We start from the raw sequence: 107435 nt of genomic DNA, 5'->3' as shown, positions 1-107435 counted from the left end.
GGAGGGTCTGGGCGTGGGGGTGGGGAACGAGGGAGGCGGGCTCCTGCACCCCGTGGGAGACGGGGGGTAGTCGGGGCTGGAGATCCTCTTCCCCCTGATGCCCTGCCCTCCTGGGCGCCCCTTTAGCTCCGGAAGCACTGCTGCTGCACCTGTCCCACCCCATCCCTGGGGCTGCCCCTGATCGCCCCCTATGGTAACGTCCACCCCCCTTGGAATGACGGGAGCCATTTACAGAGAACAGGGCGCCGGGAGCTCAGCCTCCTTGGGATGGAACGATGCCCTTCAAAACTCGGGAGGAGGACGCCCTTGGCTTTCCCACATCCGCTCGTGCAGGGATCCGTGAAGCCGGGCAGCCTGGGCTCGGGGCAGAAGGGGCGCGACTGCCCGCCACGGAGAGCACAGCCTGGCCACCTGCAGCACCAGCCCGCCTCGGCCAGGACGCAGGGACACGGTGGGAAGCGGCTGTGCCTTTTGGAAATCATACTTTTTAAGTTATCTACAAATCAACCAGAGTGACAGAACAGTTTACAAAGGAAAAATCATCTATAATCCTTGTTTCAACACAACTGTCTTCATCTTTTCAGTGTTTTCTTCCAGTATTCCCCTCTGTACACACACACATACACGCATATACATACACATGTACATATGCACGTATATATGCGTGTACACACACATATTCATACATACATCTATATACATATGCTCTCTTTTTATACATATTCTGTCTATATATATAAATATACACTTTCTAAATGTATATGTATATACAGGGGACCCTTGAAAACATGGGTTTGAACTGTGGGTCCATTTATATGCAGATTTTTTTCAATAAATATATTGGAAAAACTTTTGGAAATTTGTGACCATTTAAAAAAACTTGCAGACGAGCCACATAACCTAGAATTATCCAAAAAGTTAAGAAAAAGTTAAGTACGTCATGAATGCATAAAATATATGTATATGTACATATAACATACAAAATACACGTTAATCAACTGTTTATATTATCGGTAAAACTTCTGATCAACAGTAGACTAGCAGTAATTAAGTTTCAAGGGAGTCAAAAGTTATGCTCAGATTTTCAGCTGCACAGGGGTAACTCCTGAGTTGTTCAAGGGTCAACTGTACATACTCTGTCATAGATAGATAGATACATAGGTAGATAGGTAGGTAGATAGACACTTTCTAAGTACACACCTACACGCTCTATATATAAAGAGATAAGGAGATGGATCAACAGAGTGTATGTACATATGTGTACACTCTGTGTGTATACATAGATTTTACATACATATAAATATAATTTAATAAGTATCTGTTCACCCACCGGGCTTGTGTTTATCATTCTTATTGTCTGTCTGGATAACATCCCAACCTCTGGGATTATTTCTCCTTGGATACTGAACGTTTAGTCCATTTTCAGAGTCGGATTCACTAATGGTGAGGCGCTGGCCGGCCTGGGCTCTGTGCAAACCTGCCCCAGGCACGCACCGTCTGGAGGGGACGGTCAGAGAGCAAGTGACCAGGCAAAGGGAACTGTGTCCTGAAGGGATGGAGAGGAGGCCGTGGCGAGAACGAGGGGCTTCCCTGAGACTGGGATGTGTTATGCTTGGGATGGGCATCCTCTGGTGGGTGGTCTCTGTCGGAGGGCTGGGGGACTTCAGCAGGGCTGCCAGGCTGCAGGAAAAGCCACAGGTGGAACAGAGCGGCCGTCAGAGCCCCCCTGGGGGCCTGGTCCCCCCTGAGCGCCTGTCCCCGGGACCCCTGTGAGACCCCTGCCTGTGGTGCTGCCACCAACCTCCCAGAGGGGCTGCAAGTCCTGAGAGAATTAACAGAGGTGAGGCGACCATCCTGGAAGCTGCAGGTTGACAGTCAGATGACCGGAGCTCGGGTAACGAGGTGAATGAGGCTGTGTCCAGTCCAGTTCAGACCACCAGCCAAGAGCTCAGCCCCGCTCGGTTATCTCAACTCTGACTGGGTCCAGAGCACTGTCTGCTCCCAAGCCCACCAAGCCCCCGACACGTCCGCCTGCACCGGGCTCTTCACCGCTTGTTAGCGATGACCCCCGACCCCGTCCAGGGGTCCAGCACAATAGGGTATGAAATTCTCACCCCTTATTCACAGATTGTTAACAATTTCAGAACACTGACAGCTAAGCCTCCAACCAAGTGTAGGAAAGTAAGACCTCTGCCAGCCTCGTGCAGATGAAAAGAGCGACGTCGGTGTCATGGCCAAATCCTGTCCCTGTTAAAGAAACAGGTACTCCTGACACTTGCTAAGGTGGTAAGGAAATTTATTCTAGGGGGACCCCTGCACTGGGGTTTGCAGGAGGGGAGAGAGGTCTGGCTCAACTCTGAATACAACGTGGAAAGTGGGGATTTATGGCCAAGGAGCAAGGTGAGGCCAGTGGATGGAAATTACAAAGAGCAAACACTGAGGTGAGGGGGTGTGGCTAAGCCGCTCGACGGGACCCTTCCTGAGGGCGGGCCAGGTGACCAGCTGTTGAGGGTGGGGATGAGAAATGCAGCAGACACGGAGAGGCATCAGAGTCCAAGGGTGGGGATCTCCTCAAAACTGACTTGGCAAGATTCTTGCCAAAACTAAGGACCAAGGACAGAGGCCAAGTTTGAGCCAACTCAGAGGAGCCCGAGTGGAGTCCGGTCAAGGACAGCCTCTGTGTCCCCCACCCAGCTCACATGCTGAAGCCTCAGCCTGCAGCACCTCAGAACGTGGCTGCACTTGGAAGCAGGATCTCACGGAGGTGGCCAAGATAAATGGGGTTGTTAGGATGGACCCTGGTGTCCTCCTGAGAAGAGGAGGTCAGGACACTGACCTGCACAGAGGGACAACAACGTGAGGACCCAGGGAAGAGACAGTGGTCCACACGCCCAGGTGGGGGGGTTTGCGAGGGACCAGCCCTGCCGCACCCGGATATTGGACTTCAGCCTCCAGGACTGGGAGAGAATAAACGTCTGTCATTTGAGCCCCCCGGTCTGCGGCACTTTGTCGCAGCAGCCCAAGAAATGAGCCTGGGGACGGGATGTACAAATGAAACCTCTGGCTGATGCCCACTCACCCACTAGGCAGACACACGCTTCAGGGTGTTACGGAGCCGGCAGTCGTTCGGTGCTGGATGAGCAAGACCAGCTTCCGGCCCCACAGAAAGACAGACAGGAGCAGTGGATGGACGGTCAGCCGCTGAGGAGCACAGCAAAGCACAGGGGCTGCAGAAGGGCAGGGCCTGCTCTGGACAGGCGTTCTCTCGTCCTGTGTCCACTAGGCTTAAAATGCGGGACACACACAGCACCGGCAAACTCAGGCTGCTGACGGCAGGGACGGATGCAGCTCACGGCCCCTGCGTGCCTCCTGCTTCCCACACTTCCTTCCACGCACACCACGGACAGACAGACGGGACTCGGGACTGCCGCAAGCCCCCCCACCCCACCCCGTGCTCAGCTCCTGAAACTGACATTTCCTGAACTTGTGGGAAGTGACACGGGTGCAGCGGAGGCCACCAAAGGGAGCACTGAGCCCCCGGTGGAGGGTCTCCATGGACCTGTCCATAGAAAGATTCTGATGAGGCCGGGTCTCCAGAGCCCAGCATGAGACCCAGTGGTGCCAGGGCTGCAGTGGGCTCAGAGGAGGGCCGGCTGCGGCTGTGCTCAGCAGCGGGTAGGGGTCCTGGGAGGGTGTGACAACGATGGGCTGGGTGTCTGTGACACCGGGGTTCCCCCTGGTCAGCTCCCCGATATACGCCTCCACCACTGCCACGGTACCCACACCACGTCGTCCCCACTGGCCTCTGCAGACTTCATCCAGCCCTGCTTCGTCCTGTGGGTGGGTGGCGGCCGGGGGCAGAGACAGCAGCTGGGCTCTGTGGGGAAGAGCGGCTCTCAGGTAAGCAGGGCGCCCCGCCCCCGTCGGGAAGGGCCTCCGCTCCATTCCCCCCCCACCCCCGCCCCGGAGGAGTCTGCTCGGGGCATCCCCCACCCACCAAGCCTCGACTCCGGTTTCCTCCCTCCTCTGGCTCTTCCCTTGTCCACAGATGTGATCTGGCCTCCAAGCTGGGACGCTCCACGTGCAGCCACGGCTGCTGTGTCCCTCCTGCCATCACTGTCCACCTCCCTCTGTCCCACTGCTGCCCACGTAGCCCGGCCTGGCCTGGAAGAGCTGCCTACTCATTCATAGGACGCTAGTGTCCTCACCAGTGGGTCCCTGTTTGAATAAACGGCTCGACCTCGTGGCCTGGGGTAGTGACCCCCTACACTGGAAGGCACCGGCCAGCCCCTCAGTGCTGTCCTGGGTGGGCCGACATGCCCTGTCCCACCCCCGCAGAGGCTACCTAATGTGTGCCCGGCACAGAGCGGTTCCAGAGGGTCTGAGTGAGCCACGAGACCCCCAGAAGTCCAAGGGCTGTGTGTCCTGAGCTGGGACCCCCATTCCTGCTGCTACTCCCTGCCGGCCCCCCAGCCCGGGGTGGGGACACAAGCCACAGGTGCCAAATCAGCACACATCCCGCCTCTGCCCCCAACGCACATGAGGCCTGCAGCTACCCCTCCCTCCCCAGGGCTCTGACCCCTGTCAGGGCTTCTATCACGGGGGTCTATGCAGGTGGGGGCTATGACAGCCCTGACATCTCCTTCCACCAACACCGACCCAGCATCTGTGCCAGGTCCTGGGGACATGGCTGAGAACCAGACAGGGTCCCAGGTCCCACAGTGGCCTCTTTCAGGGGAGACAGACACCACTAGGAAAGAACTCAATTCTGACGGCTGTCTCCCGGTGGTGGGTGCCACAAGCAAAATAAACACAGCGCTGTCCACGGCGGCCCACTGTGCCCCCATCACCTGACCTGATGTCTGTCCCGGACACACCACTCTAGCTTCCAGCCCCTCCCCTGGCACACTCCGGCCCCCTGACCCCTGTCCTCTTTCCTGCTTCTGTCTGAGGTCACCCCCTCTTGTGAGTGGTCTGTCACCGGAATGTTCCTGTAGGACCCCTAATGCTCAGCATATAGAAGACCCACAGTAAAGGTTTCCCAAATAAATGACTCCAAATGAATGAATGACGAGCTGAGATCTCACAGGTGAGAAAACACGTGCCAATCACCAAGGCAGTGGAACTCCGAGCAGAGGGAGCAGCCCGTGCAAAGGCCCTGGGGTGGGCAGAGGTGGGCGGGACCAGGCCACGTGAGGCAGACGCTGTGCTGGGGGCAGGGCAAGCCCCTGGGGGCTCCAGCAGAGGGATTCTTGCTCACAGCATTCTCTTCCCGTTACAGCCAGCTCAGCCTACACGACGGGCACCTGAAACACAGGGGAACAGACCACCCCCCCGAAACAAGCACACTGTACTGGAGAGCATGTCGAACCCACAGAAGTGACTTTAATTTCAGCGCACACGACAGATTTGTGCCGCCACAGGCACGGCTGCTGACAAGCTGACTGCTGACGGCACTTGGAACATCTCAGTTCCTGCTCCTAACCTCCCCCTCGGTCCCGTTCCAAGCCAGTGGCCATGCGTATGAGGTCTGCTCCGCCTCTGGCAGTGTCCTCAGGTGCCTGCCCTCCTCATCCCACGCTGCCCGAAGGCCGGGGTCCTGGATCAGCCGGGGAAGGTGGGCGCCTCGGCCACCGGGCGGGACATGCTCTGGATGGCCCACTGCAGGATGCCGTCGAAGGAGTGCTGCAGGACAGAGCAGAGAGCGGGGCTTGGGCCCCGGCCAGAACCTCAGGGCACAAGTGTGCCTGCCGGGCCCACATCCGGCCCGCGCTGGCCTCCGGGGCCACCTGAGTCATAAACCTCGTGATGGGAAGGCGCCATCCAACCCAGCCCTCCTATACAGAGATGAGGAAACAGGCCCGAGGCCCCAACAGACATCGGCCGGGGGCACGCCTCATCCCACGCTCCTCCTCTGAGCTTCCCGTAAGCCCAGGCACAGCCACCACGGCTGTTCTGCCAACTGGTGGCCTCTTCCCGGGTGTCTCGGCAGGGCCAGCTCCTTCCCTCACTCTGCACAGGTCTGCGCAGGGCCTGACCCTCCAGTGGGACTGGGGGAGCCGTGGGAATGCCCGATATTCCAGCAGAACAGGGGGGACCTGCTCCACAGGGGCCTGGGAATCTGCCCCACTCTGCCCACCTATATTGGCACCTCGGGTCACCCCTGGCCCTCTTGGGGCCTCTAAAGACAGCTTCAGGGTCTGGGACCTGCCCGTGCTTGGCCCACCACCCAAGGGATGCCCAAGGTGCCACGCCAGGCCCCTGAGGACACGTACTAGCCACCTGGGGTCTGGGGGTGGCTGGAGGACTTTAACCTTTTCTAAAAGCCACCTTTTCTTCCCAGTGATTCTAGCTGTTCATCGTCAGGTGGAGGGGCCTGGGTTGAGGAGGGGGAGGGAGGGATGTGCAAGGGGGCGTGGTCCCAGAGTGCCTAGCGCCCACCCCCACCCCCGGGGAAAGTCACGGCCTCCACATCAGGCTTCATTGGCCCTGGTGCCGGTTCCTGCAGCTGCCAGGTCTCCAGGGTCCAGGCCCCGGGACCTCCAGGGCAGCTAGAAAGGGGAGCAGCTCGAGGCCCGCTCTGGCTTGTTTGTGCGTGGAGGGTCCAGCGCCATCTGGGGTGACGTGGGCCTGTGGTGTCCAGTGTGCCCAGAACAGGGGTCTCCAGCTGCTCCCGTGGCCTGGGAGCTGGCTGCTTCAGAGTCCGCGAAGGCGGAGGCGGGTTGGGGGGGGCAGGTGTGGCCCCAGCCAGGTGACGTGTTACCTCACTCAGGAGGGACTCCAGGTCATCCCTGTGCAGAACTGGCTCGTGAGCAGCAGAATCGTCCCCCGCCTGGAACCCAGAAAAGGGAGGAGGTCAACCCACCTTCCGCACCCCTGCCGGGCTCATCCCCACAGAAGCAGGACTCCCTACAGAGGCAGCAGCAGGGGTTAGGGGCGGTGTCCGTGCCAGGGCAGTGGGGTGCTGCGTGCTCCTCCAGGCGGGACCCCGGGAACTGAATTCTAGCATCCGGCTCTGGAGGCAGGGTGGGCGCGGGCGAGCTCGGGGCTGCCTGCCCAGGTCCCTGCCACCCCTCTGGGGCAAGGACCAGCTGGAAGGCACCCTGTCACCGATGGGAAACGTGAGGCCCCGACAGGAAGGAGCCTGGTCCCACACCAGCCCTTCAGCCACCCAACAAGCCTGCGGGGCCCACCGTGCCCCGCAGTCCCCCTGGCTCGCAGGCCAGGCCGAGCGCGGCCACGCTAAGTGGAACCACGTGCAATAGCCCAGTGTGTAGCTGAAATCAGCCAAATCCCGGCACCTCCTCCAGCCCTTGATGCCACCAGCCCGGGTGAGGGCTTGGCACACACAGTGCAGAGGGGTGGGGATGAGGAGAGAGGCTTCCAGAAGGAGGGGAACGCCAGTCGGTGTGAGCCCTCTTGTGCCCAGCGCCTGGCGTGCCCTGTCACCCACCGTGCATGCAGGGGATTACAAGGTGGGACTGGGAGGTAGGATGGACCTTGGACGGGGTGGGACCTCACCACCCTGGGCCCCCGAGGATCCTTCAGGGGCAGGGATGCGGTCAGGAAGGCGCCTGCTGCGGGCAGTCGGGCAGATGCGCCACCTTCTGCAGGCCTCTGAGCAGGAGACACACAGGACCCCCTGGCTCTGAGGGAGCCCTGGGAAGTGAGGGTTCAGTGAGGCTAGTCACTCGTCCCCGAGGCCCCAGGGCCCGAGGCTGCTGGAGGATTGGAGGCAAGGTGACACGGGTGGAGTCACACGTGCTCACTCGTGGTGTGGAGCCTCCTTCCGCTCTCCCCTGCCCCGCCCCACCCCACGGGGCACTTCGCGGGGTGCAGAAGGGGCCAGGGCAGCTGGGGGATTAGGGGAGTTCTGGGCCTGCAACCAACCGGCGGCTACATAGCCACTGTGGCTTGGGAGGGTTGCCTTTTTCGGCAGATTTAAGTTATCAGACGGCAGTCGATTTAAACAAATAGATCGTATGTACAGAACGAACACACGGTCAGGAGGTTTGGCGCACACCCGCGAAGCCGGCGCCCGGGCCGGGGCCTCCCCTGGAGATGTGCTTCCCCACCCCCAGCCCCGCGGCGTTCCCCCTCACCTGCGCCCCAGGGCCGGCGGCGGCGGCTTTGGCGATGAGCTTGGGGGTCCCGGGAGCCGGGCGGGCGGGGCTCGGGGCGGGACTCGCGGCGGGCGCCCCCTCCCCGGGGGCCGGGGCGGGGTCTCCGGAGCAGGATCTGCAGCGCAGGGCGGCCCTGGCGAGCGGAGGAGAGGCTGCAGGCTGCCCGGGCTGGGGCAGGGCTGGGAGTGCCCTCTGGACCCCGGAATCTTAAAGCCGTTGGGGGGCGCCGGGCCCCCCTCCCCCTCCCCCCTCCCGGTCCCGGCCCCGCACTCACCCGGGCCGGGCAGCGCCGGCGGGGAAGTGGCAGCGCCAGTGGAAGGCGGCGGCGCAGTGTGAGCACCGAAGCGCGTCCGCGCCGTCCCCACACACCCCGCACCTCGCGCCGGGCGCCGGGCCCTGCAGACGGACCACGGCGGGGTCACCGGGGGCCGGGGAGGGGCGCACGGGGTGGGGGGCGAGTCCGAGGTTTCGGGATCCAGGCCTGGCGAGGTCAAGGGCGCCCCAGCACCTTTGGGCTGCAGCTTGGCGAAACTAGGTGCCCCGTCTCGGTCCCCCTTGGTGGGCCCGGACCCCCTTCAGGGCTAGTCAAGGGGACCCAGAAGGGCGTCCGCTCCAGAGGAGGCAGGAGGGCCTGGGAGACCTGGGGCTGCGAACTCTACCCCCTTTATCGTCCTGCCCTTGTGAGGGGGCTTTCAAGAGCGATGAGAGAACGGTCGCGTCCTCTGGAATCCCTCCAGCAGCCCCCTTCCCTTCACCCTCCCCCGCAGAGCCCACACCTCCTTCTGGGTAATCTAGCAACCCCAAGAGCCCCGGGGCCTCCCTCCAGCCTCTTCCGCCCGCCCTCCCCCCGGCCCCCACCCCTAACCTCCGTCTGAATCCTACCTCCTTACCCCCGCCTGTCACTGGCCTGTTTCAGGCTCGCCTGGCTGCGCCTGTAGACCCCGAGCTCCCTGAAGACAGCCACCCTGACCCCAGCACCCCACTCACCTGCTGCCCCTCAGGGCCCACACACAGCAGGGGGTGCAGGGCCGAGGGGTCCAGCACAAGCGGGGGTGCTGCAGGAGGTGAGGCCAGCAGGTGCTTGTAGGTGACCGCAACATCCATTCCAGCGGGGCGCTCGCTGGGCGGTCCCCTGGCCTCCTCTCCCGCTGACCTCGGTGCCAGGAGGACCTGGAACCGGAGGGTCAGTTCTCAGAGGTGTTGCAGGGGACTTGCCCAGCACCACCCAGGAGTTAACGACTAATGGGGCCCTGGGAACCGGGGGCTGGCGGCGTGGGGAGGAGCGCCACACGGGGTGGGAAAGGCCCGGGTGCCATTCCCGGCTCCGTGGTCCCAGCAAGTTCCCTGACCCTTTCCCCATCTAAAGTGGGGGCCCCATGGCCCTCACGGGCTGTCAGAGTACACACTCGGCAAGTGCTGGGGCACGCATCGTATCCGTCGTGACTTTGCGGTAACAGAACACTTAAAACATTTTTGGAGAATGTTCTCGGTGGCGGAAGTGCGTCCCCTGTGTTGGGCTGATAGAGCCGAAGGCCCCCAAAGCAGAGGACTGAGAAGCGGGGCCGTTGTAAGAGCCGCTTCCCGGTGGCCCCACGGGAGAAAGTGGAATTGATGGGGCCAGGCCAGGGTGGGGAGCACGTGGCTTTCTGGCTGGGGCAGGCCCGACCCACAGGAGTGGCCAGGAGGCAGGCAGCCGGCGGACAGAGGGCCTGGGAGTGGGCCTGTGTGTACCGGGGTCTCTGCAGACGGCTCCTGGGGCCGGGGCTCCTCAGCCCGGGGCAGGTCCCGCTGGGCTCTTCCCTGGAGACAGCTGGAGCACCTCCAGGTCCCGCTGCTCGCGTTGTCACCGGCCAGAGACATGCAGGGCGAGACAGAGGGGACAGTGGACTCCCAAGCCCGCAGCACAGGGGAGGCCTGAGGGCTTCTGCAGGTCACCCTTTCCGTTCCCCGATGGGGAGACTAAGGAGACCGGGCAGAGCCACAGGGGAAGGGCCTGCCCGGCCGGTGAGCAGGAGAGCCCGGGATGCCGGGGCAGTTACCCCTGGTGGGGCAGCCCTTGCCAGCCTGGCACGCCCCCCGAGTGCTTCTCACATGAGCCCCAAGAATTCCCGACACCCGCAAACCTGCAGCGGCCTGTGCCTGTGCCTGGCTCTCACGGGCCCTGCCTTGCAGGCGGGGCCTCCCTAGGCTGGCCTCGGTACATCCCTGGGACCCTCCCTCGATTCCACAGGGGGACGGTGCCCAGTAGAACAGGAGCCGGTCAAGGGCAGGAAGGAAGAGAATGGAAGATGGGCAGCCTTGAGCAGAGCTGAGGGGTGACCCAGCCAGAGCCCCTTGTTTTAGCTCAGAGAGATGTGACCTGGTCAAGGTCATGCGGTGAGCGGGGCAGGGTTGGGGCGAGAATGCCCAGCCAGTGCTCCTCCCTGTACCCAGGCCGCCCTGACCTGCGGAAGCTGCTGGTAGCGGACAGCGCTCTCCCGGGGGGCCGTGGCAGGGGGCCTTGCGCTGGACCTAGGATGGGCACCCACCGGCCCTTGGGGGGCAGCTCTGTGGCCTCTGTGCTCCCCAGCCCGACTTGGAGTCAGACTGTGCTTACTGCTGGTGGTCAGCCACTTGTGGCACTTTGGGCTGGGGGAAGATGGGGCGAGGTGGGACGGGATGGCCATCCCTTGCCTTGGGCCTCAAGACCCTGCTGGCCAGGCTGGGGGGACAGCGTGGCCACGCGGGGAGGTGGGTGGGAGGATCCCGGGCCCCAGCCCCACTGCCCGGCGACCTGAGCCAAGGCCCCCTCCCAGGCCGGCCTCACTGCCCGTCCCTGGAGTGGAGACACTGCGGGGCGGCCTCCCACTCAGGGCGGGCAAGTGAGGAGGCTGGGAGGCTGGGCGGGGCCGGGCCCACCTGGGGATCTGGTGGAGCGGGGGCGTCAGGCAGGCCAGGTGGAAGGCGCGGGGGCAGCCATCGCAGCAGAGGAGCTCCCCGCCGTCCCTGCACGCCGCACACTCATCCTCGTTCTTCTGGCACAGGTGAGAGACACGCAGCGTCTGGAGGACCCGGGATGGGGCAGCGCCCTCCCCGAGAGACTCCCCTCGTCTGCTCCCTGCTGAAATCCCGCCCTGCCTGCCTGCTCCGCAGGGCTCCCCAAGCCCCCTCCACCTCTGAGACTCTAGCCCCGAACACCTGCTGGGCCATCCCTCTTGGGAAGAACGGTCCTTAAGGAAGGCTGGTTCCTCGCGGGTGCCTGTGCTCCAGGCGGCCCCAGGACCGCACGTCCACAGCCACGGGGCGGCGGTGTTCCCGTTGGCCCTGGGCACCCGCTGTGCCCTCCGCCTGAGGCCTGCTTGCGCCCTTGCCTGGATGGCACCCACCGTGGCCCCCTGGACGCCACTTCCTTCAGAAGCCCCCCGGGGACTACAGGGCTGGGCAGCCCCTCACAGAGATGAGCGCACTCATTGTAGCAACCCCCCCAGGCCCCACCAGCCCAGGAGCTCCTGGGGGCAGGCATGAGTCCTCCTCATTTCTTGGTTCCCCGGGGCCCAGCACAGCGCCTGGCGGAGGTGTCGGGATCCATGGCAGAAACGGTGCTGGGAGCCCAAGGGCGTACGTGATGCTTGGGGCCCTGGCTCCTAGCAGGGGACACAGCCACACCAAGGTCCCAACTGTGAGGCATGGGACAGCTGGCAGCTGGACCAAATGCTGTGGTTTTAAGAGCCTGGGAGGACTCAGTTGCTCTAACCTATGTGAATTTTTACAATTGTGTATTATCAGAATAAAATACTATTAAAAATGAAGTCCTCCACCCTGTGAACAGAAGCTTAGACCTCTGTCCTGCAGTCCCTGGAGTGACTGCCCTGGACAAGTGGCAAATTGGCAGGAGGCCCCGCCCTCAGGATCCTGGGGGTGCTCTGGGCGTTACCTGGTGCAGCTGGGGCTCACTGGGGAGGGCAGGGGGGCCCGGGGCCCTGTCCCGCTGGCCTGCCCTCGAATCGCCTCCACCCTGCCAGGGAGAAGAGAGAGGGTCACCAGCAGGGGAGGCACTCGGGCGGGAGGGGCAGTCCCCAGCCCCAGCAGAGCTCCCCACCGGAGGTGATGCGATGCTGCTGCCCCCGGTGCTGGGGGAGGGGCCGAGGGCCAGGCGTCCCCAGGGGCGGTCCCAGCAGCGCTTACAGGGGCAGGAGCCTGGGTCCCCTTGGCTCGGACCAGGGTCTTCAGGCTGCTGCTTCGGGTCTTGTTCTTTCCCCCACTGGGGTCTTCAAACTTGCTGGGAGTGTAAAACTCCCCCCCAACCTGGATGCACTTCTTGGAGCCACCTGGGAGGAGACGGGTCGGGAGGCCTGGCAGGGAGGCTCTACAGCTTGCTGTTCCTCCCCCACAAACCCCACCCCAGTCAGCTCTGGGCCCAGGGTCCTGAACACAGGAGGGACTCTCTGCTGGGGGGAAGCACGTCTGCCAAATTCTCGTCCACTTAGAGTCTCGGAATGCAGCCTTATTCGCAAGTAGGGTCTTTGTAGATGTTAAGGTGGGCTTGCACTGGACCAAAGTCCAAGGACAGCACCCTTAGGAGAAGGGAAGAGGACGCAGAGAGACACGGGGAGGAGGCTCTGTGGCGACCAGCTGGAGTGACGTGACTACAGGCCGGGGCGTGGGGGTTGCCATGAGCTGGAGGAAGCAGAGAAGACTCTGCCCTGGAGCCTCTGAGGGAGCAAGCCTGGCCCCGCCCACACCTTGATTTTGGCGTTTCTGTTGCTTTAAGCCACCCCGTTTGTGGCAACTCGTCATAACAGCCCTAGGAAACTACTGTAGGGATCCTTGGGACCGTCCCTGGTGGGTGAGACTGGAGCCGCACCAGCTCCCAGGGTCCTCGGTGTCCCCAGAGGGTGTCGCAGCACAGGGAGTGGAGGAAGGAGATGCAAGGATGGGGCGGGCGGGGCCGGGGCCGCAGGTTGTCCAGCTTAGAGTCCAGGAGTCCCCCAAGCCCTGCCCAGACCATCCCCTCCAGAGACGGCAGACCCACTGCAGGGAGTGGGGGCTGCCTCGTCAGTGTCGCAGCTGCTCTGGAGCCACCAGGGAGCTGAGCGGGGACGTGGATCCCCTGGCAGCCCCTCCCCAGTGCCGTCTACCTGCCTCAAACACCTGCTGGATGAGGATCCCCTCCACGGCCCCGCGGGCTCCTGGGACGTCCCCAGATGACACGGCCATGGCTCTCTGGACCGAAGCGGACATGGTCTGAATTCCTGGGGAAGGGAGCACCAAATGGGGGGTCATCTATTGGGACGACGGCCCCTGAGCACGGGCAGCGGGGAGTGAGGGGCGTCTGGGCAGCAGAATCCTTCCTGCTTTCCACGCAGGGCAGGCCGGGGAGGGGGTCCAGCCCCTCCACAGACAGCCAGCCCACATGTAAGTGCAGAGACGGGCCATGGAGTGCGTGTGCGTGTGTGTGTACACGTATGTGGTGTGGTCTGGTGTGTGGTGTACGAGCCGTCCGAACCCAGCTGGCGGGAATGAACAGAGACGCTGGGATGTGGCCCTGGGCTGGGCTGGGAGGGAGGCAGGGTCCCCAGAGCCTGCCCGCAGGCCGGCACCGGGGGCCCATGGGAGGTCTCCAGGTCCCAGGTTGCATCTGGCCAAGGGACAGGGGGGATCCTCTGGAGAAAGCAGAGTCGGAGCTGGCCCTGAAGGATGGGGCACTCAGATGGGCATAGGTGGGGTGACCCCAGGCCAGACGGGCCCCTGACCCCCAGACCTGGGACCTGGCTCACCGTTGCCCAGCGGGAGGCGCTGTGGCTCTGCATTGCTCTCTGACTTCTTGCAGGGCTTGGCCTTGGCTTGGGAGCCTGTGGGGGAGCAGGGACAGCCTGGCCCTCCTCCCGCTGCTGGGCCAAGGCCAGGGGGCAGGTGGGAGGGTGCCAGGTGGGGTCTCCCGGACTCTGGTGTGTCCTCTTGCTTTACCGGGCTCTGGTGTCCACATCAGGAGACAGGAAGTACACCCACCTGCCTACTCACAGGGCCCGGGGGTCAACAAGGGCTGCGGGGCTCATACAGGGTGTCCATCCAAGTCCCTAGAGGGACCTCTGCCAGGCTGGCTCTGGGCCAAGCAGGAGGGACAGATGCTCCCGGACCAGGTCGGGGAGGGGGTGTGGTCAGGGGGTGTAGGGCTCTGTGAGGGGATCTGTGACCCCACTGGCTCCTCAAGCTGGGTACCTGGGCTGGAGGTGCCCCTCGGGGACAGAGCTGCCGGCGGGGTGGCCCTAGGTTCCTCCAGGGCCTTCCTCTTGGTGGGGGGCCTGGGCAGCAGCACGGTGGCCTTGGGGCCAGCCGGGGGCCTCCTCCCCTTCCGGGGCTGGCTGAGGTCCACATCTGCGGGCGTGTGCAGGGCCGGAGGCTGAGCTTCAAGCCCAGAACTGACGCCCCGTTCAGGCAGGTGAGGCCTCAGCTCTTTGCTCTTAGAAGCCAAGATGGTCTATCTAGGTGGTGTCCGGGGCTCCCTAAACAGCCCACGCCTCCCCTCTCACAGTCCAGCTGGGGCTGAGAGGATGACTCCAGCTGCCAGCCCCAGTGAGGGGGGCTGAGCCAGCTGGGACCCCAGCCCCCAGTGCCCCCACCTTTGGGGAAGCTGTCCAGGATGGGCTGCAGCCGGGTGTATTTCTCCAGGTTGTAGTCCTTGAAGAGAACCCTCCAGAAGTCCAGGATGATGGCCGTGTCCTGGGTCAGGAGCCACGAGAGGAGCGCGTGGAAGGCCTGTGGGCAGCCCTCCTTCTCCTTCAGACGCAGCGTCTCCTGAAGCAAAGCGGGAATGGGGGCCCTGCCCTTCCCAGGTACCCCGCTCCCTGCCACCTCCACCGCGGGACCAGAGGGCAAATGCTGACCCCGAGGAGGCCGCTGGAGACTTGGGCACGTGTGTCCATCCCCTTGGCTTGGGCAGGTGTGGGGATGGGAGGGAGGTGCTGGGGTGAGGTCGGGGGCCACCTGGAATTCATTTTAGGGGACTGTGGTCAACTTGGAGGGAGGCTTGGGGAGGCTGGGAGGGGGCTTTGGGGATCTGGCGGGGGGCACCGGAACTTGTCTTGGAGACCATTCGCTCCGCTGGCGGGTGGGGCGTGGGGCAGGCTGCGGGTTAGCGGCAGGGACCTTACCCTGGCGCTGGGGCTTGGGGGCGGGGAGGGGCTTGGGGGCGGGAGAGAGGGGAGGGGCGGGGCTGGGGAGGGTCCCTCTGGAACGGGTCTTCCGCGACGTTGCCAGCTCCTGGGCGCGGGCAAGGCTGGGGCGCGTTGCTGGGGCGCTGTTCTGGATAGGGGCCCACCTGGAATTTGTCCTCGGGGACCACGTCGTGGTCGACGAGCGCGTGCAGCAGCGGGAAGGCGCTGTCCACGGCCACGGCGATCTCCGTGCGGTGCAGCCTCAGGAGGCGGCGCAGCGCCGTGTCCCCACCGGCCCGGGCCTCGCCCGCCATCGCGGGGTCGGGGACGCGGGGCTGGGGGCCCCCCTCCCCGCCTGGGGTGCCGCTGGACTTGTGGGGCGTCTGGGCCGTGTCAGCCTCCTGGCCCTGGCGCGCCCCCTGCGCCGCCGGGCACCTGGGCGGACACGCCTGGCCCGGGAAGAGGGAGCCCCAGGCGCTTGCTCCGGCCTCCGCGGGTCTGAGCTCACGGCCCGGGTCTCTATTATACCGGGCTCTCCTTGGAGAGAGCAGAGGCCGCTCAGCCCGAGCCAATCAGGGCCCAGGAGCTTCCTCAGGGGCAGGAACGGAAACTTCCCTGTAACCCGAGAGTTAGATGGTCCCAGCCACCTGCCAGCCCCCTTGTGCACCCGCCAGCAGGCTGCTGGCTTTTCTTTCCTTTTTAAAGAAGCCTCTGGACTCAATCCCCAAAATGTGGTTCCAGCCAGCATCCCACAGGGCCCTGTTCAAATGGGGAAAAGCCAGGACAGGTGTCTTCACCGCACCTGGGGACCAGTGTCAGACACGAGCAGGGGCTGCCCAGGTGCCCCAGCAGCTGGGAGAGGCAGCACGGGAAGCCTCCACGGGGCTGCGCGGGGGCAGAGTCCCTGGTGGGGAGTGGGCACCACTGCCACCGTCGCAGCAGCTGCTCAGGGTCCCAAGCCTGGGGCTGTAGGAGGAGATACCCACCTGATGGAGGACCTGGGGTATGCCTAGTACATGTCAGTGGGTTCAGAGCTGGGCATTGCCTGGAGGCTGGTGATGCTGGGCAAGTTGCTTTCCTTCTTTGACCTTCAGTTCTCTCATTTTTTGTTTGTTTGTTGTTTTATTATTGGGCTATAGTTGTTTTACAGTGTTGTGTTAGTTTCTACCGTACAGCGAAGTGGAGTTCCCTGTGCTATACAGCAGGTTTTCATTAGTTATCTTTTTTTTTTTTTTTTTTTTTTTGGCGGTACGCGGGCCTCTCACTGTTGTGGCCTCTCCCGTTGCGGAGCACAGGCTCTGGACGCGCAGGCTCAGCAGCCATGGCTCACGGGCCTAGCCGCTCCACGGCATGTGGGATCTTCCCAGACCGGGGCACGAACCCGTGTCCCCTGCATCGGCAGGCGGACTCTCAACCACTGCGCCACCACGGAAGCCCTAGTTATCTATTTTACACATAGTAGTATATATATGTCAATCCCAATCTCCCAATTCATCCCACCCTCCCTTTCCCCCCTTGGTGTCCATACGTTTATTCTCTACGTCTGTGTCTCTATTTCCACTTTGCAAACACAGGTTCATCTGTACCATTTATCTAGATTCCACATATATGAGTTAATACACGATATTTGTCTTTCTCTTTCTGACTTACTTCACTCTGTATGACAGTCTCTAGGTCCATCCATATCTCTGCAAATGACCCAATTCCGTTCCTTTCCATGGTTGAGTAATATTCCACTGTATATATGCACCACATCTCCTTTATCCATTCATCTGCCAGTGGGCATTTAGGTTGCTTCCAGTCCTCTCATTTTTAAAATGAACACACTCCACTAGGAGTCCCCAGCTGATACCCACCTTCTACTTCCTCCAGGTGTGTTAGAAAGTAAAGCTTCTAGAAGGCAGCTGGCCCCATGGACAGACATGCCTGTGTATGGGCCATGGGAACCTTTGTCTTTGTCTGGCTCACAGCCCAGGAAGGGGTGCCCCAGGAGTCTTCCTAGGTGGGGGACAGAGGCTGGGGGATAGAAGCTTCCGGGAGGAAGTAGGGAAGGCTTCCTGGAGGGTCGCAGCAGGGGTCCCTAAGTCCACGAGATGGGAACTCATAGGCAGGGGCAGTGGACTGGGGCGCAGGGATGCTGAGCTCTGGGTAGGGGGCAGGGATGCAAGACACAGTGGGAAGGACCATCCCTGTGGTCAGCCTGCAGAGTTGGGAGGACTTTTGCAGGAAGCTGTCTGGCCAGGTTGTGTTAGGGGGCGAAGCTGAGCACCTGGGGACGGGGCTGGAGGGTGAGTGGAGGCTCCAGGAAGCCTGGGGTCAGGGCCAGCACTGGGCTGGGACCGGCCACATGGGGCAGGGGGAAGGACTCGTGACCGATGAGATGGGGGTGTCACCGAGACTTCTTACGTGCGTCGGCCCTCGTGTTTTACACTGAGGTGGGAGTCCAGGGTGGGGCACTGTGAGTCCCCTCCTGACCTGGGAGCCCTGCCTTCGTGTCCCCACCTCCAGGCCCGGGCCCCTGACGGTTCAGTTCTGGGCCTCGGGCTGCTCCAAGCCTGGGGCAGCGGTGTTGGAGGTGGAGACGTGAGCTCCGTCAGCCTGGGGCCGGCACAGGGGGCGGTGGTGAGGGCTGAGGGCATTGTCATCTCAAGGGCCAGGACCTGAGCGTGGAGCCCTTGGGCTAGCTCTCCGGTAGAATGTTCTGGGGACTGAGCCAGGAGCAGGGCCCTGGCACTGCCCACCTCCAGGGCACCAAGCCCACAGGCTGCAGTGCCGTGGGTGCAGCCGTGGAGATGTGGGGCTTGGGGGCCATTCCTGCCTGTCCTGCGTGACCCCAAATTTCACACACAGAAGCACCCAGATGCCAGGGAGCTGTGTTTGTGGCCTTGGGGCGACTGGCCCACAGCCCCGATTCTTTCAGCATCACGATCCTCCAGCATCACTCTGTACCCAGTGCATTTTCTCCCTGGGGGGCTGAGTGGTCCCTAGGGAACGCTTTAGTCACAAGCCAACGGTTCAAGGGAAATTAAAAACTGCCAAGAAGAGCAAAGTCTTCACTTCACTGTTTAAAGCCCTGATACCCTTGCAGGTGCCTCTGTCGTGAGGCTGGCCTGACTGCTCCGGGCGTCACCCAGGCTCTGGCTTGGAGATTAGCAAACAGGCTCCTGTAGAGTTTTGGACTTTCCACTACGCCGGGGGTTTCCATAGCAGCCCCTTACCTGCTAGCAACCTGGAGCGGCCCAGGGTGTGTGGAGGTGGCCTGCGCGACCACAGAGGGGCCCCTCGAGGGCCGGCACTGCCTTCAGCCAGGTCACTGCCTTCGGGGCCTGAGCCTCAGCTCCTTCTCCAGACAGCGAGCAGCCCGGCAACTTGCCCACCCCTCAGTAGCGAGTCTCTGAGCCTCTGTCCTCACCTGCAAGGGAGCGAGCACAGGAGCTTCTCCTGCAGTGCAGTGATGCCACGTATGGTCTAGACGCGCCAGCCCCACTCCACACTAGGCACTGTTCTGAGTACTTTGCAATTGCCCTTACTTAATCCCAGAACCACCCTGTTCGTTCAACATTATTATCATCCCCATTCTACAGATAGGGAGATTGAGGCACAGAGAGGTTAAGGAACTTGACCAAAGTCACACAGCTAGTAAATGGCCTTGGATGGATGGTGTCCAGGTACATGCTCTCAGCACATAGGACACTCCTTGGCTGCCCAGGCTGTCAGGCCCTGTCATGTCAGGCACTCCCAGCTTGCAAGGAGGAGGAAATTCTCCCTGAGTGATATGCCCAGATGTCGGGGAGGAGGAGGCCCCAGTGACAGGGTGGGAACGGAGGGGGGGTCCTGTCCCTCAGCTGCTGGTCTTGGCCCCTCAAGGAAGCCTGGACACTACAATCTTCTCCTTTTGCCCCGGACAGAGGCTTCAGTCTCTGTGGCTCCCCAAAAAGGGCTGGGGTCCCAGGGGTCAGGAATCCTGAGTTAGAATGCCCTCAGGGTCCTCAGGATGCCAGCCCAGGCCTCAGCTGGAGGAGCACAGCAGGAGAGGCCCTTGGCCTGCCCCCCAAGGACTTCTTGGGTGGTGGGGCACCAGGGGAGGCTCAGTCTCCTGGTGACTCTCTGCCAGGACTTGAGCACCCTCTTGTCCTCCAGCTAGCTGTGTGACCCTCTCGGCACCTGTTTCCCCAAGAAAAGATGCTCAACATCATTACTCACTACGAAAATGCAAATGAAAACCAAATGAGATACCCACTAGGATGGCTATTATCAAAAAACAGACGATTACAAGTGTTAGAGGAGATGCAGAGAAATCAGAACCCTCACACGTTGATGGTGGGAGTGTAAAATGGTGCAGCCATTCTGGAAGAATGTTTGCTGTCTCCTCAATGAGTTAAACATAACATTACTGTATGACCAGCAATTCCACTCCTAGGTGTACACCCAAAAGAATTGAAAACAGATACTCAAACAAAAGCTTGCACACAAATGTTTATAGCAGCACTACTCACAACAGCCAAAGGATGGAAACAACCCAACTGTCCATCTACAGAAGAATGGATAAAGTGTTGTCCATCCATACAATAAAATATCACTCAGTTACAACATGCATAAACCTCAAAAATGCTAGACTAAGTGTAATAAGTCAGACATAAGACGCCACCTATTGTGTGACTTCATGTATGTGAAATACCCAGAATAGGCAAATCCATAGAGAAAGAAAGCAGATTTCCAGGAGGTAGGGGCGGGGGAAGGAGTCACTGCTTCATAAGTATGGGGTTCCCCTTTGGGATGATGAAAAAGTTCTGGAAATAGACAGTGGTGATGATTAATACAACATTTTGATGTACTAATTGCTCCTGAATTTTAAACTTCCAAATGGTTAAAATGGTAGGTTTTATGTTATGTATATTTTACCACAATTTTAAAAAATCAGTTGGGCATATTTGTGTGGATCTATTTCTGGGTTCTCTATTGTGTTCCATTAATCTCTGTGTATGTCCATCCATCCATACCACAAATATTTGACTACTGTAATTACATGATAAATCTTGAAGCCCAGTAGACCAATTCCTCCCATTTTATTTTTTTTCAAAATTGTTTTAGCTACTCTTGTTTCTTTGATTTTCCATATAAATTTTAGAATAATCTTGTCTCTATCTACAAAATTATTGCTAGGATGTTGATAGAAGTTACAATTTTGGGGAAAATTGACATCTTTATTACGTTAAGTCTTCTAATTCATGTGTGTCTATTTCTCCCTTTATTTAGAACTTAATTGATTTCTTTTATCAATGTTTTGTCGTTTTCAGCACACAAGTTCTATACCTGTTTTGTTATACTTACACCTAAGATTTAAATTTTTGAGCAAGCGTAAGTAGTTTTGTGCTTTTAATTTTAATTTTTGTGTTTCTATTCATTAGAAAAAAAACTTTAGGAATACAAATGATTTTTCACATGTTCATCTTACATCCTACAACCTTGCTGAATTCATTTTATTTGTTCTAGGAGTGTTTTTATTTTGTTTTGAGATTTTCTACAAAGACAATTTTATCATCTGTAAATAGGAACCGTTTGATTTCTTCCCTCCCAATCTGTATGCCTTTTATTCCCTTTTCTTGCCTTGTTGCACAGGTTAGAACTCCCAGCACTATGCTGAATAAAAGCGATGAGAGTGGACGTCCTTGCCTTGTTCCTGATCCTAGAGGAAAAGCTGTAGGTTTTTTGTAGATGGCCTTTATCAAGTTTACGAAGTCCCTTCTATTCTTATGTTTATGAGAGTTTTTATGATGAATGGGTATTAAATTTTGTTATATATGCTTTTTTGGCATTGATTGATATGATCATATGATTTTTCTTCATTAGGCTGTTAATATGGCAAATTACATGGATTGATTTTTTTAACTATTGAACCAAACTTGCATCCCTGGAATAAACTCCACTTGGTCATAGTATATCTTGTTGAATCTGATTTTCTAATATTTTGTTAAGGATTTTTGCATTTACATTCACAAGGTATTTTGGCTTATAGTTTTCTTTTTGTGACTATCTGTTTGGTTTTGGCATTAGAGTGATATTAGCTTCATACAATGAATCAGGCCATATTCATCCTATTTTATTTTCTGGAAGAGATTGTGTAGAATTAGTGTTAATTCTTTTTTAAATGTTTGGTAGAAACCCAAGTGAAACCATCTGGGCCTGGAGATTTTTTTTTGAGGGGGGTTAAATTAGGAATTTAATTTCCTTAATAGTTACAGGCTATTTTCTAATTATTTTATATCAGGTTAGTTGTGGCAGTTTGTGGTTTTTAAAGAATTGGTTCATTTCATGTAAGTTGTCAGATTTATGAGTGCAGAGTTGTTCATAATCTCCCCTCATTTTCCTTTTGATGTCCTTAGGGTCCACAGTGACACTGCCTGTGTCAGTTTTAAAATTGGAAATTTGTGTTTTCTCTGCCTCTTTTTTTGTTTTGGTTTTGGTTTTTTTTTTGGTCAGTCTTTCTGGACGTTTGTTGATTTTTAAAAAAATTTTCTCAAAAAACCAGTTCTTTGTTTCACTGATTTTCCCTGTTGTTTTTCTATTTTTAATGTTATTGATTTCTGCTCTTATCTTTACTATTCTTTTCCTTCTGCTTGCTTTGGGTTTATTTTGCTCTTATTCTTATAGGTTCTTGAAGTGAGTGCATAATTATAACCCTCTCTTCTAAAGTCTGCATTTAGCGCTACAAACTTCTCTCTCACAGCACTGATTGAGCCACATCCCACAACCTATGATATGTAGTGGTTTCATTTTTCATTCAGTGTATTTTTTGAGACTTTCTCTTTCATCCATGGATTATTTAGAAGTGTGATGTTTAGTTTCCAAGTGTCTGGAGACTTTTCTGTTCTTTTTCTGCTATTAATTTCTAGTTTGATTCCAGGAGAACACAAACTGTGGTCAGAGAACACATACTGTGTGGTTTCAATTCTTCTAAGTGTGTTGAGGTTTGTTTTAAGTCCTAAGAGATGGTCTATCTTGGTTTATGTCTGTGGACACTTGAAGAGAATGTGTATTCTGTAATTTGGGGCGCATGTTCTGTAAATGTTGATTAGATCCTGCTGGCCAATGGTGATGTTGAGCTTCTCTGTTTTTTTGTCTCATGGTTCCATCAATTGCTCAGAGGAGGATTTGAAGCCTCCAATTACCCTGGATTTATCTATTTCTTCTTTAGGTTTTATTAGTTTTGCTTCATGTATTTTCTGCTCTGTTGTTTATTGCACACACATTTAGGCTTGTGTGTCTTTTTGGTGGATTGACTGTTTCATCACATGATGATAAAGGGTCAATTTTCATTTTTCTGGTCATTTTCTTTGCTTTAAAGTCTACTTTATCTGGTATTAATGGAGCTATGCCTGCTTTCTTTTGATCAGTGCTTGCATGATATACCTGTTTTTGTCCATCCTGTTATTTCTGATCTACTTTTATGGTTATGTATGAAGTGAATTTCTTGTGCACAGCATACAGTTGTGTCATTTTTTTAAAAACTACTCTGCCAAATTCTTTTAGTTTGTGTGTTTATAACATTTAAGTTTAATGTAATTATTGATATGTTGGGCTTAAATCTGCCATTTTACTTTTGTTTTCTGTTTGTTTTCTCTGATTACTTTTTCCTGCCCTGTGGGTTACCTGAACATCTTACAGAATTCTATTTTGATTTATCTGTAGTGTCTTTGAGTGTATCTCTTTGCAGAACTTATTTATTTACTTATTTTGAAGTGTGGTTAATTTACAATGTTGTGTTAGCTTCTGCTGTACAACAAAGTGGTTCAGCTTTATATATATATATATATATATATATATATATATATATATATACACACACACATATATATATATTATTTTTCATAGTCTTTTCCATGATAGTTTATTACAAGATTTTGAGTATAGTTCCCTGTGCTATACAGTAGGACCTTGTTGTTTATCTATTTTATATTCTTTGCATAAATTTTTAGTAGTTGCTCTAGGTATTACACTATCCATTCATAACTTATCACTGTCTACTGGTCAAGATTTTACCAGTTTCAGTGAAGTGTAGAAAGCTTATCTCTCTTTACATCCTTTTAGCTTCCTCATTTATAATATAATTTTCTTAACTGTTTATTCTAAATACTTTTAGAACTACATCAGTGTTATAACTTTTGCTTCCACTGTCAAATATAAATGTATAAAACTCAAGAGAAGAAAGAAAATGTTTTTACTCATATTTTTAGTCTTCTCATTGTCCTTTCTTACTTTCTGATGTTCCAGAATTCCTTCTTTATCATTTTCTTTCTGTTCAGAGAACACTCTTTAGCCACTCTTTCAGGGTTGGTCTGCTGGTGACAAATTTTTTCAGTTTCCTTTATCTGAGAATGACCTGATTTCTCTTCATCCCTGAAGAAGGTTTTCACTGGATGTAGAATCCTGGTTGGGAGGGCTCTTTTTCAGCACTTGAGAAATATTGTGCCCCTTGTTTCTGGCCTCCATAATTTCTTTCTTTTTTTAAAAAAATAAATAAATTTATTTATTTATTTATTATTATTATTATTTTTGGCTGTGTTGGGTCTTTGTGGCTGCACATGGGCTTTCTCTAGTTGTGGTGAGTGGGGGCTACTCTTCGTTGTGGTGTGTGGGCTTCTCATTGCGGTGGCTTCTCTTTTTGTGGAGCACGGGCTCTGGGCATGCAGGCTTCAGTAGTTGTGGCATGCAGGCCCAGTTGTTGTGGCTCGCGGGCTCTAGAGTGCAGTCTCAGTAGTTGTGGTGCATGGGCTTAGTTGCTCTGTGACACGTGGGATCTTCCCGGACCGGGGCTTGAACCTGTGTCCCCTGCGTTGGCAGGCGGATTCTTAATCACTGCACCACCAGGGAAGTCCCTGGCCTCTGTAATTTCTGAAATTGGTAACATTCAGATTTTTTAAAAATAAATCTTTATTACTTTTTATCAAATTGTTTTTTTTCTGTTATACGCAAGATGTCAGATCTCTCTCATTGCTTTCAAGAGTTTTCCATATTTTCAGTTTTTAGAATCTTTGCTATGATATGTCTGGGTGTGTATTTCTTTGGTCCTATCCTGTATGTTCAGCTTCCTGAATGTATAGGGGTTTATGACTTTTGCGGAACTTTGGGAACTTTTCAGTCATTGTTTCTTCAAGTACTTTGTAGCGCCATCTTCTTTCTCCTCCTCTTCTGGGACTCTAAGGACAGAAATCTTTTGTGTAGCCCCGCAGGTCCCTTGGGCTCTGTTCACTTTGTTCTGTCTGTTTTCTCAGTGTTGTTTGAATCGGGTGATTTCTATTGTCCTACCTTCCAGGCCACTTATCCTTTCATCTGATCGCTCCAGGGCGGTTTAAAATTTTTAGTTATTTAGTTAAGTTCATTTGGCCCTTCTTTATATCATGTATATGTATATATATTCATATATGTATATTTGTCTTTTGCTGAGACTTTCTCTTTTTTTTGGCCCTGTGGCATGTGGGATCTTAGTTCCCTGACCAGGGATCAAACCCGTGCCCCCTGCAGTGGAAGCACAGAGTCTTAACTGCTGGACCATCAGGGAAGTCCCCCAGAGACTTTCTTAACTGAGAGTTGCTAACTTTCCATTTGTTTCTAATGTGTTTGTAATTGCTCACTGAAACACTTCAAATAAGGCTGCATTAGTCAGAGTTCTCTAAATACACAGAACCAATAGGAGGTTATATAAATAATATATATTTGTTATAAGGAATTGGCTCACATGGTTATGGAGGCTGAGAAGTTCCAATATCTGCAGTCAGCAAGCTGGAGACCCCAGAGGAGACAAGGTTTCAGTTCAAATCCACAGGCCAGAAAAGATGTCCCAGCTCAAGGCAGTCAGGCAGGGGGACTTCCTCTCACTTGTGGGAGGGTCAGCCTTTTTATTCTATTCGGGCCTTCGACAGATTGGATGGCTCTTTTTGGCTGTGCCTGTTGGTGTTTCTGTGTTGCTGGCATCTCCAATAGCAGGTCTGGGGTATGAAAGGCAAAAATTACAAACAGAACAAAACAGGGGACTCATCACCAAGTTTTTCTGAGGGCCCTGGCTGGTCTGCCTTCCCCTCTCTGCCTTTCAGAGTTTTCTTATATTAGTTTTGTATATAATGTCCAGGGGTTTGAGTTAGACTTAGCTAGAGGAATAGAGAAAAGCACATCTATATCATTTTCCCAGACTAACACTGCTGCTTTCGAGCATGTGTTAAATGTGCGCTTGTCCAGCCTGTGCACAGCTGCTCAGGTGGTTTTGCCATGACAGAAGGTTCTAGGGTTTCTTCACTTCCTCCTTTGAGTAAAAGGTGTCAGCGAGAGGACAGCGGGCATGCTCCCTTCCCTGGATCCCAGCTGTGCCAGGTGTGCCGGGTGTGGACAAGGGCCGAGGAGCCCCACCCAGCTCAGCCCGTAGTCCATGGTAGCGAGAGTATGAAGGAGGCTGGTAAGTGATGTGTGGATGTGTGACTCCAAGACCCACAGGAAGCATTTATTTGGCACCTACTGCGTGCCCGCCAGTGTTCCAGGAGAACAAAACAGACCAAGCTCCCTGCCCAAGAAGCTCCTGCTCTAGTGGGAGGGGATTGAGAGTGCACAGAACAGGTAAGAGGCCCGTACATACTAGAGGCATAAGTGCAGGTGAGGAAACAGGACAGCGAGGAGGAGGGGAGGTGGGTGTGGGGTGTGGGGTGTGGGGTCCGGTTTTACAGCAGCGGGAGGGGAGGCAGCCTGAGAGGAGGACTCTGAACCAAGCCCTTGAAGATGTGCTCTCTGGGGAACAGGTGTTCCAGGTGGGGGGGGGGCGGGGCGGCAGCAGGTGCAAAGGCCCTGTGGAGGCACCTGCCTAGCAAGGAGGCCAGTGTGTCCTGAGCAGCAGTGTGGGCAGGAGGGAGCAGCGGGGAGCGGGCAGGTGATAAGAGCTGCAGACTTCATCCTGGGAGTCTGACCCTTCTCAGAGTGAAACCAGACAGGGAGACTCAACAGGAATCCACCCCAGTGACCAGAGAGCCGATGGTGGCCTGGACCAGGTCGGGGGGTGGGGCACAGTCCAACACCGGGTGTGTCTGGGGAGGGATATGCTTAATGTAGAAAACAATCTTATGGGGACCAAGGGGGGAGAGGCGAAGGGATAAACTGGGAGGTTGAGATTGACATATACACACTACTATATATAAAACAGATAACTAATAAGGACCTACTGTAGAGCACAGGGAGCTCTGCTCAATACTCTGTAATGACCTATATGGGAAAAGAATCTAAAGAAGAGTGGATAAATGTATCTGTATAACTGATTCACTTTGCTGTACAGCAGAAACTAACACAACATTGTAGATAACTATACTCCAACAAAAAATTTTTAAAATAAAATAAAATACTAAGAGAGAGAGGAAAAGAAAAGGTTGGCTGTGGGTGTGAGAAGCAGGGAGGAGCCCTGGTAACGGGAGGGATAGGGTCGTCGTCAGCTGAGATGGGAAAGCCTTGGGAGGGTCAGGCTGGGAGGCGAACCACGTGACGTGGGACGGAGGACTGGCCTGTGGACTGAGCCAGTCACAGGCCACCAATGAGCTTGCCGACCCCAGAGCCATTTGAGGAGTGGGATGCAGCCCAGGAGAGGGGGGCAGGTGGGGGGCAGGGCTGCGAGGTGCACAGCCCCTGAGAGGGCAGCAGCGTAGGGGGAGGCCCAGCGCGTGTGCACCTGGGGAGGGACCCAGCCCAGGCGGGGATCCCGTGGTCGAGCTGGGAGGGAGGCCTGGAGCCACCAACGGCCTCGCGTGGCCCCCGGAACGTGTGGCTGGGAGCACGGCCAGTTCACGGCCCACCCCTCTGTCTGGCTCAGGCCTCCACCTCAAAATGTGGCTCCTGGGGCATCCACATTGCCTGGGAGCTGCAAGTGCAGAGTCCCAGGTCTGCAGAGTCGGATGCTCTGGGGAGGGTCCAGCAACCTATGTTTCCACAAGGCCTGTGGGGTGGGGTGGGGCAAGGCTGGGTGCTGACATTGGAGAGGGGGCTCTGAGCAGGGGGAGGGAGCAGCCGGGAAAGGCAGCACCGGGGACTCTCTCTTGTTCTGCTCTTAGACCACTGGTTCTATAAAATCGACCTTTATTTTCGGTAGAAATTCTAGAGCGCTACAGCCGTGACGAGATGAATCTGCAAGCTCCTCTCCTTGGTGAGTCCCCGTTTTGCCTTTACTGAGCTATAGTTTCCCTGCCGTGCCGTGCACGGATCTGAGTGCCTGTCTGAGTCTGGCAGGTGGGCCCACCCGTGTAACTCACACCCCTATCACCATACAGAACATTTCCATCTCTCCAGAAAGTTCCTTGGTGCCACCTCTTGGAAGGGACCTCTGATCTACCTTGGGTCACTGTGGATTCCTTTTGCCTGTTCTGGAACTTTCTATAAAGGGAACAGTCTGGTATGAAACTTTACCCATTTGACTTCTTTCACTCTGAGTATGTCTGGGTTCTTCCATGTGGCTGTGAGTGCTGGTTCTTCATTCCTTCCACTGTCCGGAACTCCCAAGCTTGTTCATCCGCTCACCTGTTGAGGACATCTGGGCTGCTGTGGACAAAACTAATGTGAACCTTCTTGTCCAAGTCCTTGTTGGACCAAGGTTTTCAGTTCTCTTGGGTAAGTAAATAGCTAGGAGTGGAATTCCTGGGCCATAGGGTAGATATGAATTTAGGGAGTGCAGAGTTTTCCAAAACAACTGTGCCATTTTGCATCCCCACCAGCAACATGTGAGGGTTCCAGTTGTTCCACATCCTCACAACTCCTGGTGATGTCTGATTATGGCTATTCTGCTGGGTATATGGTGGCATCTCACTGTGGCTTTGATTTGAATTTCCCTGATGACTAATATTCTTGTGCTATTGGCCACTGGTGTATCTTCCTGTGCAAAATGTCTGTTCAAGTCTTTTGCCTGTTTTAAAAAATGGTTTGCTTGTATCATTAATTTGTCAAGAGTTCTTTACATATTCTAGATACGGATATTTGTCAGATATTGTGAAAATGTTTTGAGTATTTTCTCTGAGTCTGGGAGTTGCCATTTCATCTTCTTAGGTTTTGGTATCTCCTGGCCACAGCCTGCAGCCCTGCCCAGCCCCTGCCAGGCCCATCCTCTGCAGGATCAGGACATGTTAAGTGGACAAGAGAATGAGCCCTCACCCAGCTGGGGAGCCAGCCTGGGAAGTGCTGATGGCCTGGCGCTGGGAAGAGCATGACCTTGGAGTGACAGGACGGGGACCCAGCCAACACTGCACAGGAGCAGAAAGCGTGGAGGGAGTTTCCAGGTCAAAGAGCCTCTGGCTGGCATAGCCACATCAGTGTCCTCATCAGCCTCCACCTGTGGCCCTGAATCCCCTGTGCAGATGCTGGCCACCCACTGGCCCCACCGGGAGTCTGGCAGGCTGGGACCTGGGCCACGGTGGGCCGTGGAAATGCACACTGACACCAGTGTTCTTTGGGGACATCCCTTCCAGCAGGTCCCCACCAGCTCCCGTCCCGCTGAGTGTGCAGGGAATAAAGCAGAAAAGTGACCTGCTCCGGGGTCAAAGAGGAGCCCCCTGAGGATTAAGTGTGAGAGTGAAGGAAGGGAAACCCCCAAAATGTCCCTCAGCAGAGACAGGTTAGTATCAAGGCCACCCCTCCAGACAATGGCCGAGCCAGGGGGAAGGTGGGGCGGCTGCAGGGCCCTGCACGGTGTGTACTGTGTGCTGCGAATTTCCATGCGGTGTGTACAGGGTGACTCGATTATTGTGATGAAAACAAGAGAAGGAAAAATAAAACCTCTCCGTCTGGAAGGAGACAAAACAGGTGTGAGCCCTGGGGCAGGCGGGAGATGGTGGGATGGGGCTTCACTAGTTCATCTGTACACTTAAATATGATTTGAATTTAATAACATGCACAGATTAGTTTTTACATGAAAAATAGGAAATAAAGTATAATGGAAAATATTCATAGCACCAAGTAAAATATCAGATAATTAGGAATAAAGATAGGAAGAAATCTGCTGTACCCACATTTTATGTTTTATTTATTTTTATTATTTATTTATTTATTTGCTTGTATCTCTTTTTATTAAGGCATAATTAACATATATAATTTTTTTAAAAGAAGGAACAGAAAGATACACCATGCTTCTGGATTTCATTCTTAATTGCATTTTAAAAGGCAGTTCTTCCTATCTACGGAACAGAAACAGACTCACAGACATAGAGAACAGACTTGTGGTTGCCAACGGAGCTGGGGGGTGGGGGATGGATGGAGTGGGAGTTTGGGGTCATCAGATGCAAACGACTGTATATAGAATGGATAAACAACAAGGGCCTACTGTAGGGCACAGGGAACTATATTCGGTATTCTCCAATAAACCATAATGGAAAAGAATATGAAAAAGAATATATATATGTATAACAAATCACTTTGCTGTGTAGCAGAAATTAACACAACATTGTAAATCAACTATACTTCAATAAAAATTTTTTTAAAAGATAGTTCTCCCTTAATTATTTTCTAAAGCTAATGTAATTCCAGTTGAATTACTAAAGGGGGTTTAGAAGTTGAGTCTCATGTTCTTTTGGAAGATGAATGAGCAAGAGACAAGACACCTTTGAAGAGGATCAAGCTGCCTCAGATAAAGTAGTAAAAAGCTACAGTGAGGGCTTCCCTGGTGGCGCAGTGGTTGAGAGTCCGCCTGCCGACGCAGGGGATGCGGGTTCGTGCCCCGGTCTGGGAAGATCCCACATGCTGCGGAGACATGGCTGCTGAGCCTGCGCGTCCGGAGCCTGTGCTCCACCAACAGGAGAGGCCACAACAGTGAGAGGCCCGCGTACGGCAAAAAAAAAAAAAAAAAAAAAGCTACAGTGAGGAGGGCGGGAGGACTGGTGCCGTGAGACACAGATTGCTGGTGTGAAATGCAAAGCTTAGCACGATATCCAAACACAACTGTGGATTGTTAGGTAACAAATGCCTTGCATGGAATATGTTGGAGGGGGGGTAGATTGACCCGTTGATGAATCATCTTCAGACAAACTAATCAGTGCAAAAAGCGTGCCAAATACCAAAGAAGATCCTGACTAGAATAAAGATGTGTTTACCAAATGAAATAAAATGCTAAAATAGAGATGAATGCTAGTATCATTTTGTGGTGGAGAGGAAATGTTTAAGTATGATAGGAAAAGCAAAAACCATGACAGAAAAGACAAAGGCAAGATACTTGTGTATAAAAATATTAAAAAATTAAAATCAATATAACAAGCTGAAGAAAATAGTTGTGACACGTATATGAGGATTAGGTAATATCTTTAATATAGAGAATTCTCAAATCCATAAGAAAAAGACAAATACTCAAGAGTTTAAAAAGGAAAAGAAACAGAGAAGAGAGACTTGATTTTCCTAAGTTTTATTCCACAGCCCAACAGCAACAGGGGCTGGAATCCAGCATCATTTCACCATCAACTTTGGGACTTTTTGAATATCAGTCTATAAAAACTTATAGCCTGTGCACAGATAATAAAAATGGTGTTTTCCACTGAGTGTTTATAAATGTACTGTAAGGGGACTCCCTTGGCGTAAGTGGGCTTGGAGGAAGGGCAGGTTAAATCCAGTAAGCTGGTGGGTCATCGCCATGTTCTCAGGGACATCAGTGCAATGACGTCACCATGAATGGGGGTCCCAGACAGCAACCCTGCTCCCAGGGCTCCCCCACGGCAGCTCTGGATGGGGTGCTGTTGGGAAGGGGAGGTGCAGTGACCTGGTGCCCTAAGGCCTCTCGTCCGGCAGTTGGGAAGATGTGCAGTCACCGTTTTAGCCAGAAGGGGGGGATGTCTGGTCACTTTTGTGGGTGGCGGAAGACCTGGCTTTTGTGCTCAGACAGACTGGGAAGGGGTCTTGTCTTCTCCACTCCCCTCATCTCTGCACAGAGTGGCCTGTCTGAGGCTGTGCCCTGTGAGGTTGCTGGCATCCACCGGGACCACCAGGACACCTGGCTGCGAGGCCAGGCCCTTCTGAGCTGTCGGTGGCTGCCTTCTCTCTCTCTGCATATTTAAAGTATCATTAGTGGTCAAGACAGTGGCAGGCTGGGCGGAGGGTCGGACCAGAGCCTGAGGACCAGTGGGTCACCTTGTGGTCACGCCAACACAAGGGCAAATTCCTCTTTTACCCCCACTGCACTTTGTCTTGGGGAGAAGAATGAATGTTCGTTCATCCATCCATCCATTCCCCCAAGAGCATCACAAAACACCACCACTCGCCTCCCACTAGCGTGAGGTGGGTCACGTGACCTGATATGGTAACTGAAACATGGGCGGGTCCCTGTGTTCCCTTCCCCTGCCCTGGCTGCACATACCAGATAGAAGAGGGCACTAGCCGTCAGTCTGCCCCACAGGGGCCGGGACCATGAGGGTCAGGAGGAGGGCACAGGACACCAGCCTCTGCTGCTGCAGCCCTGGGCCCTGGGTCGTCAGTGCTGAGGCCTAACCAGCCCACCTGCCCATGTGCCCAGCCTTGGGCCGACAGCCGGCAGCTTCTCCCACCCTCCAGAAGCACGGTCATGGGCAGCCTTGGGAACAGGATGCCCTGGTCAGATTGGTCGGGGCCAGGCTGTATACCATCCCCTGCTTGGAGGTTCACAACTTCCATCACTGAGCCTTCCATCATAAAGGCTCTGATAAGTCCCACAGAAAACACACCCACTTAACATTCCACTTCCCTCAACCCTATTTCAACAGAGACTCTTCCCTTCATGGAACATTTATAGACACTGCATGTGGAGTTGTATGCCTGAAGCACCAGTGTGGGAATCATCTCCAGACCCGCAGGATGACTGAGCCCAGCCGGTCTCCCCAGGAGCCTGTCTCCCCGGGAGCTTACCGTGCAGTGAAAGCATGAAGGCCTGGAGTCGCGAGCCCGCTTAGTGGGGGCGCTGGGCTTTGCACCCCCCACTTCATCCCACGCCCTGGCCCACAGCCCAGGAGATGGGGGGTCTCTGCAGCACCTCCGCCTGAATGACCTACAAGCAGCCAGGAGCCCAGGCCTGACACCTACAGGCAAAGGAAAAGATCTGAACCCCAGTCCCTGATGGCCCTCATGCTCTTGTGGCTTCCCTCATACAGCTTCTGGACAGTGCTCCCATCGTCCCCCACCAGTGTGCGCTCCCAGAGAGGCATGGCTCCACCCGCTGCCAGGCCCCCCCTCTGCTTCATGTGCCCCCAAATCCTCTCCAGATGCCTGTGAGACCCCCTGCTACTCTGGGGCTGCGCAGGAATGCAGAAGGACAGCATGCGGACCGAGCAGTGTAGGGGGTCTCTCCCCATTGCCAGGAAACCTGGTCGGTGCCCTGGCACCAGGACAGGATCCTCCTAGGCCGTACATAGCTGCCCCCAGACCCAGCCTTGGGTGAGGGGCCAAGCCCAACAGGAGTCAGGTGCCGTTCAGGATGCCTTTGGGCCCAAAAGCCTCTGAACCGAACTGAGATCAAGCTGTAGGTCACCCTGTCAGGCCAGCACCCAGAGGCCCAGGCCAGGCGGGACCTAACCACAGGCCCACTGTGGCTCTGAGGGTGTGGAGGTTCACGCAGGGGTGTCAGCAGGTCCTCACTGGGCCCGTGCCAGCCCTGAAGAAGTCCCGGCCAGGGAAGGCAGGGGTGTCAGGCAGACTGGGCTGTGTTGGGAGGGACTGGGGTTCACCCAGGAAGCTTCAGAACTGCCCCTCGCAGAGCGTGGCCACTGATGGGTGCGGGGCCATAGGGGGAGGTTGAACTGGCAGGTGGTCCCCATGGAGATGGAGACCTGCTTTGTGTCCTGCCCTTTGCTCCCATGCATGTGATTTTCGGGTTTCCTGAGGTGTCCATGAGTGAGGACAGGGGTACCCTTGGCCGGCAGAGGGTCCTGACATGTCAGGGTCTGATGCTGGTGGTGGCCTCAGAGACTGAGCTGGTCACCAAGAGGCCAGCTCCTCTGAGGCCTGTTTCCAAACCACTAGGGCCCCCCCACACCCCCAGACAGTGCTGGTGTCTGCCAAGCTGCAGCAGGGCATACGGTGACCCGAGACCTTGGCAGGAAGGCACCTGCCCGGGAGTGTCCTGGGTTCCCCCCACCCCCGTACATGTCCAGGTACCCTAGGTGGAACCTCTTCACGTCACCAGGTCAGGTGATCTTGCCCCCAGGACGCCCTCCCTGCTGTTCGGGTCCAACAACGAGAAGACAGTCCCTTCCGTGGAGCTGGAATGGACCCCTGGAATTCCCACATTCCCCTTCTGTTACAGGAACAACATGGACAGGGCAGAGTGGGGAGCAGTGGTGTGACATGGGAGTTGGGTGGTGTGGTCAGTTGACAGAGAGGCCTGCACCCCAGTCACTACTGATCCTTATAATAATGTTTAATCTGGCGTCCTAGTTAAAAAACAAAGCTAAATTAAGTAAAAGGAGGAGAAGGCAATCAAGACAATATACTCAAACATGGGGAAAATGATTTCATTGTCATCATCAGTATTCTCTTCCCTCCACTAAAAAAAGTTTTAATAAACTCTTGTAGAATAAATATTCTAAAATATTTTGAAAGATATGCTCATGGATTGAAAGAATTAATATTGTTAAAATAACCATATTAGCCAAGGCAATCTACAGATTTGATGAAACCCTTATCAAAATTCCAATGGTAGTTTTCACAGGAATAGAAAAAACAATCCAAAAATTTACGTAGAACCACAAAGACCATGAATTGCCAAAGCAATCTTGAGAAAGAAGAACAAAGCTAGAGGTGTCACACACCCTGATTTCAAACTATGTTACAGAGCTACTGTAATTAAAACAGTATGGTACTGGCACAAAAACAGACACATAGATCAATGGAACAGAATAGAAAGCACAGAAGTAAACCCACGTATATATGGAAAATTAATTTATGACAAAGGAGCCAAGAATATACGATGGGGAAAGAAGAGTCTCTTCAATTAATGGTGTTGGGGAACACTGGACAGCTACATGCCAAAGAATGAAACTGGACCACTATCTTACACCACACACAAAAATTAACTCAAAATGGATTTAAGACTTGAACATAAGACCTGAAACCACAAACTCCTAGAAGAGAACATAGGTGGTAAACTCCTTGACATCAGTCTTGGCAATGGTTTTTTGGATTTGACACCAAAAGCGAAGGCAACAAAAGCAAAAATAAACAAATGAGACTATAATCATACTAAAAAATCTTCTGCACTACAAAGGAAACCATCAACAAAATGAAAATGCAATGTACTGAATGGGAGAAAATATTTGAAAATCATATATCTAATATATCCAAAATATATAAAGAATTCATATAGCTCAATAGCAAAACAACAAACAATTTGATATAAAATCTAGGCAAGGAATCTGGATAGATGTTTTTCCAAAGAAGACATACAGATGGCCAACAGGTACATGAAAATGTGCTCAACATCACTCATCATTAGGGAAATGAAAATCAAGACCGCAGTGAGTTACCACCTCACACCTGTCAGAGTGGCTAGTATCAAAAAGACAAGAAATAACAAGTGCTGGGGAGGGTGTGGAGAAAAGGGAACCCTTGTGTACAGTTGTGAGAATGTAAACTGGTGCAGCGACCATGGGAAACAGTATGGAGGTTCCTCAAAAAAGAAAAAATAGAACTACCATACGATCCAGCAATTCCATTTCTGGATATTCATCCAAAAACAAGGAAACACTAATTTGAGAAGATATCTGCACCCCCATGTTCAGCATTATTTACAGTATTCAAGACATGGAAACACCCTAAGTGCCCATGAATGGATGAATGGATAAAGAAAATATGGTGTATGTATACAATGGAATATTACTCAGCTGTAAAAAAGAATGAAATTTTGCCACTTGTGACAACATGGATTGACCTTGAGGGCATTATGCTAAGTGAAACAAGTCAGACAGAGAAAGAAAAATACCATATGATCTCACTTACCTGTGGAATTAAAAAAAAAACAACCTGGGACTTCCCTAGTGGTCCAGTGGTTACAACTCTTTGCTCCCAATGCAGGGGGCCCAGGTTCGATTCCTGGTCAGGGAACTAGATCCCGCTGCAACTAAAGATCCCGCATGCCACAACTAAGACCCGGTGCAGCCAAATAAATAAATAAATATTTTTAAAAAATCATAGAAACAGAGAAGGTGGTTGCCAGAGGTGAGGACTGAGGGATGGGCAAATGGGTGAAGAGGGTCAAAAGATACAAATTTCCAGTTATAAATAAATTCCCATAGATAGGGATGTGATATACCGGCATGGTGACTATAGTCAATAATACTGCGTTGTTAAAAACAGAAACTATTTTAGAATAGTTTGTATCTACGGAACATTTGTGAAGCTAGGACAGAATTCCCCAAAACCCCACCCAGTCTCCCCTATTATTAGCATCTTGCATTAGTGTGATACAATTGTTACAAGTAATGAACCAATACTGATACAACAGTCACTACACTGAGAAGCCATAGTCTACTAGATGCCCTTGGTTTTCCCCTAATGTCCTTTTTCTGTCCCATTTAGTCATCATGTCTCCTTACGCTCTTCTTGGCTGTGACAGTTTTTCAGATTTTCTCTGCTTTTGATGAGCATGACAGTTTTGAGGAGTCCTGGGCAGGTATTTTGTACGCCGTTCCTCCCCTGGAATTTTCTGGTATTTTTCTCACGGGTGGAGGCAGGGTCATCGTGGGGAGGGAGCCCACAGAGGTGACAGGCCATCCTCATCTCAGCGCCTCCAGGGCAGTACTGTCCACTCCACTCTTGACGTCGACCTTGACCACTTGGCAGAGCTGTGTTTGTCAGGTTTCTTACTGCAAAGTTACCCCCGCCTCGTGCGGAGCTTTTGACGGGAAAGTCGGGAGGCCCAGCCCACACCCCAGCAGAGGGGGGAGTTATGCCCCCTCCAGGCCCAAGCTGAGCCCCTCCTCCCTCTGCCCCTCGGCCCCTCCCACCGCAGTAAACGCCCCCCCAACCCTTACCCGGCACCTTCACCCCCGCCCCTGAGCTCCCTGAGCCCACTGAACTCCCTCTGCTCACACCTGCCCTCCTGCCTCTCCCCCGAGACCTCAGTCCCGCCCCGAAGCCCCCCCACTCCCACGCTCAGTGCCCCATTACTGAGCCCCCCTCAGCCAGCCCACACGGCTCTCCTCACCTCTCCCCACCCTGGGGACTCTCCTCCCCCTCCCCGCTCCCCAGACTCCCCAGCCCCACCCAACAGGAGCGAGCCCACACGAGCCCCCACCCTTCCAGCCAACACCCAGTGGCACTGAGGTCTCCCCCGCCCCTCCCCACTCCCCCGCCCCCGCACGTCACGTCACCCTTCGCACCCCTTTCGCCCAGCGGGCCCAGCACCCCGGGTTCCTGCTGGTTTCTGGAAGGCCCCTTCCCAGGTTCCATGGCCCTCTCCTCCCTGGGGAACCCTGAGCCTGGAAACCCTGGATGGCTCGGAGCTTGACCCGGCCCCGCTGCTGAAAGGGGAGCCGTGTCCCCCGCCCTGTGGAATCAGTGAGGCCCTTTCTCCTTCTCCATAGCCCCCCTGCCTTTGAGGGTCGGGTGGGAGAGACCACAGGCTGGGGTCTGGGGGACAGTGGGGTGGCAGGAGCATGGGGGTGGCTGAGGGGTGCACAGCCAGGGAGGACACAGGAGGAGGGAGGGGCCGTGGTGGACCCTGGGCCCTTCGAGGCCCCCTGCCCTCCCATTTGTGGGGAGAAGCGGCCCACCTGACTGCGCCCGCCGAGCCCCCTCTCGAGGTTGGCACTCCCCACCGGTCTTCCTGCCCCTTGACCCTGGGGGTCGAGAGGGGTGTGTCATGGTGGGAGGTGGGTAGGGGCCGGGCTGGGTGGTCTGCTCAGTCCCCGTGCTGGGGGTCTGGGGCTCCAAGACGGAGGCTGATGGGACACTTTCTCCCTGTCTGGTGCGCGTCCTGTCTCCTGGTTTGGTGCCCCCGTGGCCACTGCTGCAGTCCTGGACCCGGAAGCAGAGCACAGCATGGACATCACCCTGGTGGGCTCCAGCGAGCAGTCATCCCCACCGTCACCCAGGCTCCACAGAGGTGAGGGCTCATTCAGGTACTGGATCCATCACTTGGGGTGCCGACCCCAGGCCTGGGCAGTGTCTAGGGTTCCCGACTTCTGGAATACTCCCACATCATTCAGGAGCAGAAGGGCCCCACTTGAAGCCTCCCCCACCCCACCCCACCAGCTCAGATGTTTAACATGTCACCATGAAAGGCAGAGGGGACTGGGGGGGGGTGGCGGTGCTGATCCTCTGGTTCCTGTGACTTCGGAAGTCCTTCACCAAGGACTTGTGAGGCTCGTCTCTTGAGGTGTCTAAATTAGGAGACAGGCAGAGGAAGGGGCTACTTACTTTCTTTTCCAGATCTTATTGCATATGAAGTCAAGGTTAACCAGCGAGACATAGAAGGTGAGCATCGCACACCTGCCCAGGTGAAGGGATGTCAGCCAGCTGAGGAAAGACTTGCAGCCTCATTCATTGTCCATCCATGGAAGAGGGCAGTGTGTGCCACTGGTGCCCAGCTCGTATCCCCTCCACCTGCCCCAAGGACCCTGACACTTCATTTGAAGCGTACACTTCAGTGTCTTTTAGTGTAATCACAGATATGTGTACCCATCACTACAATCTAATTTTAGGGCATTTTCGTCATGCGCAAAAGAAACTGGTACCCATCCGCAGTCCGTCCTCCTTCCTCACCCCTCTGCCTCCCCTCTTTCAACCCCAGGCAACCATGCATCTACTTTCTCTCTCTTTGCGTTTGCCCATTCTGGATCCCCTGCATTTACATATGAATTTTAGGATCATCTTAGCAATTTCTAAAAAAAAAAAAAAGAAAGAAAGAAAGAAAGGAAAAGGCCAGCTGGGATTTTTGAGAAGGATTTTGGGGAGGCTGTCCATTTTAACACTATTTAGTCTTCTGATCCATGAATATGGGATGCCCTCCCATCTGTTTGACCATTAATTTCTTTCAAGACTAGTTTGTGGTTTTCAGTGTACAGGTCTTGCCCTTTTTTTGTTATTGTTAAACTTGTTCCTAAGTCTGTTGCTGTGCCTGACGGCATTGTGACACGTTGCCCTGTGGGTTTTCGCCTCAGACGTGTGTATCTGCTGCGGAAGTTTCCAGGTGCACACGCAGCACCCTCTGTTTGAGGGAGGGATGTGCACTCCGTGCAAGGTAAGCAGGGAGGCATGGGGTGGCTTTGTGGAGGCCTTGGAGCAGATGGAGGCAGCCTGGCTGTGCCCTCACCAAGGACAAGTTCCTGGAGTGCCTCTTCTTGTACGACGAGGACGGGTACCAGTCCTACTGCTCCATATGCTGTGCGGGAGAGACGCTGCTCATCTGCGAGAGCCCCGACTGCACGCGGTGAGGCCAGGGGCCCTGGGGGTCCGGGCAAGGGGTGAAGGACCACGGCCCACAAGCCTGGGAAACTCCCATTCTTCTCAGTTCTGCATCCCGGAGTCCCAGGGGGTTCGCCCCCCAAAAGTATGACTTTCTCCAAAGCTATCCATTTCCATGTCAAATGTTTCATTTGGTGTATAGCCTTGACCTAAGGGAGAGGGATGTCAGACGATCTGTGCTTGTGATTTTTCTTTCTGTTTTTATCACCAAGACATAGCTGCTCCCTCCGTGGTTAAGTAGGGCAGTGACAGGAAACCCACGCGGCTGGGGTCAGGCAAAGGCATATTCATTCCCTGCTACATGCCAGCCTGAGCTTCACCCGTGGTCCCCTCCCCTCAGTCCTTCTGGGCCGTCCTGGCATTTACTGCTGCCCTGCCCCAAGTCTGCAGCCCCCACCCACCCCGCAGTGGGTGCACCTGCAGAGATCTTGCCTGGTTTCTCAGGATCTGGAGTTTGGAGGAGGGAGCCAGCTGGCTTCGGGGAGTCTTTGAAAACTGTCACTGCCCACAGACCCCCTGCAGCCTCCTGCAGATGGCTGGGTTCCCATCACTCCTGGTCTCCAAGAGGGACCCGTTCCCCTTCCCCGGGCCACAGCCTCGCCTCCCGCCCCTGCCAGCTCTGTCTTTTCACCTGAGCCCGCGTGTGGCTTCCACCCCTCACTCCGGAGCAAGGAGCAGGCTCTCCTCTGCCTGCAGGACCACCGGGGTTTCACCTGGCAGCCAAGGCAGTGTCTGGCCTGTCGCTGTGATTCTCTGTTTGACTCCAGGTGCTTCTGTTTCGAGTGCCTCGACAGCCTGGTGGGCCCCGGGACCTCGGGGAAAGTGCAGGCCATGAGTCAATGGGTCTGCTTCCTGTGCCTGCCTTTCCCCCGCAGCGGGCTGCTGCAGAGGAGGAAGAAGTGGCGGGGGTGGCTGAAGGCCTTCTGCGACCGGGAGGCGGTGAGGAAACGGCGGGTGCTCGGCGGCCCTAACTTGGTCCCTTTCCTCTGGTAACGGGCTGCAAAATGCCCGTCCACTCCCTTACGCAATGAAGTTAAGGGCTTTTAAGCAAATGCGCTTTTCCCATCTCCTCTTTGTCCGCTAGATGCTCTGTCTTCTACAAGTCACTTTATTTTTTAAAATAGTTTTCTTTTTTTTAAATTAATTTATTGATTTTTGGCTGCGTTGGGTCTTCGTTGCGGTGCGTGGGCTTCTCATCGTGGTGGCTTCTCTTGTTGCGGAGCACAGGCTCTAGGCTCATGGGCTTCAGTAGTTGTGGCACATGGGCTTCAGTAGTTGTGGCTCGTGGGCTCAGTAGTTGTGGCTCGCGGGCTCTAGAGCGCAGGCTCAGTAGTTGTCACGCACGGGCTTAGTTGTTCCACGGCACGTGGGATCTTCCCGGACCGGGGCTCGAACCCCTGCTCCCTTCATTGGCAGGCAGATTCCTAACCACTGTGCCACCAGGGAAGTCCCTCTACAAGTCACTTTCACATGGCAGTTTTGTTTCTTCCAAGCCTGGGAATGAGGCATTTGTAGGACGTAGGAGAGGGCCCCAGCAGAGGTGTGCCTCTAGGTCCAGAAAACGGGAGCCAACGCCCGGGCAGGGTCTCCTGGTCCAGCCCGGACAGCTGGCACAGACGTGGGTCCTCTCCAGGATCAAGGCCGGGAGCCGGGAGCTAGGCAGGAGTATGGGCTCATCGTGGCGGGTTGAGTTCTGTCCCCCAAAGATACATCCAAGTCCCTGTTACCTGTGAACATGGCCTATGTTGGAAACGGGGGTCTTTGCAGACGTAATTTAGTTAAGAATCTTAAGGTAAGGTCATCCTGGATTAGGGTGACATGAAATGCAATGATTGGTGTCATCTAACAGGAAGGAAGGGGACAGAGACGCACAGAGGGAGGGTGGCCACGTGATGGGGAGGGCTGGGTGCTCACCGGGGCGGCCTGAGTCTCGGGCTCTCTCCCCTGTGGCGCGTGGCCAGGCTGGTTCTGGAGAGCTGCCATGCACGGCATTGCTGGGCCACCACAGGGGCACACGGTAGCCCCACCACCCAGCGCTCCCTGAAACCAGATGGGAGCAGGTGCCTTTATGGTGCTTTTCGGAACAAGGTGCCTGCACGCCCCGTAGAGCCTCCTCTAGGTCCGGTGAGCGGCAGAAAGCCTCCCTCTCAGGGCAGAAAGACCCCGTGCCGGCAGACTGCAGGACGAGTTTCTCATCGAAGGCAGAGGGGGTTGCTGCTCAGAACTGGGATTGCTGCCACTAGAGCCGGAGCACAGCGGGAAGGAGGCACTGCGCCTGCGGCTGCCGCGGGGGGCCAGGACGTGTGTCCCCAAGTGTCCCTCAGGGCTGTGCCTGCGCCGGATCCGCCCTGCCCTCCTCACCTCCCCACGCCTCCTCTGGGCAGCCTGCCCTCCCCTACACTCGCCCGCCACTTCACTCGCTGCCTGCGTTGGGCGCTGTCCACCTGCTCCAGCCCTGGGCAGACCCTTCCCCGTGGGGCTCAGGGTCTCTTGGGACCCCCCCTCCCCCGCCCCCAGGCGGTGCCCCTGCCTAGGCCTGGAATCCCATCCGCAGCTCGTGGGAGGCCAGGCACTCCCACGTGCAACCTCCTCTTCCTCGCACCTGCCTTTCCTTTGCTAGAGATGGCCCAGGTTGGGGGCTTGGTGTGGAAGGCAGAGGCCCTCGTCCTGGGGGATGGGTGGGGTCTCCCGGAGGCCTGGGGGTCAGTGCAGTCAGGGCGGGGCCAGCCGCCTCGGCAGGCAGGTGTGTCATCATTCATCAGGCGAAAAGCTTCTGCAGAGCCAGAAAGAATGTTTCTTGTCACTCATGGGCTCTACAGCCAAGCAGTCATCAGAACATCCTTTTTTTTTTTTTTTTACAAAATAAATAGGAGAGTCCCCTTGAGATGTACAAAACCGTGCCCGTGTGGAAGAGAGAACCCGTCCGGGTGCTGTCCCTTTTTGGGGACATCAAGAAAGGTGGGTGCAGCGATGTCTGAGGACTGACAATGGAAGATGCGTCTGCCTGGAGCGAGACCCACGGGGGGCTGGGGGGGTGGGGGGTGGGCGGGGTCGAAATGTCCCCTATGCTGCACTTGCTGCATGTTTGAGGCTGGGGACCTGAGGGTCACCTTCAGGAGGGGAGGGTTGCGGGAGCGCCTGGGGCTCCTTCCTTCAGCAGGGATGCCTTGGAAAGAAAATTCACGTAGCAGGACGGTGGGTGTGAAACGCTGTAGTGAGGGCCATGGGGCCCAGGCTCTCTGCCTAGGACAGCCCTGCCCACGGCCACCAAACCTCAGACACCTCCACATACCTGGCCACCTTATAGGGCTGCCCCACCCCTCGCAGGGCTCCCTGCACCCTCCCTCTCTACCCAAATCTCCCAGATTGCCCAGGCTGGTCACGTGCTGCATTCCAGCCTTGCCTGGGTGTCCTGCCCCTCTGTACCCTGAGCAGACCCCACCTGCTGGTGCCTTTGGAAATCCTATGGATTCTCCTGGGCCCGGAAGATGTAAGAAGAATCCGTGAAAATACTCCTTGTCTCTGGCCAAATGGAATGGGGGGAGGGGGCGTCCACCCCGCTGCTGGCACTATGCCCCGTGTCTTGCGTAGTGTGGTCACAGTGGCCTCATGCACACCCGTGTTAGGGACCTGGGGGCTGAGGCGCACAGAGTGGGCACAGCTTTCCCCTGAGGGAAGCCCATGGCCGCCCAGCCTTCAAGTCCCTGCCCGGGCGATGCATCCTTAGTTCAATTTGTTAAGATTCTTTCTGGGCTAGTTGTCCGGTGCCCAGGCTGCAAACTCCCCTGCAACCCAGCCGTGTCACACAGCCTGACCAGGTGACATCAGCGTGGACTGCCACCACCCAGTGGTTTCCTAACCCAGAGAGTGACACTGCAGCCAGGAGGGCGTGGTTTTGCAACAAATTGCTTGACTCTCTGAAATCAGTTCTCAGTGGAGTTTGCTTGCTCGCCCCTGTCGTGCGATTGAAAAGATAAAGTCTGCTTGCTGCGGGCAGCCCTTTAGTTCCACATGGGGTCAAAAACCAACGTCAGCCCTGTGTGTCCCCTTTGTTCCCCACCCAGAGCTGATGAGTCTGGGCTTTTTGGAATATGGTTCTGAGCCGGGAAAACTGAAGCATTTGGATGATGTCACCAACGTAGTGAGAAGGGACGTAAGTACTGCTGTGTTCCTCCAGGCGCCAAGGGGTGAGAGAGACTGGGGGGAGGGGGTGTGCCGGGGGTGGGGGACTGGACAGGGGGAGGAGGGGAGGTGCAGCCCGGATGCTCTGTCCCCAGCAGGGCCCACTCGGCCCCCCACGGTGGGAGAGCTGAGAGAGGCATGTCCGTAGCCCCCCGCTGCCCACCGCCCAGAGGAGAACCATTGGCCAAGGCTGCTGCCCGACTTATTAAAATCCAAGGGGCCTATCCCACCACCTGTGACGGTGCAGCCCCGGGAGGGGGATTCCCCCCCCAAAATAAAGTGCTGAGTCTTGAACACAGCCACCACTGGTGGTTTGAAAACATTCTCCGAGCACTGTCATGAAACGTTCTGGCTCCCTCGAAGGCTATTTCCTGCTGTCCTGGACGGCGGCCTTGGAGGAAGGGCCTAAAAATGACTCAGCAGCTGGGCCTCCAGCCACCGAGGATGGGAAAGGGCCGGGACGCCTCCTCTGTGGCCTCAGGGCAGGAAGACCTAGTCCGTCACCCGGTCGCCCACGCAGCCTCTCACAGGAGAATTAGAGCCCGTGATCCCCAGAGCCCAACAACCACGGACACGGGGTCAGAGGGGCCGGAGCACTGGCCATAGAAGGTGGCAGCAAGGAAGCAGCCAATGTGGGGGGACCCACTTCACCCCCCGGGTGCCGGCAGGGCCTCTCAGCTCTTCTCCTCATCTGGCCAGGGGGCCGTGTCCCAGGGGCCAGCCCTCCTCTCTGGCTGAGGCTGGAGACGCCCCCCTCCTCCGTCCCCCTGGGGTCTGCCCTGCCCCGAAGCCCAGGACAGCTCTCTTCTTGCCCCTCCGGCCCCTTCGAATGTCCCACCAGGAAGCATTTCTGGAGCCTGCGCCCACCCGCACACTCGTCCCAGGCCCCCCAGGGCGGGGTCCTCCCTCCCACGGCAGGACGGTCAAGGCGGGACCGGAGGGTGACACGAGCCCTCCCCACGTAGCAGAGCTGCAAGAACAGATCAGACATGGAGGGGCTCTCGCTGGTGCAGCCAAGGGTCCAGACACTCCCTCCTGTCACGAGCTTTCGCGTCTCAGGGGTGACAGTGGCTCACGTGTGGCGTCATCACTCGGTTCCCCAACGACCAGTCCTGGCTTCACTCCTTTTTCACAAGGCCTGTAAAATGGGCCTTCCCACCGTGCAGCCCACCCTAGAGGTGGGGGTGTCCGGCTTCCGCGTCTACACAGCCATACCTGGCCACGGGTTTCGGGGGATTTAAAGTGCACACTGGCGGGTTCTCGAGGACGGCGGGGTGTTCCCTCTAAGACCTCGCTTCCTTCACGACCTTTCCTGGGGTCATTTCAGCGGCCACCTTCGTGTTCAGTGCTGGGATGCAGGTCCCGGGCCCCCAGCCCATGCTCACCTCCTCTAGCCCCCTTGCACCTTCCCTGTCCAGACCCCCTGCTGTACTTGTGCCGGTCAGCAGGCTTCACCGGAGCCTGGTGCCCAGTTGCCACCAGGAGTGCGCCTGGGTCAGGGTCAGAGCTGACCGTGACAAGGCATGTGAGGTCGGGGACACGTGAGGCTGGAGGCTAATGTTGGGTGTCGGCTCCTGTTAAGTGACTTGGGGAGGGTCCGGGGAAGCCACGTCTGCTCTGGACGGGCTGCTGTCAGAAAGCCAGGGATCCAGTGTTTGGGTCTCTCAATTGTTTTCCAAGAAGAGTGACACGGGCTAGAGTCTCTAACCGGGTCCCTCAGTTACCTGGGCCCCTGATGGGGGAAGGGAATCCTCAGCGTCTCAGCTCAGGTGGGATTGTAGGGGCCTGGACGGGGCTGGGGGGCGGGGGAGGTGCCGCAGGGGCGGCTCGCGCTCGCCAGGGAAGGCTGCCTGCTGCCCAGTGACCCATCGGGGCTTCCAGCTGTATTTCCCAGCAACATACAGAATCCGCATGAATCCTTGGGGGCCCCGAGTCACCCTCCCTGGAGGGTCTGTGAGGGCCACGCCCGGCACAAAGGAATCACCGCGCTCGGGTTCCCAGGGCTCTGCTGAGGAGCCGGCCTCCCCGAGATGATAGAGAAAGCGGGGCTCCCTGCACCCCCTGAACCAAGGGGCGGGTCTGACCCGCTGGGTTTCACCGCCCCCCGACCCCTTCCATGAGGGTCAGCCTGAATCACACAGTCAGACAGAAAAGGTGCCCGGCCCCGGGGGAGCTCTCTGCCCTCCTGAGCCGCCTGCGCTCTCCTGCAGGTGGAAGCATGGGGCCCCTTCGACCTCACCTACGGCTCTACGCCCACGCTGGGCCACGCCTGCGGCCAGCCCCCAGGTAAGAGGCCTGGCCATCTGCTCAGACTCCAGAGCCTCTTGTCCGCCACGCCCTCCCACCCACGCCCTCCCACGCACCCCAGCCCTCCTCAGGGAGGGCAGGAATTGCAAACTGTCTGCATTCTTAAAAAATCAGCTTTATTGGGGTATCAGAGACATAGGTCAATTGTCCGTATTCAGTGAGTATAGCGTGGTGGGTTTTGAAGTGCGAACCCTGTGAGCCATCACCACAACCAAGACAGCGAGTGGGTCTGTCACCCCAGGGCGGCCTGGCGCCCCTCCCACCCCGTCCGCAGGGCTGTGTGTCCCTGTGGGGCGACGCCCAGCCTCCTGCACCTGTGCCCTCGAGGCTGCTGCGGGAGCAGGACTGCCCTGGGGAGCAGGCGGCCTCGCCCCCACCAGAGCCCCGCCCTTGCGTCCCGGGTCCCTCCAGGCAGAGCCCAGACCCACCTGATTGCTCCCCACCCAGCGTGGTACCTGTACCAGTTCCACCGCATCCTGCGGTACGCGAGGCCCCGGCCAGGCAGCCCCCAGCCCTTCTTCTGGATGTTCGTGGACAACTTGGTGCTGACCAATGACGACCGCGTCGTGGCCACTCGCTTTCTGGAGGTGGGTGCGGGCCGCGGCCTCCCCGAGGGACACTTGGGGCCCATGGGGGCACCACTCAGGTCCCGGTCCCGAGGCCTGGGCTTTCAGAGTTCACAGGCCCCACGAGGGCCGTCTCACCACTGAGATCCCAGGTGCCTTTGCCCTGCTCTGGATTTAAGATGCCGCCACCTCGGCTCATGTCCTTCTCCTCCCCGCCACCCCATCTGTGCGCATGCACACTCACACGTGCACACGCATCACACTCGCACACCACAATGTGCAGTGCGCCGGTCAGTTACACACACACACACTCAAACCCATCCTGGGGCACCGACGGCCTTGCTGTTTCTGTCCTCAGGCCCAAGTCCTGACCATTAGGGCAGCCACTTTTGGACTCAGTGACCGATTTGTCCAGGGCTGACCTGGCCCGTCCCTCCCAGCTGACCCCCACACAGGGCAGCCCCAGGCCAGGCCCGGAGTCTCCGCAGTGAAAGTCTCCTGTCTTCCCCACCCCTGCTGTCCCCACTGCACTTGACTTCGGGTCCTTGGCCACCTCCAGGACGTCTCCACAAACCTACACATCTGCCCGCCCCGCTGCCCTGCGTCGGGCTTTTTTCACTTAACCGTTACCTTGGAAATCGTTCTGTTGGAAAAGTACCTTTCTCACTCTTTGTTTTGACGTACGTGTTTGTTTTGTGCAGTTTGACTTTGTATGGATGTGAAAAATGCCTTTAACCTGTTCCCGGGAACAGATAGCTGGGCTGTTTCCAATCTCTTGCTCTTACAAACAGTGCTATGAGGACGGGGCGTGAGTGGGGACATATGCGGGGTGGATTCCGGAAGTGAGACTGCGGGGTCCATGTGCCGTTTTCAGGGATGCTGCCACTGCCCCAGGAGGGTGTCCACGCAGACCCCCCCGCCGGCGGCCGAGCTGCCGTTCCCCTCACCTGCCCACGGGGTGTCCCCCGCTCTGCGTTCCCTCGCCTTGCCTCCCAAATGTCCCGTCTTCTTCCCTCCTATGCAGCTGGGATTTTCCATTTTGTATCTTACTGGTTTGACTCAAGAAACTATCGATCTCTCTACATTAATTTAGCTTCTGCTGCCTTCTTGGATTACCTCGTCGATGGTAGTGGTTTATAGTTGATTCAGTTAGACTTTCTAGGTATTTGAGCAGATTATCTGCAAGTCATGATAGTTTTTTCTTTCTAATTTTGTACCTCAGATACGTTTCTCTTGTCTCACGTTGCATCACAGTAGTGATGAGACATGCCTGCCTGGTTCCTGACTTTCACGTAAATGTTTCCAGTGTTTCTCTACTAAGCTGATGCTGGCTTTGAGGTTGAGGTTGATAAATTTCACTATGTTAAGGAAATTTCCAGCAGTTGCCCTTGATTTCTATTTTTTGAGCCATTTTATCAAGAATAATTGTTGGATTCTGTCAAATGTTCTTTTTTACGTCTATGGAGAGAATTAAGTTCCTTCTTTAGATCTATTAATAGGATATAATATACTAATAGATTTCCCAACAGTGATCCGTCCTTGCATTCCTGGAAAATACGCACGTAGTCATGGTGTATGGCTGTTCTGACAGATTGCTGAAATCTGGTGAATAGCATTTCCTGTAGGATTTTTTGCTTTGATGAGCACGAGAGGTGGATGTGTGAGGTTTTCTTGTTTTGTGCTATTTTTGTCGGGTTGGGATGTCAATGTTAAGTTTGCTTCATAAAAATATTTTCAAATTTGACAGACTTTTCCTGTGCAGTTGCCGGGATTGATTGTTGTTGCCATTGTTTTAAAATGGAAGCAACTCTTCTGTGGGAACTAATCTGTTAAGATTTTCAATCTTTTCTGAGATCAATTTGGTAAGTTATGTTTTCCCGGAATGTCACCCATTTCATTAAAGTTTAAAAATCATTTTCATAGGGTTGAGCAAAGTGGCCTCACGATTCTCTTACTTTCTTCCACATCCGTGGTTATTTCTGCTTTATAGGAAGCCTGGAATTTTAAAATACTGACATGTCACCACATCTCAGCAGTCATGATGAGGCTTGTAAGGTGACCTGTTTACTGAAAACTCTATGAATAGTAATCATGAGTCCAGACAAAAAGCACAGTCTCCAAACCTGGGTGCCAGCCGTCAGCAAACTTGGAGGACAGCAAGGATACTGACTCTTGATCGTTTTGTGAGCACATTTGGTAGATCGGAATTGGTCCCAAATCAGAAGTAGGCAAAAAAGAGACCTTCCCATGTGTCCTGTCACTGCTCCCATCTTGCTGTGGAACCACATTCCTGCTGACGGCAGGCAATAGCTAGACGTGCCCAATACAGGACCGTCTCTTTCTGCCCTGCGCCTGATGGTACATTCAGGTGTGAGCGCTCCTCCCGGCCTGGGGTCTGGACACGGGAGGAGACTGATGTGTCCAGGGATGGTCAGACTTGGGAACAGCCCACGTGGGCCTTTCTGCACGCCCCGCCACTCCGAGTCCAGAGAAGTAGAGTTCAGGCCACCTGGTTGGGTGTCGGGGACTGGATGACCTCCTCCTGCCACGACTCCCCCCAGCCCCTCCTTCCCTGACCTTCCGGTGCTTCCTAGGGAGACTGCGGCCCCAGGATCCAGCCACTCCCTCGGCCTCTGTGGGCATCGTGAAGCACCGGCCCTTTAGGAAACTCTGCTGCCTGCCCGCAAAGCCTCTTATCTGCCTGAGATGACGTATCTCTTGGCTCAAAGGACAAGGACTTCTTTGTCCTTCATGGGGATCCACCTCTGCCGTGGAGGAGGCGGGGAGTCCCTGGGCCAGGTGACCTGTGGGAGAGAAGATAACCTACCAGTGAAAAGGTCTAAAATAATATCTCGGCTTTTTTCCTTATAAGGTGATATATAAGAAAAAAGATGTGACGTGTAAGCAACGTTGACTGGGAGACATACTAGGTCTAGGAGGCCTGGGACGCTGTTCTGGGCCCAGGTGTGGTGCCCACGGTGGCTGAGGCCTGTGGGTCCCCCCAGTTCATAGTTGATGTTTTTATCCCTCAGACTGACCCGGTGACCATCCAGGACGTCCATGGCAGTACCATCCAGAACGCCGTGCACGTGTGGAGCAATATTCCCGCCGTGAAGAGGTATTTCCTGTGCATTTGCGGTCCCCGGAAGCTTGGAGGGACACCGGGTGCTTCGGGTTCACCAGGGAAACAAGTCTGAGAGTGCAAGAGAGCAGAGGGTTTTCTACACAGAGCCGTGCCCGGGGCAGCCTCTGTGCCCAGGTCAGGGGCCGCCCCACAAATCCTGGACAAGCTCAAGGTCAGCGGTGCCCCCTTTCCACCTCGGGGACCTTCTCCCCGCTTTGCACTGGTGCCTCTGAGCGTCTCACCTCCGGATGAACCCCTGGACGGGAGCCACGCGGCACGTGTGCCCCGGTCCCGGTCCCCACTCCCCAGGCTCCGGGCACCTGCCTCGCCCCGCACAGCCCCACGCTCACAAGCACACACCCACTGTCTCACAGGCTCACACTCATCACACACAGAGCACACACTCACACAAGCCCACATCCTCACGGGCACCCCACTGTGTGCGTTTGGGCCGCACTGATCTTCTTTCAGCCCCTCAGACAGGCCTGCCTTGGGCTTTCACACACACACATACACACACACACATGCGTGCACACACACATACGAGGGCACAAGTGCACATGCACACACACGCATTCGTGCACACACAGACGGGCACACACACGCACACACGGCCTTCGGTGCTCCTGGAACATTCTCAGGACTGGTGATTCTCACGCACGTCCCCTCGCCAGCCCTGCACACCCACAGCCCTGGTCCGGCCACCCCGCTGCTTCAGGCAGCCTTTCTGCTCCCGGGACCCTGCTCTCCTCCACTGTCCCTGCCACACACCGCCCCCCAGAGCCCTTGAGGAGAAGGCCGCCTCCTCCCCCAAGCCCCACGCGTCTGGCCTTTGCCCTTGTGTTGGACCAACGTGGCCTGCATCTTCCAGGACAGTAAGTCATGGGTCCGTCCCCTGGCAGTGCCTGGAAACTTCTTTTCATCACCTCCCAGTGCCAGCCTTTGCGCCGCTCACGCTGTGGCACCCACCAGGCCCCCAGCCAGGCCTGTAGCGGGGAGGTGAGGAGCCAGGTGAAGCAGGTTCCGAAACTTTATCTTTTCGGAAGAGCTGAGGGTCCCCCCACCACCTCCTCCACGGCGTCTCCCCACTTCTCTCCCCTGGAGGTGGGTGATGGCCCCAGGAACACAGCAGGGGCTTCCCTTGAGGCTCACGTTGCCTCAGTCGTGAGGGAGGCCCCCCCTCATGGAATAGGGACCGTTGTGCTGGGATGATGGGTAGCTGCCTTCAGACGGCACCGGCCTCCCGTGGACAGTGGAGCTGCCCCGAGGAGGCGGGCAGGGAGGGCACCAGGAGGGGCGCTGTGTGTTTCTGGCACCTTGTCCATGGCCTTCACCACCACCCCCAAACTGAGCCGAGAAATGTTCCCCGAGTCCAGCGAGGTGCCAGGCGCCATGTCTGCGAGACTTGAGTCCCAGGGTTGCATCACACGACGAGTGGGGTCCCTGCCGCGTGGCCCTCCGGCACAGGCAGCCCAGGGCCCGCAGGCAGCCGTGCTCAGCTCAGGTGCAGCAGGACCCTCGGAAGGGCCATGGAACACCGCTTGACCAGCCTTGCCCACAAGTCCCGCCCTCCCTTCTCTGTGGGTCTGCTCCGAGGTGGCCTCTCCACCCTGAAAGTGAGACCTGCTGAGCTGGGCCAGTGGTCTGCCCTTGGGGACCCTCTGTGCACCCGTCTCCAGTGACAGGCCCCTCCCTGGGAGGGGTGTGGGAGTCATCGTCCCCTACTGCCCAGGACATGCTTGTCATCCCACCATGGGGTGAAAAACTCATAGAAGGCAGGTGGGGTCTTTCTCTCAGAGACCTCAGGTGAGGTCTAGTGAGACTGGCACCCCCCAGCTTTCCAGGTGCCCGCCCTGCCCACGGTCTCCCAGGAGCCCTTGGGTGGGTACCAAGCCCCCGCTCTCCTTCACAGCAGGCATTCGGCTCTGGATTCCCGGAAGGAATTATCCCTGCTGGCTCAGGACAGGCAGAGAGCAAAGCCCCCCACTCAGGGCCCAGCCATGCTGGTGAAGAATTGTTTTCTCCCCCTGAGAGAATATTTCAAGTATTTTTCAACAGAACTCACTTCCTCTTTATAAATGAGTCATTATACCGTGAAAAAAAAAAAAAAAAGACTTTTCCTAGAACAAAGACAACTTTCCTTACATTGTTTTTTTCCTTTTCAAATTATTATTTTATTTGCTTAACTTTGGATTTCCCGTGGTTGCTACAGGCCCATCATCCCTTTGGGTCTGGATATACAGGGCCCTACTTCCACCATGACCCTTGGTGGGAGGGGCCGAAGCCTCAGGTCTAACGGTGGACAAGACCCTGACATTATCGTGCACGCTGTGCTGCTGGAAATGTTTCTTTGTGCCAGTTGGGAAGTTAAAATATATTTATTATGATCGTTGTGGGTCATGTTTTGGTGTTTTTGTGTATAAGCACAGCCTTTATTTTATTCTGTAGGACACAGGAAACTATGTGAGAAAGATGAGCAGGACACATTGTTATAACCGCGCGCTGCACCTGTGCCATTTGTACACGTAGCCGATGCTGTCACGGCTGCCATGTGCCTTGATGGTTAAAATCACCCACCCTGATTAGAGCCACAGGAAACATCCTAAACCTTCGCAAAGTGTAGATATCCACTCGGTCAGCCAAGTAGGACAGGCTGAACAGAGGGCACGGAGGCCAAGGCCAGGTCCACTCGTGAAGCATGTGACCTTTGGTCCACCTTAACCCAGAGGGACTTGCTTGCAGAAGGCGGGGTCCCAGTTCGCCCCAGGCTCTGGTGAAGACAGGACCACTGGCACATTGACAGAGTCGGCTTCAAATCACGTGTGATGATTCCCAAAGGGGCCTTTCCAGGTTAACCAGAAAACTCCCCAAAGGGACCCAGACTCAGATAGGCACATAGATTCTGCTTGTCCTGGGCGTTACACTGTGACCTGGGGAAGCTTGGGGCCAGTGCTGGTGCTGATAGTGGTTTGTGGAAGAAAGGTGGGGTTACAGTTGGGCTTTGTGAAGGGTGTTTTAAAAGTATCTTGAAATAGAATAGAAGTTGTGATGGTTAATTTCATGTGTTGCCTTGGCTGGGCCACGGTGCCCAGACATTTGTTCAAACATTATCCTGGAGGTTTCTGTGAAGGGTTTTTTGGATTACACTGATACTTAAATCAGTGGACTTTGAGTAAAGCAGGTTACCCTCCACAATGCAGGTGGGTCTGAACTCATCTGTTGATCCTAACCTAACCTAAGCTCCAAGGTGACCGTATTAGGAGGTTGGGCCTTTGAGAGGTGACTCCAGAATGGGATTAGTGCCCTTACAAAAGAGGCCCCAGGGAGCTCCCTCACCCCCGCCCACGTGTGTGTGACCGTGAGAGGGGCCTTCACCCCACCCTGCCAGTACCTGATCTGCCACTTGCAGCCTCCAGAACCGCGAGCAGGACGTTTCTGTTGTTTATAAGGTGCCGAGTGTGTGGAATTTCATTATAGTGGCCGCATCGGACTGAGACAGTTCCAAGCCATCAAAGGCCTAATCTTCCCTGAGCAAGAAGGAATTCTCTCCGAGCACAACTCTTCCCAGGCCTCCAGCTGGCCAGCTCACCCTGCAGGTTTTGGGTTTATCAGGCCTCCATAACTACATGGCCAATTCCTTGAATAAACTGTCTCTCTTCCTGTCTCTCTCTCTCTCTCTCTCTCTCTCTCTCTCTCTCTCTCTCTCTCTCTCACACACACACACACACACACACACACACACACACACGGAGAGCCCTGGCTGATAGAAACATCTTCATCTTCATGAAGACCTTCTCTCCAGGCTAGCAGGAGGACAATACTGGGCTCTGATGTCACAGGTCTCCTGTCCAAGGGCTAAAGGTCTGTAATGAAACCAAGGTCATGGCAGCCCCAGAAAACACAGAGGGCCAGTGGGGACAGGAGCATCTGAGCACAGATGAGACCCTCCAGGGAGGCCAAGCTCTGGGACCAAACTGACCACAGAGACGGGCACTCGTGTCAGCGGTTGACGGGACAGGGCTGGGAACAGCTGTTTCCACCCAAGGCAGCCAGCGCCGAGGGGCCCGATCTGCCAGTGTTAGCTCTATGTCAGCCTGCTCCCAGGCGGGGCCCAGAGCCTCTCAAAGCAGCTTTATATCTTCTGCTCTCTCTCAAACACCTTGAGATTCTGCCTCTAAGTATTTAATCCCACTTACAGAGGCCCCTTGTGACCCCCTGTGGTCATCTGAATAATGGCCCCAGAAAGATGTTCCTGTCCTAAATCCCAGAACCTGTGAATGTCACCATATAGGGCAAAAAAGGACTTGGCCGCTGTGATGAGATGGAAATGGGGAGACTGTGCTGGATTATGTGTGATCCCAAAGGCCCTCGCCAGGGGTGGCAGAGGAGACCTGACCCCATATAGAGAAGGCCATTGCCGTGGGGCAGAGATGCAGCTGCAAGACAGCGGGCACCTGGGGCACCCGGGGCGGAAGAGTCAGGAAGGACCCTCACCTCCAGCCCCCCAGAGAAGCGCTGGTTCAGGCATCCCGCCTCCAGAACTTGAGAGGGTGCATTTCTGTTGTTTTAAGCCCCAAGTTTGAGGTAATGGGGTCTTGCTTCTGTGTCTGCAGCCAGAGCCTTGAATCTTCAGCACAGAAGCAACTCCAGCTTGGTTCCCAGGTTGGCCTAGATAGCCTTCCAGGTGGGCTTCTCTCTCCGGCCCCCCCAACACACACCCCCGCCCCGCTGCCTGAGAAACAATCACGGGTGAAAGGCAAGAGGGGAAAACCTAACCTCACCCTCAGGAAGTCTCCTGAGGGCTGTTCTGTGTGTTCATTCGTCTTGAAATCCTCTGTTTATAAGCCACGTGCCAGTATTGGTGTGAATGCTTTATGTGTATATTCACTCACAATAACCACGTATCAACTTAGCTGCCTTATGAGGAAGACGTTATAACTGTCACCACTTCGCAAACGGGGAAACACAGGCACAGAGGGGTTACCAGTCGGAGGTTCCTGGGGCTGGTCTGCCCACTCCCAGGGTGTCGCCCTGTCCCGCCCCGGTCCTGCTCGGACGTCCCCTTCCAGCCCAGCTGCACTCCCTACCGCTTGCCTGCCTGCTCAATAAACAGCGTGTTCCTTGGGCCCAGGGTGCCCACTCTTGGGTGGGCCTGGCAACAGCACTTGGCCCTCCGGGGTCCGGGGAGGAGGGCTGCCCAGGAAGCCAAGCCTGACCCCTTCCCCACAGCAGCCGGCCGCTCTGCGGTGTTCGCCCCCGGAAGCCCACCGCGCTCCCTCCCCCGCTGCCCTGGGGCTGTGCCCCCGCCGCACTGTAGGGCTGCAGCCCGGGACGCCGACTGGGCACCTTTCCTTCCCTGCTCCACGTGAGCCGACATTGTGAGGGTGGCTTTAACCGAGGGGGCCTCTCCGTCCCCCAGGACCCGAGGTTGCGTGTGGGGTCCACCCCTTCCACTCCCCAGCTCTGCGGGTAGGGTGGGGGGCGATCTTGGTGGGAGCGGGACTGGACCCAGGAAGGCGGGAGGTGTCGGACCCAGCCGGTCCCTTGTCCCTTCCTCCTCACCTGCGCGTGATGCTGCGTTGGCCCTCCCCACACGCGGTCCTCCTCTGCCAGCTGCTGCCAACCCCGGGGGAGGGGATCTAAGGCCACCGATATCATGCCCGCTCCGGCCCTGCTGGCCCTGATACGGTGACCACCCCACCACCAAGTGTCCCCGCTGCATCTCTTCTAGATGCGGCACTGGTTTTCTGGCTCTGGGGATGGGCAGCGCCCTGAGACCCCACCTCTGATCTGATTTATCCCCACGCGCGGTTCTCCTGGCCAGATCTTACTTTTCCTCCTGGCCCCCATCTTTCAACCCCTTCCCGACGCCCCCCACCCAAGTTCCGGCTGTCTGTGCCCTCACTGGACACTCGAACGGGAGTCCTGGCCGGGACCCCTCTCCCTTCTCTTCCCCCCGCCAAAGGGAGGATAGATCCTGCTTGGCCTCTCTAAATCCCCCACCCCAACCTGCAGCCTGACCTGGGAGGGGTGAAGTCCCTGCGCTTTAGGACCACAGGCCCACCTCCCTCCCTGGCCACCCGCAGCCCCCATCCTCCTCCTCAGCAGCATCCCCATCTCCCAGCCCAGCTCTTTTGCTTCCTTGTCTTGTTTGCTCTTGTCGGCCACAGAAATGTTAATTTCCACCAGGCAGAGATTCTCTTATTTTAAGCTTTTCTCTTTAGCACTCACATAGGCCGCGTGTGGTAGGTGGGCACTAAATCTTTGTTGAAAGAAAGGCAGCTTGCAGGTGGCTGGGGCCAGGGGAGCCCCCTGGGCTCTGCCCTCGCTTGACACCCTGCCTGTCCTGCTCCCCAAAGGCTGGCCTCAGCATCCCCATCAGCCTGGGCCGCAGGACACACCCCTCGCGCCTCCACCGACCGGAGCCTCCAGACCTGAGGTGGGTGCCTGGGAGCCCAGGCCCTTCCGGGGACGGGACGGCCTCTTGCCTCATGGCTCCACCCACTCACCTCGCCGGCACCCACCTGGCTGGTGCGGGAGGAGGGCGGGGAGCACTGACGCAGCTGGGCCTGCAGAGAGGAGGCCGTGTGGACTGGGAGGGCTGGGCAAGGAAGGAAACAGGGCGTTTGCCCCCAGCGCCGGGGCTCCGCGCCGCCTTTCCCAGACCAGAAAAAAAAAAAAAGAGTGAAAAGTCCCACACGCTTGGAGGAGCAAAGACAACTGGTTTCCACGCGGTGGGCTTTTCAGAACCTTTAATAGGCAAATATGCTGCGGCAGATGGCCCAGGACGGACAAAGGACGCGGCAGCACGGCTGGCTGGGGGGAGACCAGGGCTGGACTGGAAGGTGGAGCCCGCCGGCCGGCCTTCCCTCCTTCCCGCCACCCATTCATTCGTCCCTGAACAGCCGTGGAGCTCTGACTTCACCTGGCGCTGGAGGTCCTGACTGCGTCCCGAGAGCGGGAGGGAGGACGGGAGCCTGACTTTCAGCCCGCCGCGCCCCGCTGCCTCTCAGGCCGCAGGGGCAGGGGGCAAGCGCAGGCGGAGCCGGGGCGCTTGGGGGCGCGGACGTTCTGCGCGACTCCGGGGCAGCACTGAGGCTCCCACGGCCCCTCCAGCTGGGCAAGCCCTCCAGCTGGGCAAGCCCTCCCGCAGCGCCCTCGGCCGCCCTCCTCCACCGGACCTTCCCTGCCGCCGAATTGCCGGGGCACCTACTGCGCCCAGGCTCCAGGCCCGGCGGACCTGGAGCCCCAACCTGCAACCCGCAGGGCCCGATTTACGCCCTCTCCTGGGAAGGGCTGAGCTTTCGGGAGTCACTGTCCAAGCTTCCGTTCCCTCGCGCCGGGCCCGTGGCCAAGGCCGTGGGAGGGACCGGGCTGGGGGTGGGACCAGGGGCGGGGCCAGGATCGGGAGGGCGGTGGGCCGGCGACCAGCTCCGCGCCCACAGCCTCCGAGGCGCGGACGGGAGCGCAGCGAATGCCGGCCGCTCCGAGGGCTCCCGTGGCCCGAGGTCGCTCGTGCTCGTGCTCGGAGCTCTCCCGCGGCCCGACGGCTTCCGCGGCCCGAGGTCGCTCGTGCTCGGAGCTCTCCCGCCGCCCGACGGCTTCCGCGGCCCGAGGTCTCTAGGGCTCCGAGATCTCCCACCGTCCGAGTTCCCCCGTGGCCCGGGGTCTCCGCCCCCACCATGCGGCCGAGCAGGTGAGTGTGTGCGCGGACGCGCCCTCTGGGCGCGGGGAACCGAGCCTGGCGGCGCAGCGGAGGCCTCGGGCTCCGGGAGCGGGGCGGCACCGCGCGAGGCCGCGGGAGGCGCGGTTACCTGCCGGCGTTGTCCGCCCGGCGGCGCGGGACGCGGTCAGTACGCGGGTGTACCCGGGGCGGGGTCCCTGCCGAGGGAGGGAAAGAGGAAAGCTGGGAGAGAAGACGTAGCGACCCGCTCTCACTTCCCGCCCCTCCCCTCCCCGCCCCCGGCCGGCGGTGGCCCAGAGGACAGAAGGGTGTGACTCTGCTGCGCCAAGGTCGCTCTTATTTACCTCGAATGCCGTCTGGTGCCCACCAACTGGTGACGTGCCCCCCGCACGCCTGGGTTTTCCCCCTCCTGCATCAGCAAAGGCAAACTGGGGAAGGTGCCGGCCAGCTGGTCACTCCTGGTCTCTCGCCAGCTGAGGGGAAGGCAACAGCTTTTTGCCAAAATGCCCCCTTCTGGGCAGTCTTAGCGTCGGCAGCCTGTGCTTCCCTTGATGAGCTGATGAGGTACCGCATTCCCAGGTGTCCCCCACGCACAGCCCAGAAGCCCGCCCACCCACCCCAGGGTCCCACCACCCAGTTCTCCCCAGTTGGAAATGCAGATAAAGCCTATTCCCTCAAGAATGGGAAAATAAAAATACTGCCATGTCACAGCCACCAGCCACCCACACCCCTGAGCAGGGGGCCCCGTCTGTGCTTTCTCCTGTCTGACCCAACGAGGAGTGGGCTGGGGCAGGTTCAGAGTGGTGACAGGTGAGGCAGGGGCCACCGCTGAGGCGTGCAGGGTACAGAGGCTCCCAGGCTGAAGGCGCCAGGAGCCTGGGAGTCATGAGAGGGATCTGCCGGCCCCCGGGGCTGCGCTGTCCACCAGCTCCGGTGGATTCAGATTGATCACGTTCCTTCAGGAGGTTGTCCTGGGGCTCACCCGACCCTGGCGCGGGGTGGGGGGCGGCGCATCTTACATCTTCTCTGTCTCTCAAACTTCAAATGCCCCGAAAGTGGGTTTTTTTCCGATTTTATACAATTTCTTAGACTCCATCTGTGCAAAGCCAGGCCACCAGGGGGCTGGTGATTCCTCTCCATACGCTTTGTCACACTCTCATAATTGCTTTGAGGGGCGGTTTATTAACTTGGGAGCTGGTCCCTTGCAGGGGCTGCCAGCCCCTTGGGGCTTGCCTGCTGGGCAGGGAGGGGTTGGTGCTGTCTCCGCTCCTTGAATGCCTGGCTGCCCGGGTAGCCTGGGCTGATGGGCTGGCTGTGGGTGTATTCCCACTGGGATGGTGGGTGCGATCGGCTCCTGCCCCCACTGGGGAGAGGCGGGACTCACCTGCCTTTTTTCTGGTTGCTTTTTCCCAGCCCTGGACTGCTGTTGCTGCTGTTGCTGCTGCTCTGCGGCCTGCGAGCTGGTAAGTGCAGACGGTGCTCTTTCTGGAGACTTCCAAGCCCTTCAGTGCTGAGCAGTGAGGATCAAGGGGTACAGGTGTCAGGGGGGTCCTCCCCACAGCTCTGCTTGCTTTTCCAGGGGCCCTTGTGAGAAAGCGGGGCCCCCAAGCCCAGGACAATTGCTGGCATTGAGAGCCACAGAGGGGAGGGCTCGGCCAGACCCCGTGGTTCTCCTTTTGTGCTGTGTTTGGGGCAGGCAGAGCGCAGTTCCCCCCAAGCGTTTCAGAACCTCCGCTTTCCAGAGGAGCTGGGAGCTGGGCTTCCTGTTTCTCGTGACCCCTTTGCTCCCCAAAGCCACCAGCTTCCAGAAGAGCGCAGAATGGGGATATGGCAGCACAGCGGAGACTGAGGCCTTGCCTGGCCTTCCAGCCCACAGGGCGACGGGTCAGGGCACACAGCCACTTTCCCTGCTGGCATTTGAGTGGTTGTAACAGAACCTCGCCGGGCCTTCTCGGATGGAGTTGCAAACACTACTATAATGATGTGGTTGAGAAGCTGATGTTTTCTTTTCAAATGTCTGAGTTTTTTTAAAACACCTTTTTATTTTGAATTCATTGTAAACTCCCAAGAAGTAGCAAAAACAGGAGTCCTGGCTGGCTCCCGGCGCGATGACAGGAAACCGACCCTGGCAATACATCAGAGCAGCTTACGGCCAGTGTCCGAGTTTTTAAACTATTGTTGCTTTCCTATGTGCATCTTAGTATTAATACATTCCTTTCCTACTGAAATGAGTCAGAATTGGGGTTTGAGTCTTGCAACCCAGAAGCTCCCCCGCCCCTCAAAAGGGTGACTTCAAAGTTACGAGCCAAGTGCGGAAGATGAATTCTGTTCCTTCTGGATGCTTGCAGAGATTCAAGAAGAAGAAGAAGTCAGAGCGATGGTGGGCAGTGACGTCTGGCTCAGCTGCATTTACCCTAAAGGAAACAGCTTCGATTTAAATGACCTTTATGTTTACTGGCAAATCAGCGTGCCGGGCAAACGGAACACCAACTCCGTGGTGACTTATTACCTCTCGGGAAACAGCTCTGCCGGCCACGGTGACAACCACTACAAAGACCGGGCCCGGCTGTCCCTGGACGGCATGAAGCAGGGCAACTTCTCTCTACACCTGCACAATGTCACTCCCCAGGACGAACAGAAGTTCAGCTGCCTGGTGTTTCGGAAATCCTTAGAATTAGAAAAGATTTTGGAAGTCACGGTCACGCTCAACGTGGCAGGTAAGACGGGGGAGCTGCCGAGTCGATTCCAGCCCAGTCTTACGTCCCGGAAGAAGTGTCAGTAAGACCTGTTTTCTGTGGCCCCTTCACCCATGTCTTCCCTGAAAGGAGATCCAGATCCCTCTAGCGGGCTTCTATTTAAACGATGTGTGCAGCTTAGGTGGTGGAAATATCGTTCGGCTCCTAAGAAAGTTTTCCAGTAGCCAAGGTGCCTCCTTCCTCACAAGAGCTCCTAAGCTTGCTGTCCTTGCCTTGAAACTCTCCAATTCAACCCAAACTAGATGTTTTCATGAAATTAGGAGGCAGTGGTATAAGGCACTAAATGAGGTCAGAGTTTAGGAAGAAAATTAAAGCCCCTCCACCAAGTTGCTTGGGGCACCATTCAGTGGAGAGACGGGTGAATTGCCAGCTGACTGTGTCACTAGACTCAGAGGAGGCCAACCCCCTTGGGGTGGGACGTGGGTGCTGGTCACTGCCTGCCCGGCTCATAGCGCCCCTATTGGTGGGTTGGGGCAGCGTGACTCTGGTAGAACAGGGCCTGTGCTGCTGCCCAGACCACAGCCTTGGTCCCGGCCCTGCTCCGGTGTCCGGGACACGACGGCTGCCTCCCCGCTACCCTGGCCCTTGGCACTGTGTGCCCCCCCTTCTCTGACCTTCGGAACCTGGCACCCCTCAGCCTGTTTCCCTCCCCTGCAGCAAACTACAGCATGCCAGTGGTCAGCGGCCCATCCCAGGACGAGGAGTTCATCTTCACGTGCACGTCCACGAATGGCTACCCGCGGCCCAACGTGTACTGGATCAACAAGACGGACAACAGCCTGCTGGACGACACCATGCAGAACAGCACCGTGTCCCTAAACGCGCGGGGCCTGTACAACGTGGTCAGTGTCCTGCGGATCGGGCGCAGCCCCACCATCGACGTGGGCTGCTGCATCGAGAATGTGCTTCTTCACCAGAACCTGACCAGCGGCCAGACAGGTGAGGTTCCGGGGTCTGCACACCGACCCCAACCCAAGGCTGGGGGCCAGGGGTGACTTGGGGGATCTTCTCAGGTGGAAGACAAAGCCCCTGTGAGGTGACTCGGCAGCAGCTTCAGAGGTGGTGACAGGGAGAGGAGGTGACAGGCATCACCGTGCGACGGAGGGCAGGGGCCGGCCAGGTGCTCGGGGCGCATAATCCTCACGCACCTGGGTGGGTGTGTGTGTGTGGGGAGGTCAGTTTTGCTGACCCATTTCACAGATGAGGGACTGAGGCTCCGAAAGGTCATGTAACACTTCAGAAGCTGCAGGCTGAGGCGGCGGCAGCATCAGGATTGAAGCACCTCCTGCACAGCCACCACCCCAGCTCCTTGGACGTGTGCCCCCTGGGAAGCCAGAACCCCTCCTCCACCAGGGGGTCCGGCTGGGCCTGGCTGCCGTCCCAGGTCCCCTGTGGAAGGGTGCAGGCGGGTTACTCCTTCGTAGAAGCCACAGGCTCTCTCAGCCTGTGTGTCCCTGTCACCAGTGTTGAGACGCCAGGGAAGGAGGAACAGGAGGGCCGGAGGATGGGGGTGTCGGGGGCCTGCCTGCCGCCGAGAAGCCGCCCAGCCGCCGGGAGCCCCTGTGCCCAGGCACTCGCCTTTCTGGAATGCAGGCGCAGCCCTGGGACTCAGCGGTCACGGTCTTCTGGCTGCACCAAAGGCCTCCGCTGGCCTCTGCGTCCCAGCAGGGCAGCCGGATGCAGGGGAAGGGGAACGGGAGGGTCTCCTGGGGCCGTAGTCTCGGCCCAGCTGCTCTGGGGGACAACTGGGAAGCCTGTCAACCCCCATCACCCCGCCCTGTGCCCAGACCCTCTGAATCAGCACCTCTGGGCTGTCCAGGCAACAGGACATGTTGAAAAGCTTCCAGATGGTTCTCAGGTGCGTGGGAGGCCTAGCCACTGTCTGGCTCATGGCTCCTTCGGGTTTCGGCAAACACGAGACACTTGTAACAAGCTGCCCGGGGAAGTTATTGCTTGTCTGCCCATGAGAACCACTCTCAAGGGACACAATGGTTGGACACTGGGACAGGAGGATTGGCCCCCTCGTGCACTGCCAGCGGGATGGGAAATGGTGCAGCCGCCGTGAAGAACAGTCTGCTGGTTCCTTAAAAATTAGCATGTGACCCAGCAATTCCACCCCAAGGTATGCACCCCAGAGCACTGGAAACTAGAGTCAAACAAATACTTGTACATGAATGTTCACAGCAGCTTATTCACAATATCCAAAAGGTGGGAGCAGCCCAAGTGTCCACGGATGGATGAAGGGATGTGTCCATCCACACAGTGGAGCATTACTCAGCCACGAAAAGGAATGAGGCACTGACCACGCTGCAACGTGGATGAGCCACGCACATGATGCTCAGTGAGAGAAGCCAGACACAAAGGCCACATAGTGTGTGATTCCATTTGTACGAAGTGTCCCGTATAGGTAAATCCAAACAGACAGAAATTAGATTAGAGTTTGCCAGGGGCTGGGAGAGAGATTGAGAAGTGACCACTGAGGGGTAGGGGGTTTCCTTTTGTGGTGGTGGAAAGTTCTGGAATTAGATAATGGTTTTGGCTGCATGACCCTGTGAATGTACTAAATGCCACTGAATTGTTCATTTTAAAACGGTTAAGTTTATGTTATGTGAATTTCATCATCATTTTTTTCAAGGCCAGCAATTAAGCTAGAAAGAATTAATTAAGTTTAGTTTAAAAAGCCAGGAAGACTGTGCTTCCCACCACGCCCATTCCCAGGCGTGGACCTTTAGGAAGGGCTGGGATTACAGGTCACACAGGTAGGGTGAGGAGGAGTGACATCCCAGGAAGAGATGAAGGCTCACCTGAAAGAGGAAACCCTTCTCTCTGTCAGCTTTGTAGCTTAAAAATCACAAAATACCTCTGGGAAAGTTTGGTGGATCAGTACTTCCCTTAGCGCTCTCTCCTTCAGGATGAAGAAACGCCCTTTTCCTCCTGACCCTGTAAGTCCTAGGTTACTTTCCTTTTCTGCAGAAATGTTCACGGGAACCAAGGACAGCATCACAGAGGACCCAGTGGACGACACCCAAGATGCGGTGAACCGGCCGGTTCTCAGCGTCCTTGCCGTGCTGGTCGTGGCCATGGCCCTGGCTGTGGCCACGGGCTGGCTGTGCAGGCGGAGATGTCCCTACAGAAGCTACGCAGGTATCGGAGAAGCCCGCGCTGCAGACAGCGCACACTTATTTCGTTGGGGTGAGGGCTGGCCTTTCCCAGGATGTTTACAAGCCCTGCGTGGTGCTGCCCTCACGGGAAGCGCGCTTTAATCGTGCTCACGCGCGTGAGGATAGCAGCCCCAGTGCTCCTGGGTGTGACCTCCGCCTCCGAGATCTGCGCCCCAGAAGGGAAGTCCGGCCTCTGGGCCTGGGGGGGACGGCGGACTCCGAGTGTGGACGTGGTGTGTCTGTGGAAGCCGAGTTGCCTTCAGCCCCTCAAGGCCGTCTGTCCAGTTCTGGCCAAGCTCAAAGACAGATCCAGAAAGTCTGGGTTGTGACCGTGTAAAACAAAGAAGCAGAACCCACAGTGGGCAGCAGAAGAGCCTAGAATGTGGACCCTGGGGCCACCCAGGTGTCCCAAGAGGGCCTGAGGGCTGGGGCCTCAGGGGAACCCCTCGGGGGGGGCCAGCACAGTCTCCGCAGGTCGGCCTGGTGGTGGAGGTCAGTGGGCATCCCCAAAGGTCTTATTAACTAAGTCGGGCTCCTCCTGGACTCCTGGGAGGGTGGGGAAAGGGAGCGCGGCTGGATTGCAGAGCCTGCGCACAGTGGGAGCTCTGCCTGATGGGAGGGGTTTCTGCATGCCGCCTGGAGCTTCCACTTGGTTGCCAGTGCCATCTACCCAGAAATACTGCCCACGGCCCCACTGCCGACCCAGCCAGGCCGCTGAAGGCCCTTGAGCATCTTGAAGCGTTTCCCACCCTGACCTCTTACAAAGTCTCGTCCTGGAAATGAGGGCGGCCTAAGGAGCCCTCATCCGAGCAGGAAGCCGGAGGAGCGTGGAGTCGGGCGCTGCTGAGTGCGGGGCCCCTGGGGTCTTCAGAGAGGCCCCCTCACGGCCCGTCCTGAGTGTTTCTGGTTTGTCCCAACAGGCGCCCAGGCTGCGAGGCCGGAGCTGGAGCTCATGGGTCAGTTTGCCAGGAGGGAAGGAGACCCGTGGAGGAAGCGCGGGTCCAGGGGCTCGGGCGAGCTGGGCACTCCACTCTCTCTGTGCCTGCCTTTCAGCACGGGTGCTACTCGATGACCAGGAAATAGGCGTTTCCAGTTTCTGAGACGGTGAAACCCCAAGCGAAGGCCTGTCCCCCTGGCCTTCCTTGGCGTGTAAGCCCGTCCTCTTGCTGACATTGTGCTATGGGATTTTCCAAACGTACAGCTACACGTACACGTCAGCAGAGAGCCTGGGACCACAGCCCCGCTGCCCCTCCCCAGCTGCCCGGCTGGTCCTCCTGTTCTCCCTGCGTCTCAGCCCCACCCCTCGGGGGCGGGGGCTCTCCAGCGAGTCCAGACCCTTTGTGTGGGCACCTCACTGTCCCAGAGCAAAGGCCAGAGTGATTCCCCGCCCCAGATTGGGAAAGTAGCCACACGCAGGGCCTTCAGTTTCGGTTTCCCACTGGCAGGTGCCTCAGGCTGCCAGGGCCTTTGTGGTCAGGCCTGTGGGCTCCGTGCCTGAGGCCAACGACCATACCTCTGAGCCCCATTTCTCCACCTGTGAGAAGGGTTGTCAGGAGAGGGTGGGCCCGAGGTGAGCACGACCCACACGGCAGTGCCCGCCCACCTGTTCACCCAGGTGATTCCGGGGCACGCAGCTGCCTGGTGCCGCAGCAGATTCCCTCCTGAGGCCACTTGCAGACGAGGCGGGACACAGCTTGCTAAAGAATCCGGGCCTGCTGACCTGAGAGTCCGATGGGGCGCCCGTCTGCAGGCGTTTTCAACCCTGTTTTCACCGTCCTGGTTCCTGAGAAGATGAGTCTCTGCCTCCAGAGTGAGAAGGAGCCGCCTCTGTGCTCACGCCCCCTCCCCTCTTTCCTTCCAAGAGCACGTGTGACAACAGCTCCCCCAGGACGTGCCACCAGCGGGGATGTCGGGTGGCAGCTTGAGAATTGACCCAGGCAGGCTGGGCAGAGGACACCGTCTGCGCCCGTATTGGGGGCTGCGTGGACACTGGGCCACCTGGCCTTGTGGAGACACACGGGCGCCCCCTGGAAGGGCCACGCTGACCCCAGGGAGCACGTGGCGGGCACTGCCCTGACCCTGGCAGCGCTTTCAAAAGGTCAGCAACTCCTCGGGGAATACACGTGCCCCCAAGTAGGTGGGCTCCCCACCTTCACTGGACCAGACAGGCTTCTGAGGCCACTCTCTTCCGGGATGACGTGTGCTAGGCCGTGTCCGCCGCAGGTGCAGGGGCCACGTGCCGGCTCTGCCGGTCAGTCTCCTGCCCCGCCTCCGCCCCGAAGACCCGGCGTCTGTGCACACGTGTCCTGAAGCACTGAGCGGGCGGCACCGGAAAAGCCCCTGGAATTCATGTCCCTCCAGAACGCTCCCTGGGAGGAAAACCCGACCTCATTTGTTGTGGTCAAAAGCTAGGTTTCCCTCCTCAAAAACACAATGAAAAAACAAACCAAAAAAAACAACGGAATTTTGGGAGAAGGTCTGTGCTGGGCATGGTGGCCTGGGGCTCAGGCTCCGCTGCAGGGAACAGGCAGGCAGGACTGGGACACACGTCTCCAGCAGACACCAGCATGGACAGGTGACCGTCACAGTCCTTCAAACTGGGGCCGTGAGTGGATGGTGGGCGGCCTTCCGGCCACATGGCAGCCTTTCTTCAAACGCAGCAGCAATTCCCTCGAATCTTGCTGGGCAGCCCCTGCCGGCCCCGCACCGTCACCCAGGGCCCCTCGCAGGCCTCCCCTGGGGACCTGCACGGTCGTGACGGAGACTTCACCTCACGTGCCGGGTTCCTCGGAGCTCGCCGGGCCCCCTGGGCGATTGGAGTGGGCCAGTGGCCAAGTCCACGGAGGCAGCAGCCCGACACCCTGCCCCTGCCCAGGCGGTTTCCATGTTGATTCCTGGATTGCATCTAGCAGTTCACTGTTTCCAGAGGGTTCTGCAAAGATGGCTGCCAGGTAACCCCGGTGGGCACGTCCCCAGGAAACGGGTCCATTGCCCCTGTGGTCATTCAGCCCTGACGGGCACGTGAGGCCTGCGCTCCCCAGACCCAGACTCGCAGCAAACAACAAGGCCGGCTCAGCGCGGAACCTGAGCCAACCGTGTTCCAAGAAACTGTGCGTCTGTTTGTCTGTTTTTGTACCAAGGAGCCCTCACATGGCTTTTCAATAGGTGTGATGAGGGACCCACACAGACTTTAGCATGAAAGCATTAGAAGACAAGTGTGGTTCCTCAAAGAATGACAGAAGGCCACATGACATCACGAGCAAGAAGCCTGAGGGGCCCTTGAGTGCAGCAGGTGGGGTGCCTCAGGTGGTCGCAGGCCTGTCCCCAGTGACTGTGATGTGACCCCAGGACAGGTGCGCCCAGGGGCCTCTCCACCGTCCTGTCCGAGGCCCAGCCTGCAGACCCTGAGAGGCCCCTGGAGCTGGGCGGGTCGGGGCTCTCAGCCCGGCAGGACGGGGCAGCCGCAGGGAGACTGAGTGTGCTTCCAGCTTTCCTATCAGAAGGGGTTTCCTTCTTGGGGAAGCGGCTAGGCCGGCCTCCCGCTCAGACTCCATCATGCGGCTGCCCGGGGCTCTCCTCCCATGCGCTTGCGGGCTCTGCCTGGGCCCTGGACTCCCGGGCGGTCGAGGCCACGCCCTCCAGGCTCCGGACCCTGAGTCATCAACTCCCCGCTGGGCCCCAACGGACCCTCGCCGCTCCCTCCGGCCTCTGGGGCCACGGTGCGCTCTGCCCAGCTCGCACGGGTCACCCTTGGCCTGTCCACCCTGGGGGCTGCTGCTTGCACCTCACGCCGTGTCGTGGACAGTGTGTGAGTGCCACGTTTTGACGTTTCTGGAAGCCTGGTTTTGGAGAATACAAGCAGTCGGCGTGCCTGCGTCTGGCAGCTTTGGTCAGTGTGCGCGCAGGCTCGGTCCACTCGGCCCATCCTGACTGCCGTCGGGGACCCTGCCCTTGCCCCGTCCGTCCTCAGCCGGGTGGCCCCGTTCCCCAGGGGACGTTGGTCAGCATGGAGGCATTTTGGTTGTCACTCTTGGGGGTTCCTACTGGCTTCTAACGGGTGGTAAGCGGGACAGTGCTCGATGTCCCACCACGGACGGGGACCCAGAGGTCAGTGACCCGAGGGTGAGGATCCCGTGTCACCTTCCCGGGGAGGGCAGGGCAGCGAGCCGCTGTCCCGGTCCCCATCGCACGGGGCACAGGAGAGGCGACTCATGGTTCAAGGTCAGGCCCGGGGAACGTTCCGGGTGCAAGAGTCCGAGGTGCTGGCACTGCCATGGGGGCAGAGGCCACCTGGCCGTCCCAGCAGCCGGAGTCCTGGTCTCTGGGGCCCCGTGGCCCCTGCCCCCAGCACCCTGCTCACAGTAGCTGCGCAGTGAACACCCGTCAGGGAGGCGGAGCCAGGCCTGCAGATGGAGGCTCGTCTCGAGGGCAGGGTTCAGAAGGGATGTAGCAGCCGCGGGACCAGAGCGCCTCACCCTCCCGCGAGGTGAGAAGGCTGGAGCCAGGTTCTGCCTGCAGCTCGGACCCTCCCCGTGACCACAGCCCTCACCCTGCGGAGGGCAGCCGAGGCTTCGGAGAACCTCGGGAGAAAGCCACCCTGCTCTGCCACTGCCTGGCGTGGCCCCAGTGCTGTGACGCTGGCCGCTGGTCAGCGGCGGGGCCCGCCGGCGGCTCTGGGCAGTGCTGGTGCTGGACAGGCACATCCTGTGTTCACATCTCCCTCCAGGCCCGACTTTTCAGAAAGAGGCCGCTTCCACCGAGAAGGCAGCTTACGTGATCTGGGGTGACTCTGTCCTTGGTGACGGACGTCCCGCACCGCAGCCCGAAGAGCATCTGCGGCTGAAGGGGGCAGTCTTGCCCCCCTAGGGTGGCCTTCCTGGCCCACAGCCATCCTGCCTGCCCCGACGTGTCCATTCTCCAGCCCTGACACAGCCCCGCCCCTTCCAGACTCCCGAGTCCCAAGGGGAGAGAGCCTCTGTAGTTACTAGTAAACATGGCATGGTTTCCTTGAATCCGTGTTGGTCCTGCCGTCATCAGGGAGAAGCAAGAGGCCGGGGTCTTCAGTGTCAGGAATTCAGGGGCTTGTCCCAGTGACCAGAGGTGCGGCCCACCCTGAGCTCTGGGGAGGGGGCTTCTGGCACACCCCTGTTGGGAGGGTACAGTGCTCATGTCCTGGGGGGGGGGAGGGGCCCCGCAAGACGGACATTGACAAGCTGCAAGGCCCCTGGCCAGCCAGCCCGTGTCAGGGCCAGACACAGGGCCACACCAGGATCCAAGGCTCCGAAGACCCCGATCTGGGTCTTGGGGGAGTGGCCAAGGAGCGTGCAGGCCAGGAACTGACCGGGCTCCTCCTCCCCTCCCCCACTGCCCTCCCTCCTCCCCTTCCTGGCCCTTCTCTACCCCCTGACACTGTCCTGTGGCCTGAGCCCGGCCCTCCCCACCCCCCAACCAGAGAGTGATTCATCGCTCATCCCTGCTCCGTGGGCCTCCTGACCCCAAGGTCTCAGGTGCCCGAGGCTGCTGGGAGGGGGCCGACCAGGAAGGGGGGGCACCTGTCACACCAGAGTGGGGTTTCCTGGCCCGGGACCGGGCAGGGGGGAGGGGTAGTCCCCCACAAAGGCGCGGGCTATGCTCTGAGAGGCAGCTGGAGGGGGGACTCAGGAAGCTGCTGGCCTAGAGGAAGGGGAGTTTCTCCGAGAACACAGCTGTGCACCTGTGATTCAAAATGTCCCAAATGCACTGCCTCATGGGCGCTCAGCAGATCCAGGGCCGGTCCCCCTCACCTGAACCCAGAAAAGGACACTGTGATTTGGCTAAAATGCAGCCTGGGAGGGCTGCTGGACCCAGACCCAGGGACCCCGACAGGCAGGGCCTCTGTGCGCGGTCCGCCTGCCATGGGGGGTGTCGTTGGGACTCACCCAGGCTGTGAGGCTGTGTGCTCCTGGTGGGGGGCAGGTGGCTTAAACAACAGAACCCCACTCCCTCTCCGTCTGGAGGGCCAGAGTCCAAGATGAAGTTGTCGGCAGGGCTGCTTCCCTGACCTTTCCGTGTCTCGTCCAGCTTCTGGTGGCTGCAGGTGGCCCCTGGTGCGGCCCACAGCCCTCAGTCTCTGGCCCTCTGCTTCCCTTACAAGGACGCCAGTCACTGCATTGAGGGCCACCCGACCCAGGGTGACCCCATCTTCACTAGTGACATCGGCAGTGAGGTCCTGGGACGTGAGTTTGGGGGACCCTGTGCGACTCACTACAGCTCCCGAGAAGCGGAGAGAGAAGGATGGAGAGATCGGGAAGGGACACGAGGAGGAAACGGCAGAGACGGCGGGCGGGGGGTCGAGAGGGAGGGTGGGGACCTGGGCACCGGCTCGGGCAGCCGGGCTGAGGTCCAGACCCGAAGGCACGGCCCGGCGGCCGCCGCTCCTTTGTCCCGCGTGGCAGCTGCGCACGGTTACGGCCCTCTTCATGCCTCCACTGCGAGGGGCGCCCACCACCAGCTGGGCCCGGCGGGCGAACCCCAGCCCTCGCCCCCGAGCGGGTCAGGTCCTGCCCCTGCAGGAGCATCCTCATGGGGCAGCACAGCAGGGACCACGATTCCCTTTGCCCGGGCACTGGCCCTGGCACCCCAGGTCGTCCACACCGTGATCCCCACTCCTGGCCAGTCTCCTGCAGTCGGCACCGAGCCCACAGGGGTGGCTAAGGAGGCTGGCGCAGCCTAGGGAGGGGCAAGCCCGCACCTTGCGCCGGGCCTTCCTTGGGACCTGTGCCCCCGGCCCGCTGGGTCGGAGCCCTTCAGGTGGGTGGGCAGCCCCCCAGGACGTGCACTTGGACGTGGCCCCACTGCAAAGGATGCTGGGAAACGGAGTCTTTGATCTCAGGAGGCGGCAGGGACCAGGCTGAGGCTGGAGGGAGCTAAAGGTGAGGACAGGCAGGGCGGGGGGCCCTTCGAAAGAGAAGTGGCTGACCCTGGAGGAGTGACAGGGAAGATGCAGCCGTGGCCAAGGCGGCTGATGAGGGACTGTGAGAGTGACGGGACCCAGGCTCGGGAGGACCTCAGTCCAGCACATCCTCTTTAACCCCAAATGCCAGGCACTGTGTCCTCAGTGGCTCCCGCCCCTCCCACCTCGGCCAGGGCCAGGGTCACTGCAGAACCCCTGCCCTACAAGGCCCGGTGCCTGTGGAGGCCAGCCTCTACCCCGACCCAGACAGAAATGTCACTATTGGGATTCCACTCCAGACTCCAAAATCAAGAGGCTTCAGAGCCACTCTTTAGTTGTTTAGGGGGAAAAGTTACTTAAAAAAAAAAAAAAAAAAAAAAAAACCACTTCCTAAAACACAGGGGTGGGGTATGAATTGCAGAGTTTGGACTCTAACCAAGTTTTCACTTAATTGTGAGTGAAGCACAGCACGGGAGGAGAGGGCAGCACGGCCAGCATCCCAGAGAGCAGACCCCGCCCCGCAGAGCACACTCGGGTCTGGTGTGTCCGGACCTGGAAGACGCAGCAATTCCTGCCCTGAAAGTGGTGCCGTCTGTGGGAGGGACCCCCGGCCTCAGCAACAGCTTGAGGGCCGCTCCTGTGGGGACTGGGTCAGGCAGCATGACACACAAGATGGGGGGTGGCTGCAGCCAGAGCATAGGAAGGCACGGGTCCCTGACGTCTCAGCCCGCCCGGGAGCCTCGCACCTGAGTCGCCGGGGACTTTCCGCCTCTGCCCCCAACCGCTGGACACGTCGGGGCTGTGTGCACAGAAGCGTGTAGCACCTGAGACATCTTCCGTTTATACCGACGTCTGCGATCGTAACCTTGGAGCCTTCTACTTTTGTTAACTGATTGGGTTCTCTGATCATCTTCCAAGGAAACCTCCAAATCTGAAAAAGAAACTCATTTCCTGGGTGTCTAAGCAGACCCCTTTGGGAAGGAAAAGCGTTCACGTCACCGTGTGGATTTAGTGTGTCCTTTTTGGGGGGCCAGGTGGGAACGGGTAGGTGAAGGGGGGAAGGGGGAGAGTTGGCCAGGGTCAGGGGATGTTGATGGGAGAACCTGCACTTTGTGCTTTGGAGGGCCGCAAAATCTCCCCAACTTGGGAGGGATTATTTATAAACCATTACTTAATGATGGGATAAACCCGGGAATCCCTCACCCTCTATAATAAAATAAAGCATCAAGCAGAAAGTAGTGGTAACAGGGCTTCCCTGGTGGCGCAGTGGTTGAGAGTCCGCCTGCCAATGCAGGGGACGCAGGTTCGTGCCCTGGTCTGGGAGGATCCCACATGCCGTGGAGCAAATAAGCCCGTGTGCCACAACTACTGAGCCCGCGTGTCACAACTACTGAGGCCCGCCCGCCTAGAGCCCGTGCTCCACAATAAGAGGGGCCACCATGATGAGAAGCCCGCGCACCGCAACCAAGAGTGACCTCCGCTGGCCGCAACTAGAGAAAGCCCACGCACAGCAACGAAGACCCAACACAGCCAAAAATAAATGAGTAAATATATATTTTTTTAAAAGTAGTGGTAACGTATTGTGACAAAGGGCACTGGAAAAGCTGTAAATTACAAGGTTCCAGGTCTGGGAAAGGCTACTGGCTGTAGATGAGGGGCCCACAGTTCGGGGTGGGACATCCCACGGCCAGAGGGAAACCTTATACTCAGGGGAGACCCCGCAGCCAGGAGAGCCACAGCCAGAGCGGGACCTGCCATGTACTGAAGAAGGCCTGATCCTGCATTCTTTTTCACTGGGAAGAGTCATGACACAGAATCAGACTTAGTTACTTTGACTTTAGCAAGACGTTCCTGGAAGGACTGTGTGGAGGGACGGCTGGCTGGCGTCCTGGCCCTGGCAGTGCCATCCTTCTGGTGCCATCCTTCTTGGGGGCAGCGGCCCTGTCTACAGGGAGAGTGGGTGCCATGTGGGCATCTGCTCCAGGCGGGGTCTGGGCTTCGGGGTTGACGGATGGGGGGTCACGGGGGCACGTCTGCACCGGGCTGTAACCGTCGTGCACACCTGCCTGGGCCCGAGGCATCCCTGACAATCACCGGTCCGCAGGCTGGGAGAATCGCAATAAAGCTCAGCCCGGGTAGAGGCAAAGCAACAGACTTGGTTGAAATTACTTCCCAAACTTCCTGTCTGCCTTTAGCACCTAAAAAAGGAAGTGACACTTTCGTAGTCAAGAAGCCAAGTCAGAAAGGACCCTCTTACGTGTGCAGCACTCCCAAAGCTAGCCTGGCACTCCTTCCAGAACCGGGAGAATGGCGGGCAGTCCCTGGTTCCCAGAAGGTGTGAGGGCAGCCCTGCGGCCTCAGCGAGGGGCCTGGGTCTGGGATGGGCCAGCCAGGCCCCTCCACCGGGGGCAATGCTGCACTCTGGCCACCCGCCCACCCAGGGCTCTGTGAGGACCAATGAGAAAGGGCTTGTGCTGCTCAGGAAAGTGACAGGATGCTGTTAGGATGTTAGGTCTGCGTTTACGCTTATACGGTCCTCCTCCTCCAGGGAGACGGGGTGGGGGGCTGCAGTCTATGGGGGGCAGCACTGTCAGATACTGGGGGGACGGGGAGAGCGGGAGCCTGTCTGCCCCAGTGTCCAGCTGTCCTCAGGCTGGGCTGTGACAGCTCCACCCTGGGGGAGGGACCACCAGACCCGGCCACCGAGGCAGACCCTCTGGTCAGAGCTGGGGCAGCCTTTCTGCCAGGTGGGCTCAACTCCACACAGGGTCCATCCCTTAGGCCACAGGGTCCCTGGAGCCCTGGGCATGTCAGCAGGTGCAGATCACCAATTACCTGCAGATGTGCATCCCTAGGCAGGTAGGTCAGGGAGGCAAGTGCAGGCACGAAGCAGACACAGAGGTTAAGGTGTAGATGGGAAACCACGGTGGATGGAAAGGTGTGATTAGATACATACACAAACTAGTTTTAAATTGTTTGTATCAAATTCCAAAATGCCTGCAGTTTTTTTCTGAAACAATTCCAGACTAGTCGGACTCCACTAGACTCTCAGGCTGACCTCCTGGTTTCACCCCGTAAAGAAGAGATCAGGCTCCTTTGTTCAGACAAGAACACCTGGGGGGGACCTCGGATCACAGGACCATGCCTGGCTCTTCCCTCCCCTTTGGGTTCAGCCAGTGGGAGTGGGGGCAGGAGAGAGGAAGGACGGGCATCTCCCCAGCTCCCCCCCAAGGGGTCAGGCTGTGCCCTGGTCCAGGCCTCCATCAGAGTGGTGGCCACTCTGCAGGTGCTCACCCAGAGGGCAGAGCCCGTCACGCTCGGGCGCCTGTGTGCATGACCCCCAGCCTGTGTCTTCCTAAAGCCACACCGTGACTAGCGAGCATTTGCATGGCACAGAAGTCACAGCTTCCTAATACATTGTCATGCAAGTGGGACACGCATGATTGCTGCTTCCCGGGGGGAGGCCGAGCATCACCCACCGCCCGTCACAGTGCTGAAGGCAGAATCTTCCGATGCCATAGTCTAGCCTCTTCCTGCTGTGCCCAAGACGCCCCTGCTGCACCATCTGGGCTGCTGGGTGTCCCCCAGAGGGTTAGATTTTGGGTACACACCCCAAGTCCCGTTAAGGCTGGCTGGGAGCTTTCAGCAAAGTTGCAAACCAGGCCAATTACAGCGGAAGGCCTGGGCTGGGCCGCAGGCTAAGAACCGCTGCTGCTGATGCCCCAGGAAACCTGGCTCCCAGGACTGGGCAACGCAGCTAACCATGGCTCCCGCCTCCTAATTTTACAGAAGGAAGACAAAGCCCAGGGGGCTTGCGAGCAAGCCAGTGACCAAGCTGGCCTGAGAACAGGGCCACCCCCGGCCTAGACAAGCAAGGCACCCGGGGCACCAGAAGTCCAAGGTGGGCTCAGCCACGGACCCGAGGCTGCGCACTTGAACCTGCGTGTGCCTTCCTCCTGCAGCTGGGCTCTCTGGGCACCACAGACCCCAGGTGGTGGGAAACAGCCTCTAATATTCAGTTAGTTTGCAGCCGGTTGTGATAAGGCTGGTAGCTTGCAAAGAACTGCAGGGAGAAGCCAGGCACACACATGCGGGCTGGGGGAGCGCAGGCTCCTGGGTCTCTGACGCCCGCTCTTAGCTCAGGACCCTCCCCCAAATGATTTATCTGGATCCTTGCATTTCCTGTCCTATTGTCCTACCCGGTGAAGTGCTATTCTGTCCCCCAAAATCCCCAGCAGAAACTGGCCAAGGGCACTTTCCCTAAATAACGCCCCTCTGCATGGGGCCCACCATTTATTTGCCAAATCCAGGAACAGATTGTCGGTGTCCTTTCTTTTTCAAAGCCTGCTGAGTGCCTGCAGACCTCCACTCACAGCCTCTCCCCCGGAAAGTCCCCAGAGGTGGCATATTCTTTGCTCAAGCAACAGTCCTCAACTCCTGGACATCACTTCTGTGGCTTGAATTGCAGCAGCTCCTTTCGATTAAGGGAATTTCCATCCGTTGGTTACAAACACTTTTTTAACGGCCTCTATTTTTAACACCGAGGTTTCTCAGCCTAGGCCCCCTGTTTGGTGAAGTTCACGCTCCCAGAGATTTCTCTTCTCGTGCGGCTGGTCCCCTGCAGCACTCTGGGTGCTGGGCAGGCGCCAGTTCTGTTCATGTACTCATCCATCCAGGGTCACTCATTCAGCCCCACCCCGACCCCCAGGAGGGGATGTGCTCAAGGAGAGCCATGTAGGGGGCAGGAACCGTTCCAGGCATCAGGTCATAGGTGAGCCGCACAGAAGTCAGGTAAATGTGACGACACGGAGAGATCAGAGCTCTAGAGGGAATAAAAGAGGAGACAGGGTTGAGGGGCTGTGTCCTAGAGTTCTACAGGAGTTTCTTTTTTTTAAAATTTTTAAAATTTATTTATTTTTATTTTTGGCTGCGTTGGGTCTTCACTGCTGCGCACGGGCTTTCTCTAGTTGTGGCTGGTGGGAGGAGGGAGCTCTGAGGATTTCCCAGGCTGGTCAGGAGCTTGGGGAACATTCTTCCAGAATCTGCTTCCAGGTGATGACTCATGATGGGCTCTGAAACAGCTGACACCCCTGTGCTTCAGCCGGAGAAAGGCCTGGAAATGACCTGTCAGTGCTCTTGGCTTTCAGAGGTCCCAGTGGCCACGTCAGGTGTCCATGTGCAAGTGTTGGGGTCCTCTTCTGTGGCTCTGACCCCCAGGGACCATCTCTGAGGCTTTGACACCACTGGGGCTCTGCTCTGTGGTCCTAAACCCCCCAGTGCCCTGCTCTGTGGTCCTAAACCCCCCAGGGCCCTGCCTTGTGGTGATGGAACAAGCCAGACATTTATCTTCTGACCTGGAGGCACGTGAGAAAGCTACTTTAGAATAAGTAGCCCAGAATAACCCCTTAAGAACAGCCCTGCCCGTGGGCCCAGGGGGACGTGCACCTGTGCAAGCACACAGGCGTGGGAGGGACATGTGGGAGAACACCTGCGAGGGGCCATCGTCCAGGCCAACCTCCCGAGGCTGGGCCTTCATCCTCTCCTCCCTGGTCAGCTTCACACACCTTCCAGCCACATAGCTGTGTTAGGGGCCCCCGTCCCAGACCTGCAGGGCTCCGTGCCCCCTGCTCCCTTCACGCCCGCCTCCAGGGGCTCAGGCCGTCCCTGGCCGCCAAGAGGCCCTGATCCCACCCACCACGGGCTTCCCCCCAGAGCGTCCTCCCCTGTCTGGCCTCTGCTCCCCTCCTGGGCCCAGCAGCTCCGAGGCCCCAGGTCCCTGTGGAGCCTTCCCCGCAGCTCCAGTGGGGACTGATGTGACAGGAGCCCAGCTCCTCAACAGGAGGCAGAAAGGCCATGTGGGCCCCGTGGGCCCCCAGGCCTGGCACCCCACGGGGCTCTGATGCGCCGGGCTGACACCTTCACCCTCTGTGGTCCACTCGGAGGCCGTGCACCCCAGGAAGGAGGGCGTGTCACCCCCCAGAGGGCCCGGGAGCAACGTCTCCAGGGGAGGGAGAAGGAGGCGGACGCAGACGGCGGGGCCACGGTGCAGGGCTGGAAAGAGAGGAAAGTGGGCTCGCGGGTGTGCAGCAGGGGCCGGTCACGGACGGGGCGCGGCCACCGCACAGACTGGGCAGCGGACGCAAGACAAAGCCAGTATGAGGAAGTCAGCGCATCTCTAGTCCAGAGCAGGGCCCCCACTCAGCACCCTGGACGTTTGGGGTCATGTCACTCTGTCCCGGGCCCTGCGGCTGCTGAGCAGCACTCTGGCACCACCCACCACCCGGCAGTGACAACCCAAAATGTCTCCGGACATTGCAGGTCAAAGTCATGCCAGGTGACAACTCTGGTGTCCACCGAGCCGCATCCCCAGACAACGACTGTGTCTGAGCCGCCGGCCCCCGGGGTCCGAGTCAGTGGTCCGGCTGCTGGGGGGTGTGATGCTGGCTGCACGCTGCGCACAGCAGACGCGGCCGCCTCCCTGACCCCAAGCCAGCGTTGGGGACAAACACGCCGGTGAATGAACCAGTGAAAGAAGAACGGAAGAGAGGGCAGAAGAGATGCTATGTCACCCCAGCCCTGGCCTCCCTGCCCTGGAGGTGAGGTCACCGTCCCACTTTGGAAAACCCCTCCAGGAAAGATGAGAGCAAGAGCAGGTGTCGTTTATGCTCGGGAGGAGCCAGAGACGAGGGTGACGCATCAACGCTTGGGCGGCCACCTGCAGCCGGCTTAGAGGACCCCTCTCTGCACAGATGGAGGGCTCAGAGCCCAGCTGGTCCCCTCGCGCCCAGCGTGCTTGCTGGGCTGCTGAGTCTCTGGGCCAGCAGCTGGGGAGTGAGTGGGGTGGGCCCAGGACAGAGCCAGCCTCGGGAGAGGGCAGAAGTCACCGCAGTGTCCCCGTCGCCCACAGAGCCATCCTGAGCCCAGCCTCCGCCGACGCCCGCTAGGGTTACTATTACTGCCTTTGCCGTCATCTGTGCCTTTATTGATTTCAACAGCCTGGGCTGGGGAGCTGGCATTTGGGTGGGGGGACATGGAAGGAGGGGAGGGGCGGCAGCAGGGCTGCGGGGCGGTGTGTGCTGGTGGACGTGGCTGGAGACGGCAGCCGCCTGCTCAGCCTGGCCTGAGCCGGGGCAGCGGACTGCGGTTCGCGGCCCGGGGCCCCAGCTGCGACGTCCCCGCACTGCCACCGAGGCGGCCCCGGGGACACAGAGCCTCCAGGTTCTGGCGGGGACGCAGACCTTCCCTCGGCCCTCAGCGTGGCCCTGGGCCGGGGGGCCTGGTGCAGCCCGAGGAGCCTCAACGCCAACCTCACCCGCCAGGCCGCCTCGTTAGGAAGCCAGCCGGTCCCACCAAGCTGGCACCGACGCCCGTCCCAGCCGTTTCCTGAGGCTCCCATGTGTGTCTCCTCCTCAAGGCCCCGCAGCCAGGGCCTCACCAGACCCGAGAAGACCTGCTTGGGGATCATTTTCTTCTGGTTCCAAAGCTGATGTGGGGTTAAAGCCACTTTGACTTCGTTTTTTATTTTCCTCAATCACGAGTACATGATGGGGCAGGTGCTCAGATCAGCAGCCAAGAGACTCGTTTCACATCCAGAAGCTTCTATTTTGCCATCCCTATATAATGCGTGTAAAAGATAATTTTCAAAAAGAGGCAAAATCGTGACTCTCAAGCAGGTTTAAAACGAACGCACGTTAAAGATTTTATTTAACTCAATTTAGCGAAGGAACTGGTAAGATGGTCCAGCCAGTTCAAAGGAGAGTGAAAAAGCATCCGTTTACAGGGAGAAAAGGAGTGGACGGAGCCGGCTGGTCCACGGATGGGGTGTCGGGAAGTGACTGGCTCCGAATTCACCTGCGAGCCGACTGGCCTCCGGGGCACAGGCCGACCGCTTAAAACAGCAGAGATTTGCTGTCTCACAGTTCCCGAGGCCAGAGTCCTATCAAGGTGTCACAGGCTGATTCCTTCTGGAGGCTCGGGGGGTCCTTCCTTGCCTCTTCCAGCGTCTGACGGTTACCAGTAATCCCTGGTGTTCCCGGTCCTGTAAATACAGCGCTGCAGTCACCTCCTCCATCTTCCCATGGCTTCTCCCTCTGTGTTCACCTGCCTCAAATCTCCTTTTCCTCTCTCTGGCGAAGACCACAGTCGCGGCATTTAGGGTCCATCCTAAACCAGGATGACCTGATGCCAAGATCCTTACCTGATTATATCTGCAAAGACTATTCCCAAATCAGGTCATATGCGTGGGTACCAGGGTTTAGGGTGTGAACATATCTCTTTGGGGGCACCATGCAACCCACTGTCTATAAATAAGACTTACCTGTATTGCTATCAGTTATCTAATGTGTACAGAGGCAATAAGAGACTAGACTCAGAAACCCCAGAAGGAGTCATTGCCCCTCGTCTCTGAATCTCTGTTTCTTTTCCAAATTTCCTTACACTTGGCCCTCAGAAATCGTTTCTAGGCTCCCAGAATGACAGACGTGTTTTTTTATGCCCTTTGGTCATCAGGGGCTGCAGGCACGGGACCTGGGGGACCCGGTAGGCTGTGTTGTGAACAGAGGGTCTGAGGGTCCGAGGGACCGACCTTGAAAACCCAAACCACCACCACGCAACCCCGACCTTCTGCCCTCCCCTCCTCCCCTTCCTGCAGTTCCTTCAGCTGGTCGAGGGCACGCCTGCCTCAGGGCCTTTGCACGTGCTGCTTCCTCTCCTAAGGGGCCGGCAGGCACACCCCGCTCACTTCAGTAGTTTCTGCTCGGAGAGACCCACCCTCCCCCTGCACCGCACTCATGGCCGCTCTGCTCTGCACTTGCCTCAGGCCCGAGCTCCGGGACTCTGCCCTCTCCACCCCGTGTCCCCAGCGCCTAGGACAGTGCCTGTCCCGTAGCCGTCACCGTCATCACCTGTCGAAGGATGAGGGGCCACCCTCGCTCTGGGCCTGGGAGGGGAAGTGGCTCCCTCCTCGCCTCCCCTCCCCCATCCCGGGTCATCTCAGTTGCAGACCCGCCCGGCCTCAGGCCCCGTCGGGACCAGCCCACTCACCCTGGTGAGCAGACGACTGCCCTGCCCTCCCTCTGCAGCATCTCTGAGGCTGCTCCCCGCTGGCCTGGGGACCAGGAAGCACACAGGACGAAGTCCCAGTCCTCCCGGGGCCTGGGTGGAGAGGTTGGGAGGAGGAGAGGATGGACAGCCCAGCAGGGACACACAGGACGCAGCCCCTGGCTGGCGGGGGCAGCAGGTGTATTTCCAGCCCAAGGGGTGAGGCCACCACAGGTAGAGGAGGAGAGGAGAGAGGACCCGCCCACACTTAGAGGTGGGGAGGAGGGTCAGCCAGGCTCAGCGTAGGGCAGCGCCGGCCGAGAGGGCGACCCTCCCTCACCCTGCTCAGCGTGTATTTGTGGGCAGCCTGCCCGGCTCCCCCGGGAGAGGGGCCTGCTTGGGCGTTTCTCAGCTGTGGACACATCCCAAAAGCATCTGCTGTTTCTTCTTCTTTGACATCCTAGAGTTCTGAAAATCCTCAGTGGTTTTGGCCTCCTGTGCCGTGGGGAGAAGGTTTGACCAAAGTGTTAAGGGGACCCAGGGCACAGCCCCAAGGGACAGGAGACGCTCGGTGGATGCCGGCATGACACCCCCGCCCCCAACAGGGATCTTCACTCCCAGACCCCTGCTTTGCCAGGCTCCCAAGGTGGGCTGGGTAGGGGTGGCAGGGGGCAACAGTCCTGGCCTGGGTGGCTGTCTCAGGAGCAAAATGAACCCCTGACACAGTCTGCCTGCATTCAGGAATTTAGAGGGCCCCCAGCACGAGGTCAGTACATCCCCCTGGATCCTTATCGTCTCGTTCTTGGAGACAGCAGACAACCAAGGGTCATCTGGTGACATAAAAGAGAGACCAAGACACAGAGGAAAATAAAGATGCTGAGGGAAACAGGTAAGTCAAGGAAGGAGGAGAACTTACCAAAATCGAGCACCCTGCTGCTAACATCCCCAGAGAAGACGTTGCCCCCATAAACCAGGACTGAGTACAAGAAAGAGCTTCTAGAAAACTAAAATAAAAGCACTACTGAAAATTCAAGGGGTTGGACATAAAGACGAAGTCTCTCTGAAAGCAGACAAAGAAGACAGGAAGTAAGAAAGAAAGGACAGGAGACAGTGAGGATCCATAGAAGAGGTCAGATGTACAATGACCCAAAATTCTGGCAAGGGAAACCAGAGCAAAATGGGGTGAGGAGGCTGTCAAAGGTGTAACAGAAGGGAGTTTCTCCAACTGAAGGGATGTGCGTTTTCAGGCTGCAAGGATCCACTTGAGTGACCAAAAAAATGAATGATAATAACAGTAAAGCCCCCATCAGATGCACCATCGTGAATTTCAGAATATCAAGGGGGAAAAGGAGACCCTGAAAGATTTCTGAGAAACAGAGTACACGTCACCCACAGAGAGTGAGGATGGACTGCTTGCAGCTTGAGAGGCCGGAAGGCAGCAGGGCAGTTCCTCTGGATGCTGGCAGGAGTTCTTTTTGCTGAGAATTCATTCACTGACCAAACTATCCATCAAGTGTGAAAGTGGATAAGGCTGCTTTTAGGCATGTAAACACCCAGAAAATGTACTGCCCACACACCCTTTCGTAGGACACTCCTTGAGGACACACTTCAGCAAAATGAGGAGATAAACCAAGAAAGGAAAAGACATGGGTCCCTAAAACAGCGTCTCCAACTCATGGGGAGAGTGTCGGGAAATCCAAGAAAATCCTTTCAGCAGGTCTGGAGAGCAGCCCATCCAGGGTGGAGCAGGAGGATGGGGGCTCTGGGAGGAAACCCCGGGGGAGTGTGATAGGACACGTGAGGTTATGGGTTGAGTTGTGTCCCCCAGGAAGATACGTGTAAGTCCTAATCCCTGGTCCCTGTGACTGTGACTTATTTGGAAATTAGGGTCTTTGCAGATATAATCAAATTAAGGTGAGGTGACACAGGGTTGGAGTGGGCCCTAACCCAATACGCCTGGTGTCCTTATACGAAGAGGAGAGACAGACACAGAGAATGCCAAGTGACCACTAAGGCAGAGATTGAGGTGATATGGCTTCAAGCCAAGGAACTCCAAGGATTGTCAGCAACTGTCAGAAGCTGCAAGAGACGAGGAAGGATCCTCCCCCAGAGGCTTCGCAGAGAGAGCGTGGCCCTGCCGACCCCTTGATTTTGGACTTCTGGCCTCCTTAACTGTGCAAGAATACATTTCTGTTGTGTTAAGGCAACCAGTTTGTGTACTTTGTTTCAGCAGCCACAGGAGACTAACACACCTGACATGATGGAGAGTTAAAAAAAAATGAGAATATGATTAAAACAGTGTAAGGAAAAACACAAAGGCATGTAGAAAGGCCAGGAAAAACATAGAGCAGTATCAGAAAAGAAGTGTAATCATAGTATACCACTGGCCTTTGCTATAAGCACTATTTTCAATCAAAATAACATAAACATGGTTTATTGATTAAAAATCATGATGTTGAAAGGATAAGGAGGAGAAATTAGGGTGCAAAAGGGCTAAAATATAATCATTCACAGCAAGAAGCCAACAAACCAGTCTAAAAGTTGTAAGCCCAGAAGTAGCCGTAGGGACCTGGGTTTCCCTCTCTGCTGTGACAACCCCTTCCCCATTGCCCTCCCCTCCCCATCCTACTGACTGGCAGCATGGGCTATGCCATGGCTGACCCTCTGGGGTCCCTACAGTCAAAGAGTCATACCATGAAAAAAAATGACATCGCCTATCTCGGGCCACAAATGAGGCGTTTACACGACTTCTCCAATGAATTGATCAGGGGCATGTGGCAAAGTTTTATTTCTATTCGGCCACAGGAAGAGAACCAGTTCCATAAAAGCTTGTACATGGATTCTTCTTGACAGAGATATTTTAGAGAAAAGAAAAAAGATGGTTGGATGATTGTTGTTAGACTAAGGTTTTTTGTTTTTGTTTTTGTTTTTCTTTTTTGCGGTACGCGGGCCTCTCACTGTTGTGGCCTCTCCCGTTGCGGAGCACAGGCTCCGGACGCGCAGGCTCAGCAGCCATGGCTCACGGGCCCAGCTGCTCCGCGGCATGTGGGATCCTCCCGGACCAGGGCACGAACCCGTGTCCCCTGCATCGGCAGGCAGACTCTCAACCACTGTGCCACCAGGGAAGCCCTAGACTAAGTTTTAAATAAATATATACGTAAAAGCATCCCACAAAGCTCAGGGTCCTTCGGTTCCCGGGCAGACCAATGATTCGGGTGGAGTAAATCCAGCTTCTCAGAGAGGGGTCTCCAGCCCATCAAAATCCCTCCGAAACATGCTCAAGCATTTTGTCAGGAGTGCCAGTCTCTCCCTAGAAGGGATCCAAAGGGCATCACACAAAACAACACTCCGCCCCAGACCTGGTCTGAGAACATCTTCTTTCTCAACAGTCTATGTGGGATTTTAATATTTGTTTTAGATACCCACATAGATTAATTTATTTTCTTGTAAGAAGCAGCAGGAATGGTAACAATTAAACCCAGTCTCACCACAAAGAACAGCATTCCAAAGGAATTTCACATTCCGAAAAAACCCCAACGAAGTAGAACTTTTGTTTACTTTGTTCCATCTCATAAACAGCCTCAGTCAGCCCTTGGTGCTGATCAAATCACTCCCAGCTGTGAGTGGGATGCTGGCCCATCCTGAGGAGCCCCTCGATGATGGGGGTCCTGAGAAGTTTGGAGAGAATGACAATGTGACAGATCTGGGTGCCTCTTCGAGGTGTCAACCCCAGTGGTTCAGATGCAGGGTGCAAAGCAGCCTGCATCGTGCTGGTTTCATTTTAGGCGCTCCCCAAACCCCAGTGGTGTGGGGGCAGATGGGAGGGAAAGTGGGGCTGGTCCCCCTTCCAACTGTCCCAGTCCCACTGGGCCTCAGTTTGTTTCTGGAGAGACCAGGTTTCCACAGCAGAAGCCAGCTGGAGCCTGTTTTCCTTGGACACTTGGAAGCCAGCTGCCGGGGTCTGGATAGATGTGTTGTGCTGCGGCCGCCAGCAAGAACACAATGCTGAAACTTCCCTAATAATGCAACTAGGATGAAAATCATCTGACTCTTTTAAGTGGCAAAATAAACATCAGTATCAAGGTCCTGGACGGAGGCCACTCCATTTGTTAAGATGTACTTGCAGCTGTTTATTATTATTTAACAATTATGTCTCGTTTTCAATTTGGCTTTTCTTAAATGCAGTCTTGTTATGCCAGTTTCTGTAACCACTGCACAAATGTCTTCAATCATGCTGCTTAAGGATGTTTTATGGCTATTTTGATAACAAGAGTATATTAGTTTCCTAATAAATTACCACCACTGAGTGGCTCAAGACAACACGAATTTACTATCTTGCAGATACAGAGGTCAGGAGTCAACCTCAGTGGGCTGGATCGATGTGTGGAGGCTGCATTCCTTCGGGGGGGGGGGAGGGCACAGGGTAGGGTCATTTCCTGCCTTTTCCAGCTGCCGGAGGCGCTTGCCTATGCTTGGCTTGTGGCTTCCTTCTCCATCTTGAAGGATGCAGCATCACGTTTTCTGCCCTCTCTGGTCTGTTTCCATCATCACTTCTCTCTCTGACCTTTCCACCTCCTGATAAGGATAATCTCCCATCTCAAGAACCTTAATTTAATCCCATCTGCGAAGCCCCTTTTACCCTGCTAGGTGACATAGTCACAGGTTCCGGAGATTAAGATGTGAACCCCTCTGGGGGACCACGATTCCGGGCACCTCAACTAGATTTTGTCCAAGTTTGCAGCAAAGTTTTCCAGTTAAATAGGGAAGTATTTGACAGTGAAAAAAATACAAAGAATAGCAGAGATGACCCTCAGAGAAGAGTTACACGTGGTCATCTCAGGGGGCCAGCCCCAGAGGGGGAAGGGTGGGAACAGAGAGTGTCTTGTACATTCCAGATTTGTTTGTTTGTTTTACTAAGTGCACTTATTATAAAATAATATTTCTTTAATTACAAAAAAAAAAAAGAATGCTGGGGCTTCCCTGGTGGCGCAGCGGTTAAGAGTCCGCCTGCCGATGCAGGGGACCCGGTTCATGCCCCGGTCCGGGAGGATATCACATGCCGCGGAGCGGCTGGGCCCGTGAGCCATGGCCGCTGAGCCTGCGCGTCCGTAGCCTGTGCTCCGCAACGGGAGAGGCCACAGCAGTGAGAGGGCCGCGTACCGCAAAAAAAAAAAAAAAAAAAAAAAAAAGAATGCTATGTCCCCCTTTTCCCAGGACGCTGGCAGTTGAGGGAGATGCACCTATATGTGATGCACTGAGATACATGTGACCGTGCAGTGGAGGAGCTGGTACCCAGGGCCAGGTGAGCCCCGGGGGATGAGGAGCCAGGAGAGAGGGGGCTCTCTAGGCTGGTGGCCTTCAAACTGGGGGCACAGAAGTGCCGAACTCTTTCCCGGGGACACAAGGAGGGGACCAGGTGCCGGAGCTTCAACCTCCCTGTGTTCCCTTCTGGAGTCAGCTCACAGGGGGCCCTGCCCCGGCATCCCTGGTGGCCTGCACACGTCCCCAGGGACCCCGAGTGAGGGGGCAGGAGGGGAGGCGATGCTCTGGGGCCCCCAACTGTGGTCAGGGAGCCAGCCCCTGGGGGACCCCCACACTGACTCTCCAAGCTCAGAGGTGCCCACCTTCTCGGCTAATCCCAACACCCCTCCGAGGCTGTGACGCGGGGGGAGGAAAAGCACCCAGACACCGACGGTTCAGGCAAGGCTCTGACCTGTGAGTGGGTGGGACAGCTTCCTGCACGGCCGCGTCTTCACACCACCCTGGGCAGAAATAGCGTTTCCTTGTCCAGAAGAAGCAAGCTGCTTCCCAGCCAGGTCCCCACCCGCAGGATGTGACACCCGCCCCCTCGTCTGCTGAAAACATGGGAAAGCTGACCTCTGGGCTGATGGGGTCAGTCCTGCTACCTGATTCACACCGGATTCTTGTTTGATAACTGATGAGCACGGAGTCCAGTGCACCCCCAGCACACAGACACGTGCACGCACACGCACGCTCATTCACGGGCTCACACACGAGCTCCCACACACACACGCCCCTCACCAGGAGCACCATGCCTGGGGCAGCCCCCGCTTCACAAAGAGCCCACCCTTTAGCCACGCATGACATTGTGTTGCTGAAACACAGTGACAGGACAAAGCATGTTGATGCTCCGTGTTCACGACTCATTGAGGAAGTCAATCCCGAGTGACCCTCATCTTGGCCCATACAACACACGCTGGCACACAGTTAAGAGAATGAGAACGACCTCAGAGTTATTGTCTCAGTGTTGGTTTCTACAATATGTCAGATGCTACCACTTAAATTTAGGAGGAGAAATTTTAGTTGTTAGAGACTGAATTTACCCATGGACCATGGCCAGACAGCATAAAAGATGAAACTCTGACCCACAACCTGCAGCCACCTGCCCGGGTGGCCAAACCGCCATCTCCAGGACCAGCTGGGACGGGCCTGTGAGTCACAGAGGCTCAAGGCCAGACCGCCATCATCTGCGAGTCCAGGAAGCCAGACAACAACCAGTAAAAATTAGCTGAGGGGGCTTCCCTGGTGGCGCAGTGGTTGAGAGTCCGCCTGCCGATGCAGGGGACACGGGTTCGTGCCCCGGTCCGGGAAGATCCCACATGCCGCGGAGCGGCTGGGCCCGTGAGCCATGGCCGCTGAGCCTGCGCGGCCGGAGCCTGTGCTCCGCAACGGGAGAGGCCACAACAGTGAGAGGCCCGCGTACCGCAAAAAAAAAAAAAAAAAATGTACTGGGGACCACAGAATTTCTCAAGACTCCTTTAGGGGCCTGTGAAGGACACTGGTCTGGGAAAGGGGGGAGGGGCAGTGCCGGCTGGGGAGGGGTCTGGAGGCCGCCTGAGACCACGTCGGTGGGGGCATGGGGGGGCAGCACTGGAGACCCAGGGGCAGGTGAGCGGCAGCCCCGTGGACAGCCGGGTCAGCCTCAGCACCCAAATGTCACCCCATGGGCCATCAGGGACCAAGGGGCTCACAGAAGGTGAGAGGTGGGTGCCTGCAGAAGAGTGTGCTAGCTGCAGGTGGGGCCCCAGTGGACCTGCAGACACAGGAGGCGGCCACCTGCTGGGGCGGGGTGGGGGGTTGTGCCTCACTCTGCTCCACGCCCCCAGGCTCATCCTACAGCCAAGGCAGGTCTCCCGTCCCCAGGTAAGCGGGTGCCTGTGGCTTAACTCAAGGCAAGTTTGCATCTTAGCTGGTCAGAGTCCAGTCTAGGTCGTCTGCTCCACGCAGCCCCTGGGGGTCCCAGGCTCCTCCCCTCTCATGGCTCCGCCCTCCTCCCACCCAGACTGGACTAGGAGCAGTTGGGGTTGGGGGCTCAGGCGGGGGAGGGCTTTAGGGCCAGGCCTGGGGGTGACACGTCACTTCTGCCTGAATGCCACCAGCTTGCACTCAGACCCACACCTGACCGGGAGGGAGGCTGGGGCATGGATCAGCCCTGTTCCCAGAAGGAGGAGGAGCGGCCTCGTACACGTGAAGGCCATCAGGGTCACGGCGAGACAGAGGACATTTCTCCGTCTCCACCCCTGCCCCTTGGAACTCCCTCCTGGCCAGGATCAGATGACATGTCATCCCCAGAACCACCTCTCGTGTGTTTTCACTGGTCACTTGCGTTTGGATTCTGGGTCCTCCCTGCTCACCACCCCCTGCCATGCCACTAAGTACCGTGTCCTCCTCATTTATTTCATGGCCTCTGTCATGTGACATGTTGGTATCCTCTCTCAAAATAAATTTGGCATCTCAAATTCTACTGTTAGCTATTCTTTCCTTTGTGTTGTTGTAGTAGTCAGCGTTTGCTGCAGTAACAAACATCTCCAGCATCTCAGAGGCTTCCATTACATTATGTGAGGACTGAGTCCACTGTAGCAGAGGGCTTGGCTGGCTCCAAGTGACTGCTTGTTCCAGGATCTCCTGGGACCTCTGTTGTCACCATGGATGAGAGAGCAAGAGAGGAAGAACTGAACATGTGGACTATTTTGGCTCAGACATGCCTAATTCCACTGGCCAAAGCAAGTCGTGTGGTCAAGCTCAATGCCTGTGGGGTCAGGGAGACACTGACCACTGTGGGTGAGCAGTGCACTGGCCACACTCCCCCGTCCATCTTCCTTCAAGCCACATCCATGTCTCCCACAGCAGGGGGTGGATTAGGGTGTTGGTCACTCCTCCCTGCCCGCTCCCCAGCAGAAAAGCATAAATGGGATGCATGGAATCGGGCCAGGGAGCAGGACTGAGCAGGAAGGGGCAGGGGAGGGGAGGGGAGGCCCCGAGCCAGGACAGCCAACAGCTTCTGTCATCACCGACCTGGTCAGTCTCTCCCGGCGGGACCCTGAGAAGAGCTGCCTCCCAAGGTGGTCAGGTCCTCAGATCTGATGTGCCTGGGGTGGGACGTTCTCCTGCAGGCCCAAGGGGCCCCCTAAGACATCGATCCCGGGTGCTGGGTGCTGGGGGAGGGAGGGAGGCCAAGAATCAGTCCGGGGCTGCTCGCAGGTCCATCTGGGGTGGCGCCCTTCCTCTTGGGTTTCCTGGGACTCTGTGGGGACAGAAAAGAAAGCCTCTCTGCTGCTTCAGGAACTCTCAGCAGAAGGCCTTTCTGGACACCAAGCCTGGCGACCCCTGGGCACTGGCTTGTGATGTCTGAGCTTGTGCATCTGGGGAGACCCGTGGGAGCCACTTCCACGCCTGCAGCAGCTGGACGATTCCGAGACGGAAGCTGGGTGGGTGGAGGGCGGTGCGCCAGGCAGCCCCATCCAGGCAGCGGGGGCAGAGCCTGGGTTTTCTGAGGCTGTGAGGAAGCACTTGTCACCTTCCTAGGTGTGGCCCTATATCTGGTCGCCACCACGTGCCATGGGATTGAACTGAACAGGGGTGGAAGAGGACCACACCTGGAGGGACCCGGCTGCAGATGTACAACTGGGCCTGCCCCGTGGCCCGAGGAGTGAGTCCACACGGTCCCCCCGCGTGGAGCAGGCCACCTGTCCAGCTGTGTTGCCAAGCCCCTGGGACACAGAGGAGGGACACAAGCCCCTCCCATGGGGGAGGAGAGGGACCCCTTGCCCCAGGGAAGTCCAGTCCCCAGGCCTGACCGCCAAGAGGGCACCCATCTTGGCTGGAACCTTTGAGCTGTGGAACCGGAGCTGGGACACCTGCATATGCGGGAGCCCAGAGAGGGTGCCATGGTCTCTTGGCCATGAGGCTGGTGTGAGACGGGCCTGGTAAGGGTGAGGGTGAGGACGCGGAGGCCCTGCCACTTTCCTCTCTGCTTCCGTGTTCTTCCTCTAAAAAATGAGCATACGACAGGTGCCCCGGGAGGTCAGTGTGGTGTCACCATGGTGCCATGCACACAGGGTCAAAGCACAGCCAGTTGGGGTCAGTGTCCCACTGCAGCCACCCACCGGGTGACCTGAGGTCCCCCTCCCAGGCCCACTCACAGCCGCCTGGTGCCCGGGGCCCCTGCTCTGCATCCATTCATGTGACATCACAGCAATGGATGAGGGAGATGCTCTTTCAGCCCTGTGTCCAGGGAGGGAGGGGCTTCTCCCTCTACACAGGCTCCCTCCCTGGCCCCTCCCCGGTCCCCAGACCACAGAAGGTGCCGCCTCCCCAGAGACCCCAGATAGCGCCCAAGCCCAGAGCACACAGGCCCAGAGATGCGAGCCGTGCATCATGCAGCTGTTCTGGGTGACAAACGAGACCAAGAATGACCTGCCGCCAAGGGCAAGATCAGTGACCAGACTGGGCGGCCCAGCAGGGACCAGCCCAGGCCTAAGGCCAAGCAAGGAGGGGAGGGCCAGCAGGTCCAGGGCACTGGCTGGTGTGTCTCGTGGTGAAGGGAACCCAAGTCCTTGCAGAGGAAGAGGAACAAGAAACATCATTCAGGAGCCACTGTTGGGCTCTCTGGCTCGTCAGACCTCGGCCATCGTACCTGGCCAGTGAGCTGCGTGCAGCTCTCAGCCTTTCTCAGCATCCCATTTCCCTTGCCTGTCTGCTGCTGGCTTGGGAGGAGGCCAGGCGGGAGGGGGCCACGGGGCAGCCTCAGGATAGTGGGGACCGGGGGTACCACAGGGTGAACAAGCCAGAACCCACGCCCTCAGCCAGCCTTCCCACTGCCAGTGAGCAAGCAAGGAACTGGTACAGGGGCAGGACGTTGTCAGATTTCCATCTGTATGTGGATTTTATTGTTTTTAGCTGAGACTCATCAAGTGGTTTAGGATGCCTAGGACTGTCTCTGTGTTCACTTGCAAATCCAAGCCAAGATTAAACAAATGGTCTTAATCAAACATTCACTCTGTCCCAGGCCCACATGGTGCCAGAAGCACAGCTGGAGGCAAGCAAAACTAGAACGCAGGAAAATATCCAGTGAAGAAAGCACAGTTAACTCTTCCTGAAGAAGCCCACCAACGTATTCACGAGCAAAAGAATGAAGCTGGGCCCTCACCTCACACATGGCACATACAAAACTTTTCTCAAACCAGACCAAAGACCTAAATGTAGGACTAAAACTGTAAAACTCTTAAATGAAAACAGAGGAAAGGCTTCATGACATTGGATTGGGCAATGGTTTCTTGGATCTGACACCAGAAGCACAAACCAACAAAAGAAAAAAACTAGAGAAATTAGATTACATCAAAATTAAAATCTATTGTGCATCAAAGGACATGATCAGGGCTTCCTTGGTGGCACAGTGTTTGAGAGTCCTCCTGCTGATGCAGGGGACACGGGTTCGTGTCCTGGTCTGGGAAGATCCCACACGCCGCAGAGTGGCTGGACCCATGAGCCATGGCCGCTGAGCCTGCGCGTCCGGAGCCTGTGCTCCACAACAGGAGAGGCCACAACAGTGAGAGGCCCGCGTACCGCAAAAACAAAAAAAAAACAACAACAAAAAAAACAAAACAAAGGACACGATCAACGGAGTGAAAAGGCAAACCACAGAATGAGGGAAATATTTACAAATCATGTATCTGATAAGGGGCTAAGATACAAAATAGACAAAAAACTTCTAAAACAACAACAAAGAAAAACAACGAACGCTGACTTAAAAATGGGCAAAGGACTTGAATAGGAATTTCTCCAAAGAAGATATAAAAATTGACACTAAGCACATGAAAAGATGCTCAGTATCACAAATCACTGGGGAAATGCAAATCAAAACCACACAAGAACTATCACTTCGTATCCAACAGCATGGCTATTATTAAAACAACAAAAATAACAAACAAAAAAACAAAGTGTGGGCAAAGATGTAAAGAAATTGGAACCCTTGTGCACTACTGGTGAGAATGTAAAATGGTGCAGCTGCCGTGGAAAATAGTGTAGTGATTCCTCAAAACATTAAACACAGAATTACCGTATCATCCAGCAATTCCACTCTGGGTGTGTACTCCAAAGGAATGAAAGCAGAGACTTGAATAGATATTTGCACACCCATGTTCATAGCAGTGTATTCACAAAAGCAAAAGATGGAATGTAAACAACCCACACACCCATCAGCGATGATGGATAAACAAAATGTGGTCCTTCCACACAGTGGAATCTTATTCAGCCTTAAAAAGGAAGGACACTCTGACACCTGCTACAACATGGGTGAACCTTGAGGACATTAGGATCAGTGACATAAGCCAGACACAAAAGGACAAATCGTGTACAATCCACTTACTTGAGGTCCCTGAAGGAGCCAGATTCACGGAGCCAGAACAGCGGTTGCCAGGGGCTGGGGTACGGGAATCGCTCAACAGGTGTAGAGTTTCAGTTTTGCAACATGAAAAAGTCCTGGAGATGGACAACAATGCTGGCTACACAACAAAGTGAATGTACTTAATGCCACTGAACTGTACATTCAAAATGGTTGAAATGGTAAATTTCATGTTGTATACATTCTACCACAATTTAAAAAAATAAAGAGGCTAAACTTAACTACATATATATTTTATAATAGAATGTTAAGCTTTACAGAGCAAGTTCTTTATAGACGTATCAAAGTTAACATTAAGCTATAATGTAGTGAAACAACAAAGAAATTTAATAGAAATAATGCACTCTATCAATGTTCTTGTATTAGTTCTCTTTAAAATTAAGTTTAGGAATGACCTATTATTTCTATTAGAGTTGTGATTTTAAGCTGAGAGATGTTAAATAATTTAAGTGTGTAAAACAGTATTAGAATGTGCATGTGAACTTAATATAAGCTTAATTTATTACATAAATAAGAGTAATTTAAGTGTTTGAGAGGTTTGGTGTGTTTGTGGTGTAAATGCTTCTTGTCAGGTATTTGAAATGCTTAAAAAGAAAAAAGAATATATTAAATTATAATAGAACTTAAGACATTAAAGGGAATTTAACCTTAATAAAAAGCTGATGAATAACAATCAGTGTTTAAAAGACATGAACTGTGCATTAGGAAGGCTGGAAATTACCCAAGCTTGCTGGCCCTGAACTTGATTAACCAGTTTTCAAATAATAAGATAATATCTGGTGAAGACTATTCCAAAGGGGTGGGGTGGCAATGGCATTTGCTGATTTAGATGCTAAAGAGAACGCCCTTCTCACCTGTCCCTAAAAGTGTGTTATTGTACTGCCCTGAAAACACACCCCATTGTTTTCTTCCAAAGTGAGAGTGTCCTATCAGTAAGCACAGCCATGTGACAATCTGACATAATCCAAAGGGAGACCTCGGACCCAAGCTGGACCCATGGACCCTGCCCGACCCCTGCCCAGAGTTGTGGTAGAGAGGTGGGCAGGGAAGCGGGGCTGGGCAGAAGAGGGAGTCAAGCCCATCCCCATGAAAATATGGAGGAGATGGTTGCTCTCCAAGCAAAACAGAAATTACCAAAATCAATCCTAGAAGAACTGGGACATTTATAAAGTCCAACTTCCACAGAAGAAATTAGAAAGGTGACTAAAGATCTATCTTTGGACAAATTCCAGTCCTGAATTTCAAATTCAACTAAATTTTATTTACTTTTTAAACAGATATTTCAAACTTGTGTAAACTTTTCTAGGCCACAGAAAAAAGATGGAAAGCCTCCTTTAATTTGTGAAAACATAACTTTCATAAAGGTAGCATGTGAAAATGATGCTATTTCACTTATGTCTATTGATGCAAGCACTCTAGGTCAAATAGTTGCCAAAAGACTCTACCAATGTATTAACCATTGTGCCAAAGTATCCAATCATCATACACGATCACCAAGAAGGGCTTATGTTAGCAATGCAAGGATGGTTCAAGGGCAGGAAAACTGTCATCATTAAGAAGAAAAATTAGTGACGGAAGAAGAAGCAGAGAACCCAGGCTAAGCATCAGAGAACAAAAGCCCCCTGGGAGGCCTGAGGGAATACAGAAAGTGTCTGTGGCCTGAGCCAGGGGTGAACAAGGTGGGTGAGTGACAGGAGCACAGGACCTCCACCAAGGGCCTTACCAGGGGGCTCAGTGAAGGCACGGCAAGGTGGAAAATCAGTCCTGTGTCCAGATGGGCTGGGAAACTTCTGGGAGATGGAGAACATCGTGTCGTTGGAGGGACCGAAGGATAGGAGAAGCGTTTGCTCTGGTTGTGAAAGTTTGGCTGCAGGTCACGGAACACAGCTCAGTCTTGCAGATGCAGACAGGGAATACATGAGAAGGGTGACTGGGGTGTCCCAGCCCTGGCCGGAAGCAGCAGATGGCAGGCATGCCCAACACGTGGACCCTGGTCTCAGCCCCTCTCTCTGCTCCTTTCTGGGGCAGGACACCTCCTCCCATTGCCCTCTCCTGCTCTAGTCTGCAGGGTGAGGACGTGGGCCACCCCCAATCTGAGAATGTTTCACCCTCAGTCCAGGCATCGTGGGTGGGCGGCTGTAGCCGCAGCTCCACGTTCCTGAGGAAGGGGTCTGATGGGCCTCTGGGCCCTGTGCCCACCCTGGTTAGAGGTCAGGGCCAGGCTGTCCATGGACAGGAGTTTAGGCAGAGGACGGGCAGGTCAGAGACCACCTCTCTCCCCCGTACCCACATCCCCTCCCGGCCCCTCCGAGGAGGCCAGCAAACGGCATGCCAGGCAAGCTGGGCTAAGAGCACATCAGCCAAGGTTATGCTGGGGCCTCAAAGGAGGTGGAGTGGTTTGCATCTTTATTTGGTGGTCACGATAATAGTAAAAATAAGCAAAATAGCTTTTTTACCCTTCCCGCTCGCCTGCTGGAGGGGCACGATGACTGCCTCTAAGTTACAGATGGGGAAATCAAGGCAGGGAATGGTTAGAGAACTCGCCCACGGCCAGACAACTAGCCACCCAGGTGACCAGGCTCCCCTTTGGGCTCCTGACCTCTCACCTGCCTGCTTAAGTGTGACAGGTAAGGACAGCACAGTGCATTTGGGGAGAAGCACCCCTGTCCCTGGGCCCAGGCTCACTGACACACCTTCACCTGTGCAACTGTGTGAGCCGGGCTCTCCTGGGCCCATGGGGGCATGGAGGAGGGGACGGGGGTGCTGGGCCCCGGAGCTGGGTGTGCAAGGGCTTGTGCCTACAGGCTGCCCACCCCTCCTAAGTCTCCAGGTCCCAAAGTTCTGGGACAAGTGGCTGGCTGTACACGGGAGCAAACTTGTGCCAGTAGTTCAGGGACACTTGGGGGACCACTGACAGCAACAAGGGCCCTGCTCCTGTTCCACCCAGGCTCACCTGGTTGGGTGGAAAGCTCCCCAAAGTGCAGACAGACCACACGGCCTGTGGAGTCAGGGCACCCCGAGCACACCATTGACTGAAGCCCAGGAGTGGGGGGCCTGTGAGCGGAGGCCTCACCCAGGGCCTCCTGGACGCTGGTGCCAGCCCCTGGCGTGGAGGCTGAGCTATGAGGGCAGCCAGGGCCCAGGCAGGGGACCTCAGCACCTTGGGTACAGGTGGCTGAGCAGGAAGCTCATGGTGGGGCCGAGCAGCAAAGTGCTTCCCCGACCCACCAGTGACAGCGCCTGTCAGAGCTGGGTCTGTGCCTGTTCGGCTGGAAGTCTGGGTATAAGCTCCCTGATGCAGCAGGGCTCAGGCAGTACAGAGGAGTTTCTGGCCCAAGTGGAGGGTGGAGGGTGGACCCAGCCTGCAGTGGACCCGGCCCACACTGGGCTTCAGTCCACAGGACAGAGAACCATGGAATTTCCCAGGGCCCCTCCTCCACCCCGCCCCCGGAGCAGCTGCAAACACTGTCCACGAAGTGACAGCAGGAACCAGGAACGTAGCCACCAAATGCAAACGGAGGAGAGTCAGGAAGACCCGCTCTCCCTGTGTCGGGGGAAACACCAGCCTCTGTAAGATTCTGATTGTCCAGGGAGCAGTATAAAGAAAAATAAAACCAGCACGGAACCATTCATTATTCTGTTTCATAAAACCAGGAAAACACAGCACTTCCTCGTGAAAAAAAAAATTCTGAAGGAAGAATAATACATCCAGGCTGTTATTTTCAGTCAATAAAATTTAAGAAATCCTTTAATGTAGGAAATAAGGGCTGAGATGCAGATGAAATAGACTGAAATTGAGCGCAAGTTGGTGGATAGACAGATGTCCATTGAGAGGAGAGCAGATGAACTAGGGAAATAGTGTGGAATAAAGACACAGTCATGAGTTGAAAGGACATCTGAAGACAAAAGCTAGACACTCACCTGGTACAGAATTGCTTTTCCAGAGGAAGAAACATGAACAAAAAGAACAGAGACAGTAATCAAAGATACAGTAGAAGAAATTTTCTTGAAATGAAGACCAATCTCAATCCATTTAACAAAAAGTCTCATTGGGTACCAAGAAAAATTAATGACAGTCTGGTGAAAATCTCAAGTATAAAACATCAGGCAAGCCCACACAAAGAAACTCAGAGTGGCCCAAGAGAGTTCTGCACAAATACCAGGAGACAACAGAGGATGGCCACGGCGCCATGGCTGCAAGCCCCAACTTCTGTACCCAGCCAGGTCACTGTGGGGTGACCTTCTGCACATGTGCAGGCAACAGAAAAAACGGTTCTCAGGCACCAGGGGCTCAGAAATTGTGCTAAGAACATTCCCTTCCTGAAAAACCAACTCAAAAAATTACCCAGGCAAACAAGAGGTGACTCAAAGACCCACAAACAGGTAAGGGCAAGCAGGAAATGGTGAATGGGGGAATCAAGGTGATTGAAGCTAGAGTGAAGTTCAAGTAGAATTTGTGAATAAAATCCAAAAATTACAAAAGAACTATTGCTAAGGCTAAAACCTTCACCTTTCAAGGAACAATGGCTCCTGGGTGTCTCACGTCCCAGCAGACAGGCACAATCTGGTGGGTAGAACCCGGGAGTGGTGGGGATGCTGTCATGGTCACAGCTAGCACCAGAGTCTCAGAGTCCCCTGCCCACCCCAGGGTCCTTTGACACAGGTCATATAAGAAGGAACACCGGTCCCCATCCCACTCCCACGACCTGCACCCTTAGCTCAGCCACCTCCCTCCTGCCAGGTCCCTCCATACTTTCTTGCAGATCTGCAGCTTCTTGTAACATTCAGTCTACCCATTTCTCTTGTGTATGAGACAGGGTTCTGCAGAGAAACAGAACCAATAAGGGATATGTCCATGTCTATGTCCCTATCCATCTCTATATCTATATTGGTATATAGCTATGCGGAGAGAGGAAGAGAGGGATTTATTTTAAGGAATCGGCTCATGTGCTTGTGGAGGCTGGCAAGTCCAAAATCTTCAGGGTGGCCAGAGCCCCAGGAAGAGTTGGTGCTGCAGCTCGAGTCTGAAGGCCATCTGGAGGCAGAGCTCCTTCCTCCTCAGGGGACCTCAGTGTGTTTTCTCTTATGGCCTTCAACTGATTAGATGAGGCCCACCCACATTTTGGAGGGCAATCTGCTCCACTCAAAGTACTGATTTAATGTTAATCTCATCTAAAAAAAAATCTTCATGGCAAGATCCAGATGTGTTTGGCCAACTATCTGAGTACCGTGGCCCAGCCAAATTGACACATAAAATTAACCATCATGCCTTATCAACCCTTTAAAAATTACGTTGTTGAAGAAATTATAAGGAGAGGCAAATAGCCTCTTTTCTGAAGCGTGAATCGCCTAATCTTATCTCACATAACGTGAGTTATTTCTACCATTTATGTGTATGTTTATCATTACATTTCAAAAAAATAAAGTTTCATTCTGAATTACATAGTTGGAGCAGGGGTAAGGGGACCCCCCAAAGGCATTAATCTCACCCTAAATACTGGCATATTTTCTTTCTACTTAATTAATGCTGAAGAATTTGACAGCACACCACAGACATCACGCCATTCCTCCCTGAAATACTTCTGTTTGCATCTCTAAAATAATACAAATATTTCTCCCATAAACAAAGAATATCATCACCTTCACAAAATCAGGACAAATTCTTTCATAATGTCTAATCCCTAGTTCCTGTCCTGATTTCCCAAACTGCCCAAGAATATCTTCCACAGCTGGTCTCTCTCGAAGAGGACTTGATCCAGACCGCACATGGATTGTGACGGCCCCGGGCATGGTATTCCCAGACCACATGCCATTTCCATGACACTGATGTGCGGAGCCAGCGCCGGTGTCTGGGAGAAGCTGCCTGCCTGGGTTTGCCTGGTCACTGGTTGTCCTGTTCCTTGTCATTCCTGCAGCTGCAAGTTCGCTCTGAAGGCCTGTTAGACTCAAGTTAAATAGTTTTGGCAGGAGTGTCCCATAGCTGATACTTGTGGACTTGTACCACAGTAAGAGACACGAAATCCAGTCGTCACCTTGTGGGTTGAAGGCCGACTTCAGAATCGAGCTTCAGCTGGTGATGCCAGCTCACCGCACGCGACAGTGACAGCCCCTGGCCCACCTGCCGCCTGTCCAAAGACCACTAGCAGCCACTGGTGAAGAGTCCACGGGGCAGCAGCACACCGGCAGCGCAGGTGCGCGCCAAGCTGGGGGCCGTGCCGCCACCCTCCCTGTCGCTGGCTCCGTCGTTGTGGCCTCGCAGCTCCGGAGTGGCTGGCCTGACTCCTGCATGGCTCTGCGGCCGCTGGGCCTCAGTCCCCGCCCGGGTGAGCAGCACGATGGCCAGACGGGGTGGGACCCTGGCCAGGGGCCACTTTAGCTGATGAACTCCACTGAGGCCCCCAGCACCTCACGGGTCCCCCACTCCCACACCCCGAGGCGGTGTGGGCCCAATAAAAGCTTCCTTCATTGAATCATGTTTCAGAAACGACCGAGCAGGGACGGCGGACCTGCCACCAACACACCGTTTCTCCAAGCGCTGCTCAAGCCTCTCGCTTTCCCCAAACGGCTCCCTTCACACGACTGCACCCGTCCCACCCTGGGTCACAGAGCAGCAGCTCCAAACTCGGCCCCTGAGGCCAGCACAGCACATCCGCAAGCACCAGCCTACGGGGAGAGGTGGACAGAAAGCCACCCGTGTCCCCGGTGGGGGGCCAGCGAGGACCGCCAGGCTCTGCTGCTCAGGGACCACACTGCCTCTCCTGGGAGAAAAGCCCTGAGTTTTAGCATCTGCCTCTTTCCACGGTGTAAATACTCCAGAGGGCAGGGGTGGGGTGAGGGCCAGGTCTGGCCAGCGTGTGGGGGGCCGGGGCCCCAGAAGACCTGGCAGGATGAAAGCAGAGACCAGATCCAATGAGACGTCGGCACATGGCCCCTGAAGTCAACCTCCCATCTTCACAAATATGATTGTTGGCTGTGCTCTGTTTATCCACTGCTCTGCAACAGACACCCCCAAACCCAGTGGCTGCCACAATGGCAGCTGTTTGTTTAGCCTGGTGGGTGGAACATGGCAGGTCTCCACACGGCCAGCCCGTCCCTTCTCCATGGGCATCAGTGGGTGACTCCGAGCAGGGCTAGGGCTGGGATCCCCTGCAGGCTAAGCTCAAACCCGTGGAGATGGAGTGCAAGCTTCAGGGTTCGCCCAGGAGACACCAAGGTAAGACCAGGGCTGCTCAGACTGGGGCAGGGAGTTACTTTTTCTCCTGCACCAGGAAGTGGGGCGGGCGCCACAGCTGGCACAGAGTCCACGGGGCCATCAGGGACCCGAGGTCCTTAGTCTTTCTGTCCACATTGCACGGGCCACGCCAACCGCACCATGTAACTGGGACGTACGGTTGTACAGACAGACAGGCTGTTGCCCACAGCTAAACCGCTGGCATCCTGCAAACGCAGGCTCGAGGGCCACGGAAAGGCCCAGTGTGCCCCGCCTGGGGCCTGAGTTTGGCCCCTGGACACCCCTGTGCCCAACCTGGGGTCTGGGGCATGTGCTCCAGAAGCAGGCCATCTGGGCAGCGCTTGGTGGGCGGCCCAGGCCCGGGCCCCTCCTGCCTCCCCGCTGGCCCCAGAGCCCTGTGAGGCCGAGTGAGCCTCCGCTACCTGCAGCCGAGAGCCCTGACGGGTGTCAATTGCTCCTCAATAAAATAGGGGGGGAAATGAACCCTGAGTGGTACAGCAGATGTGGTTAAAAAGGGGCAAAAAGTCAGAAAGACGCTCACGCAACCAGACTCTGCTGCAGAGACGCGGTGGCACAGAGGCACCGAGCCAGGAGCAGCGACAGAGCGGAAGCTGGGGGCCTCCCGCTCCCCCAGGACCACCCCACCCATGGGCCTCGGCCTGCAGGCCTGCACGGGTCCACCCTGTGTGCAGCCCAGGCTCCTGGAAGCCGCTCGGGTCCTGCTCTCCCCAAAGGGGAGGGGGCAGATCTCGGGGATCGTGGGGTCCATGTGGGCTAATTACCAGCTAATTCCTGCTCTGCCCTGCCCAGCGGTGTCATCGGGGCCGGAACATGCCACCAGCACTATTCTGCCACCCCGGGGTCTGCATGGGCTGCAGCACACACCTGTACACATGCACACACATGCACACACTCACAGATACAAGCAGACACAGACACACACACAGATGCACACATAACACAGACACAGATACAAGCAGACACACACAGTCACAGATACAAGCACACACACAGACACTCAGATACAAGCAGAGACACACACACACTCACAGATACAAGCAGACACACACAGACACAGATACAAGCAGATACACACACACACACTCACAGATACAAGCAGATACAGACACTCACAGATACAAGCAGACACACACATACATACAGAGATGCACACACTTGCACACACTCAGATACAAGCAGACACACACAGACACACACAGATACAAGCAGACACACACACAGATGCACAAACACACACACAGATACAAGCAGACATCACACACACACTCACAGACACACACACACTGCCTCCTGAGCACGGCAGCTGGTGGGCGGAGCCATATTCCGACCAGGGTCGCATTAAGCTCAGCCTGGGAGGGCAGGGGGTGCTCACTGGCCCCGGGTCAGGGGTGCGGTCGGTCAGGGGGAGGGGGCGACACAGGCGTGAGCTCTGGACGCCCTGCTCAGGGATGTGGACGGCAGCCTGGGCACCGTGGGAGGGTAACCCCGGACCCCCGAGCTGCACCTGTGTCTCATGGGCTCCCGTGACTCAGGCGCGGTCCCTCCTGAGAAGGCCTGGAGGGTCTCAGGCTGAAGGGAGAGCAAGCCGACCCCGGCGCTCCGTCAGCAAGGGGACTGGGGGGTCTCGGGCCCATGCTGCCCCGGTGACCGTGGACACTTGGCCAAGAGATCCGAGCCCGTGATTCCGATACAACCCCGTGGACCTTCATTAGGGAGAGGATCGGGGGGCCTCGGGACACAAGCCCTTTGAGAGCAGAGAGTTCTCCCCGTGGGAGTCGACGGGCTGCTGCTGGCTGCGGGACGGAGGGTCACCAGGAAAGGACATAGGACGACGTCCAGGTCAGAGAGCAGCTCCTGCCCAGCAGCCAGCAAGAAAGCGGGTCTCTCGGTCCCGTGACCGCAAGGACCTGAGCTCTGCCAGCAACGGCAGTGAGCGTGGAAGGGGCCCCGAGCTCCAGCCGAGGACGCAGCCCGGCCAGCACAGGCCTCGCCGGCGACTTCGTGCAGGACCCAGCCACGCCGGGCTGGACTTGCCACCTACAGAGTGAGCTGGTAAGTGCCTGCGGGTTCTCCCATTTACTCATTTATTTTTATTGTGGTAAAATGCACACCACGTGAATTTACTGTTTTAACTATTCAGTGGCACCAAGTAACCCACAGAACTGTGCAACCACCGCCTCTGCTCCAGAGCTGCCGTCTCCCCAGACGTGCTGGGTGGATGGACCCCAAATTCAGGTCTTTGAGGAAGCGCTAGGAGAAAGTGTGGGTCTTGGCCAGAAGTCATAGGAGCCACGGGAAACCCCGACCAGGCCACTGGGGCAGTTCGTTTCCTCCGGGCAAGCCCCGCTGTGTTTACTTTCTCTGAGCCTGCCGCCTGGGAAACTCCACACCCAGCGCATGGAGACTAGCTTCCAGGAGAACATTCCACCCCCGCGAGCACGGGCTCAGCAAGGAAGTGAGCAAGCCCTCCTCCGGACCTGGAGGTCCCCGCGCAGGCGCTACCTGCCTGGTGGGAAAGAGGAAGGCGTCTGCCCGCTCTTGACCTTGGGCGCCAGGGCCAGCGGGCCTCCTTCTCCAGGCCTTCCTGGCACCCTGGCTGGCACCTGCAGCCCCCGGGTTCCTCCAGGGGAGTGGCAGGAGGGGGCTGATTTGCAGTTGACTTGTCTTGGCAGTGGCGGGGGGCGCTGCCGAGGGCCCCCCAGGCAGCCCCTCTGGGCAAGCACTGCTGGTTCAGGGCAAGAAACCTGTGGGAAGGCTGCTGTTCTCCAACCTTCTCCAGCACCTGTTATACCTCGGTTACCTCTGGTCTGCTGGGCCCATGACAGCCTCCAAATAAAGATGCCTCCCTCCTGAGCGGAGTTTCTGAGTAGATGAATCCACACACACACACACACATGCACGCGCGCACACACACACACACACGAACACAAGGGCACATGTGCCTGCATGTAAATGCACGCGGGCCTCAGAAGTCCAGGGCCGGGAGAGCGCGGCCGCCACACCACAGGGGCACTGCCTTCCTCCCCAGGACCAGACGGGCGGGGCATGGGAAGGGGCGTTTCGGCTCCTCTGTTGACCACACCGAGACGCTCGTCCTGGAGTCTTCTTCCTGCCCATCGAAGTAACTGGAAATGTGATCAACTCCCCCTTCCAGTCCCCCAGCCTCAGCTTTCTTATCTAAAAGTTCTCCTTTTCGCGGGAAGCCCGCATGAAGGCGGGACGGACCTGGCTGAGTGCGGGCTCCTGGCTCTGCATGGGGCGCAGTGGCACCAGCTCTGGGAGGGTCTAGAGAGGACCCTGTGGGCGGACGGACACCCGGCCATTCCGCCAGGGCTCGGGAAACCGCCTGCCGCCGCACGCCTGCCGAGGGGCCTGCGTTCCCGGCGTGGCACACACACTGGACGTGAGCGCTGGGCACGGGAACCCGGCCTGTGTTCAGAGACGCGTCTGCTCCTGTGAGGTCACACCAAACGCGGACGTGTTCGGCTTCAAGACCCACCTTTCCACGGCTGTTGGGATGCATGATATTCGTTCTGATGCACTTTGTGGGGAATTTGGAAAGTCTAAAAGAGCACCGAGAAGAACCCAAAAATCACCCAGTTTGTGGCCAGCCACCGCCAGCTGTTAGTGCTCCTGCCCAGACTGCAGAGCTGTTTCAATTAACCCAGGGTCGGTCGTATTAAATGACGTGACAGAGATGCTCACTGTGACAGTGAGGACAGGAAGCCTGTTCAATACGACGGGGAATCAGTGCTCATTCCCGCCCCCCGCCCTCCGGCAGCAGCGCAAGCCGGGGACAGGGCAGGCAGGGCTGGAGGCCCCTGACAGAGGTGCAGGGCGGGCCGAGGGTCCGGGGGGCGGGGACAGGCGAGGGGTAGTGGCTGGCGGTTCCACGGCTCTGTCTGCGGCTGAAGGTGGGGGCAGGCTGGGGGTGGCAGCTGGCAGTTCAGCTGCCTGGTCTGTGTGGAGGTTCCCCACCCCCCAAAGTCCTGGCCCTCCCCCGTCCTCACTCCGGGGTTCTGCTGCCCCAGGAACAGTTTCCCAGACCCCAGGATGGACCTTCAGGACCCTCGGGTGGACAGCGCACCAGTCCCCTAGGGGCACGTCCCCTCCCTGACTGCCCCTGGGGCAGGGATGAGGAAGCCTTCAGGATGGAGACCAGGGGAAGGGGCTCGGCCCCCAGTTGGAACCCTCGGCCTCCCCAGCCTGCAGCCAGCAGCTCTCTCCGCCAGGCTGTGACCCCAGGGCTGCGCTTGCCTTCATGCCGCCCTCACGCTCCAGGCCCCACCAGCAGCCCCAGGAGCCCTGGCATCCAGCTCTGTGCCCCAGCCTTTCTGGCTCACAAACCCCTTTACCATTTTGCTGTTTTCAATGAAGACATGAGTTTAGGCTAAAAAAAAAGAGTTAATTTCCTATCTGCATCTCACGACAGCTTTATTTAATAAAGTTTAAACTAAATATAAAAAAGGCCAGGGCTTCCCTGGTGGCGCAGTGGTTGAGAGTCCGCCTGCCGATGCAGGGGACGCGGGTTCGTGCCCCGGTCCGGGAAGATCCCACATGCCGCGGAGCGGCTGGGCCCGTGAGCCATGGCCGCTGAGCCTGCGCGTCCAGAGCCTGTGCTCCGCAACGGGAGAGGCCACAGCAGTGAGAGGCCGGCGTACCGCAAAAAAAAAAAAAAAAAAAAAAAAGGCCAATGTCAGCCTCCACTCAACGAGCAACATACATCATTTATGTCACTTCTGTAAGAACTCGTATTTTTGTAAGGGGTAACAATTTTTTTTTGCGGTACGCGGGCCTCTCACTGCTGTGGCCTCTCCCGTTGCGGAGCACAGGCTCCGGACGCGCAGGCTCAGCGGCCATGGCTCACGGGCCCAGCCGCTCCGCGGCATGTGGGATCTTCCCGGACCGGGGCACGAACCCGCGTCCCCTGCATCGGCAGGCGGACTCTCAACCACTGCGCCACCAGGGAAGCCCAGGGGTAACATTTTTAACACACCGCAAAGCGCTTGGTCTGGGAGCGAACCTGCACTAAAACGCGGGTGACATCTAACTTCCTGTCACAGCTGCAGGGCCAGCACACCGTCCTTGGTCACTAATGTCACACTGAGAAGTCACCTGTCCGGGTTTCATCGTGTCTGAGTTCCGTCTCCAAGTGCTGAGTGCGATGCTGCGGGTGGCTCGGGTGCCCTGCTGGGCAGAAAGCGGGGTGGCGGTCTTCGGGCCCAGAGAGCAGCCCGTGGAGCACACCGGGCACGGACCCTTGGCATCAGCTCCGGCTCACAGGGCAGCCAGATGCGAACTGCCACCTGCAGAACCACTGTGGCCTGTGGCCTGCAAAGGAAAGACCCGTCCTGAGTCCACGGACGCTGCAGAGGAGGGAGGTCAATGCTGTACCCGACGTTTCTCAATGATGCATATGTAATACGTATAAATCAATAAAGGTGCGCGACACAAGTCCCAGGACCGAACCACCTGAAGAGAGATGGGCCCGAGGCGCTGCGGGGTCCAGGGCTGGGCAGGGGGACCCAGGCGAGTACCCGACCTCCAGCAGGCTCGTCTGAGCCACCCTCGGGGCACACGGGGGTCTCCCCGATCGCCCCAGGTTTAAAAGAATGTCTGTCCAAATTCTCCTGGAAGTCGGTTCCTTTAGAGAAATCAGGCAAATGCTGCCCTAACGACAACAGGCCCTGATCCTGGTCCCGAGGAACGCTGCCTGGGAGGAGGCTGCTTGTCCCCAAGAAGTCATGCCTGCTGCCCACTGGACCCAAACGTCCCTCGCCTGAGGCTTGAGGCTGGTATGGCACTGTGCCTGGCTGCCCACGGCCAGGGACGCGATACCCACTCTCCTACCTGCGAACCTACCTACCCTCCCCATCCCCAGGTGCCAGGAGGCCATGTGTACACTGGGCGCTCTGCTGCTGGCTGGGTGGGGAGCCGCAGGCAAGTGCTGGGGGCTCTGGGCCGGAGGGGATGGAGCCCCCAGGGGCCTGCTGGGCACCCGAACCTGTCCCCACCACAGCGACCAGAGGCTGCAGGTTCTACTGGAGGAAACTGAGGCCCGGCCGGGGGGAGGCCCGGCGGGGACCCGCCCGCTCCCACAGCCAGGAGGGCTGAAGCCCAGGCTGCTGGTCTGGCTCTGAGCACGTGCCCCTGTGACGACCGCCGCCAACCTCACTGACCAGCAGTTCAGGGCCCGCCTCTGCAGGGACGTGGCACTCAGCACACGCGCCCCTGGCCGCCGGGAGCAGAGGCGGGCAGCGCACGGGCACGCACTCGGCCACAGCGTCCACCCTGCCCGGCGCCGGGCCGGCCAGGGGCTCAGCGAGAGCAGCTCGCTTCCTTGCTTCCTCCTGTGTCGGGGCGGCTCCCACGTGGAGAAACAAAACGTCAGGGCAAGTCCCCAGGCCGCTTCCCAGGAAAGTCCCGACGAAGTCCCGCTCCCTCCGGCATTTTCAAGGGCTTCTTTCAGCCCAAGGAGGACAGGGGACTTCCTCCTCACGCATCTGAGGAGTCTGACGGGCAGCGCCGCGCCCATCACGTGTCCGCACCTCGCCCTGCCGCCTGTCACCAGATCCTGCCGCAGCCACACGGAGCCCGGAGCTTCCAGGGGGGGCCGACGAGGCTGCACCCACAGAGGAGGAGAGGGGCCATCTCCCAGGCCAGCACCCAGCGTGCCCCAGGACTGGGGGACAGGACACCCCAGGCCAGCGCCCAGTGCACCCCCAGGACTGGGGGCACTAAATGCTCGAGCACAATGTGTTTCCCCTGAGCAGCTTGCATCACGCCCCAGGGACGGGCGCTCTGGGGGCTCTGACCCAGGCAGGGTATCCCAGGACGCTGGAAGGCCAGCACTCTCCCGTGCCGCCGGCTGACCTGGTGACCCCACTTTCACACGGGATTTCCCCGGGAGTGTCTCTGTGGCAAAGGAGCCTGACCAGGAAAGTCCCAGACCACAGTCAACGAAGGAAAGTGGGCTCCAGGCCAGGTTGGGCAAGCCAGGCCAGCTGAGCCCTGCAGGACTCCTGAGTGCAAGGCTACAGCTCCCCCGAGGGCAGAGGGCAAGGGACCGCGCGGCCGCCAGCCCTTGTGACACCAGAGGTCCCAGGAGGCGGCCTCCACCGGGCCTCACCCCAGTGCCTGGCGCTGCCCTCAGTCCAGACGTGGGCGTGGCCCACGGACCTGAGGGCCCGAGAGTGGGTTGCCCTCTGGGGGGTGACCCCAACGCTGGGGAGTGCGGGGTGGCTGAGAGCTGAGGCGCGGAGCACGTCCCTAACCTTGGGTGGCTGAGGTGGGTTTCAAAGGCACGGGGGCTGGGCAGCTGCATAACGAGGGCTCCGAGCTCAGCGGGTGGCGTGCTGGAGGGGGACCTGGGGCATCTGGAGGGGGATGACGGGGAGGGGCCTGCGGGCGCACCTGGCAGAGTGACAAGTGGCAGGTGCTCTCACCCCGGGAGGCCCTGCCCCACCCGGTGCAGCCCCGGAGGCCGGAGGTCAGCGCACGGATGGTGGCTGTGCTGTGATCACAAGCCAGGCTGCGAGGCGGGGTGCAGGGCTGCAATAAAGGGGCATCGTGGGGGCCACGTGTCAACGCCGAGGCACGGCGGGTGTCCTGGGCCCGGGCTGCCCACCAGCTCCGGAGAGCACGGGGCAGCCGGCACGGCTGGAGCTCCGGAGTCCCCATGCACTCGCCCGTGGGGTTCCTGTGGACCAGGCGGTGCGTGGAGGCCACAGTCCTGAAGGAAGAGAGGAGGGGACCCCCCCTCACCGAGGGAGGAAGCCCCGGCCTCACCATCGCCCCTAGAGGCCGTGGTCAGCGTGTTCCCCCGCGCTGCCCGCTGGCCGGGTCCCTGCTGGCCGGTGCCCTTCCCAGCTCCTTCCTCACCCCTCCCGCTCTGACCCTGCCCTTGGGACCAGGGTCCCCTCGGAGTGTGAGGCCCACGTGGAACACGCTCGGGTTCTCCTGACGTGACCCCACTAACCAGCGTCCGCTCAGTGACGGACCTCGCTCCACCACCGTAGTCTCAACAGCCGCTCCTCCTGGGCCCCGGGACAGTTGGGGTCCCGTCTGAGCCCTCTGCCCCGGGGCCTCCACCTGCGGGGGGCCAGCCGCTCCCCCGTGGCAGCCAGCCCTCTCCTGCCGCTCCTCCCCCAGGGAAGTCTCCAAACCCGTGTCCAACCTGTGGACAGGCTGCAGGGCTCCCTCCGCCCTGATGTCACCTGGGGTGAGAACCCAGCCTCCGTCACCCCAGAGCCAGCGCCCCTCGAGCCCTGACTTCCGCTGCTGGTCTTCTCGGCCCCGCTGACCACCGCTGGTCCACTCTCCACGCCCCGCTTGGCCTCCCCAGGCCCCCTCCACGGCAGCTGGGCGACCCTCTAGATGCCACTTCCCGCCGTCCCTCCCTGCTGACTCCAGGGTGACCTTCTGACGCTGCCGCCTGCACGCAGCCCCCCCCCACCCCGCCCCACGTGGCTCTCCCCGCCGTTGTCCCTCCGGCCGGTGCCCCTTCCGTCTGCACCCCGGTGGGCGCACCCTGGCACGGGGCTGGCGTCTTCTTGCAGGCAGTGGCGGTAGAGTCCACTCCCTGGTGGCCGGGCCAATCCTCACGTGCCAGGGCCCACGGCCGGAGGCACCCGTGCTCCTCGCCTGCAGCAGCGACCTGATTCCCCCAAACCCCCCAAGCGCCTCAGGAAGCAGCTTCCTTCTTTTCCCCATTTCACAGGTGAAGAAGTCGAGGCCCAGAGAGGTGGGCAGCTTGCCCCAGGCCACACAGCGCAGAAAATGGAGTTCGTTCAGAGAGAGGGGGCCCTGCCCGGCCCCCACCTCAGTACTGCGGGGCCTGACCGGCCGACCAGCGGGAAGCACCCCCCTCGAGGGAAGCGTGCAGCTTGGCAGGAGAAAGCCCAACACGGGCCAGCTCCCCACGACATCCTAGGACACTTCAAATGTCAAAACATTTTCAAGAGCGGAAAGACGTCTGTGTGCAAAGCATTGCGTTTGGTATTTTGAGGAAACACGGCTGAACGTCAAACACTCTTCACACTGCTAACACCCCAGCCTGGGGAAGAGTCCCTGCAGGCAGCTCTGAGCGTGTGCTTCTGGCCGCTGCTCTTCGGTGGGGCCCGCGCTGAGCACAAAGAACCACGAGGAAATCCAGACCTGCCTCCATGCCGGAGACTGAGGCTGATATCGTGGAAGCCAGGCCTGTGAGATGAAGCAACTGAGTAATATCGTGAAGTTCTTAGAAACCGCGAGTTTCAGTGCAAGGCGGCCAACGCAGTCGAGGGCCCTGCTGACGTTACGCTTAAGTGCCAAGGCCGCCGTGCACGTGTTCACCTGGGTGTGTGTTTACTCTGTGCTCTATATTCTAGGCTGGTTCAATGGAACAGTCTAGAAACAATGACACCAGAGGCATCTGATCTTGCCTGGGCCTCGATTTCAAAATCCTTTCCCTCCTGAAAGGAAGCAGGCGGGTGGCGGACCCGAGCCCAAGGGGGGAGCACAGGTGTGGCGGGGAGGAAGGTTCTGGCCCCTGGGACCGGGGTGGGGGGGCAAGCCCGGCGGCCACACTGTGGGCACTGAGCACCAAAGAGAATAATGGCGGTGATTCACTGTGACACCTCGAATGAATAAAAATCCATAAATCCAGAGAGGTATTTTAAAAACTCTAAGGCTAAATCTCAACCAAAAAAGCAAAAGAGACTGGAGGAAGGGAAACAAAGGAGGCCCTTCTTTACAGAGGAACGTCAGCCAATAAACGCAGAGGCGCTGATGAAGTGACAGCATCGCTACCTGCGGCCCCAGTGTGACCACCCACCCACCCCTCCTGGGACGGAGGCGGCGGCGGAAGCCACCAGGTGAAGGGTCACAGGCGCTCCTTCTCGGCTGCCCTCCTGCACTCGCTGCAAAGACCTGGCCAGAGGCGTCTGACCTGGAGCTCGGCAGCCTCCAGACCAGGGGCTCTCACCCGCGGCGCAGCTGACCTTTGGGGGGCTGCCCTACACGCTGCAGGGCGTTGAACAGCACCCCCTCTGGTGTGATGGCCACAAACA

The 107435-nt window shown here is 56.9% G+C and overlaps 3 protein-coding genes across 3 annotated transcripts; 2 read left to right on the top strand and 1 right to left on the bottom strand.

The window, feature by feature from the left end:
• Window positions 1-5604: 5604 nt before the first annotated feature.
• Window positions 5605-15570, bottom strand: AIRE (autoimmune regulator; the record flags this gene model as incomplete). The annotated part of the gene is made up of 16 exons (XM_079705309.1): window positions 5605-5685; window positions 6764-6832; window positions 6969-7103; window positions 7522-7617; window positions 8103-8256; window positions 8398-8519; window positions 9111-9293; window positions 9855-9954; window positions 11022-11137; window positions 12037-12117; window positions 12288-12430; window positions 13241-13354; window positions 13880-13954; window positions 14322-14477; window positions 14723-14897; window positions 15421-15570. 16 exons carry the CDS (start codon window positions 15568-15570, stop codon window positions 5605-5607), a joined length of 1950 nt encoding a protein of 649 aa, XP_079561435.1.
• A 15348-nt stretch (window positions 15571-30918) lies between these two features.
• DNMT3L (DNA methyltransferase 3 like) lies at window positions 30919-50937 on the top strand (the record flags this gene model as incomplete). The annotated part of the gene is made up of 16 exons (XM_079705308.1): window positions 30919-30981; window positions 32371-32487; window positions 33239-33369; window positions 33423-33542; window positions 36464-36657; window positions 37230-37319; window positions 37646-37690; window positions 38377-38456; window positions 38533-38645; window positions 39448-39619; window positions 41551-41638; window positions 42745-42833; window positions 45073-45148; window positions 45617-45756; window positions 48768-48853; window positions 50772-50937. The coding sequence occupies 16 exons, from the start codon at window positions 30919-30921 to the stop codon at window positions 50935-50937; spliced, it is 1770 nt and encodes a 589-aa protein (XP_079561434.1).
• A 7041-nt stretch (window positions 50938-57978) lies between these two features.
• ICOSLG (inducible T cell costimulator ligand) lies at window positions 57979-64392 on the top strand (the record flags this gene model as incomplete). Its single annotated transcript, XM_079705306.1, has 7 exons — window positions 57979-58006; window positions 58892-59260; window positions 59957-60238; window positions 62273-62443; window positions 63274-63416; window positions 63906-64030; window positions 64323-64392. Exons 2-7 carry the CDS (start codon window positions 58921-58923, stop codon window positions 64390-64392), a joined length of 1131 nt encoding a protein of 376 aa, XP_079561432.1. The 5' UTR covers window positions 57979-58006; window positions 58892-58920.
• Window positions 64393-107435: the final 43043 nt, after the last annotated feature.

The sequence above is a fragment of the Hyperoodon ampullatus genome (assembly GCF_949752795.1).
Source record: "Hyperoodon ampullatus genome assembly, chromosome: 5".
In the NCBI taxonomy this organism is placed as follows: Eukaryota; Metazoa; Chordata; class Mammalia; order Artiodactyla; family Ziphiidae; genus Hyperoodon; species Hyperoodon ampullatus.
This window is presented reverse-complemented; position numbering and strand designations above follow the sequence as displayed.